The sequence below is a fragment of the Anomaloglossus baeobatrachus genome, chromosome 1, assembly GCF_048569485.1.
Source record: "Anomaloglossus baeobatrachus isolate aAnoBae1 chromosome 1, aAnoBae1.hap1, whole genome shotgun sequence".
Classification (NCBI taxonomy): Eukaryota; Metazoa; Chordata; class Amphibia; order Anura; family Aromobatidae; genus Anomaloglossus; species Anomaloglossus baeobatrachus.
In genome coordinates this window covers 107,655,672-107,799,850 of record NC_134353.1, presented here as the reverse complement: position 1 = coordinate 107,799,850, position 144,179 = coordinate 107,655,672, and positions in this window count along the sequence as shown.

Below are 144,179 nucleotides of genomic sequence, written 5' to 3'. Positions count from 1 at the left end.
ATGGTGAAATACAGCAAGGAACTCCCTGACCTTTGCTACACAGACGCTCTTATCTGTAGCTGTTAAAACTTCTTTCCACGGAGCTGCCTGTCACCTATGGCTCTGAGCCTGCTGTAGTTAGCCCTTAGAAGGGCTGAAAGAAACTTCTATCCCTATTCTGTATAGCCCTGTGTGTAGAGCGTACACAGCAGTATCGGAGACAGAAGCTACGCCAGCGGTGACTGACACCCAGATGCAGAAGGCAGATAATGGCGTCCAGATGGGCAGATGCCCGTATTTATAATGCAGGGACATGTGACATGGATATCCTATCACACATGCCGTTGCTTCTCTGGCTAAAAGTCCACTTAGCTGTGTGTGTCTGTGATTGGCTGACATGCTGGCCCGCCCCACTACACGCGCGCTTAGGGAGGAAAAGAAGAACAGAAAAAAAAAAATGGCGATCGCCATTTTCCCAGCAGCAGTGATCTGAAAGCGCTTTTCCCATAGACTATACGCTGAAATTTCATAATAGTGTGAGTCACAGAGTGACTTACAGTATTACAGCGGACAGCCAGCTAGTAACTAGCTTGGCTTTTTGCTGTTAGAACCGTTCTCGAACGTAACTAGAACTATCGAGCTTTAGCAAAAAGCTCGAGTTCTAGTTCGATCTAGAACAGCCCCCAAAATCACTCGAACCGCGAACTGGAGAACCACGAACCGCGCTCAACTCTAGTCCTAACACAATAAATTTGTGTACCAAATAGTATCAAATATCAACAAGAATGGTATATGGTATAAGGACACACACCTTGTACAAGAAAGACTGAGTAATTGTGATGAGCAGATCTGGACTGTAAAAGTCCGACTCCGCATGGTTTCAAAGGTTTTTGCACACAACCATGGATGTCAATGGACACCCACATGTACGAGTGACACGAAAAACAGTAAAAAAGACACCTTTATTAATATTGATTAAAACAATTAAAACAGACAAAAGGTACCGTAAACGGAGAGGGACACAGTCAGGAAAAAATTCCACCAAATATTAAAAAAAAATTGTTTAAAAGAACAGAGAGTCCTCAGTGGTTGATACCTTTTAATGGCTAACTGAAAAGATGGTAATAATTGCAAGCTTTCGAGACTACTCAGGTCTCTTCATCAGGCATGGTATAACACAAAATCTGAAGAGTCACGTATTTATACACAACAGGACTTAGAATAGTGCAGTAAAAAAAAAAAAAAAAAAAAAAGAACAAGTTATATGAAACACTATTCTAAGTCCTGTTGTGTATAAATACGTGACTCTTCAGATTTTGTGTTATACCATGCCTGATGAAGAGACCTGAGTAGTCTCGAAAGCTTGCAATTATTACCATCTTTTCAGTTAGCCATTAAAAGGTATCAACCACTGAGGACTCTCTGTTCTTTTAAACAATTTTTTTTATCTCTACTGGCTAACACGGTACAAAGATATATTTTACTTGCACCAAATATTACTGGTTTTTCAGGTGACCAGAAAATATACACCTGCACCAATACACCTGTATGAACAAAGTATTAAGAGGTTACAATATTCCTGGGCTGCACATTGCTAAAACACTGCTCAGTTACCATGCAAATGGAATTCCATCAAACTGCATGGTGTGCATACAAATGTTATTCAATAACAATGTGCAAAACACAAGAAACAATAAATGATTATTCTACCTGCTATACAGCCATTTTGACCCCTCACCCATCCAGATCCATACACTGTCTGCACATGGCCTACATGCACTTCATGCCAATATCAGGCACGCCCGAAAATGGGGCAACCCTCCAAATTGGAATAGTAACATTCACAGAAATAAATAAGGTGAACGCAGATGTAGCTTAATAGAACATGATGCATGCAGGCACAGGCAACAGAATGGACTCCGGCGGTGAGAAGGGAAAGCGGCAATGCAGGCAAACTCAGACAGGTAAGATGGTAAATAGCAGGTACATTGAGAGTAAAGATAACAGATTACATCACCTGAAAATATCCTGCCGTGGCCCTCACACTCCGACACGTGTTTCGCAGTTGCTTTCTCAAGGAGGTTTGAGGTTGTTAATTATGGTTTCAAAGGTGCCAGGTCCGGGCCTGGGATTCCGGGTATTTGATCTGGATGCAGCACTCGAGTAATTAAAAAATAATAATAAAGAAAATAAGTATGAAGCAAGGCTAAAACATATGAGAAAGAAAATGAGTGCAAAACGGATAATCATTGTGATAAATTTATAAAGAATGCACCTTGCGAAAATATACATGCAAAGAATTTTTATTCCAGTAGTAATACAAGGGCACAGTTAGGACTATGGTACAAAAAAAAAAATAAAAAGTCCATACAGAAGTCAGGTACAGAAACAGAGAAATATCCCTAACTATGGACATCTACATGAAATTCATCAAAGAGGAAAAATAAATAAAGCAACCTCCATTAAACTGGTACCATGTTGATCCCATAATATATACCAAACGTCATTGTAAACACCAATAGATCATGATCATGGGAATTGTAATGGGAGTTATTGCTTACCCATATAAAGTGCCTGTGCTGAGGTAGATGTCCGGTAGGGGGGAGAAGCCCCAATGCGTTTCACTGCGTTGCTTCCGCGGGGGCAGTACTGTGACTGGAATGTAGCAGAGCTGAATTGCAATGTGGCCTCAATTTTTTTTTTGGACAAACTCCTGATTTTTTTCACCCCTTAGATAAAACTATACATGTTTGATATCTGCGAACTCGTACCAACGTGAGGCATCTTAATCCCGCTTTACACGCTGCAATGTATCTTACAATGTGTCGGCGGGGTCACGTCGTAAGTGACGCACATCCGGCATTGTAAGTACATTGCAGTGTGTGACAGGTACGTGCGATTGTGATTGAATGTTAAAATGTTCATCACATACACATCGTACCTTTCTCTAGAATTGCACGTTAGATTGTTCATCGTACCCGGGGTAGCACATATTGCAGTGTGTGATACCCTGGGAACGATGAACAGATCTTACCTACATCCTGCGGCTCTAGGCCCACAATGCGGAAGGAAGGAGGTGGGCAGGATGTTTACATCCCGCTTAGCTCCGCCCCTCCGCTTCTATTGGCCGGCTGCCGTGTGACGACGCTGTGATGCCGAACGTCCCTTCCACTCCAGGAAGTGGACATTCGCCGCCCACAGTGAGGTCATATGGAAGGGTAAGTACGTGTGACGGGGGTTACTCATATGTGCGGCACGTTCAACAAATTGAACGTGCCACACATACGATGGGGGCGTTGAAAATCGCATACAAAATCGTATGCGAAATTGCAACGTGTAAAGCAGGCTTTACAGACACATCAGTTTTACCATATAGTGAACACTGTGAATAAAATACCCCAAAAAGAATCACACAATTTCACTTTTTTTGGAATTTCACTGCACTTGGATTTTTTTCACATTTTCCAGTACATTATATAATAAAACTTGCATATGTGTCTTTTTAGATAGTGTATGTAAACTTCTGGTTTCAACTGTCCCTCTCATTCTAATTTATTTAAAGGGGAGGCATAGTGAGGGCTAGCCGCCAAGGAACAGAAGCATTACTGGCATTTAATTAGGGTGTTTATCCCCCGTTAGTAGTTAGACAGGACAGTATCCTAGGGCATTTTAGCCTTTACTTGGTGGCCCTGGAATCCTCACTTTATATGGAACTTTTGGTCCAACAATTTTGCACAATTTATGTATTTATTTTGTTCTTAGGGTATAATTGTAGTACTAATTTCCCTAATCTTATCATATTAATAAATGTTATATCTTAAATATCCAGGGTATATATATATATATATATTTTTGGATATTGTATTCATAACCCTGGGGATCTATTATATAAAGGTTTTTGATTTATGTAGGCTTCCTACAAAAAATAAAAAACAGGTCTGTTAGAGCCAAAATTCTTACTGTTTGGTAGGTGAATACTTATTTCATGCAATAAAATGCAAACTAATTATTTAAAATCATATGTTATTTTCTGGATTTTTGGGAATTGTGTTTGTTAGAGTTGAATTGTACCTACAATAAAAATTACAGACCTCCCCATTCTTTGTAGGTGGGAAAACTTGCAAAAAAGAGACCAATAAAATTCTAGGCTGTATCAAGACAAGCATTGAATCTAGGTAAAGAGAGGCAATTATTCCCCTATACTCTACCATGGTCAGACCCCACCTGGAATACTGTGTACAGTTATGGGGGCCTCAATTCAAGAAAAACATCAATATATTGAAGCAAGTCCAGAGCAGAGCAACCAGAATGATAGAAGGTCAGAACTCTATTTCATATGAAGACTGGGTTAAACGTACTAGGAATGTTTAGTTTGCAAAAGAGAAGGCTGAAAGTAGACTTAATAGCGGTCTACAAATATCTGCAAGGAAGTCGCAAAGTAGAGGGAACCCCCCTATTCTCATTAGCACAAGGAAGTACAATAAGCAATTGGATTAAACTAAAAGGAAGGAGATACAGTAAGTGGTGCTTCACACATAGCGAGATCGCTATCGAGATCGCTGCTGAGTCACGGTTTTTGTGATGCATCAGTGACCTCATTAGCGATCTCGCTGTGTGTGACACTGAGCAGCAATCTGGCCCCTGCTGTGAGATCGCTGCTCGTTACACACAGCTCTGGTTCATTTTTTTGATGTTGCTCTCCCGCTGTGAAGCACACATCGCTGTGTGTGACAGCGAGAGAGCACCGATCTGAATATGCAGGGAGCAGGGAGTCAGCGTCTGACAGCCTGCGGTAAGCTGTAACCAACGTAAATATCGGGTAACTGTTAGGGCCAGATGGACGGGCAGACCCAGGAGGTGGATCCACTGGGCCTAACACCTTCCTGAAGGCAAGGAGTCCGGTAGCCGGAGCACTACAGGTAGCAGGACAGTCCGTGCAACAGAGTAGAATGGTGAAGTCCCTGGGACCACGGAGTCACTGATGGTAGTCCGGGTGACGGAGCTCAGGTTCGGAGGCCGAGGTGTTGTCAGGCAGAGTCCGGAACCGATGGAGCGAGAGGACGGGTCACCACAGGGATCAGAGATGGAACGGACTGACGGGATGGCAGATAGTCAGCGTTCGGGGTTCGGGAGTCGGCAGGACCGGATGGCGAGGCAGGAGCGGCTCTAGAAGAGAGATAGGTGAGTATATCCCAGAGACACAAGGAGACCTGACTCCTAGCTTAGGAAACACGAAGAACAGGCCCCGCCCACTTGGACACTAAACCCCTTTATACCCTGTACCTGTGTGTTCAATTTCCTGTCAGTGGACGCTGGCCCTTTAAGAGAGGGTCAATGACCGCGCGCGCGCCCTAATGCGCATGCGCGAGGCCCGGGTGCCAGAAGCCAGGGCAGGGAGCGGTGAGCAGGAAGCAGGAGAGCCTGGCTGGGGCTGAGTAGCCGACGGGCGCCGGGAGCGGGGACCAGGACGCCTGGGGACCGCAGGCAATGGAGGCTGGAGACCGGGGAGCGGCGGACGCCGGACAGAGGAACCGGGGAGCGACGCAGGGAAGCCGGGGAGCGTGGCAGGTGAGCCGGGGAGCAGAGCAGGGGACCCGGGGAGCGTGACAGTACCCCCCCCACGCCCCCCTCCCCGCAACCGGGACAGGAAGGCACGGATCAGAGGAGTACCCACATTCTCCCGGGGTTCCCAGGACCTATCCTCAGGACCATACCCTGCCCAGTCCACCAGGAAGAACTGTCGGCCTCGTATGGTTTTCATGGCCACTACATCCCTTACCGCATAGATGTCATCATCAGCAATAGGAGGAGGAGCCGAACTGGCAGCAGCGGAGAAGGGACCAAGGACAACTGGCTTGAGCAGGGAGACGTGGAAGGAGTTGGGTATCCTCATCGTGGCCGGGAGCTGCAGCTTGTAGGAGACCTCATTGATCTTGCTGAGGACTTTAAACGGCCCGATGTAGCGAGGACCCAGCTTGTAGGATGGCAGCTTCAATAGGACGTACTTGGAAGCAAGCCAGACCAGATCTCCTGGAGAGAAACACGGAGGATCCAGACGCCTCTTGTCTGCGTGTCTCTTCATCCGCAGGGAAGCACGTCCAAGGGACGCCTTGACAGGGTCCCAAATTGTTGCAAAGTCACGGGCTACAGCATCAGCAGCAGGAACATCCGAGGAAGAGGATACAGGTAATGGGACGGAAGGCTGAAGTCCGTAAACGACATGGAAGGGAGAGCTGGAGGAGGACTCACTGACGTGGTGGTTATGGGAGAATTCAGCCCAAGGAAGAAGCGTGGACCAGTCGTCATGATGGGCGTTGACGTAGTGACGTAAGAAGGAGGTCAAGATCTGATTGACCCGTTCCACTTGGCCATTCGACTGAGGATGGTAGGCTGAAGAAAAGTCCAGAGTCACTCCCAGATGTTTGCAGAGAGCCCTCCAGAAGCGGAAGGTGAACTGAGTTCCTCTGTCGGACACAATGTGGGATGGAAAGCCATGCAAGCGGAAGATGTGTTGTATATAGGCGTCAGCGAGTTCCTGGGCAGAGGGCAGTCCAGCCATAGGGACGAAATGAGCCATTTTGGAGAACCGATCCACCACGACCCATATGACTGTGTGTCCGGAGGACAGTGGCAAGTCCGTAATAAAGTCCATCGCAATGTGTTGCCACGGAACTGAGGGTATAGGCAGAGGCAGAAGACGGCCATAAGGCAGATGTTTGGGCGTCTTGTTCCTGGCACAAGAGGAGCAGGCTGAGACAAAAGAAGCGACATCCGTCCGAAGGGATGGCCACCAGTAATGACGTACAATCGTACTCCATGTTCTCTTCTGACCAGCATGACCGGCTATTTTCGAGGCATGGCCCCAGTGTAACACTTTTTGCCTGTCAGTCTCAGAGACATAGGTCTTCCCGGGCGGTATCTGGGCCAGGGTGACAGGAGCCACCGGAATGATTTTACTAGGGCATATGATGGGCTGGGATGTCTCCTCCTCCTGCTCCATGGGCATGAATGACCTGGACAAGGCATCTGCGCGTACATTCTTGTCCGCGGGTCGGAAATGGAGCTGGAAATCGAATCTTGCAAAGAACAAGGACCACCTGGCTTGCCGTGGGTTCAGTCGCTGAGCAGACCGCAGGTATTCCAGGTTCTTGTGGTCCGTGTAAATAATAACGGGGTATACTGCTCCTTCCAGAAGGTAGCGCCATTACTCCAGGGCCAGTTTGACTGCCAATAGCTCTCGGTCACCGATGGTGTAGTTGCGTTCAGGCGCTGAGAAGCTCTTGGAGAAGAAACCGCAAGTCACCATCTTCCCGGAGGAGGACTTCTGCATGAGCACTGCTCCGGCTCCCGAGGAGGAGGCATCCACCTCCAAGGTGAACTGTCGGTTTAACTCCGGACGGTGGAGCACAGGGGAGGAGGCAAATGCCCGCTTCAGAGAGCCAAACGCGGCATCGGCCGCAGGTGACCAGTCCTTTGGATTAGCTCCCTTCTTGGTCAAGGCGGAGAGAGGAGCAGTCAGGGCCGAGAAGTGAGGGATGAACTGGCGGTAATAGTTTGCGAATCCCAGAAAGCGTTGGATTGCCTTCAGTCCAGAAGGAGGGGGCCAGTTGAGAATGGAAGAGACCTTCTGCGGATCCATCTGCAATCTGGTATCGGAGATTACGTAACCCAGGAAGGGCAGAGAAGACTGCTCGAAGACAAACTTCTCGTACTTGGCGTACAGACGATTTTCCCTCAGTCGTTGTAGTACCAACTGCACGTTCTCTCTGTGGGTTTGGAGGTCCGGAGAAAAGACCAGGATGTCATCAAGATACACCACCACACAGATGTAGAGAAGGTCTCGGAACACGTCGTTCACCAATTCTTGAAAGACTGCTGGTGCGTTACACAGGCCGAAGGGCATCACACAGTATTCATAGTGCCCATCGCGAGTATTGAACGCGGTCTTCCATTCGTCCCCTGAGCGGATGCGGACCAGGTTGTAGGCACCCCGAAGATCCAACTTGGTGAACACACGAGCTCCTCCAAGCCGGTCAAACAATTCGGGAATGAGCGGCAGGGGGTACTTATTTTTCACGGTGATTTGGTTCAATCCCCGGTAGTCTATGCATGGGCGTAGGTCGCCCTCTTTCTTCTTGACGAAGAAGAAGCCTGCTCCAGCAGGAGAGGAAGATCTCCGAATGAATCCCCTTGCCAGGTTCTCTGTGATGTAGGTAGACATGGCCCTTGTTTCGGCAGGAGACAGCGGATATATCCGTCCTCGAGGTGGTGTAGTTCCCGGGAGCAGGTCGATGGCACAATCGTAAGGACGATGTGGCGGAAGTACCTCTGATTCCTTTTTGTCAAAGACGTCCGCGAAGGACCAATAGGCCGAGGGCAGTCCCGGTAGGGACTCTGGAACCGGAGGTCGTCGGATGGGTTGTATGGTCTTCAGACAATTCTCGTGGCAAGAGGAGCCCCATCGGCTGATTTCACCAGTGCCCCAGCTGACGGACGGGTCGTGTGTCCGTAGCCAGGGGAGTCCCAGCAGGATTTGATGGGACATGTGTGGGAGGACGTAGAGAGCGATGTTCTCGGTGTGCAGGGCACCGATACGCAGTTCCACCGGCTTGGTGATCCACAAGATGGTGTCAGAGAGGGGTCTCCCATCCACAGAGGCAATCACGAGAGGTTTGTCGAGTGGAGTAACAGGCACCTGGTACTTGTCCACCGTGGCCTGCTGGATGAAATTGCCTGCTGCCCCGGAATCGAGGTACGCCTCAGCCGTGAACCGCGTCTCTCCCGTTGTCACTTGAACAGTCCACGTAACCGGGTCTGAGAGAGTCCCAGCACCTAGGGTGGCCTCTCCTACCAACCCTAGGCTTTGGAGTTTCCCGGCCTCTCTGGACAGGAGCGTAGAAGGTGTGTGCCCTCTCCGCAGTAGAAGCAGAGGCCCTAAGCGAGCCGTTCTGCTCGGCGTTGTTCAGACTGCCTCAAACGGTCGATCTGCATGGGCTCGTGGATGGAGACACCAGATGCCGTTGACTGAAGAACGGCGGGCTTCTGCGGAGGAGAGGAATGCCGTATCGGACGTCTCTCACGGGACACTTCCTTGGATCGTTCCTGAAAGCGAATGTCCACTCGAGTTGCTAGGGCAATCAGGGCATCCAGGGTGGACGGCACGTCACGACCAGCCAGCTCATCTTTGATACGACCCAAGAGAACTTCCCAGAAGGCGGCGGTTAGAGCCTCATTGTTCCACCCAAGTTCCGAAGCCAAGGTGCGAAAACGGATGGCATATTGACCCACCATCAGAGTCCCCTGACGTAACCGGAGGAGAGATGAGGCAGACGCGGCGGCGCGTCCAGGCTCGTCAAAGGTGCCACGAAATGCCTGCAGGAACTCCTGGATGTTAGTGGTCACAGGGTCCTCCTTCTCCCACAAGGGGTTCATCCACGCCAGTGCCTCACCCTCTAGATGGGACATCATGAATGCGACCTTGGCTTGGTCGGAGGAAAACAAATGCGGCAGTTGCGTGAAATGGAGGGAGCATTGGTTTATGAATCCCCTGCAGGTCTTGGGATCTCCGGCGTACCGGGGTGGTGAGGCCAAACGAAGCCTGGAAGCATCCGAGGAGGCTGCCATGGGAGCTGGGGCCGTGGATTGTCCAGTGGAAGCTCGAGATGCCGAAGATGTAACCGACGCTTGTAGCATGTTCAGGCGGGCGTCCACAGAAGACATAAAGTTCAGCATGCGGGTCTGGGTCTCACGCTGGCGTGTGAGTTCCTCCTGCAAGGCCGCTAGTGCTTCGGCGGGATCCATGGCCTGTTCTTACTGTTAGGGCCAGATGGACGGGCAGACCCAGGAGGTGGATCCACTGGGCCGAACACCTTCCTGAAGGCAAGGAGTCCGGTAGCCGGAGCACTACAGGTAGCAGGACAGTCCGTGCAACAGAGTAGAATGGTGAAGTCCCTGGGACCACGGAGTCACTGATGGTAGTCCGGGTGACGGAGCTCAGGTTCGGAGGCCGAGGTGTTGTCAGGCAGAGTCCGGAACCGATGGAGCGAGAGGACGGGTCACCACAGGGATCAGAGATGGAACGGACTGACGGGATGGCAGATAGTCAGCGTTCGGGGTTCGGGAGTCGGCAGGACCGGATGGCGAGGCAGGAGCGGCTCTAGAAGAGAGATAGGTGAGTATATCCCAGAGACACAAGGAGACCTGACTCCTAGCTTAGGAAACACGAAGAACAGGCCTCGCCCACTTGGACACTAAACCCCTTTATACCCTGTACCTGTGTGTTCAATTTCCTGTCAGTGGACGCTGGCCCTTTAAGAGAGGGTCAATGACCGCGCGCGCGCCCTAATGCGCATGCGCGAGGCCCGGGTGCCAGAAGCCAGGGCAGGGAGCGGTGAGCAGGAAGCAGGAGAGCCGGGCTGGGGCTGAGTAGCCGACGGGCGCCGGGAGCGGGGACCAGGACGCCTGGGGACCGCAGGCAACGGAGGCTGGAGACCGGGGAGCGGCGGACGCCAGACAGAGGAACCGGGGAGCGACGCAGGGAAGCCGGGGAGCGTGGCAGGTGAGCCGGGGAGCAGAGCAGGGGACCCGGGGAGCGTGACAGTAACCAAGGGAAGCCCTTTCCTTGGTTACCCGATATTTACCTTCGATACCAGCGTCCGCCGCTCTCACGCTGCCAGTGCTGGCTCCCTGCTCCCTGCACACATAGCCGGAGTTACACATCAGGTAAATAAGCAAATGTTTGCTTTTTAACCCGATGTGTACTGTGGCTAGGAGTGAAGGGAGCCAGCGCTAAGCGGTGTGCGCTGGTAACCAATGTAAATATCGGGTAACCAAGCCCTTGGTTACCCGATATTTACCTTAGTTACCAAGTGCAGCGTCGCTTCCACGTGTCGCTGCCGGCTGGAGGCTGGTCACTGGTTGCTGGTGAGATCTGCCTGATTGACAGCTCACCAGCAACCATGTAGTGATGCACCAGCGATCCTGACCAGGTCAGATCGCTGGTGGGATCGCTGGTGCGTCGCTAAAGTGTGACGTACCCTAAGACATTAGGAAAAACCTTCAATTGAAATCTTTAGGTAGAAGTTAAATAAATATATAGCTGGGATGATTTAGAAAAAGCTGCACTCGTGAGGAGTTCAACCTGATGGCCCTTGAAGTCCTTGTTAACTTTACCATTCTATTGTTCTATGATTCTAATCAAAAATGATAACTACCCCAAAACGACTTCCAAGGCAACCACTGCTTTGCTAAAGAAACAGAAGGTAAATATGCTGGACTAGCCAAGCATGGCTCCAGAAATAAACCCTACTGAGCATCTGTGGGACATCCTAAAACAGAAGGTGGAGGAGTGCAAGGACTCTAACTTTCACAGCTCATGATGTCATCATGGAGAAGTGGAATAGGATTCCAGTGGATCCTGTGAAGCTCTAGTGAATTCAATAGGCAAGAGAGTTAAGGCAGTGTTTGAAAATAATTTTCATTTAAAGGTGTACTCACTTTTGTTGCCAGCAGTTTAGACATGTATAGCTGTGTGTTGAGTTATATCAATGGCATACTAAATTCATACTGTTACAAAAGCTATACAATGACTACTTTACATTTGTCATGCTTTGTTCTGGTTTGCACTCTTTGGGTGTCATGTCGATGTCAAATTCTGTTCACAAGGCAGCAACCTGATTTCTCCTAGTTGTTCAGCCTGAGCTGGATATTGGCTGTTTTAGGTTCACTGCCCTTCAGTCTACCAGGAGTTATCCTGCTGGCTTGTGAACTGCTGCTCGGAGCTCAGGCTGCTAATGACAATTCACAGATGCCTTCACTGTTCTTATGGGACTGGATCCATTTTCTCATTCCTGAATATAGCTCAGTTTTCAGCAGAACCTTGTGATCTGTTCTGTGATTTCCTGTGTGGTGTAAAAATATCCCTGTTGTTACTTTATTTCCTCCCTGTGTTTATTTCTTCCTGGACACTTATTGTCTCTCCCCTGTGACTTATCGGTGTGTGCATAAGGTCCCCCCCCTGGCTGGGGTATTTGTGGGATTTGCTACTCAGTTCCCGGTCCTCTCCTGAGGTGGGAGAAAGGGGTTGTTAGATCATGGTTTGGATAGGAGACAGGCTTACCTCACTACCATAAAGCATACCTCTGGGATCAGGAATAGTGCAGGGTCCCTAGTCTGAGGGCCAGCTTAGAGGTCTCTGCTCCAGTTTCCTGACACTCCCATAACAACATTGTATCAATGTGTCAAATCTTCAGTGTTGTCCAGTGAAAAGATATAATAATGACCTACCTTTCCCAGCCCTTTAAATTCTGTAATCACTACTAATCACAGCATTTAGGGGGTTAAACAGTCAGGGATGGCGCAGGCACCATCCCTGGCTGTGACAGCTGATGCCCGGCTATCCCTTAGGCTGCTGTCACACTTGCGATTGCCTCGCGTGTATCTCGCGTGAGTTTCGTGGTGCATCACCCGTCCCGGACTCACACTCTGCTCACAGGAGCGGGTCAGTTGCATGCATCTCTATGCAGCCGACCCGTTCCTGTGAGAAGAGTGTGAGTCTGTGACAGGTGATGCACCGCAAAACTTGCGCGAGATACACGCGAGGCAATCGCAAGTGTGACACCGGCATTATGCTGAGTTTCCAGCTGCTCTGGTCGCACAATCGCCATGAGCTAAGTTTACATCATAGGTTGTGGAAGTGTTAAAAAAGGGGCTTGATCATTTTCTTGGCAGATATAACATTGTGGGTTATAGATCATTTAGTGACAACATTGATTATTACTGGTGGAGAAAGTTTGAACTTGATGGACCTAGGGTTTTTTTTTCACCTATGTAACTATATATTTTTGGTTTTACCTTTGTAGCTTAATGTCCTTACAATATTCAGCTTAGTTTCCAATAGGTCATTAAGTTGTTAAATTTCCACCAGGATATGTGCTCTAAAATCAATCAGCATTTTAAGAATAAAGAGGAAGAAAAATGAACCACACAAATCTTTAGAACTCAAACTAATTAAAGCAATGTAGGCCCTTAAGCCATGAGAGTGCTAAGAAAACCTTTTTGATTTGACAAATCTTGAAATGATCAAACTGAAACCTACACTAATAGAATATTGAGCATGCTAATATCTTTTTTGTCTTGTTAGACATAACCCTTTATTAGAAAATGTAGCATGTTAATGTCAACAGCCTTTAAGTTACAGTTTTTCACTTTAATGGGCTAAATTTCATTTTAAAGGGATGAAGGGAATTTTGTTACTTACCGTAAATTCCTTTTCTTCTAGCTCTTATTGGGAGACCCAGACGATTGGGGTATAGCTACTGCCCTCCGGAGGCCACACAAAGCACTACACCAAAAGTGCAAGGCCCCTCCCCTTCTGGCTATACCCCCCCGTGGTATCACGGGTACTCCAGTTTTAGTGCCAAAGCAAGAAGGAGGAAGCCAACAACTGGTTTAAACAAATTAACTCCGATTAACATCGGAGAACTGAAAAACCGTTCAACATGAACAACATGTGTACCCGCAAACAGCAAAAACAATCCCGAAGGACAACAGGGCGGGTGCTGGGTCTCCCAATAAGAGCTAGAAGAAAAGGAATTTACGGTAAGTAACAAAATTCCCTTCTTCTTCAGCGCTCTATTGGGAGACCCAGACGATTGGGACGTCCAAAAGCTGTCCCTGGGTGGGTAACGAAATACCTCATGTTAGAGCTGCAAAACAGCCCTCCCCTACGGGGATGTCACTGCCGCCTGCAGGACTCTTCTACCTAAGCTGGCATCCGCCGAAGCATAGGTATGCACCTGATAATGCTTGGTGAAAGTGTGCAGACTCGACCAGGTAGCTGCCTGACACACCTGTTGAGCCGAAGCCTGGTGCCGTAATGCCCAGGACGCACCCACGGCTCTGGTTGAGTGGGCTTTTAGCCCTGAAGGAACCGGAAGCCCAGCAGAACGGTAGGCCTCTATAATTGGTTCTTTGATCCATCGAGCCAAGGTAGCTTTAGAAGCCTGCAACCCCTTGCGTGGACCGGCGACAAGGACAAAAAGTGCATCGGAACGGCGCATGGGCGCCGTGCGGGAAATGTAGATCCTGAGAGCTCTCACCAGATCTAGCAAACGCAAGTCCTTTTCATACCGGTGAACCGGATGAGGATAAAAGGAAGGCAAGGATATATCCTGATTAAGATGAAACGAGGATACGACCTTAGGGAGAAACTCCGGAATGGGGCGCAGCACTACTTTGTCCTGGTGGAACACCAAGAAGGGAGCCTTGGATGACAGAGCTGCCAGCTCAGACACTCGCCGAAGCGATGTGATCGCAACAAGAAACGCCACTTTCTGTGACAGGCGAGAAAAAGAAACTTCTTTGAGAGGCTCGAAAGGCGGCTTCTGGAGAGCAACTAGTACTCTGTTCAGATCCCATGGATCCAACGGCCGCTTGTACGGGGGCACAATATGACAGACCCCCTGCAGGAACGTGCGCACCTTAGGAAGACGTGCTAGACGCTTCTGAAAAAACACGGATAGTGCCGAGACTTGCCCTTTAAGGGAGCTGAGCGACAAGCCCTTTTCCAACCCTGATTGCAGGAAAGACAGAAAAGTGGGCAATGCAAATGGCCAGGGAGACACTCCCTGAGCAGAGCACCAGGTTAAGAAAATCTTCCACGTTCTGTGGTAGATCTTAGCAGAAGTCGACTTCCTAGCTTGTCTCATTGTGGCTACCACTCCCTGGGATAAGCCTGTTGACGATAGGATCCAGGACTCAATGGCCACACAGTCAGGTTCAGGGCCGCAGAATTCTGATGGAAAAACGGCCCTTGAGACAGCAGGTCTGGACGGTCTGGAAGTGACCACGGTCGGCCGACCGTGAGATGCCACAGATCCGGATACCACGATCTCCTCGGCCAGTCTGGGGCGACGAGTATGATGCGGCTGCAATCGGATCTGATCTTGCGTAATACTCTGGGCAAGAGTGCCAGAGGCGGGAATACATATGGGAGGCGGAACTGCGACCAATCTTGCACCAAGGCATCTGCCGCCAGAGCTCTTTGATCGCGCGACCGCGCCATGAATGCCGGGACCTTGTTGTTGTGCCGAGACGCCATTAGGTCGACGTCCGGCACCCCCCAGCGGCGACAGATTTCTTGAAACACGTCCGGGTGAAGGGACCATTCCCCTGCGTCCATACCCTGGCGACTGAGGAAGTCTGCTTCCCAGTTTTCTACGCCTGGGATGTGAACCGCGGAGATGGTGGATGCTGTGTCCTCCACCCAATTCAGAATGCGCCGGACTTCCTGAAAGGCTTGCCGGCTGCGCGTCCCTCCTTGGTGGTTGATGTATGCCACCGCTGTGGAGTTGTCCGACTGGATTCGGATCTGCTTTCCTTCCAGCCACTGTTGAAAGGCTAGTAGGGCAAGATACACTGCCCTGATTTCCAGAACATTGATCTGAAGGGTGGACTCTAGCGGAGTCCACGTCCCCTGAGCCCTGTGGTGTAGAAACACTGCTCCCCACCCCGACAGACTCGCATCTGTCGTGACCACTGCCCAGGATGGGGGCAGGAAGGATCTTCCCTGAGACAATGAGGTGGGAAGGAGCCACCATTGTAGAGAGTCCTTGGCCGTCTGGGAAAGAGAGACTTTCCTGTCTAGGGAAGTTGTCTTCCCGTCCCATTGGCGGAGAATGTCCCATTGAAGTGGACGCAGATGAAACTGCGCAAAGGGAACTGCTTCCATGGCTGCCACCATCTTCCCTAGGAAGTGCATGAGGCGCCGCAAGGGGTGCGACTGGCCCTGAAGGAGAGATTGCACCCCTGTCTGTAAGGACCGCTGCTTGTTTAGCGGAAGCTTCACTCTCGCTGCTCGAGTATAGAACTCCATGCCAAGATACGTTAGTGACTGTGTCGGTGACAGATTTGACTTTGGAAAGTTGATGATCCATCCAAAAGTCTGGAGAGTCTCCAGCGTAGCATGTAGACTGAGTTGGCATGCCTCTTGAGAGGGTGCCTTGACAAGTAGATCGTCTAGGTAAGGGATCACCGAGTGTCCCTGAGAGTGCAAGACTGCTACCACCGCCGCCATGACCTTGGTGAAGACCCGGGGGGCTGTCGCCAGACCGAATGGCAGAGCTACGAACTGAAGATGGTCGTCTCCTATCACAAAACGTAGAAAACGTTGATGTTCTGTAGCAATTGGCACGTGGAGATAAGCATCTTTGATGTCTATTGAGGCAAGGAAGTCTCCTTGAGACATTGAGGCAATGACAGAACGGAGGGTTTCCATCCGGAACCGTCTGGCGTGCACATGTTTGTTGAGCAGTTTTAGGTCCAGAACAGGACGGAACGAGCCGTCCTTTTTTGGCACCACAAAGAGATTGGAGTAAAACCCTCTCCCTTGTTCCTGAGACGGTACAGGAACCACTACTCCTTCCGCTCTTAGGGAGTCCACCGCCTGCCGCAGGACATCTACACGGTCTGGATGTGGGGAGGTTCTGAAGAACCGAGCTGGAGGACGAGAACTGAACTCGATTCTGTACCCGCGAGACAAAATGTCTGTCACCCACCGGTCTTTGACCTGTGACATCCAAGTGTCGTAAAAGCGGGAGAGCCTGCCCCCGACCGGAGATGCGGAGGGAGGGGACTGGAAGTCATGAGGTAGCCGCTTTGGAAGCGGTTCCTCCATTTGCTTTCTTGGGGCGTGCGTGAGCCCGCCAGGAATCTGAGACTCTTTGCGTCCTCTGAGTCCCTTTGGACGAGGAGAATTGTGTTTTGCCCGAACCTCGAAAGGACTGAAACTTCTGCTGCCACTTTCTCTGCTGAGGTTTGCTTGATCTGGGCTGGGGTAAAGAGGAGTCTTTACCCTTGGACTGTTTAATGATGTCAGCCAATGGCTCGCCAAACAGTCTATCTCTAGATAAAGGCAAGCTGGTTAAACATTTTTTGGAACCAACATCTGCTTTCCAGTCCTTTAACCACAATGCCCTGCGCAAAACTACCGAATTGGCAGACGCCATTGAGGTGCGGCTGGTAGATTCTAGGACCGCATTGATAGCGTAAGAGGCAAACGCAGACATCTGCGAGGTAAGGTGCGCCACTTGCGGCACCGCTGGATGTATGATAGCATCCACTTTTGCTAAACCAGCTGAAATAGCTTGGAGTGCCCATACGGCTGCGAATGCTGGAGCAAACGACGCGCCGATAGCTTCATAGACAGATTTTAACCAAAGGTCCATCTGTCTGTCATTGGCATCCTTAAGTGAAGCGCCATCCTCCACTGCAACTATGGATCTAGCTGCAAGCTTGGAAATCGGGGGGTCCACCTTTGGACACTGGGTCCAGCGCTTGACCACATCAGGTGGGAAAGGATAACGTGTATCCTTAGAACGTTTAGAGAAACGCTTTTCTGGATGAGCGTCGTGTTTCTGGATTGATTCTCTGAAGTCAGAGTGATCCAACAGAGCACTTAATTTACGCTTGGGATAGAGGAAACGAAACTTCTCCTGCTCTGCCGCTGCCTCTTCTGCTGAAGGGGCTGGGGGAGAAATATCTAACAGCCTATTGATGGCTGAGATAAGATCGTTTACCATGGCGTCCCCATCCGGGGTATCCAGATTGAGAGGGGTTCCAGGATTAGACTCCTGATCACTCTCTTCAGACACATCACATGGAGACTGATTGCGCTGAGACCCTGAGCAGTGTGATGACGTTGAGGGTCTTTCCCAGCGAGCCCGCTTGGGGTGGCTGGGGCAATCATCTGAGTCATTATACTCATCCTGAGAAGCCGGGGACCCCCTTGCAGTCTGGATTAAATCCAACTGCGGAGGATTAGAGGACATAGACCTCGCCGTGTCCATAGACTGAGCCCCAGGCATGGATTGCAAAGTTTCCAGGATTTTTGCCATAGCCACAGACATATTATCCGCAAAAACTGCAAAGTCTGTCCCTGACACCGGGGCAGGACTTACAAGCGTCTCAGCCTGGGTCACTACCTCTCCGGACTCCGGCTGGCGAAGCAGCACCGGATCTGAGCATTGCACACAATGGGGGTCATTGGAGCCTGCTGGTAGAGCAGCCCCACATGCAGCACACGCAGTGCACACAGCCCTAGCCTTGGCAGCCTTGCGTCTTGTGGATGACATGTTGCTGCCTCCTCAGAGCGATCTGGGGTATACAGCCAGGAAGCGACCTCACAGTGCAAGAAATCAATAAATATCTATGTCCAGTGACACAGTACACTAATACACAGTAAGGCACTAGAGGGGCCAGCTGAAAAGCCGCTTACCGCCTGCTTAAGAGCGGGTGTGTGGTCTCCCAAAGCCCCTCAGTCTAGGTCTCCCAGAGCCTTGCGTCCTTCCTCCAGCCAGACATGCATGTAATGGCTGCCGGCGTCCTGAGAGAGGAAGGGGGGCGGGCCCTGGGCGTTCCTGACCAAGAGCGGGAAGCCTGCTTCCCTCTGTGCCTAGTGAGAGGGCTGGAGCATGTAAATCAGGCTCCAGCCCTCGTCGCTGCCGTGAAACAGCGTCTCTCCCCTACCCTGATTGACAGGGTGGGGGCGGGAACGATCGGAGCTGCCGGCGTCCTAGGCCCAAAAGCCGGGGACTAGAGTTATAAACGCCCCCGCCGTAAAAGCGCGGTCGGCGTATCCCCGGCGCACCACAAGTCACAGCAGCGCCGCCGGTCCAGTGAGGGTCGGCGCTGCGTTCCCAGAACACAAAGTCCCCCAGATAACTGTAGGAACACCAGCTCAGTGTACGGTCCCCGGCGCACTACAACGCCCAGCCAGCCCGGAGTGCGTCTGTGCCTGCCGGGGACACAGAGTACCTGTATGATGCAGGGCCCGGTCCCTGATGGTACTCCTGCTCGGCATCCACCAGGTGCTATGGGTCTGTGGATGGAGCCCGGCGTCAGAGCTTTGAGGCCGGCAGGATCCCACTTCCACAGAGCCCCCAAGGGGATGTGGAAGGAAAACAGCATGTGAGGCTCCAGCCCTGTACCAGCAATAGGTACCTCAACCTTACAACACCATCCAGGGGTGAGAAGGGAGCATGCTGGGGGCCCTATATGGGCCCTCTTTTCTTCCATCCGAAATAGTCAGCAGCTACTGCTGACTAAAATCTGTGGAGCTATGCATGGAATGTCTGACCTCCTTCGCACACAAAGTTAAAACTGGAGTACCCGTGATACCACGGGGGGGTATAGCCAGAAGGGGAGGGGCCTTGCACTTTTGGTGTAGTGCTTTGTGTGGCCTCCGGAGGGCAGTAGCTATACCCCAATCGTCTGGGTCTCCCAATAGAGCGCTGAAGAAAATTTGGGTTGGGACAAAAAAGCAATTTCCATCATTTGAAGTTATTTCAATTCCATTGATTATAAAATAATTGTTATCTCAAGATCAACAGGCTATTTGATGTGTTATAAGCATTTAATGAAGCAGATGGAAAATGGCAGTTTAATTTTTACTATTGAGGAAAAATAATCAATATTCAGTGGGCTTAAGACAAAATGGGTGGACTTAAATGGAATCTGTTAACAGATTTTTGCTATAAAATCTGAGGTCTTCAGATATGTCTCTTATCAAACTGTGTTCTGTTGTTTACTTGAAATGATTATTTTACTGTAGCATCGATCGGGAAACTATCATTGCTTGGACCACATTAGCTACATCGGTGTGACATGAAACTTGATCCAACCACACCCCTTCCTGTGATAAGCTGCTCACTGTCAATAGACAATGTACACAGAGAGGTATAATGTATGCGAGTAAGCTTTCTGAGCTCTGTTTCATGTTATAACTAAGAACTCTCATTGTTTGACAACTGGTGCACTCATTAAACTAAGTGAAACACGATTTGAACCATGGTCTCTTTTCCTACATTATGCTGCTGTCAGATAGAGCTGAAAAAAACCTGGTGACAGATTCCTTTTAAAGAGAACCTGTCAGCAGATTTGGGGCCTATAAGCTGCGGCAACCACCAGTGGGCTCTTATATACAGCATTCTAACATGCTGTATATAAGAGCCCAGGTCACTATGTAGAACGTAAAAATCACTTTATAATACCTAAATGGTCGCTGCAGTGGAGTTGGGTCATATGGATATGGACGTTTCCATTTTCCGGTGCCGGCGCCTCCTCTTTTGGCCATCTTCATCCTCCTTCTGAAGCCTGTGTGCATGACGCAACCTACGTCATAAACACTTGACGGTCCCGCGCAGGCGCACTACAATACTTTGATCTGCCCTGCTCAGGGAAGATCAAAGTGCGCCTGCGCAGGACCTCAATGCCAGCTAGTCTGGATGACGCAGGACGCATCATGCACCAAGGTATCAGAAGAAGGACGACAAACTTTGAAGGAAGTGCCGGCACCGAAGAACAAAGACACCCATATGACCCAACTTTATAATACTTACCTAAACCGTCGCTGCGGTCAAGTTGGGTCATATGGATGTCTCCGTTCTCCGGTGCCAGCGCTTCCTCTTTCGGCCAAGTTTGTCATCCTTCTTCTGGCCATCGAAGATAGCCAAAAGAGGAGGCACCGGAGAATGGAGACGTCCATATCCATATGACCCAACTCAACCTCAGCGACCATTTAGGTAAGTATTATAAAGTGATTTTTACATTGTACACAGTGGCCTGGGCTCTTATATACAGCATGTTAGTATGCTGTATATAAGAGCCCACTGGTGGTGGCCACAGCTTATAGGCCCCTAATCTGCTGAGAGGTTCCCTTTAAATAATGGTTGAAAGATTGAGCTGCAGCATTTCTTAATGTAATACACATGTTAACTATAGCAAGTAAACATCGCTTGCTGCAGAAAGCTGTAACTTTAGAAATGACACACCACAAACCATTCAGCATGTCAAGTTAGATGTCAAATAGAGAAGTACAAAGATAAATGCATTACCCTGGTTGTTTGTCCATTTCAGTATCTCATGACAGATGGGCAAAGGTAGAATGACCTTTTTTGATCGCCTCTTGATTGCTGTCATTTTGGTTGACTCTTGCAACTCCAAGGCCCAGCGACAGAGTTACCCCCATGCTGTTGGCACATGAATGCTGACTGACAAATTTTGCACTCCCTGTCTGCAAATACTCCAAAGTGGACTCTTAACCAAATTAGAACTAATCTTTTTTACGCATCTGTTATGTCCAATTTAAATTTTCTGCACTAATAAATCCTTATCATGGTACATGTGTTAGTTTAAAAAAGTGCTATATCCTTATATACATACTAAATAATATTTAATATAAAATTAATAATAGAAAGTCATATACTTCAATACTATACAGATTTAAAACATGCTCACATACAGCGCAGTAGCCGGAGCAACAAGATACTAAGGGATAGGTTATTCCCATACAATGCGCCAATCATTAATTAAGACAACTCTCTTTACCAGGGACTGTAGATCAGCTATTATTATTTAATCTTTTGTGGAAGCACAGGGCGCAATCACTTTCCTGACAGCCAAGGCCCGGCCCTCAAAGCCAGGGATGGTCTCTGCACCATCCTTGGCTGTTTAACCCCCTAAATGCCACAAGTGTTATCAATCGCGGCACTTAGGGGATTGGGAGAGGAATCGTGCTTCTCTCCCCATATAAAATCATGAGGACCTGGTCATTGTCATGTTATCTGAGGTCATCTGACTATGGAAAGCCTGAGTGATGATGCCTGCAGCATGATCACTCAGTCTTTCTCTGTGCAGCTCTATACAGGTGCTAGAGGTGGGGAGACAGAAGGCGCAAATAGGGTCTTACCCGGTATGACTTGAGATGATGAAAAATAAGAGTACACTCACCTGATCTGGTTGTGCCAGTCACAACTCCTAAGATCGCATGTGAGTGTCAGCTTGGTTTAAAAGCAGCGGCCCCGTGACTAGCAAATGTCAAATATATAGAATCTATAGATATAGATATAGAATATATATTTCTATATCTGTGCAGCTCTGACAGCTGTGATTTACTGCAGGGATTGAGAAGCTGCAATCAGAGAACTGTAAACTAATCTTCCATATGAGGACTAAAGCTAGGGTCACACGTAGCGACGCAGCAGCGATCACAACGATGACCTGACCTTATCAGCATCCCTGCTGCGTCGTTACATGGTCGCTGGTGAGGTGTCAAGCAGGCAGATCTGACCAGCGGCCAGTGACCAGCCCCCAGCCAGCAGCGACGTGTGGAAGCGATGCTGCACTTAGTAACTAAGGTAAATATCGGGTAACCAAGCAAAGCCCTTCGCTGGTTACCCAATATTTACCTTGGTTACCAGCGCACACCGCTTAGCGCTGGCTCCCTGCACTCCTAGCCAGAGTACACATCGGGTTAATAAGCAAATCTTTGCTTATTTACCCGATGTGTACTCTGGCTACGCGTGCAGGGAGCAGGGAGCCGGCACTGGCAGCCTGAGAGCGGCGGACGCTAGTAACTAAGGTAAATATCGGGTAACCAGCGAAGCACTTCGCTTGATTACCCGATGTTTACCTTGGTTACAGCTTACCGCAGGCTGCCAGAAGCCATCTCCCTGCTCCCTGCTTGCTTCAGTTCGTCACTCTCTCACTGTCACACACAGGAATGTGTGCTTTCCAGTGGGAGAGCAACGTCCAAAAAATAAAGCAGGACATTTAGCAATGACCGGCAAGCTCACAGCAGGGGCCAGGTCATTGCTGAATGTCACACACAGCGACAGTGACGGGACGTTGCTGCTACTATATAAAACTGTCATGCAAGTTAATCTCTACAGTGAACATCGTAAAAAGAAAAAATAAAAACATGTCAAAACTTATGTCATGTAATTGTACAGCTGACAAAAAAGTGAAATAAAATGAGACAAAAAAATCCTATGTAAATAAAATGGTACAGTTGAAAATCTCATCTCGTTCAACAAAAAACAAGCCACTATACAGCTCAATGAGCAAAAAATATTAAAGCTAGAGCTTTCAGAAAACAGCAATGCAAAAAGTGGGCTTTTTTTGTACAAAATAGTTTTTATTGGGTTTTAAGGCCACTTTACACGCTGCAACATTGCTAGCAATGTTGCTAGCGATCGCACCCACCCCCGTCGTGCGTGCGTCACGGGCAAATCGCTGCCAATGGCGAACTATATTGCTAGTACGCGTCACACGAACTTACCTTCCTAACGACGTCGCTGTGGCCAAGAAAACAAACTCTTTTTTTAAGGGGGAGGTCATGCAGCGTCACAACCACATCACACAGCAGGCCACCAATAGAAGCAGAGGGGCGGAGAGAAACCGCATTAATGTAACTCCCGCCTCGTTGCTGGAGGACGCAGGAACGCTGTTGTTCGTCGTTCCTGGGGAGTCACACGTAGCGATGTGTGCTGTCTCAGGAACGACAAACAACCTGCGTCCAGAACGAGGATCGATATTTGGAAAATTAACGACGTGTCAACAATCAATGATTTTGTGAGTATTTTGGATCGTTAGCGTTCGCTCGCAAATGTCACATCGCAAATGTCACATGCAATTGCAATTGCTAGGTAACGGTCGTACGTGCGTTTCACACGCAACGACGTCGCTAACGAGGCCGGATGTGCGTCACGAATTCTGTGACCCCAGCGATATCTCCTTAGCAATGCCGTTGCTTGTAATGGGGCCTTAAAAGCTGCAAAACAAAAAAAGACATAAATACAGTATCAGTATAATTGTACTGACACAAAGAATAAAACTGTTGTATCACTTTTACAGCATGGTGAACGGCGTAAAAAAAGAAAAAAAAAATATATATATACATATATATATTGCTGAGTTGCTATTCATATTGATTATGCCTTACAAAATGTGAAATAAAAAGCAATAAAAAAAATTTTTGGTCCGACATGGTGCCAATAAAAACTCCAACTCATCCTTCAAAAATAACCCCTCACACGACTCGATGGGTAGAAAGATTAAAAAACTTATAGTCTTCAAAATTAAGTGATACAAAAACCCTTTATCTTGTAAAAAGCATTTCTTAAGGCCGCTTTACACGCATTGACATTGCTAACGTGATGTTGTTGGGGTCACGGAATTCGTGATGCATATCCGGCCTCGTTAGCGACGTCGTTGCGTGTGAAACGCACGAACGACCGTTACCTAGCAATTTTACTTACCTTATCGTTGATCGTTGACACGCTGTCCATTTCCCAAATATCGTTGCTGTAGCAGGACACAGGTTGTTCCTCGTTCCTGCGGCAGCACACATCGCTATATGTGACACCGCAGGAATGAGGAACAATCTCGTACCTGCGGCCAGCCACAATGAGGAAGGAAGGAGGTGGGCGGAATGTTTGTCCCGCTCATCTCCGCCCCTCCACTTCTATTGAGCGGCCGCTTAGTGACGTCGCTATGACACTGAATGAACATCCCCCTTAGAAAGGAGGCTGTTCGCCGGCAACAGTAACATCGCTAGGCAGGTAAGTATGTGTGACGGGTGTTGGCAATGTTGTGCACCATGGGCAGCAATTTGCCCATAACGCACAACCGATGGGTGCGGGTACGCACACTAGCGATATCAATAGTGATATCGCTGCATTTAAAGCGGCCTTTAGTATGATAGTTACCAAACCTAAAAAAACTATGTAAATCTGGTATCGCTGTAATCGTACTGAGCAGAATAATAAAGCCGCCCAATCACTTAGAGCAAAAGGTGAATGGCAAAAAAAACATAATGAAGCCAATTGTTCAATCGCTATTCATTTGTTTATTGTGCTTCTAAAAAATCACAGAACAGCGGGGCTTATATTTGTTCTGAGCTCTACGCTGAGCGCTTGAACAAGGGATTACATGTAAGGATGTGTGTCCACAATCAGTATTAGCAGCATTTTGTAATCTTATGTTTTCTCTGTGTCCAAAATGCTGAATTGTACAGTTCAAGCACAGTGGATGGATTTATAGAAATCCCATCCCCACTGTTTCTTTTCTTTGCAGTGTAAACTGACAAGGGCATAGCTTCCTGTCCTGTCCTGCAGAGAATACTCGCGTCTCCACAGGGGAGTCTGGGCACATATGCTCATGTCTGACCTCACATCTGGTCTGTGGTCCAGCAGTGGCCAACTTTTTACTCTTCTTTCTATGCATGCACCAAAGTGTGGTCATCAAAAGTTTTGTTCACTTTTGAAAAGACGGAGACCACTGAACAGAGGCCAAACAGTCAAGAGTAAATCTGCATCCTCTAGTGAATGGATCCGTTGCAGGTTTTACCTGAATCATGTATTTCGGAGATGTAGATAGAAACCCTGATGTAAGTGCTCAGCATAGAGCACAAGATAAATGTGAACTGATTTAAAATGTTCTTTCCCAAAATCTCCACTAAATAGCATTCAACTTAAACCCCAAAAACACAAGTCCCCACTCAGGTCTGCTATCTGTTAATGGAAATATAGGGGGCTTCAAAGTTACTGGTAGCACAAAGGCTGTGGAAAAACGCTATGTCTTCCCCCCTCAAAAAATAAATCCAACAAAATTTGCGCTCCCGAATCAGAATTACCCCTCTCTTCTGAGCCTCAGAATGTGCCTAAACCATAGTTATTGTCCACGTTTGGCATTATTATAGTGAGGAGATTCCATGTAAATGTACGGGGTGCAAGTTTCCAGAAACACTATCATGCACAATGTATGGGCACTCCAATGTACTGGGCACAATATGGACTTATTTTCAACTTTTAATTCTGCAGCATTCACTGCGTTTGACACCATGGGTGTTTCCAAAGACTAAATCGTCACAATGCCCATAGATGAATTCCAAGAGAGCTTTAAATTCCCACATTTGGTCATTTAAGTTGCTTTCTACTGTTCTGGGACTTAGGAGCTCTGTAACTGGAGTCTGCAAACTGTTCTAGAAAAATTTTGTTCCAAAAATGAAATGGCGCTCCTTCCCTCCTGAACCCTGTGTTTCAATCAAACAGTACTGTCTAGTCACATGTGGGTATTTCCACATTCAGGAAAAATTATGTAACTCATTATGAGGTCCTTTTTTCCTATACCCATTGTGAAAATTGGAAATTTGGGATTAAAACAACATTTTAGTGGTAAAAATGTAATTATTTTTTCTCCACTGACCAGTAGTATAACAATTTGTGACACACCTGTGAGGTCAATATTCTCACTGCACCACTGGATTAATTCATTGAACGGTGCATATTTAAAATGAGTCACTTGTGGGTGGTTTCTACTGCTCTGGCACTTCAGAGTCTCTGTCAATGTGACATAGCACTCGCATACCATTCCAACTAAATCTACACTCTAATATGGCGCGTTTTCCCTTCTTCACTCTGTACTATGCATCAAGGAGAAATTGCACAACAAATTGCATGGCACACTATTTCCTGTTACTCTGGTGAATTTGAAAAATTTGGGGTTTAAGCAACATTTTTGAGGTTAAAAATGTATTTTTTTCATTTTCACGGCTCAACATTATAAATTCCGCGAAACACCTGAGGGATCTAGATATTTACCAACCATTTAGATAAGTTCCTTGAGGGGGTCTAAATTCCAAAATGTGCCCCTGCTAAATACTGTGTAATGTCTGTATTTGACCATGAAGGAACATTGTATTAACATGCCACATCTCCTAGACATGGAAGAAAACAACAGAGTATACAGATGTGAAGGCAGATGCTATTAATTGATTTTTTCTGTGAGGTAAAACATTCTTCTTAAACAGGCAGGGAAACGTTTTACCTCACAGAAAGCAGCATCTGCAAATCTCTTAATTGTCTGTATTTATAATGTTTTGTTCATTCTCCTGGCCGGGAGCTATAGTTTGATCAGACCATGCCCCTGTACAGTCAGACACATCCATTACACAGCGCATAGCAGGAACACATATTTACTATTATCTCTGCAGAGGAACATTTTTTTAAAAAACATCCAATTATAGAACTTATTTTATTCCAAGATCTGTTGATTAAAATGTTCTACATTTAGGAAAAAAAACCCTTTAAATATCATTGTAATAAAGTAATAATAATATGAATCATAAAAATACATATATAATGATTTTTACATAACACGTAAAGAAATATTTCTCCCCAAGATTCTATACAAAAAGAAGCAACTACATTTGCTATATAGGATTTATCTTATAGTTGGGATTTAATTGAATTCATGTGATTTTACTGAGAAGTCATTAGTGTCTGTATGCTTTATTAGTTTACCAAGTCTTTGTAGAGATGAACTTAATGTCTTGTTGATGTTTATCATCTTGTTATCTGAGCTTCACTTACACTAAATTAAGAATTGCTTAGCTTATTACCAACCCCATATGCATTGTGTTATCTATTGCTAGTTAGAAAATAGTCCATGCCATGGAAACAGATTTTCACTGTTGAGTATATATGTTTGTTTTAAATATATTGAAGATACGGTAAAGATGTCATACAACTTGAATCAAGAAAGAAAAATTGCAAACAGATTAATTACTTGCTCTGCTGAATGCTATATAGTGGGGTTATTCTTCCCTAAAAGCATGGCTTCCAGGAAAAAAAATATATCCTTTATATAAAGCCTTAAGCCTGCTTTACACGTTGCAATTTCGCATACGATATCGTATGCGACTTGCAGTGCCCCCATCGTATGTGCGGCAGGTTCAATTTGTTGAACGTGCCGCACAAACGATTAACCCCCGTCACACGTACTTACCCTTCCTTACGACCACGATGTGGACGGCGAACATCCACTTCCTGGAGTGGGAGGGACGTTCGGCGTCACATCGACGTCACGCAGCAGCTGGCCAGTAGAAGCGGAGGGGCAGAGATGAGCGGGACGTAAACATCCCGCCCACCTCCTTCCTTCCGCATTGCCAGCTGGAGCTGCAGGACGCAGGTAAGATCTGTTCAATGTTCCCGGGGTGTCACACACTGCGATGTGTGCTGCCTCGGGAACATTGAACAACCCGATGTGCAATTCGTCAGGATTCAACGACGTGTATGCGATGAACGTTTTAACGCTCAATCGCAATCGCACGTACCTGTCACACACTGCAATGTACCTTATGATGCCGGATGTGCGTCACTTACGACGTGACCCCGCCGACACATTGTAAGATATATTGTAGTGTGTAAAGCGGGCTTTAGGATACAACATGGTATACAGCTTTAAAATAAGACCTAGTAATAAGTTTAAAATAGGTTGTCAGTTTTTCATGTTTTCATTTATTTAAAGGACAGATTCATATACCATATTTTTTGGTTTATAAGATGCCCCAGATAAAACGCCCCCCAAATTTAGATGAGGAAAATAGGAAAGGTTATTTTTAATGTTAAAATGAGGGTTCATCTTATAATCCTGGTGTGTCTTAATCCTAATGTTTACTAGGTGAAGTGGCGGTGGCGGAGCAGGTCAGGAAGGTCACAGGAGGCAGGGTCAGCATTGCTGTGGGCTCAGAGAATGGGGTGTTGCATCTCAGGAGGGTCAGTGGATGGAGGGTCTGTGATACTGCAGTCTTGGGGGTGTTGCGGCAGGCGCCATTGATCTGCCGGCATACTCTGGGGGTGTCACTGCAGTGCAGCGACTCAGGAGGGTCACAAGCACGGGGTTTCAGGGTGTGAAAACTCAGGCTGTGTCGGTGGGTGCTTGATCTGACTAAGGGCTCCATTAAATCACTCGCAGTTGACGTGATGGACTTCAAGAACATGGCTGCGGAGGTGGCGCATGCACAGAAAGGCCTCTGTGGCCATTGTCTTGAAGTCCATCACGTAAATCTGCAAACTCTGCAGCCATTTTCTTAAAGTTCATCGCATCAACCGCGGGTGATTCATTGGTGCCCGCAGTCATATCAGGCGCCCACCACCGCCGCAACACTGTTGTGACACTCTCAGTATCGCCGACCCTGCCTCATATCACCGCACTCCACCAACTCCTCCCCGGTAAGCCATATCTGCATTGTAAGACGCAACCCCATTTTACCCCCAGTTTTGAGGGAAAAAGTGAGTCTTACAATCCGGAAAATACGGTACTTTTATGCTATACGTAAAATCAATAAAATGATCACATATTTTTATATTAGAGCAGTAACAAGTATAAGAAAATGGTAAGATATATATTTATACTGTGCAAAGCATTAATAGAATAACTATAAAGAACTATAACTAGAAAGAACTAAAAATGGTGTAAATATGGTGTTACCCAAACACATCATGCATTTTAGCTACAAAAAGAGTTAAATGAAACAAATCAATGCAAATTAAATTTGTCAAATTTTCAGAAATTAAAACATTTTGTATTTTGATTTGTGTGAAACTCCCCCTAAAATGACCTCCAACATTTTACACATAGAATAAGATTATAACAACAGAGAAGGCTTACCTGACCTCAGATGCAGCACGTTTCCCCATAATGTCTTGAAGCTGTCACATCACAGCCATTCAGGAGGGACTGTCATAGCCTATAAGAAATCCAAATCAAGGAAAGTAGCAGCCTTTTAGGGTTATGTAGCATAGTGAGAAGATGTCTAACCTCATAGCTTAAGGCTGCTTTACACGTTACAATTAATCGTGTGATCGCATTTGCGATCGCACCCACCCCCCATCGTTTGTGCGGCACGGGTGTGGCGTCCTGGACTAGCCAAGTCATCACAGGTAACACACAAACACCCCCACCCCCATTAGACAGTAACATTAGCCAAACATAAAACCCTTGTTGCCTCCCTCCAGGGTCTGATGTCCACACCAGGTGGGGCGGAGCCAAGCGGTTGGCCCCACCTACCGAGGAGTTCACAGGCCTGGAGGCGGGAAAAGTGACAGTTGAGTTCAGGAGTTAAGTGGAGGAGATTGAAGTGAAGAGTGTCTGGGTTTGGGGCCTAGGCACTGACAACAAGGTTGGCAGATGGTGGTGGCCGTCTGCAGGAGTGGTGAATTGACGCGGAACCGTAGGACCGGGGTCGGGCATTGGCCCGCCGGTACTGACCGGGGAGCGAAGTGAAGCCAGCACACACAGGCAGGGCCATCGGACCTCGACTAGGCTTGGAGTCGCCGTCAACAGTCAAATCCGAGTGTGACAGGAACCCCAGGGGTTTCCTAACAGCCAAAGACCCGTCAGAAGGCAACCGCCCACACCGTGAGGGTATACAGCTACCGCCTAAGGCTAGGGACCCAAGGGCCAGCACCTGCGGGCAAACGGGCTCCTCCGGCATCCATACACCGGGGAGCAGACTACCGTTAAGGATCCACCGTAGTCAAACAACTACACAAAGGTACAGGGAAAGACAGCCGCCATCACCTGTCTGGGGAGAGACACTGCAGTTGGCTGCGGGACCCGTCCATCCAACCGTTTGGTTTACCGAGGACGTTGTGCATCTTTTACTGAGTGAGTACACCCGTGCCATCCGGCACCATGCCGCGCTATCCCTGCAACCCTGCACCTCACCAACTCTGCCTCCCCGTCACACCACCGGGCCCCGGGACCACCGACCCCTACCCACAGAGGGGGAAAACAACATCCCAGCTGCTCCCTACCATCGCTCCTGGGATCCCCGTCACCAGCAGCGGTGGTGCTCATCTTCACCACAACCCGTGGGTGGCATCACAGACTAAATCCCCCAAACCAACCACCCCTTTCACTCACGGGCGAGGAGCGCCGCTCGAGTCCCCGGATCTGGCCCACCGCTCGAGCCACCGAGCAGCAGCAGCCGCAGCAGCGCTGGACCCGAGCGTTAGCGAGCGCGGCAGAGGCGTACCTCCCCGCCCGCGACACGGGCAATTTCTTGCCCATGTTGCACAATGCTGTAACTCCTCAAGGAATTAATCTTTGGACTTGTTCTGCATTTTGACCTAATAGATGCTTCACACAAATTTCTAAAATGTGGATATGAAACAAAATTTATTTTTTTTTACACTAAAATGTTGTTTTAACAAAAAAATTCAAATTTATTGATAATAGATAATAAGAGAAAACAGACTCCATAATTTGTTAAGCAATTTAAGGTCAACCACAATAATACCCAGTTTGTGGTCAAAAGCTGCTGTTTCGGCACATAGCAGGGCTCAGAAAAGAAGGAGCATTCTTTGATTTTTGGAGTAAAGCTTTTGCTAGAAGAGTTTGCGGACCACAATTGCAGAGACCATAAGATGATGGAACAGCAGAAAAAAAAAACAAATGACCAATTGTAGAAATTGCACCTATCATTTAATACCTCTATGATGACAGTGGCTATTTTGTAACATCCATGACAAATTTTTTTTCAGGAGAATAACAAATATGTCATTCTAGTGCCCATACATGGTGCCCAGCTTATGCTTCTGTTGACATGCACCCCGTAAATTTTTTACGTGGCTTTCCCCACTACAATAATGCCAAACATGTTGCTGCTTACTGTGGTTTAGGAATATAGGAGCTCAGAAGGTGTGTGACATTTGAATTTGTGCATATTTCCCTGGATTTTCTTTGGGGGTGAGAGCCATTGCTTTTTTAGAGTCTTTGTTCTACCAGTAATGTTCAAACCCTTGCTATTTCCAGTGACAAATGACAGACCTGAGTGGGACCTGATTTTGTGGATGGTAAGTAAGGGATTTTTTGGCAACATTTTGGGGTACATAACTTTTTTTATCTCTTTCATTATAAGGCTGAGAAGACAAAACAAACACTGATCTCAGGGAGACCAGCCAGAGAAAAACTGCCGGCAGCCGAGGGCGCTCAAGACAGCGAAATTCTAGGCACATTGCCCCCTGGGAAATATGCAAATCAAAAAGGTCCGTGGAGCCTCCGCTAGGAGCCTCAACACAGAACACAGAAACCAGTCAGGTGTCTTTTTCTATGGTATCCAAATTTTTCGGCCAACACTGCTGTTGTTGTGAATTGTTGCACGCTGAAAAGACACCTAAAATGATGGCACACTGACAAAACAGAGAACAAAATGAGTCCAAAATATCATCATCTGCCTCATTATAGTGAGTGATTCCATTGGGGTTTTGTCTGAATCACGTTTTTTTAGATTTGCCTGGAAACCCTGAAATGACTGTTCAGTGGAGAGTGCAGGATAAATGTGAACCGAGGCTTATTCTGATTTTTGGGAGGTAAAATAAACAAAGAGACAGCAGTATAAAAATAGTTCCTATTTTTAATTTCGTGTGATTTACAGTGTAGTATTGTAATAAGATAGATTTGTTCTTTAGGTCGGTGCGATTACAAGGACACAAGATTTATATTGTTTTTTTATGTTTTGCTATCACACATAAAAAATACTTTTTTGTAATTAATAGTTTTTCCATTCCCATGTTCTGAGAGCTGTAATTTTTTTTATTTTTTGGGTGAACAGTGCTGTCTGGGGTTTATTTTTTGCCGGATGAGTTGGAGATTCGCAGTACCTTTTTGCGGTATATAACATTTTTGAATAAACAAAAAACAGCAATTCACTTATTGTTTTTTTTTTTTGTTTACTTTTTGGGCAGTTCTCCATACAGTAAAAGTGATATGTCTGATTTATTCTTCGGTTTAGTATGATTACAATACCAAACATATAGCTCTTTTTAGGCTTTGCTATTTTTACACACTAAAAACAATATTTTACTACTATTAATTTGTCTTTGCATCATCACATTCTGTGCTCTAACTTTTTTATTTTTTTTTCAAATGAGTCATATTGTGCTTGTTTATTGCAAGACAATTTGGTGCTTGTAAGCGTACAATTTTACATATGACTTTTTGATTGCTTTGAAAGCAACATTTTTTACGTCTCTTTTATTATTTCTTTTATGGTATTTGATGCACGGAAGAAATCACATGACAGTTTAATAGTTCAGGTTATTCTGGACATGGTGCTACCAATTATGTGTACTTTTTGTTTGTTTAACTCAATCACTGTTTTCAGTGACAAAATGGGTTTTCGTTATTTTTGTGTACATTTTTGTATGTTTTTTTATTCCTTTTTTACACTTTCTTTCACTTTTTTTCCCCCACTGGACGACTTGATTATTTTTTAGTCTGAGCACAGGTCTGATGCACTGTTGCACTTGTGTACAGCAGTGCAGGAGACTAGAGATGAGCAAGTACTGAAATATTCGGAATCGCTATACTCGTAACGAGTACTTTGTAATATTCGTGTATTCGTACCAAATAGCAAGTACAATGCAAGTCAATGGGAAATACCAGTAATTTTCTGCTGGACCCCAGACAGAGGTGTGGGGATGGGAAAGTGAGGAAACTGAATGGGGAGAGCCTGGAGAATCTCTCTCTCTCTCGATCGGTAAGTATGAAGCGCAGCCAGCCAATAACAGTAATGCCAAAACCAAGATGGCTGCAGCATTACTGTGATTGGTTAAGAAGCCCAGCATATTTAGTAGCTGCAAATCAAGCACCAAACCTGCTGGGCGGGATATACGGATATCGCAAGGTGAGTACACAAAAACTCACAATGTAACTCGAATACCGTACTATCCGTGCAAGTAGCGAAATCTAACAATTACACTCACTTATCACTACAGGAGACTTGTTAGTAATTCACTGACTGCCTTAAAAACCCTGCTTATAGAAGGATCTTACAGACTACTATACCCTTGAATATACATCCCCTGAAGAAAATACGCTGAAACGCGCGTCGGGATATATGCGGCACACTGAACAACCCTGACCATCTCCAAGGTATATTGAATTTAGCAACACCTTTTGTAATTTATCGGTACCTTTACTATATCAGCTAATTTCATTCTATTCCCCTTTTTTTACCATAATTATTTAGCGGTATATATAAATAATGAAAAAGCACTTTGCACTTTATGCATTATTTTTCTGCAATCCTTAAATTTATGGTATTACACATGATTTGATCTTAACACTAAGGAGTTGTAACTTTTGGTTTTACCGCTGCTGCTCTGATATGGGTATTTGATCCTGTCCTTTATATTAGTATTTATGAATATGCATTTGATGTATTTTTAACTAAAACTTTTGAATAAAATTTATTTCTAAAGATAAAAAAACACCTATTTCTTTTTAAGGTATTTTTTGATCTACATTTTAATTCAAGGTGGATTTGTACGGAATTTTGATTAATCATTACTATACCTTTGGGTAAACAAATGACCATATGTAATATGGCACCTATCAGCACCCATGATTATCATCAAGATTAGGTGATCATTGTAATTGGAACATTGGAATAATTACAAGGGTCCTAATGACAATATAACCTTTGTAACAACTTTTAGTCCTCAATTTCAAGACATAACAAAAGTCATAAATAAGACTACCCATGCTATGTCAAGACAAAAAAATAGATCAGATCCTGAATAATCTGGTCCGTTTTATGGCCACAAAAGCACCAACCCTTGATGATACATTATGTGCAAATTATTCCTCAGTACAACTAACATCTTAGACACAGGGTTAAAACAAAAGCCTTTTACAAGTGTGAGCATACCATTTGCACGTGCTGTAAGTATATGAAAAATGTCAAAACTTTCCTTTTGTCTGCCACTAAAAAGACATTTAAAATGGAATCATACATTAATTGTAGTATTTGTATTGTTATCTATCTGATCAGATGAGCCATATGTGACTTACGATATATCAGCTGCACTTGGGTCCCCTCAAAGTCAGAATACGGTGTCACTTATCATATTAAATTAATAAAATTTTAAACAAAAGTTCTGCTGTCTCAAAACACCTCTTACAACAACATAATGGCAACACATCAGCTTTTGAGGTTATAAGTATTGAAAAACTTAAAATTCCTGTTTGTGGCAGCTATATAAAATGGAAATTATTGAGAAGAGGAACATGGTGGATATACAGAACCAACTTAACATTCACACCCACGGGTATCAACATTCCACAAGATTTCATTTGTAATTATGAATTTATTTTATGTAGATGTGTTAAGGGTTAATAAGGCAATAGCTGTATAATTGCATATACCCCTTGGATATGTCGTGCACCTGACGTCCCGTAGTGGGTGTAAGGCTATGTCCGCACGTTGCGTCGGTGTACCTGCAGTTTATTCTGCACGTTTTCCTTCCCTTGGTTTTTGACCAAATGGCTTTTGACAATTTTTTAGCGCTAAAAACGCATGCGTTTTTACCGCGTTTTTAGTGCGTTTTTAGCGCTTTTTACCTGCGTTTTCACCTGCGTTTCTGCAGATGCGTTTTTGAGATCAAGACACTGAGAAATAAAGTTGAATTAGTCAAAAATAATGAAAAAAGAGAAAAAAAGTATAAAATTAACTTTTAATAAAATTATATGGGAAATTATCATTTTTAATGTAATAATAGTGGTTATGCACATTTTAACAGAAAAATAGCTAAAGTTTATTAATTTTTAACATTCAAATTTTCGGTTATTGTGTGTGTGTAAAGGAACATTAGAACCCATTAATTTTTGCCCAGAAAAGCATGCGTTTTTGGAGCCAAAAACGCAGTTGAAAAGCAGGTAAAAAGCATGAAAAACGCAGGAATTGTGATTTTGGTTGCTTTTTGCCATTTCTCATTGACTCCAATGTTAAGGAAACGCTGCAGAAATGGCAAAAACAACTGACATGCTGCTTCTTTTTCAGCATGGTTTTTGACCACAAATATGCAAATTAAACGCTGCAGAAAAAAAAGCAAAGTGCAGACAGGATTTCTGCTTTTCCCATAGACTTTGCTGGAAATCAAAAACACATGCGTTTTGGCACAAAAACGCTGCTGCCAAAAACGCTGCAGAAACGCGGTAAAAAACGCAACGTGCGAACATAGCCTTACATGAGTAGGTTTACAATGTCTTCACTTTGCTTTTGTTGTAAACAATGAATAAAGTGACAAAACCGAAACACGTTTCATTTAAATTTTTTTATCCTTTTCTATTGATTTGAACGATGTATTTTTACTATGTTTGGAAGCATCTGATTAAATTTTGAACTTTTAGGAAGCCTGAGCCCTGGATTTTCTGTTAATTAAAGGGGTTATCCGGCTTGTTTTGCTTATTTTCATCTATTATATTATTGGACTACGTTGGGGCAGGTACATGGATACTGACTATCTACCTGCCCTGCTGTCAGCCCCTCTGCCGCGGCTCAGAGTGGTCATGATATCGCTCCTGCTGGGATTTTGCATTTTCCTGTGATGTCACGATGACTGGGCATGCGCTTATGCTCATAGACCATAGGAACCTATTCAGATGATGTATGCACACACAGAATATGGCATTCTGTTCTATGTGTTTTTTTTCCAAATAATTGAGTGTAGGGACTCGCAAGTGTGAGAATCCATGACGTGGATTGCGAGCTTACATATTTTGGGCCAAAATATCAACTAATATCTCACTATTTGAGGTATGGCACATTTTATCTTTTTTTGCAGGATGTGTGTGGACCTTCTGAATTCAGAAAGATAAATGGTGAGTCCATCATGTGGTATGCACTCATATAGTGCTAACTAACCCGCCTGACCTAGTGTTGTGCGTCATTTATAGGCCACAATTCAGACACTGTGCATCTCGCTCATCCACCTCTGATGCACTTATATAGTGCTGTTTAGCCCACCTGATCTAGATTTCTGGTGTCATTTATAGGTTGCAGTTCAGACACTGTGCATTTTATTCATCTATATGACCGTCTCCCGGTGCAAGTCTTATGAGTGTGCATGTCTTATGCTACACAGCCGTCCCTCCCCTTTAGTGTGGAGGTTTGTGTGGCTGTCAGCATCATGCACCTGGGCTGCGGCCATCTTTATTAGGAGGGTTTGCCACATTCTGAGTGTGCCTACATCATCTTAATTGGCTCCTATGGTCTGTGAGTTTTTTTATATAGTTCTATGTGGTTTTTTCATGCGCTTATGCTGCCTTGTCAACAGGCATCACATCTGATATTATGTAGCCACCCTACTGAGCGGGTACATGGCGCCGGACTCTCCTCCCCCTCACCACATTCCATAGTGCAAGGGTCTCGCTGCCTGTATGCTGCATGTAGCCCCTGATGCTGCTGGCAGTGTGCAGGCAGTGTCCCCTTGCTGAATGCTGCCTGTGCAGGTGCTCATGCAGTTAGTGCTGTATAGCAGATGACTGATTCCTGGGTGCTCTGCAGATGGGAGCGCTGTATACAGCTACTGCAATGATCAGTCCCCGGCCAATCAGAGGCCAGCAGCGGATCATTGCAGTAGCTATATACAGAGTTCGGCTCTGCAGAGTGCCCGGGAATCTGCATCTGATATAAAGCACTGTCAGCGGCCTCTGCAGGGGGCTGTGCAGTTAGTGCTTTAAAACAGATGACAGATTCCCGGGTGCTCTGCAGAGTTGAGCTCTGTATACAAATATGATCAGCCGCCGGCCAATCAGAGGCCAGCAGCAGATCACTGGGGAAGCTGCATAGAGAGCGCGTCGTAGCACAGTGCCTGGAAATTAGTCATCTGATATAAACCGCTGACTGCACAGCCCATGCACCAGCACTAATTAGCAAGGAGGAGGCTGTGGCCGCAAGAGGCAGAACACAGGGCACCGAGGGAATGAGAACAGGTGAGAAAAATGTGTTCGTTTTTTTGTGTGTGTGAAGACTGGCAGACTAGAGGGCAATTCTACAGGAGAGAGCATTACTACAAGAGGAGCCCAAGGGGACATTGCTATAAAAAGAGGAGCCCAAGAAAAGGGGACAGAACTATACTATGGGGACAGGGATGGGCACATTACTATATTATATAAGCGGTAGATGTGAGGATCACTGCTCTGTACTACCAATGATTGGAAATACAGAGCAGTGATATCTCATCTGTGCAGCACAATCACCTCACATCCACCACACATATAATGTAGTAATGGTCAGTGCTGGGGCAGAAAACTGACAGGGAATTTGTGTGCAGAGAGTGTTCAGGGGGAGGGGCTGGGCACTGAGGCTGGGTGGTGACAGCTCTGACTTTGAAGTTTGGCATAGGAAGATTTCATGTTTGGTTGAGCTGCAAGTAAACAAAGAGCTGCAGAGAATAAAGGGATAATTCAAGAGGAACAAAAGTTAGAAAAAAAAATATGTAGGGGTGTTTTATATAACAATACAGCACAGATTAGCTTAAAAAATGTTTTGGAGTTTATGTTGGACAACTTCTTTAAGGAATAAGTACCCTTAACGGCCTCCTTTTAAAAAGTTAAGGTATAAATAAGGGTTGTGTCTTTATTTAAATGTTTTATATACGATAGATCTTTAATAGTGATGAGCGAGCATGCTTGTAACTACTCGGTACTCGCACGAGTATCGCTGTACTCGGGCTGCTCGGCGGGGACCGAGTAATCTCGCGATACTCGTGCTGTACTCGTGGTCTTCATCCCTGCATGTTGGCGCTCTTTTGAGAGCCAGCCCTCATGCAGGGATTGGCTGGCAGACCACTGCAATGCCACAGCCCTGTTAGTTGTGGAATTGCAGTGATTGGCCGGCCTGCACAGCGTGACCGAGCCTTTATACCGGCCGGCGCGCTGTGCTCTGCTCACAGCTATCCAGACAGTGAGTGCAGGGAGAGTGTCGCTGATTCAGGGAAAGCTTTGCAGCCCTTTATAGCTTTTTCAGTTGCAGGGCTGCAAACAGTGTGACCAAAAGTCCTTCTCAGGACTATTCTAGTTGTATACAGGCAGGCAGGGTATAGCCAGGTCGGAGTACAGTAGCAGAGTCCTTCTCAGGACTATTGTTGCTATATACAGGCAGGGTATAGCCAGGTCTGAATACAGGCTAGTGACCAGAAGAGTCCTTGTCAGGACTATTGTACCAGTATACAGGCAGGCAGGCAGGGTATATATAGCCATTCCTAGTGGTGACCGTATACCAGCCTTCATCATATCTGGGGCTGGTGTACACAGTCTAAAACAGTCCAGATAGTGTCTGACTTGTCTGTAATTGTCGCTCCCCAAGAAAACCTGTTAGGTTCTTAGTGCGTCCGTGCTTGGTTTTTAAAACCGCATGTGTGTGCCTGTCGGTGGCAGCGTACAGGTGCACTTGTGTGCAATTTCCACAAACTTTGATATAACGCACAAGTAGTGAATACACGTCAGCACAGCATTGCAAAATGCGCAAGGGCATTGGCAAGGAACAAGGAAGTGGACGTGATGGTGGTGCAGGCAGAGGCCGAGGTCGTGGGCAAGCTCTAATTTCGCCACAACAAAGGGCCACATCTAGTCGCTCGCACGTCCTGTCCCAAATTCTTGGGGACCGCAGCAGTACACCGCTCTTGAACCAAGACCAGTGTCAACAGGTTGTTAGTTGGATAGCAGATAATGCTTCCAGTCAGATTGGCACCACCACAAACACTCTGTCTTACACACGGTCAAGTGTCAGTAGCCGTGATACTGCACCGCACATTTCTGAACCTGATCCTCCTTCCTACCACCAGGCTGAGTACACGTCCTCCTCGGACATTAATGATCCCACACTTGGACACTCGGAAGAGCTGTTCACGTTTCCATTCACACATTCTGGCCTCTCGCCAGCTCATATTGAAGTGGGTTATGAGGAGATCGTCTGTACAGATGGCCAAATATTTGAGCAGCCACGTTCTCACAAAGTTGGCAACGTGTCTCAACAAGTGGTGGACGATGATGAGACACAATTGTCAGGAAGTCAGGAGGAGGAGCAGGGTGCGGAAGAGGAAGATGACGTGGTGGATGATCCAGTAACTGACCCAACCTGGCAGGAGGATATGCAGAGCGAGGACAGCAGTGCACAGGGGGAGGGAGGCGTAGCATCACAACAGGCAGAAAGAAGCAGGGTGGTGGCCCCAGGCAGAAGTCAGGCAACCGTTCCCCGGAACAACACGACGACACAAGGTGCCTGTACAAATGTTAGGTCTTCCCGAGTCTGGCAGTTTTTTAAGTTGGCTCCAGATGATTCTAAAAAGGCCATTTGCAACACCTGCCGTGCCAGCATCAGCAGGGGTACCAAAACTAGCAGCCTGACCACCACCAGCATGATCAGGCACATGTCAGCCAAGCACCCGACTTTGTGGGAAGTACAACAGAGTCGAGGAGCAGTGCTTGCTGATGTCACTGCTACGTCTTCGCTGGTTGTGCATGCGAGCCAATCCCCTGTCCATGCTGCCTGCGAACAAGCCTCCTCCACTCCTGCACCTGCAGTTGCCTACGCAGAAAGAACACCATCATCAAGCACGTCCTTGTCCCAGCGCAGCGTTCAGTTATCCATTCCGCAAACCTTTGAACGCAGGCGCAAATACACTGCCAACACCCCACATGCCACAGTTCTAAATGCTAACATTTCGCGACTGCTTGCGCTGGAAATGTTGCCTTTTAGGCTGGTGGAGACAGAAGCATTCCGCGACCTGATGGCGGCAGCTGTCCCACGTTACTCGGTCCCCAGCCGCCACTATTTCTCCCGGTGTGCCGTCCCCGCGTTGCATAACCACGTGTCACAAAACATCACACGTGCCCTGAACAACGCTGTTTCACCCAAGGTCCACCTAACCACAGACACGTGGACAAGTGCTTGTGGGCAAGGCCGCTACATCTCGTTGACGGCACACTGGGTTAATATTGTGGAAGCTGGGACCCAGTCTGAGCGAGGGACGGAACACGTCCTTCCCACACCAAGGTTTGCAGGCCCTACCTCAGTCAGTGTTTCACCCACACTCTACAGCTCCGGAATGTCATGCTCTTCAGCCTCCTCCTCCTCCTGCGCATCCTCATCCACTGTACCCTCCACACCAGTCCCAAGCTGTAAGCACTGCAGCACTGCCTCGGCGAAGCGGCAACAGGCTGTGCTGAAGCTAATCTGCATAGGTGACAAATCCCACAATGCAGAAGAGCTGTGGACAGCTCTGAAACAGCAGGCAGATCACTGGCTCACACCTCTGAACCTAAAGCCAGGAAAGGTCGTGTGTGACAATGGCCGGAACCTGGTGGCGGCTTTGAGGCGAGGCCAACTGACACATGTTCCATGCGTGGCCCATGTGCTCAACCTCGTGGTTCAGCGGTTTCTAAAGTCATACCCAGAGCTGTCTGATCTGCTGGTAAAAGTTCGCCGCCTGTCTGCACATTTTCGAAAGTCACCTACTGCTTCAGCCGGCCTTGCCGGCTTTCAGCGCAGTTTGCATCTTCCGGCTCACAGACTGGTGTGTGATGTCCCCACGCGTTGGAATTCAACTCTGCACATGTTGGTCAGGATATGTGAGCAGAAGAGGGCAGTTGTTGAGTACCTGCATCACCTAAGCCGTCGGGAAATGGTTCAAATTCCACACATAACACCTGAGGAGTGGAGATGGATGTCAGACCTATGTACCATCCTCCAAAACTTTGAGGACTCCACCAAGATGGTGAGTGGTGATGACGCCATTATTAGCGTCACCATACCGCTACTCTGCCTTCTAAAACGGTCTCTGCTGAAAAACAAACATGATGCATTGCAGGCGGAGCGCGATGAGTTGCAGCAAGAAACAGTAGTGGGTGTGGGTGATAACACACAGCCCAGCCTCGTCTCATCACAACGTGCAGTGGAGGACTATGACGAGGAGGAGGATGAAGACATGGAGCAACTCTCCGGCCAAATTGAGGATATGACATGCACACCAGTCATATCCTCGGTTCAGCGTGGCTGGCCAGAGGACAGGGTAGATGAGGAGGAGGAGGAGGAGGAGGACAGCATGTTCAGTTATCTTGTTGGTCAGGCTACTGAAGTCCTGGCTGTTAAGAGTCTGGCGCACATGGCTGACTTTATGGTAAGCTGCCTGTCTCGTGACCCTCGCGTTAAGAACATCTTGGCCGACAATCATTACTGGTTGGTAACACTGTTAGACCCACGCTACAAGGAGAACTTTTTGTCTCTTATTCCCGTGGAGGAGAGGTCAACCAAAATGCAGCAGTTCCGGAAGGCCATAGTCACGGAAGTAGGCAAAGCATTCCCCTCACAAAACGCTAGCGGCATAGGTCAGGAATCAGTGGACAACCGAGGCGTACAGCCGAGAGAGGCACAAGTCCAATCCGCCAGAGGTAGGGGAACAGTCTTTAAGATGTGGGACAGTTTTCTCAGCCCCTCACGTACCACAGCCCCTGAGGTGCGGGGTAGTGCCACAAGAAATCCTAAGTTTGCCCAGATGCTGAAGGAGTACCTTGCAGATCGAACAACTGTACTGCGACATTCCTCTGTGCCTTACAATTATTGGGTATCCAAGCTGGACACGTGGCATGAATTGGCTCTCTACGCCTTGGAAGTCCTGGCCTGCCCTGCCGCTAGCGTTTTGTCAGAGCGTGTTTTTAGTGCCGCAGGTGGAATCATTACAGATAAACGCACCCGCCTGTCAACTGAAAATGCTGACAGGCTGACTCTGATCAAGATGAACAAGGGTTGGATTGGGCCAGACTTCACCACACCACCAGCAAATGAGAGCGGAATTTAAAGTTTGCCATGTACCTCCACTCACCCATGGGTACACACTTCTGGACTTTGGATAATCGCTGGACTGCTCCTCCTTCTCCTCATGCGCCACCATGATGACCGTTACAAATTGCAATACTTAGGCCTTTGTTTCAGGTATACCCCCAGTGGTAAATTTTTCGCCCATTCTTTGCAGAATGGACATTACAACGACAGGAGACCCGCTCCTTTGCAATGGGAACAATGTTTTGAGGCCCTCATGCACGTCTCTACCCAGGGACAACGTGGAGCCTCCCAATTTTTGGCTGCCCTGCCTAAGGGCTATACTATAATACACCCACTTACTGACAATGGACACTTAATGTTTTGAGGCCCTCATGCACGTCTCTACCCAGGGACAACGTGGAGCCTCCCAATTTTTGGCTGCCCTGCCTAAGGGCTATACTATAATACACCCACTTCCTGACAATGGACACTTAATGTTTTGAGGCCCTCATGCACGTCTCTACCCAGGGACAACGTGGAGCCTCCCAATTTTTGGCTGCCCTGCCTAAGGGCTATACTATAATACACCCACTTCCTGACAATGGACACTTAATGCTTTGAGGCCCTCATGCATGTCTCTACCCAGGGACAACGTGGAGCCTCCCAAATTTTGGCTGCCCTGCCTAAGGGCTATACTATAATACACCCACTTCCTGACAATGGACACTTAATGTTTTGAGGCCCTCATGCACGTCTCTACCCAGGGACAACGTGGAGCCTCCCAATTTTTGGCTGCCCTGCCTAAGGGCTATACTATAATACACCCACTTCCTGACAATGGACACTTAATGTTTTGAGGCCCTCATGCACGTCTCTACCCAGGGACAACGTGGAGCCTCCCAATTTTTGGCTGCCCTGCCTAAGGGCTATACTATAATACACCCACTTCCTGACAATGGACACTTAATGTTTTGAGGCCCTCATGCACGTCTCTACCCAGGGACAACGTGGAGCCTCCCAAATTTTGGCTGCCCTGCCTAAGGGCTATACTATAATACACCCACTTCCTGACAATGGACACTTAATGTTTTGAGGCCCTCATGCACGTCTCTACCCAGGGACAACGTGGAGCCTCCCAATTTTTGGCTGCCCTGCCTAAGGGCTATACTATAATACACCCACTTCCTGACAATGGACACTTAATGTTTTGAGGCCCTCATGCACGTCTCTACCCAGGGACAACGTGGAGCCTCCCAATTTTTGGCTGCCCTGCCTAAGGGCTATACTATAATACACCCACTTCCTGACAATGGACACTTAATGTTTTGAGGCCCTCATGCACGTCTCTACCCAGGGACAACGTGGAGCCTCCCAATTTTTGGCTGCCCTGCCTAAGGGCTATACTATCATACACCCACTTCCTGACAATGGACACTTAATGTTTTGAGGCCCTCATGCACGTCTCTACCCAGGGACAACGTGGAGCCTCCCAATTTTTGGCTGCCCTGCCTAAGGGCTATACTATAATACACCCACTTCCTGACAATGGACACTTAATGTTTTGAGGCCCTCATGCACGTCTCTACCCAGGGACAACGTGGAGCCTCCCAATTTTTGGCTGCCCTGCCAAAGGGCTATACTATAATACACCCACTTCCTTCCAATGGGCACTTCAGGTTTACAGGCCGTCATGCACGTCTCTATGCAGGGGCATTGGTGAACCTCACAATTTTGGACTGCCCTGGCAAAGGAAAATACTACAAAGACTCACTTCCTCAAAATGGGCACATTAGACTCAAGAGACCTTCATGTACGTCTCTTCTCAGGGACATTGGAGTGCCACACAATGTTTTCACGTAAAATCTTTCATGTATTAATCTCAAAAAGTAACATACACCAGCTCTATCTCACTATTGGGTATGTGCCCTTAACATTTCTGCCATGAAAAATCATTTTGGGGTTTTTTTGGAAGGTTTTCTGGTGAGTCCGTAAAAATGGCGTGAAACGCGGACAAAATTGTTCACAGCTGTGACTTTTGAGTGATAAATGCTTCAAGGGGTCTTCCCCATGCTGTTGCCATGTCATTTGAGCACTCTTCTGAGACTTTTGTGACATTTTTAGGGTTTCTCCATGCTGCCGGGGGGTCATTTCACAAAAATACTCGGGTCTCCCATAGGATAACATTGGGCTCGTTGCTCGGCCCGAGTACACGAGTATCTTGGGATGCTCGGCCCGAGCTTCGAGCACCCGAGCTTTTTAGTACTCGCTCATCACTAATCTTTAACTTTTAGGAAATTATCTTCCAAAAAAGCAATTGGCTCTTGGAGTTAATACATATTATTAAGTTGTTTTTCCCAACAGAATTGGTATTCTTCTGAAAAATACTTATAATCTAGTAAAATGGAAACATTTTAATTAATTACATCTCCTAATATTTAAATAACTTGTAAGTAATTTAAATCTTATCCATTTGTTATTTCTTTTAAAAAAAACATACTTCATTTCTGTGAAAATTAACATTAATCAGACCAATGTCTTTTTAACTTTTAAACCATAGAAACAGTTAAATCTGCAATGAATATACAATATACACTGGAAGCTTGGATTAAGAGTAAAGCGGGCTTTACACGCTGTGACATTGCTAGCATCGGCTAGCGATGTCGAGCGCAATAGCACCCGCCCCCGTCGTACATGCAATATTGTGTGATTGCTGCCGTAGGGAACATTATCGCTATGGCAGCATCACACGCACATACCTGCCCTGCAACGTCACTCTGGCAGGTGAACCGCCTCCTTTCTAAGGGGGCGGTTTGTGTGGTGTCACAGCGACGTCACACGGCAGGCGTACAAAAAAAGTGGAGGGGCAGAGATGAGCGGGACCTAACATCCCACTCACCTCCTTCCTTCTGCATTGCCGGTGGACAGAGGTAAGGAGATGTTCGTCGCTTCTGCGGCATCACACACAGCGATGTGTGGTGCCCCAGGAATGAGGAACAACATCACTAATAAACAGAAAACGATTTTTTGTTTCAGGATGACCTCTCCGCGGCAAACGATTTTGTCCACTTTTGCGATCTTTTAAGGTCGCTCATAAGTGTCACACACTGCGATATCGTTAATGACGCCGGATGTGCGTCAGAAACACTGTGACCCTGATGATATTTCATTAAAGGGAACCTGTCAACAGAAATTTTGTAATAAACCTAAAAGATTCCCCCTCTGCAGCTCCTGGGCTGCTTTCTAGCAAGGTTCCTGTTGCTATTCTGCCCCCTTTGAGAACTAAATAAATAGTTTAAAGTCTTACTTTTTGTATGCAAACATTTTTTTCTGTACATGGGGTCGGGCTTTCTGGCATCCATTATTCTGCCTCCTGCCGCTTTATGCAGTCCCCCATTGCTCATTTCCATACTGAGGACGCTGCCCTGTGCTGCCGAGGTCTCGCGCATGTGCCGTGCCACTCTCGCAGTACAGTGCACTGTGTACAGTGTGACCGCTGGTGACGTGATTTTGCAGGAGTGAGATTATGGGCGGCGCTGTGATTGTCATCAGCAAGTACCCACCCATAATCTCGTGCCCGCACTTTCCCCTCAGCCTCCACCGTTCTGTGCAAGCGCTCCCAGATGAACCCACGTCACCTCTTACCCATGTTTCCCTGGAGCAAGAAATAGATGGGAGGAGCGCAGCACACCACCGATCAACAGGGTTCATCTGGCCAGAGGTTGCGTAGAATGGTGGAGGCAGAGGGGAAAGCGCGGGCACGAGATTATGGGCGGGTACTTTCTGATGACCATCACAGTGCCACCCATAATCTCACACCTGCGCAATCACGTCACCAGCGGTCACACTGTGCACAGTGCACGGTGCTGCGAGAGTGGCACGGCGCATGCACGAGACCTCAGGAGCGCGGGGCAGCGTCCTCAGTATGGAAATGAGCAATGGAGGACGGCGTAAAGCGGCAGGAGGCAAAATAACGGACGCCAGAAAGCCCGCCCCCGTGTACAGAAAAAAATATTTGCATACAAAAAGTAAGACTTTATAAAGACTTTATAAGACTTTATAAACTATTTATTTAGTTCTCAAAGGGGGCAGAATAGCAACAGGAACCTTGCTAGAATGCAGCACAGGAGCTGCAGAGGGGGAATCTTTTAGGTTTATTATGAAATTTCTGCTGACAGGTTCCCTTTAACAAGGTTTTGCAAGACAACCAAAGCCTTGTAACTTGGTTTAAGAGCAATGATATGCAATAAGAGCAAATACTCACCGTGCACACTTCCGGTTCCGTCTTTTCACCGCGCTTTGACCCACTCTGACATGCTCTGCGTAAACCTACTGGATATAGCTTTCTCTACATATGTACTGTATACAGTATACTATTGTATAGTACAGAAAAGAAAAAAAAAATGTCCAGCAATCACGTCCAGGATATATTAAAAATAAAAATTCTTTATTTTAATCCATATTAAAAAAAGAAAAAAGAAACGTAGTCCATCCGGGACTTAAAAGAAAAAATCTATTGAACAATAGAATAGAGGAAATAGTTTAAGACTACATGTCCTTATTTACTCCTAGTCTTTCTCATACTGGAATGGGGGTAGAAAAAAGTCCAACCTCCGATCTCCTTCTTTTTCTACCCCCAATCCAGTATGTGAAAGACTAGGAGTAAATAAGGACATGTAGTCTGAAACTAGTTCCTCTATTCTATTGTTCAATGGATTTTTTTCTTTTAATTCCCGGATGGACTAATTTTTTTTTTATAATATGGATTAAATTAAAGAATTTTAATTTTTAATATTACCTGGACGTGATTGCTAGACATTTTTTTTTTCTCTCCTGCCATGTGGATGTTCGCCGACTCCTCTTTGCCTGTGCACCGTCTGGTTTGGGAGGTCTCCATATGAATTGGGTGAGCTGGACTTTTTTCTATTATATTTATTGTACAGTACAGTATATACTATATATCATGTCTATCAATTTGCATTTGTGGATACAGTACTGTACTTTCTTTCTGCTAACCAGTACAGCACATTGCTTGTACTGAAATATAATTGCCTGGGCAGTATCCTACCCCACATTTGACTTAGTTCTGCCCTTATTTTGGGGAGAATAGATTTAGGGGTTTGTTTTTTTCAATACTACACTAGAATAAAGTTATGTCATATTTATATATCATTTTTTTCTCTATACTGTACCTCCCGCACACCAACAATTCTATTGTAAGCTAACGTATAGTGTAATTTGCTTTATGTTTTTCACTGTGCTGTACAGTATTTTGGATTAGTGCACTGTAATATGAATATGAATACAGGATATTATTTTGTATTACTGTAATAAGTTTGTATAAATACAGTAAATATTTTTGGGCTGTGGAACGAATTGCCTGAGTTTCAATTATTTGCTATTGGAAAATTAGCTTTGATATAAGAGTAACTTCGTTTAAAAGCAATTCGTAATCAAAAGTTCCACTGTACATAAATATATGTATGTGTCTCTGTAGCGGCAGAAATGGCAGGAATATAACAATGTACACATACGCCAAAAATGAGGCTTTTTTATAAAGTAATTGCTTGATCAATGATACATTTGTTTGAAATACTGAAAGTACTGAAGCAAATAATCCTAGTCTTAGTCATTCATTTATAAAGATTACATATATAGACCCCATGCTAGACTGTATTGCTATGCAGCTGGATGATTGTGGTTGTCTTTCATAACCTGGTGTTTTAAAGGACAAAGATTCAATATCCAAGGCAGTGACACATGTACCTGAAGATGGATGTGCACAGCATATCTCTGTGCACTCAAATGATTAACTGCTACCTTGGGAAATAAGATATATCTTGAAGAAACAAATGGTTTCAGGTAGAAACAAGATTTTTTTTTTCAACGTAATATGAGTTTAATAAAGAAATATGTTGAAATCTTTAAAAATATATTTTTTTCTTAAAATTTAGCAAGTCACCAGTTCTAATACGCATTAGTTTTGTATATGATATCATTGGTTTTGTACATTTTATATTAGAGATGATTGTATCAATTCAGAGCAAATTGAATTTGAGTCAAATTTCCTGAATTTTGTGGGTTCTTTTTAGGAATGAGTGAATGTATTCGCCACTATTCGGTATCTGACAGATAACAGGCTATTCGCACCATTTGGTATCCGGCGGATAAAACAACATCCTCTCCGATACTTTCATTTTCATTTCAGATTATGGGCGGGAATTGGAGTCATGTGATCCGGAGTCAGAGGAAGGCGATCTGACAGCCTGGAAATGTTCACGCCGCTGTGGGGGAAAGAGAGAGAGAGAGAAAGAGAGAGAGAAAGAGAGAGAGAGAGAAAGAGAGAGAGAAAGAGAGAGAGACAGATCCAACATGAAATTATTTGAGTTTCCCATAGACTTACATTGCGTATCGAATATTCGCGAATAGTCGACTAGTGCCGACCTATTCATTGGATACTCGCTAAGGCGATTTAGGTATTCGATCATTACTAGTTCTTATGAATTTGAAAAGTTTTCGATTCAAGTAGATAGAGCATGAAAAAAAATTACCGGTACCATTTCATACACTGCTAGAAAGCCACAAAGAGGGTTAATGATGTATGAAAACCAGGCAGTTTTCCCCAATATATCTTGCAGTTATCTCCTCATATGGTTTAACAAAGCCAATCATTGGGAACTATCTGCCATATGTCTGGAATTGAAGTGTCTGTGCTCTGTGGTCAGCTTCTCTGTCCATCAGACCACAGCACATACATCTTTTTTCAGGTGTTTAGTTTCTCATGAGAGCATCAGATCAATGCTGTGCTCATTGTAGGCATGTGTCTCTGATCTGAGCTGTAGTCAGTACCTTTCAAATGTGAATAGCTGTTCTTTACAATTCCCATTCATTTCAGCGCTGTTTTCCACCACTTCACTGTTTTTTTTGCCTTCTTCAGCCAATAATAAAAATGTAAAAAAAAATTATTTGGGGTCCTCCCTATTTTGATAAACAGCCAAAGGTAAAGGATCTGCAGGCAGGTATCAGGCTGGGAAGGGGCCAATATCCATGGCTCTTCCGTGCCTGATAATATCAGACCCCAGCTGTCTGCTTGTGAGAAATGAATGTAAGTGACCCATGGAGCTCCATTCACTTGAACCAAGTTCCACAGCTTTTATTAGTGATTCATTGGATGTCATGGGTAGAGTTGAGCGCGGTTCGCGGTTCTCCAGTTCGCGGTTCGAGTGATTTTGGGCTGTTCTAGATCGAACTAGAACTCGAGCTTTTTTGCTAAAATTCGATAGTTCTAGATACGTTCGAGAACAGTTCTAGCAGCAAAAAGCAGGGCTTTTTACAGCTGCAGTGTGCAGGAGCCATCGCTGGCAGCCTGCCACAAGCTGGTAACCAAGATAAACATCGGGTATCCAAGCAAAGCGCTTTGGTTAGTAACCCGATGTTTATCCTAGTTACGTGCAGGAAGCCCACACTTCCCCGCTCAGCTCGCTCCGCCCCCTCCTGCCCACGGCATGTACACACGTACACACACACACACACTCTGCACACACACTCTGCACACAAGGTCCCGCTCGGCTTACCTGCGATGATGAAGTCCCGCCATCCCGACCTCAGCGCTGTCACTGTCCTCCATGGCTGCCGCTTGTCACATCACCTTCTCTCGCTTCCGACCCGAGACTGACTAGCGGTGACGTCACGGGACTCTTGCGATACTTGGCTGTGAAGGCGGCGGTCATTGAACTCAGTGACAGGTGCTGTCAGTGTGCTGGAGATCAGCGCAGGTAATGTACCTCGCTGACAGCAGCACTTGTCATGCCCTGCAGTGACCTGGGCTGACCCATTGATGTTAGCTCAGGTCACTGCACTGCTCTCCCAGCCAATGGGGAACATTCTGCTCTTCATTGACTGGGACAGTGTGGATCGTCATGGCAACCCCTTGGATTACACCAGACCTGGATTTGTTTTTCTTTCTAATAAATTGGTTAAAGAGGGAATGTTTTGGAGAGTGTTTTTTCAAATAAAAATGTGTTTGTCGTCTATTTTTTTTTATTACTGACTGGGTTGGTGATGTCGGGTATCTGATAGACGCCTGACCTCACCAACCCCAGGGCTTGATGCCAGGTGACATTACACATCTGGTATTAACCCCATATATTACCCCGTTTGCCACCTCACCAGGGCGTGGGATGAGCTGGGGCGAAGCACCAGGATTGGCGCATCTAATGGATGCGCCACTTCTGGGGCGGCTGCTGCCTGCTATTTTTAGGCTGGGGAGAGTCCAATAACCATGGGCCTCCTTAGTCTGAGAATATCAGACCCCAGCTGTCTGTTTTACCTTGGCTGGTGATCCAATTTTGGGGGGACCCCTACGTGTTTTTTTAATTATTTATATAATTTAAAATAACAGCGTGTGGTGCCCTCAGTTTTGGATTACCAGCCAAGGTGAGGTTGCCAGCTGTGGTCTGCAGGCTGCAGCCGTCTGCTTTACCCCTAGCTGGCTACAAAAATAGGGGGAACCCTACGTCATTTTTTTTTTCATTTTTTTGGCTAAATACAAAGCGAAGCACCCCTTAGTGCCACATGAAAGGCACCAAAGGGTGCAAAATTACAAAATGCAGGAGAGTGGGACATTATGTGTCTTTCTGCCATTATAATTACAGAAAAGACTGATATGAAGTGCACAAGCACAAGAAAATCACCAGAGCGCTCTACGCTGTGAAAAGCAGTAGAAAATGGCACTGGAGTGAACATGTGACCGCCTCATGTAGGATGAAGCTATGGATCCTGGGTAAATTTATGCATTTACCCTCCTTCAGTTTTTTTGCAGTACACAAAAAAAACGGAAGGCACACGGATGACAAACAGATGACATACGGACCGTCTACGGAACGGAAACGGATGCCACACGGATGCACCCGTGAAAAAAAGCGGACTGTTTTTTGCAGACCGCAAAAATGGATCGGTCGTGTTAATGTAGCCTTATTCTGATCTGCCGTTTATAAACAGCAGGCAGAAATAAGTGAATAACGCCCCCCGGCGTCAGAAAATCTCCGGGGTTTCAGGGATAGCTGAGACCCTGGAGATCATGATTCAGGACGGTTTTTCCGGTCCCCGCTCACGTGATCACGGGTATACATCGTACACCGATGATCACGTTACAGTAAATGACAGCGCCGGTAAAAAAATATTTATCTCCTATCTGGCATGAACAAACACTTCTTCTCCACTTCTTCTCCACTTCTCCACTTCTTCTCTACTTTTTCTCCACTTTTTCTCCACTTTTTCTCCACTTTTTCTCCATTTTTTCTCTACTTTTTCTCCATTTTTTCTCCACTTTTTTTCCACTTTTTCTCCATTTTTTCTCCACTTTTTCTCCACTTTTTCTCCACTTTTTCTCCATTTTTTCTCCACTTTTTCTCCACTTTTTCTCCACTTTTTCTCCACTTCTCCGCTTTTTCTCCACTTTTTCTCCACTTTTTCTCCACTTTCTCTCCATTTTTTCTCCACTTTTTCTCCACTGTTTCTCCATTTTTTCTCCACTTTTTCTCCACTTTTTTTCCATTTTTTCTCCACTTTTTCTCCACTTTTTCTACATTTTTCTCCACTTTTTCTCCACTTTTTCTCCATTTTTTCTCCACTTTTTCTCCAGTTTTTCTCAATTTTTTCTCCACTTTTTCTCCACTTTTTCTCCACTTTTTCTCCATTTTTTCTCCACTTTTTATCCACTTTTTATCCACTTTTTCTCCACTTTTTCTCCATTTTTTCTCCACTTTTTCTCCACTTTTTCTCCACTTTTTCTCCACTTTTTTCCATTTTTTCTCAACTTTTTCTCCACTTTTTCTCCATTTTTTCTCCACTTTTTCTCCACTTTTTCTCCACTTTTTCTCCACTTTTTCTCCACTTTTTTCCATTTTTTCTCAACTTTTTCTCCACTTTTTCTCCACTTTTTCTCCACTTTTTCTCCACTTTTTCTCCCCTTTTTCTCCATTTTTTCTCCACTATTTCTCCACTTTTTCTCCACTTTTTCTCCACTTTTTCTCCACTTTTTCTCCGTTCTTTTTCTATGGTCAGTCTACCCATTAGCTCTGCCATACATAGTGTAGCTCTACACCTACTACACATGTTACTTTATGATTGACATCTCTTTCGTACCAGAGCTGTCTATGCCTACTCTGACCCCATATTTGTCATTACTATATTGTCCTTGTACTGTATTATGACATTTGTATCATGTGTTTCATTTCTTGCTGTGTTGCAATTTTTTTGCTGCATCCCAATTGTACCTCTACATTGTTCGAGTTTATGTTATTGTTCTCTCACTCTTATGTGATACTGATTATTGTCATTTTTCATGATTACATGCAGATAAGTCCAATCTGACGAAGGCTCAGGCCGAAACGTCATTTGTAACTTGTTTTGGACAAAAACATATATGCTTATGAAAATTTTTTTTTTCTTAATACGGACCAATAAAGAGTGATTTTGCATTACTATCAGTTGTGACTTACTGACTTAGTCTGGGAGATTTAGAGTGCCGAGGTTACTCACTAATTTTATCTATTATTACCTCTGAGCACCTATATACCAGTGAGCAGAGCTTCCTCTACAGTAGTTCTCCTGATTAGGCATGCCCTTACCTCATGAGCAGGGCATTGCAGCTTTGGTAGCAACCATTACGACATGGACTCTGCTGCTGTGGACCCGGGGAGAGTGAGTGCAGATTCATTGCACCCACACTCCTCACATGAAGGGTCCGCACTCCTAGAAAATGGGGGATACGTTCCCTGAGTGTCTCCCCCCCATATTCTAGACGGTCCAGAGTCGTCGTGGGACCCCTTTATTTTTTTTCTTACAATAAATTGGTGAAAGAGGAAATGTTTTGGGGACTGTTTTTTCAAATAAATTTCTTTTGTCGATTTTTTTTTTTTTTGTTAGTACTGACAGTTTATGATGTTGGTTATCTAATAGACACCATGACATCACAAACTGCTGGGCTTGATCTCAGGTGACTTTACAGCTAGTATCAACCCGATTTATTACCCCGTTTGCCACTGCACCAGGGCACGGGATGAGCTGAGGTGAAGCACCAGGATTGGCGCATCTAGTGGATGCGCCACGTCTGGGGTGCCTGCGGCCTGCTATTTTTAGGCTGTGAAGGCCCAATAACTATGGACCTTCCCACTCTGAGAATACCAGACCACAGCTGTCCGCTTTACCTTGGCTGGTGATCCAATTTGGGGGGGACCCTACTTTTATTGTGTAATTTTTAATATTTTTAAAATAATTATAAAAAAAGAGCCTGAGGGGACCTCCACATTGGATCCCCAACCACGGTAAAGCTGCCAGCTGTGGTTTTCAGGCTACAGCCTCTGCTTTACCCTAGCTGGCTATCAAAAATGGGGGGAACCAACGTCATTTTTTTTAACTATTTTTTAAATAGAAAAAATTAATGGGCTTCCCTGTATTTTGATTGCCAACCAAGGTAATGGCAGGCAGATGGGGGTGGCAACCCATAGCTGTCTGCTTTATCTGCGCTGAGAATCAAAAATACCGTGGAGCGCTACATCATTTTTTTTAAAGATTTATTTTTACAGCACTGTGATGTCCAGCAATCAAAATACAGGGAAGCCCATTTTGGTTTTAGTTATTTAAATAAATAATTAAAAAAATATATATGGGCTCCCGCTGCATTTTTTGTATTGCTAGCTAAGGGTAATCCAAGCAGCTACTGGCTGCTAACCCCCACTGCTTGGTGTTACCTTCACTGGCAATGGAAAATCCAGGGAAGCATTTTTTATTTTTTTTGCCAAAAAACTACAAAAAAAGGACGTGAGCTTCGCCATATTTTTGTATGCTAGCCAGGTATAGCAGGCAGGTGCTGGAAGAGTTGGATACAGCGCCAGAAGATGGCACTTCTATGAAAATGCCATTTTCTGAGGCGGCTTCAGACTGCAATTCGCAGCAGTGGGGCCCAGAAAGCTCAGGCCAACTTGTGCTGCGGATTCCAATCCCCAGCTGCCTAGTTGTACCTGGCTGGACACAAAAATGGGTCGAAGCCTACGTCATTTGTTTTCTAATTATTTCATGAAATTCATGAAATAATAAAAAAAGGGCTTCCCTTTATTTTTGGTTCCCAGCCGGGTACAAATAGGCAACTGGGGGTTGGGGGCAGCTGTACCTGCCTGCTGTACCTGGCTAGCATACAAAAATATGGCGAAGCCCACATAATTTTTTCAGGGGGCAAAAAACTTCTGCATACAGTCCTGGATGGAGTATGCTGAGCCTTGTAGTTCTGCAGCTGCTGTCTGTCTGTATGGAGAAGAGCAGACAGCAGCTGCAGAACTACAAGGCTCAGCATACTCCATCCAGGACTGTATGCAGAAGTTTTTTGCCCACCAAAAAAATGACGTGGGCTTCGCCATATTTTTGTATGCTAGACAGGTACAGCAGGAAGCCACGGGCTGCCTCCAACCCCCAGTTGCCTATTTGTACCCGGCTGGGAACCAAAAATGTAGGGAAGCCCGTTTTTTTTTAATTATTTCACTTATTTCATGAAATAATTAAAAAACAAATGACCTGGGCTTCGCCCCATTTTTTTATCCAGCCAGGTACAACTAGGCAGCTGGGGATTGGAATCCGCAGCACAGGTTAGCCCGAGGTTTTTGGGCGCCTCTGCTGCGAATTTCAGTCCGCAGACGTCCCAGAAAATGGCGCTCTCATAGAAGCCCCATCATCTGGCGCTGTATCCAACTCTTCCAACAGCCCTGGAGCCGGGTGGCTTGTTGGGTAATCATGAGTTAATACTGGCTTTGTTTTACTGGCCAGTATTAAGCCAGAGATTCTTAATGTCAGGCACGTTTGACCTGGCCATTAAGAATCTCCAATAAAGGGTTAAAAAAAAGACACCACACAGAAAAAATACTTTAATAGAAATAAATACACAGACACATTAGAGACTCCATCTTTATTACTTCCTGTCAGCCCAATAAATCCCCAATAAACCAGCGCTCATAAGAGGTTTTTTTATTAATATTTTATACTTTTTATTGCTATCCTTGTTTTAGACACAAATTTATTCAAAACAATTCACACACTAGAACAAGGAAAAAGAAAGAAGAATAAACCACATATGGTAGAAATAAAAATAAAAGTAAAAATAAAGAATAAGTAATTGATAGTGCAGCAAATAGATACCAGGTGTCTGGTTGCAGTACCCCGGCCGGTAGTAGAGCAATTATTAAATCTAGTATAGTATTCTAAGTGATGCTTCAAGGCATATGATATTTAATGCCAATTGAAACTATCACTGCACTATGATTTTTCAGATACCTGGAGAGTTTTTTTCAATCCATAAGCAAAAAGGTTTTTAATAGAGGCTTAAATTATAAGCAGCAATTTCAGCGTTTCAAGTGCCTTTAAATGAATTTGAAGAAACTGCACTTCAGGATTGTAGTGAGGATTGTAGTGAGGATGAGGTGCCCCAGCTCATCACTTGATGAGCTGGGGCACCTCATCCTCACTACAATCCTCACTAGTGTAGTAGTAGTGAGGATTGTAGTGAGGATGAGGTGCCCCAGCTCATCACTTGATGAGCTGGGGCACCTCATCCTCACTACAATCCTCATTACAATCGGGAAGCAGCGTGCAGCCTTCACTCCGTGAGAGATCAGTGCTGCTGGCTTTCAGCGGTAACAGCGGTAACGCTGACAGACGCGTTACCTTAGCAACGGTGCTCTCGGGGCCGCGGTTAGCGGTGACGTCACCGCTAACTGCGTTGCTATGGCAAAGGTGATCTCCGTTAATGACCAGCTGTGTCAGCCGGTCCCTAACGGAACGGGGAGTCGACCGTGTGCTAGAGCATGTCGCTGGTACACGGCGATACACAAATGTGCACCGTGAACCGGAGAGTGCAATGACAGGTCCTACATGACGCGTCATAGTCATTTGACCAGTCTGTAGCCAATGAGATAATAGCCACGTGACTGGTCACATGGCTATTTTGACGTCACGATAGGTCCTGCATCACTTCTGGCAGTGCTGGTCACCGGGAGGATTCAGCGATCATCGGATGGAATAGCGGCAGGAAACAGAGTGCAGGAGGGATCGCGGGGACCGGTAAGTGTTATGGCAATGTTTATTAACTGTTTGTGTACATTTATCATGCATTTTTATGTGTTTGTGATTGCCTCCCCTTATAGCCTATTAGATCGAGTTTGGTTCGTCGAACGTTCGACGAACCGAACTCGAACGGGACCTCCGTTCGGCGAACCGACCTCGAGCCGAACCGCGACCGGTTCGCTCATCTCTAGTCATGGGATCACTATTCGTGATAGATTATGTAAGACATGCAGGATTTTTTTGGTGCGCTAATAAAGTGTTGAATGAGGGACTGTTTCTTGTTTTTATTTATTTAACCTCTCTCTTTTTATGTCTTTAAGGTTCCCATTACTGGACCACATCTAATTCGATTTATTATGTCTAACCTTCATGTTGTTTTTATTTTTTTTTTTAAATAAATTGGTGAACGAGGGAGTTGGGGAGTGCTTTCAAAAATTTTTTTTTTGTGTTTGTGCTTTTTAACGGTACACTTGCTGGGCTAGTAATGGAGGTGTCTGATAGACACCTCTACCTTACTAACCTCTGGGGTTGATGTCAGCTGTCAATTCACAGCTCATATATACCCCAAATGTATTACCTCAATTACCACTGCACCATGAAGAATGGGATAAAGGTGCACCATTTCTGGGTTCGTTGCTGGCTGCTATTTTTAGGCTGGAATTTGCCAAGTAAGCATGAGACTTTCCACACTGATATTACCACCCCCTTTTTTCTGCTTTAATTTTTTTGGTTAGAATAAATAAGGGGATCCCATGTCGATTTTTTTCAATTATTTATTTACTTAGGACATGGGGTCACCTCTATGTTTGCTAAACAACCAAGGTAAAGCAGATATCTGGGGGCTGGCATTATGAGGGTGGCAAGGTCCATGGATCTTGGCCTTTTCCCAGCATGACATCAGCCGCCAGCTGTCTGCTATACTTGCTGGATAGCAAAATAGGGGAACCCCACATCATTTTTTTTAAATTCTTTTTAAAGGCTGCGGTGGGCAGAGGAAGCAGTCTAATTGTATAAAACAGATCCTTAGGGTCTGCATCAGTACATGCAAAGAAAATGTGTACAACTGTGAACATTTAGTTCTCTTTTTATTGTGAAGCAGACAGGAAATAAAACAAAAAAACTGAAAACTTCAGTGTGCATAACTATTCACCCCCTAAAGTCAATACTTTGAAGAGCCTCCTTTTTGCGGTAATTACAGCTCCTAGTAGCATTGGATAAGACTCTATGAGTTTTCCATATCTTAGCACTGGAATTTTTGCACATTCCTTAAGACAAAACGGCTCCAGATTTTTCAAGTTAGACTGTTTCCTCTGTGAACAGCAATCTTCAAATCTGAGCAAAGATTCTCAATTGGATTAAACTCTTGACTTTGAAAATGTCTCTCCATTACATTTTCACATTTCCCTTTAAACCATTCAAATGTTGCTTTAGCAGTTTGCTTTGGGTCATTGTCTTGTTGGAAGGTGCAACACCGTCCCAGGCTAAAATCACTAACAGACTGAAACAGTTTTGCTCAAAAATATCTCTGTATTTTGCACCATTCTGCTTCCTTTCAACTTGAACAATTTTTCATGTCCCTGCTGCCGAAAAAGATCCCCACAGCATGGTGCTGCTACCACCATATTTCATTGTGGGGATGGTGTTCTTCAGGCGATGAGCTGTGTAAAGCCCACTTTACATGCTTCAATATATCTCACAATCCGTCGTTAGGGTCAAGTTGTAAGTGACGCACATCCGGCATCGTTCGTGACGTATTTGTGTGTGACAGCTACGTGGGATCAGGATTGAACGCAAAACCGTTGATCGCAAACACATCGTATCTTTGTCTAGAATTGAGCGTTTTGTTGCACGAACCTAGTCAATTGTAACGTGTGACATCCCTCATACGATTTTGGTGTCTGGGGCTATGTGCGCAGGTGTGCGCTCTGCACCGCAGCTTAAAAAAGGTCCGCTTCAGAGCGCAGCTGAAAAGCTGCATTCTGAAGCGCCTCACAATGTCTGTCATTCACTAATCTCTGTCAGTCGGTCACTATCTCTGTCCCTCACTCTCTGTCCATGTCAGTCTATCTTCCTCTCTCATATACTCACCGATCCCCGATCCCCGGCGCTGCACGGCGTTCACACTGCTCCGGTGGCTTTAACTGTTTTGAAAAAGCCGGCCGCCCATTAAACAATCTCGTATTCCCTGCTTTCCCCACCCACCGGCGCCTATGATTGGTTACAGTGAGACACGCCCCCACGCTGAGTGACAGGTGTCACACTGCACCCAATCACAGCAGCCGGTGGGCGTGTCTATACTGTGTAGTGAAATAAATAATTAAATAATTAAAAAAAACGGCGTGCGGTCCCCCCCAATTTTAAAACCAGCCAGATAAAGCCATATGGCTGAAGGCTGGTATTCTCAGGATGGGGAGCTCCACGTTATGGGGAGCCCCCCACCCTAACAATATCAGCCAGCAGCCGCCCAGAATTGCCGCATACATTAGATGCGACAGTTCTGGGACTGTACCCGTCTCTTCCAGATTTGCCCTGGTGCGTTGGCAAATCGGGGTAATAAGGAGTTATTGGCAGCCCATAGCTGGCAATAAGTCCTAGATTAATCATGTCAGGCGTCTATGAGACACCCTCCATGATTAATCTGTAAGTTACAGTAAATAAACACACACACCCGAAAAAATCCTTTATTAGAAATAAAAAACACAAACACATTCCCTGGTTCACCACTTTAATCAGCCCCAAAAAGCCCTCCATGTCCGGCGTAATCCAGGATGCTCCAGCGTCGCTTCCAGCGCTGCTGCATGGAGGTGACCGGAGCTGCAGAATACACCGCCGCTCCGGTCACCTCCACGCAGCTATTGAAGACAGCCATGCGATCAGCTGAGCTGTCACTGAGGTTACCCGCTGTCACTGGATCCAGCGGTGGCCGCGGGTAACCTCAGTGACAGCTCAGCTGATCGCGCTACTCACCGCCGCTCCTCTCACCTCCACGCAGCAACTGAGGTGAGTATATCTTGGCAGATTTTTTGTGGTACCATGTTCTTTCTATCTGAAGATAATGGATTTGATGTTGCTCTGGGAAGTCATCAGAGATTGGGATTTTTTTTACAACCAAACCCTGACTTGTATTTTTCAACAACTTTGTCCCTGACTTGTTTGGAGATCTCCTTGGTCCTCATGGTGTTGTTTGTTTAGTGGTGTCTCTTGGGTGTTGGAGCCTCTGAGGCCTAACAGAAAAGGTGTGTGTACACTGACACACCATGGGACACTTAGATTGCACACAGATGGATCCACTTTCACTAAGCATTGGACATACATATGAAGGTATTTGCTTGCACCACAAATTTTTAGGGTCTTCATAGCATATGGAGTGAATAAGTATGCACATGGCAATTTGTAATTATTTTATCCCATTAATTAAATTTTTGCCTTTATGTTACTCAGTCCACTTACCCAACTTAGAATATTTAGTGATGCTGTATCACACACAAATTGGATTACAAAAATATTTAAACACAGATTGCAATGTAAAAAAATAAGTAAAACGCCAAGGGGGTGAATATTTTTGCAAGGATCTGTATGCTTCTGCACCTGGATACAACAATTTAGCCATAATATATATATATCACCAAGGGGACCACTTAATGGTGCCTCCTAGGGCAAAAGCCTACTCCAAAGAGCATATGAAAAACGGAGGAAGAAAGAGATAAGGCAATAATAACATTTAGAAAAATACATATTTATTGATTAAAATCACTTGATATCATTTGATACAGAATCACATAATTTAGGATAGGTCTAGCAAGTTTTTGTGGGAAAGTAAGAGGTAGTTAATGTAGGAGAAAACACTTGCCTCACAGAACCAGCCAAATAGTTGTGACAAGGCTAGGAATCTATAATGTTGCCACATACATGAAAATGTGGTATTGTAAAATTGCAGCAGGGTGATAACCCAAAAATGGGGGGATGGAGAAGATGTGCACCATAGATTATTTAATTATTAATTTGCTTCAAAATAAGTGCAACAATATAAATCCCCATTGGGACTCTCCACAGCAGCAATGGAGGATTTAACCCAGACCCCGCACAGACTCCCAGGCAAGGATGGGAAATTAATAATTAAATAATAATTAAATAATCTATGGTGCACATCTTCTCCATCCCCCCATTTTTGGGTTATCACCCTGCTGCAATTTTACAATACCACATTTTCATGTATGTGGCGGCATTATAGATTCCTAGCCCTGTCACAACTATTTGGCTGGTTCTGTGAGGCAAGTGTTTTCTCCTACATTAATTACCTCTTACTTTCCCACAAAAAATTGCTAGACCTATCCTAAATTATGTGATTCTGTATCAAATGATATCAAGTGATTTTAATCAATAAATATGTATTTTTCTAAACGTTATTATTGTCTTATCTCCTTCTTCCTCCGTTTTGCATATGCTTCTGCACCTGTAGAACAGTCTGTGCACTTGAAGGAAATGTATGATAATTTAGACTTTATTCTCACAAATTTTAACTACAAGGATCAAGGATGGTCAATATGTGGTGATCGGAAAGTTCTCTCTTTGCTCATTGGGCAGCAAGGAGGATACACTAAGCACCCATGCTTTTTGTGGGAAGGGGACAGCCAGGAAAGGACTCATCACTGGAGCCAAAAAAGTTGGCCAATGACAACATCTTTGCAACCTTGCCTCAAGAACATGGTTGTGTAAACTTTAGTTGATCGCACTAAAGATGTCCTCCTACAATACGACAAAAAGCTTGGACTGATGAAGCAGTTTGTGAAAGTTCTACTGAAAACAGTTGACATGTTAAAGTAAATTGAAGGAAGGAATTATTGATGCTTTGGATATTTTGAAATTCATGAAAGATAATATGTTTGAAACCAAAAATAAAAACTGTTGAGAAAAGAGCTTAGGATGATTTTAAAGATGTTGTGAATATATCTTGAAGGGTTCAATCAGATCAAATCACTGCAACTTTCTTTCCAAAGTCAGAAATGCTGTTGGAACCATAAAATTCAGCTTTTTCATTTGCTAAAATTTCTGTGGGTTCAGCATTTGGAGCTTTGGTGCTTTATGTTGATACTGAAAGTGATGACATCAATTTCTTTGGTCTCTTGACCTCTGAGTCCTATGAGTGGCTGCACCGTCATGTTTCGGAAAAAGGAAAAAATAATAGACCAATCTGGTGAGATCCTGTTATATTCACCTGACCCCTGCAAACAAGGACAAGAGATTTTAGCTGTATATTGGTTTACTGAACCCTCTTCTTCTGCGATGATTTTTTATGTTGCTATTTTCATGTGAGTGACATCATCTTTCACAGAAGCTTTTATATTACTCCAAGACAAAGAGGCACTCTGAAACGTGAAAACAAAACAATTTTTGCTTATGCAGCAAAATAGAAATTATAATAAATCTGCAGTGAACATTAAGGTATAAATGAATAAATAACCTTACAGTGACTTGATATACGTATGTTGAATTTAAATCTAAGCACTTACATTTGCTTGAGAGCAGACTTGATGATTTTATTATCTTAATCAAGTTGGTATTTTTAATGCTCATTTGGGGTTACTATTCTGAGTGCATGCTGAGCTTTTAGTTTACTGCAGCCAAATTAAAAATGATAATTCTCTTGAGTGAAATACCTGCAAACGCTAATGGCAAAATCATTCCATAGCTTGAGCCACAACCTCAGCAGGTGGCAGAGCAATTAAACCTGGTAAAACAATATACAGTATTCAAGAGAGACTTGGTAGAATAAATGACTTAAGAAAAATAAAACTACAATAGTAAAATCAAGTAAAGGCATCAATTCCTCTGTTTAACATGAAAATTGTAGGAGTCTGAAAGCAAGTGAAGATAATTTTAAGATCTCATTTGCTTTTGCAGCAGATATGCACTGATAATATGGAAGTTTTCATTTTAGCTTAAAAAACAAAATGTTAAAAATGTACAAATATAAAAAAAATTGAATTTTAACATTGTTCTAATTTTATTTGAACTGATTTAGAAATTGATTTGGTAAATGAGAAAATGAATGTGAAATTAATTTGGAAATGATCCTGATCCTAGATGGAGGGAAAAAATGTTTTGGTAGCTCAATTTGATTGTGAGTCTTGGCTTTTCTTTTTTTAATTTCATTTGTGCTTAAAGGGAATCTTGTCCGCAAGGTCAACCCTATTAAGCCATCTATATGGGCATGTAGGTCATACGAAGCTGAATAAACTAATACCTAGATATCTGCAATCCGATGTCTATGTAAATGTGCTGTTCGAGGCTATGGGTAGGACACTTTTCTGCATGAGAATCTGTCAGATTTTTAACTAAAATAGAACAGGAGTGACCAGTGTGAGACATGTAACTAAGGCTAAGTTCACACTTTCGTTGTTTTGCATCAATCACAATCCGTCGCCTTGAGGAATTACAGTATTCTGCAAAATGTTTGGCAGGAATCCGTTTTTTCCCCATAGATTTCTATTAGCAACGGTTTGTGACTGATGGCCTTGCATTGCATCCACCATGTGATGGATCAGTCGTTTACTCACTGACCATCAGGTGGGAGCAACACTGAATGTAACATTTCTTGTGTGCGGCGGATCATTTTTTTACTGTTAGCATGCGCACAGTAAAAATCCATGATCGACTGTAAATTCAGTTCCAGTTCCAGCGGCCAAAGCGATCAGCTGATCGGCCAGCTGCCGGCTTTTGTGAACGATCAGCTGATCGCCCGGTGGGTGGCTTTTGTGAACGATCAGCTGATCGCCCGGCTTTTGTATGAGCTGATCACCCGGCGGCCGTAACAGTAAAAAAATTGGATCATTTTTGGCAGCATCAGTCACATCAGTTGTGCCAATATCTTCAACACATCCGTTTCTTCATCACACAATTGATTGTGACTGATGCAAAACAATGCAAGTGAGAACTTAGCCTAACACAGAACCATAGAACTTTGTCTAAGGCTATGTGCGCACTAGAAATGAGAAGTTTCTCAAGAAAATTTCTTGAGAAACTTCTGGGAGTGAAAGATTTCCGGACCTCCGTAAAAAATCCGCACCGAATCCGCATGCGGATTTGCCGCGGATTTGCCGCGGATTAGCCGCGGAATTGCCGCGATTTTCCCGCGGGTGGTTCCCTGCGGATTTTTGCAGGCTGTACTGCCGAAATCCGCAGGGTACCTGCGGAAATAATGGACATGTTCATTTTCTCAAGAAAGTTTCTCGAGAAATTCTTCTCAAGGAAAATTCTTGAGAAAAATCCGCACCAGTGCGCACAGCTATTTTTTTTTACCATAGGATTTGCTGGGAAATGTCTGCACAAAGATTGCAGACATTTCTCAAGAAATTTCCGCAGCAAATCCGCGGGTAAATCCGCGGGTAAAACGCACTAGTGCGCACATAGCCTAAGGTGGCGTTACAAGCTACAATTTATCTGACGATATGTCGTCGGGGTGACGGATTCCGTGACGCACATCCGGCATCGTTAGCGACGGCTATGCGTGTGACTATGAATGATCGCAAATAGGTTGAAAATCATTGATTGTTGACACGTCGTTCAGTTTCAAAATATTGTTCGTCATTTGGAACGCAGCAGACATATTGCTACGTTTGACACCCTGCCAACGACGAACAAAATCCACACGACCGCCTTAGTCAAACAATATATCGCTGAGCGATTTAGCATCATTTGTAAGATGTGTACGTGTGACCGCTAATAAATGACCTATGTGCGATCTCGGCAAATTGTAACTTTGATCTGGGCGTTGCACATTGCTAATGAGATCATCAGATAAATCGTAACATGTAACGGGGCCTTTAGTGTCTTCTTACAAATACATTGCTGCAGCTCTCACAGCTCTGCTGTATTGTAACAATTTTTCAAAGTTGGCTACCTGTGAGATGAAAGCTGAAACCCTGAGAGGAACCTGCAGATGTGTCAGTTATAATCACACACAGTTCTGCAGTAAGATCAGTAGAGCAAAGAGTGGCTCATATATCTCACACTAGTTACACCCTCATCTATTTAAAATAAGCTCTGCAGACAATACCTACTCATAAATTGTCTAAATTTGTAGCTTCCATTTTACACATTACAGAAAATAGCAATAACTAGAACAAGCTTACATGACCTTGATTACCGTCTGATGGGTTTCTTTATATTACCTTAGGCTATGTGCGCACTAGAAAATGGACTTTTCTTAAGAAAAATCCGCACCCTCTGGCAGAATAGCGCACTCGCGGCAAAAACCGCAGTAAACCCGCACCCGCATTTTTGCCGTGATTTGCCACATTTTTCCCGCGGTTTACCGCGGTTTTGCCGTGGTTTTGCCGTGGGTTGGTCGCTGCGATTTTTTACCATTATCTATGGCAAAAACCGCAGGTACCTGCAGAAAAGAAGTGACATGCTTCCGCGAGTAAATCCGCAGGTATAAAAAAATGCAGTGTGCGCACAGCATTTTTTAAAACCCATAGGATTTGCTGGGGAATCACTGCAGCAATGTTAGAGACATTTTCTGCAGCAAATCTGCAGCAAATCCGTGGCAAAATCCTCGGTAAATCTGCAGCGTGCGCACATAGCCTTACAACTATCACATAACATGGAATAGCACAGCCAGTCGAGAGGCACTTTTGTACCCTCTTAATATTCAATTTTGTGTTGAATCTGTATCTGATTAGTGAAAGAGAACAGTTCAGTACTTAGTAATAGAGAAAGAGAGAAAGAGTTATTTATTGAGCAAATTGTAAAGATAATGTGTTGTATTGAAGAGTTTTTAAAATGGTGTAAATTTTGTAAAAAAAATAAAAAAAATTAATGTAGACTTTTTACTATAAATTTCTGTTGCCACAATTTACTTTCTATATGTGTAGCTACTTACCTCCCAATTTTTGTTTCTTTGTTCATCTATTTTTTCCAAGAGTTGAATATTTGGCCAAAAAAGTATTTTGGGTTGTGGAAAAGTTTGTCAAAAATATATACAGGTAAAATATATCTTTGTACCGTGTTAGCCAGTATAGATAAAAAAATGTTTAAAAGAACCGAAGTCCTTGATACCTTTTAAAGATACCTTTTAATGGCTAACTGAAAAGATGGTAATCTAGCCATTAAAAGGTATCAACCACTGAGGACTTCGGTTCTTTTAAACAATTTTTTATCAAAAATATATGATATTGTGATACAGAAATTAGATTAAAATAAAATTGGGGTAATGACAATGAATGAGGTAATGTAAAAGAAAAAAACCTTCACAACTCAGCTAAGGATGTGGGAGCTGCTTTCAGAAGCAGTAGCAACACCACCACTGTCCCCTAGGCATCTGGTCATTAGTACTACCAAATGCAGGCCAGAATTGGACTCCTTTTCCTCCATAGAATTAGTGAGGAGGAAACGCTTGGTGCTTTAGAATATATGGTACATTACTAGTCTCAAACGCAGCAGAATCACAATTCTGAAACTGGCACTGTTAGTTTCACACAATGTTCGATAATTAACAGTTTTTCTGATCCAAAAAAAAATAACTGGGATAATTTTTTTAATACCTTTTTACTTAAAAAAAATAAGTCTGTCAGTATGCTGTATTATGAAATGGGCTTTTTGGTTATTATCAGTTACTATCCATTTCTATAATGAGATCACTTTGATATTACTAAGGTTATGTTTCTGTTAAACAACTTCAAAGATCTTGGATACAGTCCTAGGAGATCAAAAAGTGCTGCAAACTTTTTTTTCAGAGCACTTGTACAATTTTCAGTGTCATGATTCCCATTGATTACCTATGAATCAAATTATTTTGGACAAAAAAAATCTGATGAACTTGGTGAGTTTTAATTTAAAAAGATGTTATGCTTTTTCAGTATCATCATCTACGTATCATCTCTTTTTTTGGAATGATAAAAATGTAAAAATACAAAAAAGAGCTACAAAATTTTATTTTGTCTGTGTGCATGTCATACATTACTGAATATTTGCACACCCAATACTCAAATTTGATGTACATTATGTTTTTTTTGGGGTGTCCTATGAACCTAGCATTTCCTTTTAGGAAAAGGGAATTATGATAAAAATTTAAATAAAAAAAGTAAAAAATTTAGTCATTTGACTGTGTGGCTGTTTATCTTATAAATTGGGCATGTCACAAACTACAACTGTTTTTGCACTTCCGTTTCATTAGTAAGGAATGTTAGCAACTATATGACACATTTTTTTAACCAGTCTATCCCAAAAATCTAAGGGGCACTTTGCACACTACGACATCGCAGGTGCGATGTCGGTGGGGTCAAATTGAAAGTGACGCACATCCGGCGTCGCAGGTGATATCATAGTGTGTAAAGCCTTTTTGATATGATTAATGAGCGCAAAATCGTCGTAATCGTATCATCGGTGTAACGTCGGTCATTTCCATAATTTGGAAATGACCGATGTTACGATGTTGTTCCTCGTTCCTACGGCAGCACACATCACTGTGTGTGAAGCTGCAGGAGCGAGGAATATCTCCTTCCTGCATCCTGCGGCTCACGCCAGCTATGCGAAAGGAAGGAGGTGGGCGGGATGTTTACATCCCGCTCATCTCCGCCCCTCCGCTTCTATTGGCCGCCTGCCGTGTGACGTCACTATGACGCCTCACGTCCCGCCCCCTTAATAAGGAGGCGGGTCGCCGGCCAGAGCAACGTCGCAGGGCAGGTGAGTGCATGTGAAGCTGGCGTAGCGATAATATTCGCTATGCCAGCTATCACCATGATATTGCAGCTGCGACGGGGGCGGGGACTATCGCGCTCGGCATCGCAAGCATCGGCTTGCGATGTCGTAGTGTGCAAAGTGCCCCTAAGAGTCTGCCCATCACTACTCATGATGCTTGACATTGCTCTTCATAGGCTTAAGTGTGTAGGCCTATCACTGCTGCTTCACATTGCTTTTCTTTATAAACAATGTTAATACCTACTGAAGCTATTCTATGGGCTGTAGTGGGAAAGAAACTAACATTTTTAGGTATTTGATAGGGCACTGTTCAAAAATTCCATTACTGCCATGATTACTTTATACCATCTTTCTCATTTTTTTGTAAATATTAGGAATTATTTTTTTCCCAATGACAACTGCTGTGGCAGGTATCTATGCAGGATAGTGCCCCGTGATTGGCGCTCTGTATAGGATTGGTCACACAACACAATTATTTTTAGTATAAGGCTTCAATGTCTTACCATTTTTGTCATTTTTACTCTAAAAAAAATTGACAGTGGCAGGATCTTTTTTAGGAATAAAACTGTGTGCAGAACAGAGCACAAAAGGCTAAATAGTTTGTTTTTTTTTTTTTTTTAATATTTGTGTTCCAAAATTTTGTTACCATCATCCTCATTTTTTTATGGAAACAATTTGGATTTTTAATCTTAGATTTCTGTAAATTTTCCCAGCAGACCAATAGGTAGGCTTGTGCATTGTACAAGATTGGGCACAAAAGATTAAAAAAATGATGACTTCCATTAAGTACAATTTTATTTACATGTATTCTCAATTCTTGCAAAAGTATATATTATTTTGTTTTCTAGTTGATGTGAATTCCACTTGCAGGTCTCTATAGAGGATTGTGCCTTTTGGCAAGACTAGGCAAAATGCTCTAAAATATAAGAATATACAATTTATTATTTCAATTATTACTATTATTATACTATCATCCTCACTTTGGATGAAAATTAGTATCTTATGGGTATTGACTGATGTGTGAATTTGTCCAACAGGCCTTTGTGTAGGAGTGATCCCCTACCAAGGACCAGGAACAAAAAAAGATGTTGTATAGTTATTTTTCTTTAATACCTCATTAGGTCAGAGAGAGAAATCAACTGTAGCCCTTGGCCACTTGCATTCCGCTGGTAGACCCCTGTGCAAAAAATAAAATTCAGGAATTGTCCTGAAGTTACAGGCAACAACACAATGGTCTTGATGATAACAATGAGGGTTGGGCCATTTTTAAATTTAAAAAGCTTAAAAAGTGTCTCAATGCAGTTTCTTGCTAAATCCCTTCCCAAACATGTGACTTTTTGCTTTGCACTTTTGGCTTTCCTCCCTTCCTTGCTGTTAGTGGTAGATGATGGCTTAAAAAAATCGCCATTATCAATCAGAAGAATGCAAACTGGGTTCCTATGCGTGCATCAAAAACAGGAATCCAACATTTGAGACGTAATAGTACATCATATGGGTTACTCATAGCTAAACAAGTTGTGGACCCGCACCTTTATATATAATAATAATAATATTTTGTATTTCTATAGCGCCAACATATTTTGCAGCACTTTACAATTCAGAGGGGTCATATACAGACAATATGAGACATTACAAAATATCAAAATTCAGATAACCAATAGAGTGGGGGCCCTGCTCGTAAGCTACACTCTATGAAGAAATATGGGAGGCATAAAAGGTGAATGGGGGGGAGGAAGCTTGTCATATATGGTTCAGCCATTGATTTAATAGGGGATTCAAAACCAGCTGCGTGGATCGGTCGCCAGCCAGGTACAGAGTCTAAAAAAGAACATAAGGATGAATGGAATCAGAAGATACAGGGGACAAGAATTGGAAGTAAATTTTATGAAGGGCAAAAGGGGACTAGATTAGATCAGGGCGGTAAGGTGATAGGCTATTCTAAAGAAATGCATTTTTAGGGCCCGCTTAAAGGTGTGGATGTTGGGAATTAATCGGATTGTTCTTGGTAATGTGTTCCAGAGCATTGGCGCAGCTCGTGAGAAATCTTGAAGACGGGAGTGGGAGAAAAGCATAAGAAAGGTACATAAGAAAAGCTATTTTGAGGAGGCCAAAAAGAAGTTGAATTCAGTCTTGAAATGTCAGTCATATCTTTTCTTTACTATTGGAGTTTTTCCTCTTTTTGTTCCAACAGTTCTGATTGAAAAATAAATAAATAGAGTCAAGGATCAGGAATAAATGGGGGGAAAAAAGGGTGGAATCGGAAAAAACTATCTTCTGGCATGTAACGGGGTTCAGAAATCCGCCATGATTTGATGATTGTGATCATCATGATTTGATGACATTCATTTCTATATGGCTGGAAAGTTTTGCAATATTTATGAAATTCAAATTTCAAAAGATTTCCTCCCCTTCAATAATTAACTTAAAAGAACCACTGTATTTAAAGCACAGATATTTTTTCATAGATAGAGATGTTACAATTGTGCATCTAGAAAAATAAAAATATTTTGTAACACAGTTTGTGCCCTTTAAAGAATTACCCACAGGGAAATTTACATCTAATTAATAGTTTACTATGCTCATTAAAATAATTTCACATTCATCTGTATGACTTTTTGACATTCAAAAGACATTGAAGCAGCTGGACCTATCACTTTTGTTCTCTTTTTACTTTAGATTAGGTATATATTAATAGACATTAAGACTAAATAGTGAATAAGGTAATTAATTAAGAAATCTTGTTGTGTGTTGTTTCAATTCCATTGTTATTTTTGCATCTGTGCAAATGTCAGAAAAATCAGAATAGTTCATGAAAATAAAGCTTTATTATTGTACAATGAAATGTTATATATTTTTAATATACATTGCTTGAGTTCACAGTTTTCAAAATTTCTGCTTGTTATCTATAAATAAATTCTGTAATATTCCGTAAAACAATATTAAAGAATTTATTTATTAATATTATGACGAGGAATAAATCTCTAATATACCATTTACAGATTATCGAATGTGACAAAAATCAAATTTGTTAAATCATGCTGATTTTAATCTCTTAGTGTCCAAGCTAAATTTTTCAATTTTGACAATGTTTTTTAGTGATACATTATACTTTATGTTAGTCATTAATATAAATTAACCTGTGATGCATTTATTTATAAAAATATCACAATTCTGACTTTTTTAAAATAAATTTCAATTTAGCTTTGAATGCGATACCTTTAGTTCAGCTAAGCATACCACACAAAAAAGTTAATAAATCACATTTCCCATATGTTTGCTTTACATAAGCACCATTTATTTTATTAGGATGTCCTTTTATTTTGTTAGGATGTTAGAAGATTTAAATATGTTAGCAGCAATTTTTTTTTTTTTTCAAGAAAATTTAAAAAACATATTTTTTAATTATGACTGCAGGATAGCGAGGGACAGGGGTTTCCTATAATTTCCCTCCCATTATGGGACCCCAAGCTATTTTTAACCTCCAGATTACCCCTGATGGTGGAGATGCCGGAGTCCCATTGCTTACTATTCTCCTGTCCCAAACTAATCTCTCCGCCTAGGGAAAGGAAGGTCAGGAATGTGATGGTAACAACAGCTAAAGAAAGATAGGGAAAAACAAAAGAATATTGCAACAAGTGGAGCATAAAATGGGAATGAACACATTTTTGAAACCTGAAAAACTAATGTAAGAGAAGGTGGAAAAAATCCATCAAAGTGAAAATAGGCTTGTTGCAAATGACATATAAAAGCTGGCTTTATTGTATCAAAATATAAAAACACAGATCAGACAAAACCATGTACATATGCAGGGCACATATGGGAGGCACCCCAATGCAAAAAAAACAACACATTTCAACCTTTAGGACTTATTCATGTTTGTGAATCAGACCATATCCAGTCTTTATATAGATGAACTACATTATTTCAAGTCCAGAGTATGGTGGAACCGTTTACATCAGGTGTTAGATTGATTCTGAGGTTAGCTCTCCTTCTACTTCGTCTTCATCATGCCATGAGATTTAAAAAAGAGAAAAATGCTCATACAAAGGAATATGTTTCTTCATAAGTATATAAATCTTTACAACTATGTTATAAAAATGTCATATAACAAATGAATAAATACCATGATGTGTGTTTTGAGATTAAAATTGCAACAATATTACACATGTATTAAGTTAAAAAGAGAATATGACAGAAAAAATGTTTAGCAAATAAAAAAATAACAATAAAATTTGCAAAAAAAATATAGGTAAAATATATCTTTGTACCGTGTTAGGCAGTAGAGATAAAAAAAATTGTTTAAAAGAACTGAAAGTCCTCATTGGTTGATTTCTTTTAATGGATAACTGAAAAGATTGTAAAAATAGCAAGCTTTCGAGACTACTCAGGTCTCTTCATCAGGCTCAGTATAGCACAAAATCTGAGTCACATATTTATACACAATAGGACAGAATGGAGCAGTAAATAAGACAAGTTATGTGAACCAGAGCTATCAGTATGGGAAGGGGACAATCAGCTGTGGCAGTAAATTTTGCAGCAGTTCATAGATAAGAGGTGTGAAAGTTTTATTGACCTCTGATTGAGGTCTGGTCCAGAGTTGTGATGTCCCCAGATGGTCTGAGGAGCACCTTTCTTAATTGATGTAGAAAGACATAAATCCATGTGACACATTCATTTCTGCTTTGAATGTGTCAAAGGTTATCATAAGTTTGTATTCCTAGACTCTCCCGTCTATCTGGGATTTGAAGTTTCCTTTCAATACCAGCGATTTTTTTCCATCCAAGATGCTATGGCATGGGTTTAAAAAATGTTTGGCCACAGTTAGATCTATCCTTTTTTTCTCTAATTGTGTGGTAAGAATTCATCCTTGTTCTGAGCTGTTGTCCTATGTCCCCTACATACAGACCCACAGTTGGACATTTGGTACATATAACTAAGTACATCACATTAATTGTGGTGCAGCTAATGGAACTTGGGATCTTGTAGTCCTGATGTAATCTGGGAATCTCTATCTTGTCTGTTGTCAGTATAAATGGATAGGTCTTACATTTTTTCTGGTTGCAGGGAAATGTTGCTGTTGTAGGAGAGGACAATGAGAGCTTCTGACAATGATGCCTCTTAGATTTGGGGGCTGTCTTAAACACAAAAGTGGGGGGTCTGTAAATGTAAATTTTAATTGGGCATCTTTTTGCAGTAATGGTTGTAGTTTCTCTGCAGCTCATCTTAACACCTCCAAATTTGGATTGTAGGTGATCACAAAGGGTATCCGGTTGTTTTCTTCCATAGTTTTATAATGTAGGAGATGGTTTCTTGATATTCTGGTTGCTCTGGTAATCTGGTTTGTTCTTGGAGGGTAGCCTTGATTCAAAAATGTTCTTTCTGAGGCCCTCAAGGTGATTGTCTTCATCTTAGTGTTGGAACAAATCTGATTGTATCTGATGGCCTGACTGTACACAGTAGAGATTTTTATATGTTTTGGATGAAAACTGTATCATTTCAGGTATGTTGGATGGTCAATTGACTTCTGGTACAGAGAAGTCTCTATTTTATTGTTCCATAGTTTGATGATGGTGTCCAAAAAGTTGATTTCAGTGCAGGCGTAGTTGAGTGTTAAGTTGATTGTAGGATGAAACTGATTAAAGTGTTAATGAAATGTCTTCAGCTGCTGCCCAGACTCTGTCCAGAAGATTAAAATATCGTCAATGTAAAGATAATAAGCCAGAGGCCTGATAGGACAAGAGGATAAAAAGTCACTTTCAAGCTTGGTCCTGAAAAAATTTACATATTGTGGTGTCATTTTGCTTCCCATTACTGTTCCAGTCTCTTGTAGATATATGTTATTATTAGGGATGGGAGAGCATGCTTTCCGGTACTCGATGCTCGCCCGAGCATCTTAGGACTCCAGACACTTGGCGAGTGCCAAGTACCAGCGAGATGCTCGGGCACATGCCCGGCTCCCCCTACCTTCATGTTGGCAGTCTTTACAGAGTCAGCCACATGTAGCAATTGGCTGCTACACATTAAAATGCCACAGTCATGTTGGTTGTGGCATTACAGTGATTGGCTGGCCGCACAGCATCATCGGGTCTATATAAGACCTGATGGCGCTGTGCTCGTAACTCTGATCCACAGTCAGCTAGTGTAGAAAGAGGTGCTGCTGAGCTAGGGACAGATTTACTGTGTCTTAGGTAGTGTAGGTACTAGGTAGGGTACACAAAGCAGAGACTGCCATAGTAACTTAATGAGTGGGTTACTATAGCCATGGTGATCTCCGATCACCTGATTACCAGCACCACTATTCAGCAGCTCCTGCAGGAGCCACAGTAGTTAACTCCCTGTTTATCGACAATGCTATTGACCTGTTCATGCAGGAGACGGTGAATAGCGGCACCAGGAATCAGGCAAATGGAGATCACCGTTGCTATAGTAACCCACTTGTTAGGTTACTATGGTAACGGTAGCAGCGATGATTTCACCGCTTACCAATCCACAGTCTCTGCTCACTTATTGGGTGATTAGACAGGAGAGTCGAAGAGTAGAAGTGTTCTTCCTCCGCCCATGCTTTCTGATATAGTAGAGCTGCATCGGTTGAAGAAGACAGAAGACCAGAATCATGGAGGAGTAAGAGCTAGTAATAAATATGGAGTCCCTAAGTGTGTATGTGTATTTATTTTTAATAAAGTATTTTTTCTCTGTGTGATGTCTTTTTTTTAACCCTTTAATGGAGATTGTTAATGACCGGGTCAAACTTGGCCTGACATTAAGAATCTCAGGCTTAATATAAGCTGGTAAAACAAAGCTGGTATTAAGCCCTTATTACCAAGCATGCTATTCGGCACCAGGGCCATTAGAAGAGTTGAATACAGTGCCAGAAGATGGCACTTCTATGAAAGCATCATTTTCTAGGGTGGCTGTGGACTGCAATTCGCAGTGGGGGGGGGCAGAAAGCTTGGACCACCCTGCGCTGCGGATTCCAGTCCTCAGCTGCCTAGTTGTACCTGGTTGGATGCAAAAATTGGGCAAAGCCCTTGTCATTTTTTTTTATTATTTCATGAAATACATGAAATAATTAAAACAAGGGCTTCCCTATATTTTTGGTTCCCAGCCGGGTACAAATACGCAGCTGGGGGTTGGGCGCAGCCCTTACCTGCCTTCCGTACCTGGCTAGCATACAAAAAGATGGCAAAGCTTATGGAATTTTTTCTTTAGTTTTTTGGCAAAAAACTTTAAAAAGGGCTTCCTTGGATTTTCCATTGCCAGTGAAGGTAACACCAAGCGGTGGGGGTTAGCAGCTAGTAGCTGCTTGAGTTAGCTTTAGCTAGCAATAGAAAATGCAGTAGGACCCAACACATTTTTTTTTTACCCCTAACCTTAGGGTTATGTGTTTGGGTATTTTAAAATTTTTTAATGAATTTAAAAAAAAAAATTGACATGGGCTTCTCCACATTTTTGTATGCCAGCAATGTACAGCAGGGGCAGGTACTGGTTGCCCTCAATCTCCAGCTGCCTATTTGTACCTGGCTGGGAACCAAACATACAGGGCAGGCTTTTTTTTTTTTTTTTTTTTTTTTTTTTTATTATTTCATGAATTTCATGAAATAATTAAAAAAAAAACACAAAAAAAACCCCAACGTGGGCTTCACCCAATTTTTGTGTCCAGCCAGATACAACTAGGCAGCTGGGGACTGGAATCTGCAGTACAGGGTAGCCCAAGCTTTCCTGCCCCCCCACTTTGAGTTGCAGTCTGCAGCCGCCCCAGAAAATGGCGTGTTCATAAAAGCGCCATCTTCTGGTGCTGTGTCCAACTCTTCTAGCGGCCCTGATGCCGGGTGGCTCTCTGGGTAATAATGGGGTTAGGGCCAGCTGTGTATTATCATCTAGCCCTAAGCCCGAAATTCATGGCGTCACACCAATATTAGACATGGCCACCATAAATTTCTAGTAAAGATAAAAAAACACAACGCAGAGAAAAATCTTTTTATTAAAAATAAAACACAACACAATTAGCGACTCCATCTTTATTGCAATAAAGAAACCCCCCCCCCCTTCGCTGTAGTCCTGGGTCAAGGGTGCCGCGATGTCAAATCCGGATCCAATATCATCTGATCGGTTTTCCGGAAGGTTTATTCAGTGATGTGTTGATCATCTTGAGCCAGCAGGGGCTTCAAAGAAGTTTTTAAGGTTTAGCAGTCAAAATAAAAAAATACATTTTTCTCACTGAAATGTTGATATTGCCACAATTTTTTAATTTTCGCAAGGGTAACAGAAGAAAATGGACCATACAATTTGGAGTGCAAATTCTTCTCAGTATACAGATACCACATGTTTTGTGAAAAACAGCTGTTTCGGCGCAAGGCAGGGCTTAGAAGGGAAAGAGTACTATTCGACTTTTGGAGTGCAAAATTGTCTTAAGTAAAGAGCTAACACCATGTTCTTTCTGCAAAGCCTCTGATGTGCCTAAACAATGGCCTCATTTTAGAAACAACACCCCTCAAGAAAATTATTTAGAGGTGTGGTGAGCACCATTAACACTCAGATGCTTCACAGAATTTTTTACCATTGAGCTGTGAAAATGAAAATTTACATGTTTTGCCTTAATTATTTTTATTTTCATAAAGATAACAGTTGAAAGTAGACCATACAATATGTTATGCAATTTGTTACGATATGGCTGTCTGATACGATATAGATGGTAAATTATCAGACAGTTAGGATCCAACATGCAGTGGTAGTAAACTACAGCTGATAATGCACAGAAATATAAAGGTAACAGCAAATAAATGGTAAATGGTACACTATTGGTGTTAACCTCCACACCTGAACTATACCACAAAAGCAGTACTTGCCACTGTTACTTCACAGCGGTGAAGTGCTGAATTACGCTAGTCTCTGTTAATTCACAGCAACTAGCAAAATAAGTATATATGCAAATCAGCAGTTCGCTGTTAACCTCTAGCGACTGCTGAAATAATATGATATGAGGAAAATAGACCACTGTTACTTCACAGAAGTCTATGGTAACATACACAGTATGAATAGAAGTCAGTGCTAATTGCACTGCACTGTCTGTTCTGAACCAGATTACTCAGTAGGAATAGGGTAGGTGCTAACTACACTGTACCACTAGGTAGTAACCAGGCTTGCCTGTGTGGGATTAGTAGCCTGCTTAACCAGCTGAATCTGTCCCTAACAGGTCCTAGGTAAGAGTCCACTGCACAGCAAGCAACCTGCGGCTGTATCCAGAGAACGGCGCCTGAACCTAACACCCCTTAAGAGAGCACATGCATCAGCAGTCACTGAATAAATATAGAGAACTGAGTTTTATATGGCCAAGCATAATTCCAAAAGGAAAATTAATAACTAGTACACCCATATAGATAAACAGATATTTATTACAAAATTCCACATACAAAGCAGGGGTACTGTTAATAAAAAACAGGTTATCAAATATAAGAAGGTGAAGGGTCAAAGAACAATCAGAGATCACCCTTCCAAGGGCCCGGACAGCGTTAATCAAGTATTCTGCATATGTGAATGTACCGCACACCCCAAAGGGAAAAGTCACATTGTATGGCCTACCAATTATGTCTAGAGGCACAGGGAAAAGCCCATGGGTTGTGCAGGGGTTAGAGCAACAGCTTACCCATATCAGGTTCCTATGCAGTAGCCGTGTCCAGGGTCCAGTAAAGAGGGGGAGAAACGCCCCGACGCGTTTCGCTTAGTTGCTTCCTCGGGGGGCGAAGCAACTAAGCGAAACGCGTCGGGGCGTTTCTCCCCCTCTTTACTGGACCCTGGACACGGCTACTGCATAGGAACCTGATATGGGTAAGCTGTTGCTCTAACCCCTGCACAACCCATGGGCTTTTCCCTGTGCCTCTAGACATAATTGGTAGGCCATACAATGTGACTTTTCCCTTTGGGGTGTGCGGTACATTCACATATGCAGAATACTTGATTAACGCTGTCCGGGCCCTTGGAAGGGTGATCTCTGATTGTTCTTTGACCCTTCACCTTCTTATATTTGATAACCTGTTTTTTATTAACAGTACCCCTGCTTTGTATGTGGAATTTTGTAATAAATATCTGTTTATCTATATGGGTGTACTAGTTATTAATTTTCCTTTTGGAATTATGCTTGGCCATATAAAACTCAGTTCTCTATATTTATTCATTGCTATTTTGAGTGGCCCTCTATCTTGTATTGATTTTCCATCTGTCACCTTATCTTTTTGTTCAGCAGTCACTGAATGCATGAACCAAGACGACTGAGCACACATGTGTGGGCTCCAGGGTCTTTTATAACCTAGTCACCACCCACAAGATGGTTTCACCCATAACCAGCTCAAACCTTGGCCAATAGCGCTACAGAGCATTATCGGTGATGTCATCCACAACCAATGGAAAGGAAGCGCGTTATTGGTGACACCACCCTCAGCCAAAGGGAAAGCATTGTGTCAATGGTGATGTCACACGCTATGAAAAAGCTGCTGCCATGTGGTGAGTATGCTCATTACTAGAGATGAGCGAACCGGTCGCGGTTCGGCTCGAGGTTGGTTCGCCGAACGGACCTCCCGTTCGAGTTCGGATCGTCGAACGTTCGACGAACCGAACTCGAACTGCATAGGAAACAATGGCAGGCAATCACAAACACAGAAAAACACCTAGAAAACACCCTCAAAGGTGTCCAAAAGGTCACAAACAACTCACAACACATGGGAAAGTGACAAGGACATATACTCATGCGAAAACAAAAGAGCTGGACAAGGAAAAAGAGGAGGACACACAGATATATGAGTATATGCAAGGAAACATCGATTCCATTAATGTGCAACTTGAGCCCTGCTCATTCTTGGCTTCCAATCTTGATAAATTGCCTGAGCTCGCCACGTACGTCTTGGGGATCTTGTCGTGTCCTGCAGCCAGCGTTCTCTCGGAACCTGTCTTCAGTGCTGCTGTGGGTCTGCTGGCAGATAAGCACACGTGTCTGTCCACTGACAATGTGGACATGGCTCTCAGAGGACTTTTCTTCCCCTGGGTCAGCCAGGGGACGGGAAAGGCACGCGTATTTTTGAGAGTGCTTCATGCAAAGCATCTTTTTCTTTTTCAAAAGGGAGCTCAACCGATGCCAGTCAAGTGGGGTGTGTGTGGCCCAGTGAGTGGCAACCAGGGAGACTGTGGTTGGAGTCCCCTCGCTGTGTCTCTAAAAGAACCAAGATGAACAAGTCATGGCTCTCAGAGGACTTTTCTTCCCCTGGGTCAGCCAGGGGACGGGAAAGGCACGCGTATTTTTGAGAGTGCTTCATGCAAAGCATCTTTTTCTTTTTCAAAAGGGGGCTCAACCGATGCCAGTCAAGTGGGGTGTGTGTGGCCCAGTTAGTGGAAACGAGGGAGACTGTGGTTGGAGTCCCCTCGCTGTGTCTCTAAAAGAACCAAGATGAACAAGTCATGGCTCTCAGAGGACTTTTCTTCCCCTGGGTCAGCCAGGGGACGGGAAAGGCACGCGTATTTTTGAGAGTGCTTCATGCAAAGCATCTTTTTCTTTTTCAAAAGGGAGCTCAACCGATGCCAGTCAAGTGGGGTGTGTGTGGCCCAGTGAGTGGAAACGAGGGAGACTGTGGTTGGAGTCCCCTCGCTGTGTCTCTAAAAGAACCAAGATGAACAAGTCATGGCTCTCAGAGGACTTTTCTTCCCCTGGGTCAGCCAGGGGACGGGAAAGGCACGCGTATTTTTGAGAGTGCTTCATGCAAAGCATCTTTTTCTTTTTCAAAAGGGAGCTCAACCGATGCCAGTCAAGTGGGGTGTGTGTGGCCCAGTGAGTGGCAACCAGGGAGACTGTGGTTGGAGTCCCCTCGCTGTGTCTCTAAAAGAACCAAGATGAACAAGTCATGGCTCTCAGAGGACTTTTCTTCCCCTGGGTCAGCCAGGGGACGGGAAAGGCACGCGTATTTTTGAGAGTGCTTCATGCAAAGCATCTTTTTCTTTTTCAAAAGGGAGCTCAACCGATGCCAGTCAAGTGGGGTGTGTGTGGCCCAGTGAGTGGAAACGAGGGAGACTGTGGTTGGAGTCCCCTCGCTGTGTCTCTAAAAGAACCAAGATGAACAAGTCATGGCTCTCAGAGGACTTTTCTTCCCCTGGGTCAGACAGGGGACGGGAAAGGCACGCGTATTTTTGAGAGTGCTTCATGCAAAGCATCTTTTTCTTTTTCAAAAGGGAGCTCAACCGATGCCAGTCAAGTGGGGTGTGTGTGGCCCAGTGAGTGGAAACGAGGGAGACTGTGGTTGGAGTCCCCTCGCTGTGTCTCTAAAAGAACCAAGATGAACAAGTCATGGCTCTCAGAGGACTTTTCTTCCCCTGGGTCAGCCAGGGGACGGGAAAGGCACGCGTATTTTTGAGAGTGCTTCATGCAAAGCATCTTTTTCTTTTTCAAAAGGGAGCTCAACCGATGCCAGTCAAGTGGGGTGTGTGTGGCCCAGTGAGTGGCAACCAGGGAGACTGTGGTTGGAGTCCCCTCGCTGTGTCTCTAAAAGAACCAAGATGAACAAGTCATGGCTCTCAGAGGACTTTTCTTCCCCTGGGTCAGCCAGGGGACGGGAAAGGCACGCGTATTTTTGAGAGTGCTTCATGCAAAGCATCTTTTTCTTTTTCAAAAGGGAGCTCAACCGATGCCAGTCAAGTGGGGTGTGTGTGGCCCAGTGAGTGGAAACGAGGGAGACTGTGGTTGGAGTCCCCTCGCTGTGTCTCTAAAAGAACCAAGATGAACAAGTCATGGCTCTCAGAGGACTTTTCTTCCCCTGGGTCAGCCAGGGGATGGGAAAGGCACGCGTATTTTTGAGAGTGCTTCATGCAAAGCATCTTTTTCTTTTTCAAAAGGGGGCTCAACTGATGCCAGTCAAGTGGGGTGTGTGTGGCCCAGTTAGTGGAAACGAGGGAGACTGTGGTTGGAGTCCCCTCGCTGTGTCTCTAAAAGAACCAAGATGAACAAGTCATGGCTCTCAGAGGACTTTTCTTCCCCTGGGTCAGCCAGGGGACGGGAAAGGCACGCGTATTTTAGAGAGTGCTTCATGCAAAGCATCTTTTTCTTTTTCAAAAGGGAGCTCAACCGATGCCAGTCAAGTGGGGTGTGTGTGGCCCAGTGAGTGGAAACGAGGGAGACTGTGGTTGGAGTCCCCTCGCTGTGTCTCTAAAAGAACCAAGATGAACAAGTCATGGCTCTCAGAGGACTTTTCTTCCCCTGGGTCAGCCAGGGGACGGGAAAGGCACGCGTATTTTTGAGAGTGCTTCATGCAAAGCATCTTTTTCTTTTTCAAAAGGGAGCTCAACCGATGCCAGTCAAGTGGGGTGTGTGTGGCCCAGTGAGTGGAAACGAGGGAGACTGTGGTTGGAGTCCCCTCGCTGTGTCTCTAAAAGAACCAAGATGAACAAGTCATGGCTCTCAGAGGACTTTTCTTCCCCTGGGTCAGCCAGGGGACGGGAAAGGCACGCGTATTTTTGAGAGTGCTTCATGCAAAGCATCTTTTTCTTTTTCAAAAGGGAGCTCAACCGATGCCAGTCAAGTGGGGTGTGTGTGGCCCAGTGAGTGGCAACGAAGGAGACTGTGGTTGGAGTCCCCTCGCTGTGTTTCTAAAAGACCCAAAATGAACAAATCATGGCTCTCAGAGGACTTTTCTTCCCCTGGGTAAGCCAGGGGACGGGAAAGGCACGCGTATTTTTGAGAGTGCTTCATGCAAAGCATCTTTTTCTTTTTCAAAAGGGGGCTCAACCGATGCCAGTCAAGTGGGGTGTGTGTGGCCCAGTTAGTGGAAACGAGGGAGACTGTGGTTGGAGTCCCCTCGCTGTGTCTCTAAAAGAACCAAGATGAACAAGTCATGGCTCTCAGAGGACTTTTCTTCCCCTGGGTCAGCCAGGGGACGGGAAAGGCACGCGTATTTTTGAGAGTGCTTCATGCCAAGCATCTTTTTCTTTTTCAAAAGGGGGTGGGCAAACGATGCCAGTCAAGTGGGGTGTGTGTGGCCCAGTTAGTGGAAACGAGGGAGACTGTGGTTGGAGTCCCCTCGCTGTGTCTCTAAAAGAACCAAGATGAACAAGTCATGGCTCTCAGAGGACTTTTCTTCCCCTGGGTCAGCCAGGGGACGGGAAAGGCACGCGTATTTTTGAGAGTGCTTCATGCAAAGCATCTTTTTCTTTTTCAAAAGGGAGCTCAACCGATGCCAGTCAAGTGGGGTGTGTGTGGCCCAGTGAGTGGAAACGAGGGAGACTGTGGTTGGAGTCCCCTCGCTGTGTCTCTAAAAGAACCAAGATGAACAAGTCATGGCTCTCAGAGGACTTTTCTTCCCCTGGGTCAGCCAGGGGACGGGAAAGGCACGCGTATTTTTGAGAGTGCTTCATGCAAAGCATCTTTTTCTTTTTCAAAAGGGAGCTCAACCGATGCCAGTCAAGTGGGGTGTGTGTGGCCCAGTGAGTGGCAACCAGGGAGACTGTGGTTGGAGTCCCCTCGCTGTGTCTCTAAAAGAACCAAGATGAACAAGTCATGGCTCTCAGAGGACTTTTCTTCCCCTGGGTCAGCCAGGGGACGGGAAAGGCACGCGTATTTTTGAGAGTGCTTCATGCAAAGCATCTTTTTCTTTTTCAAAAGGGAGCTCAACCGATGCCAGTCAAGTGGGGTGTGTGTGGCCCAGTGAGTGGCAACCAGGGAGACTGTGGTTGGAGTCCCCTCGCTGTGTCTCTAAAAGAACCAAGATGAACAAGTCATGGCTCTCAGAGGACTTTTCTTCCCCTGGGTCAGCCAGGGGACGGGAAAGGCACGCGTATTTTTGAGAGTGCTTCATGCAAAGCATCTTTTTCTTTTTCAAAAGGGAGCTCAACCGATGCCAGTCAAGTGGGGTGTGTGTGGCCCAGTGAGTGGAAACGAGGGAGACTGTGGTTGGAGTCCCCTCGCTGTGTTATACATGCTTTTAGAAGGGCATGACATGGCTTGGAGGTTGACTTTCATAAAATGCAAACTGTTGGCTACCAAAATGCTGCCTTTCCAACAACTGTGGTTATAGGCAATGAGGAACATACTGATGAAGATGAGACGCAGATACCCGATTGGGATGACAACTTAAATATTCGGTCAGGGCAAGAAGAGGCTCGGTCTGAGGGGGAGGGGAGTGCAAACACAACAATTGATGATGAAGTTCTAGATCCCACCTACTGTCAACCCCCAGTCAGGCACTCGAGGAGGTCAACAGAGGCGGTGGAGGAGGATGCAACCGACGACGAAATTACCTTGCGCCTTCCTGGACAGAGTCGGAGCACTGGTAGCACGTCTACAACTGCATCCTCAGCCACCACTCTGCCTATGAGCATTATTCGGGGTGCATCAACAGGTCGCATGGCCTCTAAGCCTTGCCTAGCCTGTTCCTTTTTTGACATAGAAAAAGATCGCCCAAATCATGTGATATGTAAAATTTGTCATGATTCTCTTAGTAAAGGTCAAAACCTCAGCAGTTTGACAACTTCTTCCATGAATCGTCACATGAATAAATATCATAGGTCCCGGTGGGAAGCTCACTGTGCTGCAATGCGGCCTAGCGGAGCGAACCATCCACCGCCCGCCCCTTCCAGTGCATCCGCGCGCTCTTCATCTTCTAGGACTGTGGGGACAGCTGTCACACCTGTTTTTCCACGTAAAACTTCCACCACTGTAACCGCAACAGGCAGTTTGCTTGGTAGGTCGTCAGTTGGTTTGGAAGGGGAAACAAGTGAGTGTGTACAGCTCTCTCAGACATCGATAGCACCTATGTTGGATGAAGGCAACATCATGTCTCCGCCTGCACTTTCCTCACAAACCTGCATTTTTCCAGGGACACCCTACTCAACACCGTCTACACACAGCAGCCAGATCTCTGTCCCTCAGATGTGGTCAAATAAAAGGCCACTTCCTCCGACCCATGACAAAGCTAAGAGGTTGACTCTATCCCTCTGTAAGCTGTTGGCTACCAAAATGCTGCCTTTCCGCCTAGTGGACACACAGGATTTTAGAGACCTTATGTCTGCCGCTGTGCCCCAGTACCAGATGCCTAGTCGCCACTACTTCTCTAAGAAAGGTGTGCCCGCGCTACACCAGCATGTCGCACACAACATCACCGCTTCCTTGAGAAACTCTGTGTGTGAACGGGTGCATTTCACCACCGATACTTGGACCAGTAAGCATGGACAGGGACGTTACATGTCGCTGACTGGGCACTGGGTAACTATGTTGATAGATGGTGAAGGGTCTGCTGCACAAGTCTTGCCGTCCCCACGACTTGTGTGTCAATCCTCTGTCTGTCCAAGTTCCGCCACTGCTTCTGCATCCTCCACCTCATCTGGGTCCTCCACCTCCGCCCCAAGCCTGCCTGGTCAGGCCACCAGCGTTCTCACTGCGCAGAAGGAATCACGCACCCCTCATTACTATGCTGGCAGCAGAGCGCAACGGCATCAGGCGGTCTTTAGCTTGACATGTCTTGGGAATAAGAGTCACACAGCTGAGGAGTTGTGGTCAGCTCTGCGGTCCGAGTTTAATAAATGGTTGTCTCCACTCAACCTGCAGCCTGGTAAGGCCGTGTGCGACAATGCTGCAAACCTGGGTGCGGCCCTTCGCCTGGGCAAGGTGACACACGTGCCTTGTATGGCTCACGTGTTGAACCTTGTTGTCCAGCAATTTTTAACACACTATCCCGGCCTAGATGGCCTTCTGACCAGGGCACGTAAACTGTCTGCAGTGCTCACTTCCGCCGTTCAACCGCCGCAGCTGAGCGACTTGCATCGCTCCAGAAGTCTTTCGGCCTGCCGGTTCATCGCCTGAAATGCGATGTGGCGACACGCTGGAATTCAACTCTCCACATGTTACAGCGACTGTGGCAGCACCGGCGAGCCCTGGTGCAATACGTCATGATGTATATGTCACGGCCGGGCGGTCGGGCAGACCCAGGAGGTGGATCCACTGGACCGAACTCTCTGAGATGGTGGTAGGGAGTCCGGCAGCTGAAGCACTGATGGGCAGTAGAACAGTCCGTGCAAGTGAAGGCAGCGGAGGAGTCCCAGGGACCACGGAGTCACAGAAGGTGGTCTTGGTGACGTAGCTCAGGTTCGGAGGCCGAGGTGATATCAGGCGGGGTCCGGAACCTCTGGAGCAAGATGACGGGTCACCGCAGGGATCCGGGATGGTACGGACTGTCAGATGGCAGACGGACAGCGTGCGGGGATCAGGACACGGCAGACTGGATGGCGAAGCAGGCACGGCTCTACAAAGAGAGATAGGTGAGTACGAGCACAGTAACACCAGGAGACCTGACTCCTAGCTCAGGGAACACGAAGATCAGGCCCCGCCCCCTTGGACAATGACCCCTTATATACCCTGTACCTGTGCAACCTCATTTCCTGTTAATGGACGCTGGCCCTTTAAGAAAGGGTCAGTGACCGCGCGCGCGCCCTAATGCGCATGCGCGCCGCCCGGGTGCCAGAAGCCAGGGAAGGAGGCTGCGAGGAGGACGCAGGGGAGCCGGCCAGGTCCAGGGAAGCTGTCGGGCGCCGGGATCGGGGGCCCGGAGCCCTGGGACGGACGGAATCCGGTGACTGGGGAGCGGAGAGCGTGGCAGGTGAGCCGGGGAACGGGGGTGAGGACCCGGGGAGCGTGACAGTACCCCCCCCCCCACGCCCCCCTCCCCGCAACCGGGACATGAAGGCACGGATAAGAGGAGTGCCCACGTTCTCCCTGGGCTCCCAAGACCTATCCTCAGGACCATACCCTTCCCAGTCCACCAGGAAGAACTGTCGACCTCGTACGGTCTTCATGGCCACGATATCCCTTACCGCATAGATGTCATCATCGGCAATAGGAGGAGGGGCCGGACTGGCAGCAGCGGAGAAGGGACCAAGGACAACCGGCTTGAGCAGAGAGACGTGGAAGGAGTTGGGTATCCTCATCGTGGCCGGGAGCTGTAGCTTGTAGGATACCTCATTGATCTTGCTGAGGACCTTAAACGGCCCGATGTAGCGAGGACCCAGCTTGTAGGAAGGTATCTTCAATCGGATGTACTGGGAAGCAAGCCAGACCAGGTCACCAGGAGAGAAACACGGAGGATCCAGACGTCTCTTGTCAGCGTGTTTCTTCATCCGCTGGGAAGCGCGCCCAAGGGACGCTTTGACAGAGTCCCAAATGGTAGCAAAGTCACGAACTGCAGTATCAGCAGCCGGAACATCCGATGAAGGGGATATAGGCAACGGGACGGAGGGTTGAAGTCCGTAAACTACATGGAAGGGAGATTTGGAGGACGACTCACTGATGTGGTGGTTATGTGAGAATTCAGCCCAAGGTAGAAGCGTGGACCAGTCGTCGTGATGGGCGTTGACGTAGTGACGTAAGAAGGAGGTCAAGATTTGATTGACCCTCTCCACTTGACCATTGGACTGAGGATGGTAAGCAGAAGAAAAGTCCAGAGTCACACCCAGATGTTTGCAGAGCGCCCTCCAGAAGCGGGAGGTAAACTGAGTTCCTCGGTCGGACACGATGTGGGATGGGAAACCATGCAAGCGGAAGATGTGATGTATATAGGCTTCCGCGAGTTCCTGAGCAGAGGGCAGTCCAGCCATAGGGACGAAGTGAGCCATTTTGGAGAACCGGTCCACCACGACCCATATGACTGTGTGTCCAGAGGATAATGGCAAGTCCGTAATAAAATCCATCGCTATGTGTTGCCACGGAATTGTGGGTATCGGCAGAGGCAGAAGACGGCCATAGGGCAGGTGTTTGGGCGTCTTGTTCCTGGCACAAGAGGAGCAGGCAGAGACAAAAGCAGCGACGTCCGTGCGAAGGGATGGCCACCAATAATGGCGTACAATCGCACCCCATGTTCTCTTCTGGCCTGCATGACCGGCTGTTTTCGAGGCATGACCCCAGTGTAACACCTTTTGCCTGTCAGTCTCAGAGACATAGGTCTTTCCGGGCGGTATCTGGGCCAGGGTGACAGGGGCCACCGGAATAATCTTGCTAGGAGGGATGATAGGCTGGGTAGTCTCTTCCTCCTGCTCCATGGGCATGAAAGACCTAGACAAGGCATCCGCACGTACATTCTTGTCTGCGGGTCGGAAATGGAGCTGGAAGTCGAACCTGGCAAAGAATAAGGACCACCTGGCTTGCCGTGGGTTCAGTCGCTGAGCGGACCGTAGGTATTCCAGGTTCTTGTGGTCCGTGTAGATAATCACGGGGTACACTGCTCCTTCCAGGAGGTAGCGCCATTCCTCCAGAGCCAGTTTGACCGCCAATAGTTCTCGGTCACCGATGGTGTAATTACGTTCAGGTGCAGAGAAGCTCTTGGAGAAGAAACCGCATGTAACCATCTTCCCGGAGGAGGACTTTTGCATGAGCACTGCTCCGGCTCCCGAGGAGGAGGCATCCACCTCCAAGGTGAACTGGCGGTTTAACTCCGGACGGTGGAGTACAGGAGCGGAGGCAAATGCTCGCTTCAGTGAGCAAAACGCGGCGTCGGCCGCAGGTGACCAGTCCTTTGGATTAGCCTCCTTTTTGGTCAAAGCGGAGAGAGGAGCAGTCAGGGCAGAGAAGTGAGGGATGAACTGGCGGTAGTAGTTGGCAAATCCCAGGAACCGTTGGATTGCCTTTAGTCCAGAAGGGGGAGGCCAGTTGAGTATGGAGGACACCTTCTTAGGATCCATTTGCAGTCCAGTACCCGAGATGATGTATCCCAGGAAAGGGAGAGAAGACTGCTCAAAGACACACTTCTCATATTTGGCGTATAGACGATTCTCTCTCAGTCGTTGTAGGACCAGCTGGACGTTCTCTCTGTGGGTCTGGAGGTTCGGAGAGTAGATAAGGATGTCATCCAGATACACTACTACACAGACGTAGAGGAGGTCCCGGAAGATGTCGTTCACCAATTCTTGGAAGACTGCTGGTGCATTACATAGGCCGAAGGGCATCACGCAGTATTCATAGTGCCCATCGCGAGTATTAAACGCGGTCTTCCATTCGTCCCCAGAGCGGATACGAACTAGGTTGTAAGCACCCCGAAGATCCAGTTTGGTGAACACACGGGCTCCTCTGAGCCGGTCGAACAATTCGGGGATGAGCGGCAGGGGGTACTTGTTCTTTACGGTGATCTGATTCAGACCCCGGTAGTCGATGCAGGGGCGTAGGTCACCCTCTTTCTTCTTAACGAAGAAGAAGCCCGCTCCCGCAGGAGAGGAGGATCTCCGGATGAATCCCTTAGCCAGGCTCTCTGTGATGTAGGTAGACATGGCCCTGGTTTCGGCTGGGGACAACGGATATATCCGTCCTCGAGGTGGTGTTGTTCCTGGGAGCAGGTCGATGGCACAATCGTAGGGACGGTGTGGCGGAAGTACCTCAGACTCCTTCTTGTCGAAAACGTCTGCGAAGGACCAATAGGCCGAGGGCAGTTCCGGTAGGTTCTCTGGAACCGGAGGTCGTCGGATGTGTGGTATGGACTTCAGACACTTCTCATGACAAGAAGGGCCCCATCGGTTGATTTCGCCAGTACCCCAGCTGACTGAGGGTTCGTGTGTCCGCAACCAGGGAAGTCCCAGCAGGATTTGATGGGACATGTGTGGAAGGACGTAGAGAGAGATGTTCTCGGTGTGCAGGGCACCGATACGTAGTTCGACCGGTCTGGTGACCCAGGAGATGGTATCAGAGAGGGGTCTCCCATCCACAGAGGCTATCACGAGGGGTTTGTCAAGTGGAGTAACAGGCAGCTGGTACTTGTCCACCGTGGCCTGCTGAATGAAATTGCCTGCTGCCCCGGAATCGAGGTATGCCTCAGCCGTGAACCGTGTCTCTCCCGTTGACACTTGCACAGTCCACATAACCGGGTCTGAGAGAGTCCCAGCACCTAGGGTGGCCTCTCCTACCAACCCTAGGCTTTGGAGTTTCCCGGCCTCTCTGGACAGGCGCGTAGCAGGTGTGTGCCCTCTCCGCAGTAAAAGCAGAGGCCCTTGGCGAGCCGCTCTGCTCGACGCTGTTCAGACTGTCGTACTCGGTCAATCTGCATGGGCTCGTGGACGGGAATCCCAGCTGTTGATGACTGAGGTGCGGAGGGCTTCTGGGGAGGTGAGGAATGCCGTACCGGTCGTCTCTCACGAGACAGCTCTTTAGAGCGCTCCTGAAAACGAATGTCCACTCGAGTAGCCAGGGCAATCAGGGCATCTAGGGTGGAGGGCAAGTCACGACCCGCCAACTCATCTTTGATGCGACTCGAGAGTCCCTCCCAGAAGGCGGCTGTCAGGGCCTCATTATTCCACCCGAGTTCAGAAGCCAAAGTGCGGAAACGGATGGCGTATTGGCCCACCGTCAGTGTTCCTTGACGTAGGCGGAGAAGTGATGAAGCAGACGCAGAGGCGCGTCCCGGCTCGTCAAAGGTACTGCGAAAGGCCTGCAGGAACTCTCGAAGGTTCTTGGTCACAGGGTCCTCCTTCTCCCACAAGGGGTTCATCCACGCCAGTGCCTCGCCCTCTAGGTGGGACATTATAAAGGCGACCTTGGCTTGGTCGGAGGCGAATAGATGTGGCAGCTGCGTGAAATGAAGGGAACATTGGTTGATGAAGCCCCTGCAGGTCTTGGGATCTCCAGAATAACGAGGTGGTGAAGCCAACCGGAGTTGGGAAGCACCCGACGAGGCTGCCACTGGTGCGGGAGCCGTGGATTGTCCATTGGAGGACCTGGGTGCCGCAGGCGTCATGGATGCTTGTAACGTGTACAGGCGGGTGTCCACGGAGGTCATAAATTGCAGCATGCGGGTCTGGACTTCACGCTGGCGTTGGAGTTCCTCTTGCAGGGCCAATAGTGCTGCAGCGGGATCCATGGCCTGATCTTACTGTCACGGCCGGGCGGTCGGGCAGACCCAGGAGGTGGATCCACTGGACCGAACTCTCTGAGATGGTGGTAGGGAGTCCGGCAGCTGAAGCACTGATGGGCAGTAGAACAGTCCGTGCAAGTGAAGGCAGCGGAGGAGTCCCAGGGACCACGGAGTCACAGAAGGTGGTCTTGGTGACGTAGCTCAGGTTCGGAGGCCGAGGTGATATCAGGCGGGGTCCGGAACCTCTGGAGCAAGATGACGGGTCACCGCAGGGATCCGGGATGGTACGGACTGTCAGATGGCAGACGGACAGCGTGCGGGGATCAGGACACGGCAGACTGGATGGCGAAGCAGGCACGGCTCTACAAAGAGAGATAGGTGAGTACGAGCACAGTAACACCAGGAGACCTGACTCCTAGCTCAGGGAACACGAAGATCAGGCCCCGCCCCCTTGGACAATGACCCCTTATATACCCTGTACCTGTGCAACCTCATTTCCTGTTAATGGACGCTGGCCCTTTAAGAAAGGGTCAGTGACCGCGCGCGCGCCCTAATGCGCATGCGCGCCGCCCGGGTGCCAGAAGCCAGGGAAGGAGGCTGCGAGGAGGACGCAGGGGAGCCGGCCAGGTCCAGGGAAGCTGTCGGGCGCCGGGATCGGGGGCCCGGAGCCCTGGGACGGACGGAATCCGGTGACTGGGGAGCGGAGAGCGTGGCAGGTGAGCCGGGGAACGGGGGTGAGGACCCGGGGAGCGTGACAGTATAGCCTGGGCCAACGAGATGCAGAAGTGGGGCAGATCACCCTGATGGAGTGATCTCAGATCAAGGACCTATGCACCGTTCTGCACAGTTTCGACATGGCGACGAATATGTTTAGCGCTGACAATGCCATTATCAGCATGACGATTACAGTCATTTACATGCTGGAGCACACGCTAAACACTATTCGGAGTCAGGGGGTGGGACAACAGGAAGGGGAGGAACTACAGGAGGATTCATATGCGCAAGACACAACAACATCACCAAGGTCCAGACGTTCATCATCACCAACGCGGCAGGCATGGGACCATGGGGGACAGGGATCAACAAGGGCGCATGGTAGCAGGCGAGATGTTGAGGAAGGTGCAGGAGGACATGAAGATATGGAGGACGAACTGTCCATGGACATGGAAGACTCAGCGGATGAGGGAGACCTTGGTCAAAATTCAGTTGAAAGAGGTTGGGGGGAGATGTCAGAGGAAGAAAGAACGGTTAGCACCTCTATGCCACAAACACAGCGTGGACTTGGTCCGCATGGCTGCGCAAGACACATGAGTGCCTTCTTGTTGCACTACCTCCAACATGACCCTCGGATTGTCAAAATTAGAAGTGATGATGACTACTGGCTTGCCACACTATTAGATCCCCGGGACAAGTCCAAATTTTGTGACATAATTCCACCCATAGAAAGGGACGCACGTATGCTGGAGTATCAGCATAAGCTGTTACTCGATCTTAGCTCGGCTTTTACACCAAACAACCGTGCAGGTGAAGGGAGTGATTCTCCCAGTTGTAACTTGACAAACATGGGACGGCATCGTCATCTTCAACAGTCTACCCGTACCAGTAGGACCGTATCTGGTGCTGGTAACAGCAATTTTATGGAATATTTTCATAATTTTTTTAGACCCTCCTTTGCAAGGCCACCAGAGACAACAAGTCTGACACATAGTCAACGGATGGAGAGGATGATACAGGAGTATCTCCAAATGAACATCGATGCAATGACTTTGCAAATGGAGCCTTGCTCCTTTTGGGCTTCAAATCTAGAAAAATTGACAGAGCTCTCCAGTTACGCCTTGGAGATTTTGTCGTGTGCAGCTGCCAGCGTTGTCTCTGAACGTGTCTTCTTCAGTGCTGCTGGGTGTGTGCTGACAGATAAGCGCACGCGTTTGTCCAGTGACAATGTGGACACACTGACGTTCATCAAAATGAACAAGTCATGGATCCAGAAGGAATTTACTACCCCTGTGTCAGCCTGGGGAGAGTAAATGCTTGTGGATTTGGAATGTGCTTGATGCAAATCAAAACATCCTGTTTGCAACTAGGGCACAAGTGCTGCCACTGATGGGGTGTCTGTGTGCCCAATGTTGGGAAAAAAGGTAGACTCCGCTTGGAGTAACCCTTGCTTGATGTGTTTTTTAAAAATGATACAAGATGAACAGATCTGAAGGCAAGATGAAGGCAACATCATGTCTCCGCCTGCACTTTTCTCACAAACCTGCATTTTTCCAGGGACACCCTACTCAACACCGTCTACAGACAGCAGCCAGATCTCTTTCCCTCAGATGTGGTCAAATAAAAGGCCACTTACTGCGACCCATGACAAAGCTAAGTGGTTGACTCTATCCCTCTGTAAGCTGTTGGCTACCGAAATGCTGCCTTTACGCGTAGTGGACACACAGGATTTTACAGACCTTATGTCTGTCGCTGTGCCCCAGTACCACATGCCCAATCACCACTGCTTCTCCAAGAAAAGCATGCCCGCGCTACACCAGCATGTCGCACACAACATCACCACTTCCTTGAGAAAATCTGTGTGCGACAGGGTGCATTTCAACACAGATACTTGGACCAGTAAGCATAGACAGGGTCATTACATGTCACTGACTGGGCACTGGCAAACTATGGTGAGAGATGGAGAAGGGTCTGCTGTACAAGTCTTGCCGTCCCCACGAGTTGTTTCAATCCTTGTTCTGTATGTAGAAGTTAATACACTGCTTCTGCCTCTTCAACCTCGTGTGGGTCCTCTACCTTGGCGCAAACCCTGTGTGGTCAGGCCACCCTTCCTTGCAACTGCGCACAAGGACTACCACACACCTCCTTACTATGCTGGCAGCAGAGCTCAATGCCATCAGGCGGTCAAAGCTTTACTTTGAAATGTATGGGAAATGTGAGTCACACCGCTATTACAGAGAATAGTAGTCAGGCAGGGTCAAAACATTAATTGAGGAACAGGAACAGAATGGGACGGCCAGGAAAGAATCAGAAAACAAGCAGAGTTGAAATGCGTATCGGCCAACAAGGTACATAAACAGCAAGCAGGAAAAGTAGTCAGGTAACAAGCACACAAAATCATAAAACTGAACTGGGGGTAAAATTAACCAGAGGTTCATAGCTATGTCTGGCAGTGGTCTGCAGACAGGATGGGCATAAAAAAGGGTGTGGTGTCTTCCCATTGGTTGTAGCTGAATGATGGTATTTCATCTGTGAGATACCCACCAGCTACATTCAGCCAGAGATTCTGCATCTGTCAAGGTAATGCAGCCCAGTGGGTGAGCATAACCTGCGTCCACCTGCGCCGCTGGCATCGACTACTCTCACATCATCAGCACTATTCATGAAAGGAACACGTTGTCACCTGGCAACCGGAGTACAAATTGACGGAGCGGACTACGTTGGTGACTTAACAGCCGTGTGCGGCAATGATGCAAACCTGGCTGCGGGCCATCCTCAGGGCAATGTGACACACGTGCCTTTTAGGGCTCACGTGTTGAACCGAATTCGCCAGCAATTTTTAAAACACCATCACGGCCTACATGGCCTTGTGCAGTGGGCACGCTCGCTATGTGCTCACTTCCATCGTGCGCACACAGCAGCTCAACAACTTTCATCACTCCGGAAGTCTTAGGGTCTGGCAGTTAAACGCCGTAAATGCGATGTTTCGACACGCAGGAATTGGAATCTGCACATGTTGCAGCGTGTGTGGCAGCACCGCAGAGCCCTGCTGAAATACGGTAAGACATATAGCCTGGGATAACTTGATCCAGAGGTGGTGCAGATCACGCTGCTGGAGTGGTGTCAGATCAAGGACCTATGCACCCTGCTACACAGTTTTGAAATGTCGACGAAGATGTTTAGCACTGGCAATGTCATTCTCAGCGTGACAATTCTGGTCATCTACATGATGGAGCACACTGTAATTATTATTCTGAGTCAGGTGTTGGGACAAGAGGAAGGGGAGGAAGTACAGGAGGAGTCATATGCGGAAGGGATAACAAGATCTACGAGGTCCAGATGGTCAGCGGCACCTATGCGGCATTCATGGTGAGGGAGAGGGATTAACAAGGGCGCATAGTATCAGCAAAAAGTGTTGATGAAAGTGCAGGAGCCCATGAAGAAATGGAGGACGAACTGGCGATGGGCATGGAAGACTCAGCAGATGAGTGAGAGCTTGCTCACATTTCGGTTGTGCGAGGTTGTGGGTAGAGGGCAGAGGAAGGATGCACGATTCTCACCTCTCTGCCACCAACACACCAAGGACTTGGTTTTCCTGGATGCACAAGACACATGAGCGCCTTCTTGCTGCACTACCTACATGACCCTCGGATTGTATGAATTTGAACTAATCCTGAATACTGGGTTGCCACACTGTTAGATCCCCGGTACAAGACAAAATTTGGCGAACTAATTCCTGCCATAGAAATAGACGCACGTATACAGGAGTATCTGCAGAATGTGGTACGCAATCTTAGATCTACTTGTCCACTAAACACCAGTGCTGCACAGAGTGAATCTCAACGCTTTGTCATGGATAGGAGGAAATGGTCTTTTACTTGTCCACATCGGAGGGACCGAGGGATGGCTGCTGTGCTGAGATGGCGTTGAGTACGGTGTCCCTGCACAGTTGCACTTTTGGTCATATCCCAAAATGAGTTGAAAAAGGACAGATGCTGTTGGAAAGGGGAACAGGTGTGTTGGAAAGGGGAAAAAAGTTTTGGTCCGTGGATTTGGTGGTTAAGCAACTGTAACATTTGCTGAAGAAACAACATCTGTTACAGTGGGACTGGCAGATTTGGATAAAGTGGTATATAATCTGTGACCGCTATATAACGAAAATTAATAAGAAAAGAAAGAGAAAGGTATATATCCCCATCAGCAGTCAGTGTCCACCGTGCTCCCAGTTGGAAAAGGAGAGGTTGGCAACTTGAAGGTTTGGTGGAGGATACAGAGCTGTGTGGCTATGAAACTAATAGTAGCCTGAACCGAGTTAGACGCCATTCGGATCTGGAGACTGTGAGCCCTGTTAGCGTCACAGGGTCCACATGCCCACCCAGCCCAGGAACTCCCTGTTAACAACACAGGGGCCATTGAGTACGCTGACCGTGTGCGTAGGGGCCACACCTGTGGACAGCAGGCGCATCAGCAGCAGCAGGCCTGTTAATGCCACTGGGCTGCACAAGCAGGACTGTTAGGACAGGAGCTGGTCTTAACCGTTCTGCGTTACCAACTGTGGTGGTGGCCTGCATCCACCACCCGATCCCTGCCTACCTCTGGCCTAAAGCCGCAATGGGTTCAACACATGGAGGTGTGCTCTTTCGGAGCATAATAGAAGACTGCGCACCTCCTTGTTGGCTCCAGCCCCTTTTATAACCTGGGTCCGCCCCAAACCAGGGTGAACCACAATGCACCTCCTGGAGACAAAAGTAGAGTGACACGTCATGAGTGGCATAACTAGCGTCCTATTTGGAAACGCAACTTCAATGATGACCTCATGGCTGCCATGACCCAAACACCTCACCAGTCATCGTCTGAGCATCAATAATGCGGTGACAAGTCATAGGTGTGGGCCTCTGCAAGCCATTTGGGAGAACACCTGATGCCCTGTGGTCTATATGGGACCCCCACATCAGGGCCAGGGCCAAAGAGTTCATTACCGGACCTAGTCTCTGATGCAGGAAGTGCCTGAGCATGCTCAGTAGCATGAAATACAGTCTCTGAAAAAAGACTATCAGCTTTAGCATGGTGTCTATGCCCAAAACAGGACTTAGACCCGGCACGGAATGCAAGCACCTGTGCAAAGAGGCTTTTCACACTTAGTGTGGGAGCATGCGCTGTATCCCGAAATGAAAACTTAGCGTCAGGAATGGCACAGTCAGGCTGAGCATACTCACTAGGCGAAACACTGTAATTATGCTGCAGCTGGGGTACATCGGCACACGCATGCGCACTAGCTGCCTCTCCACACTTAGACGTGGAGGGGAAATTTGTCTTGGAGATGCTGTCTATGAACAGAAGGAAAAGCTAAAGGAAGCCTGACTTTCTATCCCTCCGAATTATGAAATGCAGCAATGAATTCCATGAGTTTGCTATAACATTAGCGTAGCAAAATGTGCATGAGGGTGTGATTTAGAGGTGCTAGAAATAGCTTGTCACCAGTGGGGCACTAATGGAATACAACAGCCAGTTCTATGATGCCACAAAATGGCAGTATTTTGTGCTATCATTATAGCTTATTAAAAACAGAGCACGAGGTTGTCATGCAGAGGTGCTGCACATAGATTTGCAGTAGTGTGAATTGACAAAAGTACAATAGCCACGTTTAGGATACAACTAGGTACAGTGAGTGTTTGCTAGTAAAATTGCTTAGTTTAAAAAAGTTGTGTAGTGTGCAATGCAGGCAGACGTGCTATGCAAATGTCTTTGCACTAGTGGGACTATAGCAAAGTCCAATAGCCACGTATAGGATGCCACTAGGTACACTGAGTGTGTGCTAGTATAATGGCTTCGTTATAATTTGTTGGAGTGTGCAACGCAGGCAGATGCGCTCTGCAAATGTCTTGGCACTAGTGGGACTATAGCAAAGTCCAATAGCCACGTATAGGATGCCACTAGGTACACTGACTGTTTGCTAGTATAATGGCTGAGTTTAAAAAAGTTAGAGTGTGCAATGCAGGCAGACGTGCTGCAAATAACGTTCCAATACTGTGAATTGACAAAAGTACAATAGCCACGTATAGGATGCCACTAGGTACACTGACTGTTTGCTAGTATAATGGCTGAGTTTAAAAAAGTTAGAGTGTGCAATGCAGGCAGACGTGCTGCAAATAACGTTCCAATACTGTGAATTGACAAAAGTACAATAGCCACGTTTAGGATGCCACTAGGTACACTGACTGTTTGCTAGTATAATGGCTGAGTTTAAAAAAGTTAGAGTGTGCAATGCAGGCAGACGTGCTGCAAATAACGTTCCAATACTGTGAATTGACAAAAGTACAATAGCCACGTTTAGGATGCCACTAGGTACACTGACTGTTTGGTAGTATAATGGCTGAGTTTAAAAAAGTTAGAGTGTGCAATGCAGGCAGACGTGCTGCAAATAACGTTCCAATACTGTGAATTGACAAAAGTACAATAGCCACGTTTAGGATACAACTAGGTACAGTGAGTGTTTGCTAGTATAATGGCTGAGTTTAAAAAAGTTAGAGTGTGCAATGCAGGCAGACGTGCTGCAAATAACGTTCCAATACTGTGAATTGACAAAAGTACAATAGCCACGTTTAGGATACAACTAGGTACAGTGAGTGTTTGCTAGTATAATGGCTGAGTTTAAAAAAGTTAGAGTGTGCAATGCAGGCAGACGTGCTGCAAATAACGTTCCAATACTGTGAATTGACAAAAGTACAATAGCCACGTTTAGGATGCCACTAGGTACAGTGAGTGTTTGCTAGTATAATGGCTGAGTTTAAAAAAGTTAGAGTGTGCAATGCAGGCAGACGTGCTGCAAATAACGTTCCAATACTGTGAATTGACAAAAGTACAATAGCCACGTTTAGGATGCCACTAGGTACACTGACTGTTTGCTAGTATAATGGCTGAGTTTAAAAAAGTTAGAGTGTGCAATGCAGGCAGACGTGCTGCAAATAACGTTCCAATACTGTGAATTGACAAAAGTACAATAGCCACGTTTAGGATGCCACTAGGTACACTGACTGTTTGCTAGTATAATGGCTGAGTTTAAAAAACTTGGAGTGTGCAATGCAGGCAGATGTGCTCTGCAAATGTCTTAGCACTAGTGGGACTATAGCAAAGTCCAATAGCCACGTATAGGATGCCACTAGGTACACTGAGTGTGTGCTAGTATAATGGCTTCGTTATAATTAGTTGGAGTGTGCAACGCAGGCAGATGCGCTCTGCAAATGTCTTGGCACTAGTGGGACTATAGCAAAGTCCAATAGCCACGTATAGGATGCCACTAGGTACACTGAGTGTTTGATAGTATAATGGCTTCGTTATAATTAGTTGGAGTGTGCAACGCAGGCAGATGCGCTCTGCAAATGTCTTGGCCCTAGTGGGACTATAGCAAAGTCCAATAGCCACGTATAGGATGCCACTAGGTACACTGAGTGTTTGCTAGTATAATGGCTTAGTTATAATGAGTTGGAGTGTGCAACGCAGGCAGATGCGCTCTGCAAATGTCTTGGCACTAGTGGGACTATAGCAAAGTCCAATAGCCACGTATAGGATGCCACTAGGTACACTGAGTGTTTGCTAGTATAATGGCTTAGTTATAATGAGTTGGAGTGTGCAACGCAGGCAGATGCGCTCTGCAAATGTCTTGGCACTAGTGGGACTATAGCAAAGTCCAATAGCCACGTATAGGATGCCACTAGGTACACTGAGTGTTTGCTAGTATAATGGCTTCGTTATAATTTGTTGGAGTGTGCAACGCAGGCAGATGCGCTCTGCAAATGTCTTGGCACTAGTGGGACTATAGCAAAGTCCAATAGCCACGTATAGGATGCCACTAGGTACACTGAGTGTTTGCTAGTATAATGGCTTCGTTATAATTAGTTGGAGTGTGCAACGCAGGCAGATGCGCTCTGCAAATGTCTTGGCACTAGTGGGACTATAGCAAAGTCCAATAGCCACGTATAGGATGCCACTAGGTACACTGAGTGTTTGCTAGTATAATGGCTTCGTTATAATTAGTTGGAGTGTGCAACGCAGGCAGATGCGCTCTGCAAATGTCTTGGCCCTAGTGGGACTATAGCAAAGTCCAATAGCCACGTATAGGATGCCACTAGGTACACTGAGTGTTTGCTAGTATAATGGCTTAGTTATAATGAGTTGGAGTGTGCAACGCAGGCAGATGCGCTCTGCAAATGTCTTGGCACTAGTGGGACTATAGCAAAGTCCAATAGCCACGTATAGGATGCCACTAGGTACACTGAGTGTTTGCTAGTATAATGGCTTCGTTATAATTTGTTGGAGTGTGCAACGCAGGCAGATGCGCTCTGCAAATGTCTTGGCACTAGTGGGACTATAGCAAAGTCCAATAGCCACGTATAGGATGCCACTAGGTACACTGAGTGTTTGCTAGTATAATGGCTTCGTTATAATTAGTTGGAGTGTGCAACGCAGGCAGATGCGCTCTGCAAATGTCTTGGCACTAGTGGGACTATAGCAAAGTCCAATAGCCACGTATAGGATGCCACTAGGTACACTGAGTGTTTGCTAGTATAATGGCTTCGTTATAATTTGTTGGAGTGTGCAACGCAGGCAGATGCGCTCTGCAAATGTCTTGGCACTAGTGGGACTATAGCAAAGTCCAATAGCCACGTATAGGATGCCACTAGGTACACTGAGTGTTTGCTAGTATAATGGCTTCGTTATAATTAGTTGGAGTGTGCAACGCAGGCAGATGCGCTCTGCAAATGTCTTGGCACTAGTGGGACTATAGCAAAGTCCAATAGCCACGTATAGGATGCCACTAGGTACACTGAGTGTTTGCTAGTATAATGGCTGAGTTTAAAAAACTTGGAGTGTGCAATGCAGGCAGATGTGCTCTGCTAATGTCTTTGCACTAGTGGGACTATAGCAAAGTCCAATAGCCACGTATAGGATGCCACTAGGTACACTGAGTGTGTGCTAGTATAATGGCTTAGTTATAATTCGTTGGAGTGTGCAACGCAGGCAGACGTGCTGCAAATGTCTTGGCACTAGTGGGACTATAGCAAAGTCCAATAGCCACGTATAGGATGCCACTAGGTACACTGAGTGTTTGCTAGTATAATGGCTTCGTTATAATTTGTTGGAGTGTGCAACGCAGGCAGATGCGCTCTGCAAATGTCTTGGCCCTAGTGGGACTATAGCAAAGTCCAATAGCCACGTATAGGATGCCACTAGGTACACTGAGTGTTTGCTAGTATAATGGCTGAGTTTAAAAAACTTGGAGTGTGCAATGCAGGCAGATGTGCTCTGCTAATGTCTTTGCACTAGTGGGACTATAGCAAAGTCCAATAGCCACGTATAGGATGCCACTAGGTACACTGAGTGTTTGCTAGTAAAATTGCTTAGTTTAAAAAACTTGGAGTGTGCAATGCAGGCAGATGTGCTCTGCAAATGTCTTTGCACTAGTGGGACTATAGCAAAGTCCAATAGCCACAGATAGGATGCCACTAGGTACACTGAGTGTTTGCTAGTATAATGGCTTACTTAGAATGAGTTGGAGTGTGCAGAGGACAAGAGGGTACAGTGGCAGGATTGTGGTGCTCTGGGTAGAGGAATGGAAGCCTGCCTTTCTATTCCCTCCTAATGGTGAAATGCAGGGAGGAAATCCCTGACCTGGGCTACACAGACGCTGTTGCTGTTTGCAGGACCTGTCACCTATGGCTCTCTGACCCTGCCGGTACGAGCCCTTAAAAGGACTGCTAGAATGTGCTCTCCCTAAGCTGTCTAACGCTGTGTATGCAGCGCATACAGCTGTATCGGCGATAGGACAAAGGACGGAACTGCGACAGTGATGTCTGACACCAAAGACGCAGAAGGCAGATAATGGCGATCGTGAAGAAAATGTCCGGTTTTATAATGCAGGGACATGTGACATGCAGATCCTATCACACATGCCGTTGCTTCTCTGCCTCAAAGTCCACTTAGGTGTGTGTGTGTCTGTGATTGGCTGACATGCTGGCCAGCCCCACAAGACGCGCGCGCTTAGGGAAGGAAGACAAGAAAAAAAAAAAAAAAAATGGCGATCGCCATTATAGAAACAGCAGTGATCTGAAGGCGCTGTTCACGCACACTATACACTGAAATGTGATAATAGTTTGATTCACAGAGTGACTTACACTATTACAGCAGAAACCAAGCTAAGATTTAGCTGTTTTTTGGCTGCTAGAACCGTTCTCGAACGTTTCTAGAACTATCGAGCTTTTGCAAAAAGCTCGAGTTCTAGTTCGATCTAGAACATGCCCCAAAATCACTCGAGCCTAGAACTGGAGAACCACGAACCACGAACCGCGCTCAACTCTAGTCATACATTGTGCCCTGTGTGAAAAGATTCAATGCAACTTACATTATTGACATGCATTTAACCGCGGTCATGCAACGCTCATAGCGAATGCATTCCGACCAACCGTCAAACGCACATTGAAAAAAACACTTAAAAACACCACAGACGAGGAGGGAACCCTGGGGACACAATTATAACGATGGGCCCTGGGACTAGTGAGACAGCAGATGGTCAACTCCTTATCTCACCTGAGCTGTCCCTACTCTCCTAGCCAATCCCTATACAGTCTCAGCAACTGTCAACGAGCAGCAACCTGAGACCATGTGAAACCCTATAGAGGCCCTGACTAGTGAGAGGCAGGTGAGGCTCACTACACCCACCATTGCACTAAAGAGACAAGAGGGTAGGGAAGACAAACAGGGAATAAAGAACCAAAAATGGACAGGATATGACTTCTGGAATATCCACAGCAGCTTCGTTCCACCAAGGTGGCTTTTATACAAATGACTTTGATAGTTAGCTATTTAAGCACAAGGGGATGTGTCTACAAAGCAGGAGCAGCTGACCTTTACTGCAGGAGAGTAACTAGCAGTAAAAATTACATTTAACTAATTCAGTACCAAAGGAAATAAAACAACATTTAAATTGAGAGTCCCAGACAAAAATAAGGGGTTCCAGTCCTTAAGCTGCCGCTTGTTTCCAAAAACAAGGAGACAACCGTGACAACCCCAGGTCAAGAAAATGGGCATGACATATATTACTGATGCTTGTGGTTACACGGGGTGAGACACACATAATTATAATGTGTGTCACAGCACATATGAAAGTGTGGGACTTTGTTAATGGAAGGAAGGTCAGAGGGAAAACAGAAGAGAGAAGATAAAACATAAAAGACAGTTTAGAAGAACTGATTGGAGGACCAACAGGGAGGGACAAAGAGATGGCCACGGAGAGGTGAGTGGTGTAAGATTTTTTGGGTAATTCCTTTTAGGCAGATTAAATTAACATTAAATTTGTTTGATGCATATTGAATTTCCCACCTGAATTGAGCCCAAATTGAGATTTGTTTAGTTACATACTCATATCAACAAATCCCCCAGACATTGAAAAAACGTTTACTACTTATCTAAGCCATCTGTTACATCGCAGCATAGCTGTATTTATATCCACATTTAGTGTAAAATAAGTGTGTTTTGTAATAATTGCTGTGGAGTTGATTAGTAAATACACATATGGCTTGTTTGAGATTATATACACTATTGTAGTAAATTGTACCAAGAAATAAATTTAAAGTTTTTCATCATTACTTTCCAAACTAATATAAGATTGAAAAATATATTTATTTATTTGTTTTGTTTTTAACATTATTATCCATTTTACTTTGCAATCATTACAATCCGATGCCTGGTACAGCACTATATTTTCCTTTTAGTTAATTGACTTTTCTCTGTGCCATTTATAAGTGTGTAATAAGACAGAATGAAGATGAAATAAAAGTAAACAAACATAAAGGTCAAGATGTGGCTACTCCATTAAAAGTAGAAGCTTAGATTGAATCCATTTGTTCCAACCACGCTACTGGGCATTTTTTGTGCACTATGTTCAATTTATCTGGCATTTATATGGCATTATCTGTCAAAATACTAGATAGGCCATGGCCCGAAGGAAAAAATGTATTTCATAATGTCCTACACACAGTTAAGTCTATAAACCTTAACTGTACAAGGAAACAAAGATATTTTACTGGATCATTGGCACTGATATATTGATGGATTAACGCAGTTTTAAAAATGCCATTAAAGCATTACATTTTCAAATAAATATATGTGATAGGCTTTTTAAATGATCTCTCCTCCATATGTAATGATTGAGCTGATTCAGCAGATTTGTACAAAGGATGATTTACTTCTTGGATAAAAAGGAGAGAAATAAGAAAGAAAATAATTTGCATCTGTTTGAAGAGCATATTACTCACAAGGTCATTAAATTATTTTATAGATGTAAATCTAAACAATTGAACAATAAACAACACAATTTATACTTACACAGTAGCTTTTTGTCTGTTTTGTACATGTCATGATGCTGCTCTGCAGGCTTCACTTTCCTGCAGAGTTTTTGCTGGTCCCTATGTTTTTTCACTGGGCCCAGTTGCGTACTAGCGGTGGGGGAGGGGTCTTTCATTCGGGCCTTGTTTCAGGTACTGATCCACTTTATCTGGGAGTTGTTTCCTCCGAAGCGTTGTCAGTGATACTTCCAGGCAGTACTCATCTCTGGTTCCCATAAGTATCATACCTGATCTTGTCCTGCTACCTTGTTTCCCTGTTCCCCTTCCGACTCCTTCCTACTGACTTGATTCCCTCATATCCTGACCTTGGCTAGCTTTCTGACTCCATCTTTGCCCGCACACACATAAGTCGTTAAATAGGGCCCTCTACTTAAATCTCTCCCATACCCCCGGATAGCAGGTTGTTGGACATTATTTATCTAGAGATTCCTTGATACCTGAGGGTCAGCTCCAATTTCTCTTCAATGGTATTGTATTTGTGAAGCCCCACAAGTGTTGTGTCGGTGCATTACCTTCAGGGACTCCACGTGGATGGAACAGTCTGGTCACAGGTAGGAAACCTTCTTTTAGGATTGTCGTGACGCCACTCTCAGAATTGCGGTCAGTGGGGACCGCCACTGCAGATTAAGGGATGCCTGGGGCTGATGGTGGGTGCAGTCAGTTGTAATAGCCTCCTGAGAGTGAGGCAAGCCCCAGGGCCCTGTGTAGGTGTGTAGAACCACAAGGCGCAGAATAACTCAACACAAGCAGAATGTCTTTCAGGGGTTTTACTCACTGAAGATGGCAGGGTGAGTAACCCGGGCGTAGCTGGGATGAACCAGGCGGGATCCAGGTGTCCTTCAGGCTGACTGATGAGGGTGGCTACCGACTCGCCTTCCTTAGCCCTTTACGTTTTGGGGTAACCCCGACTTTTAGTCCCTATGGGGGTCACCCAGGGAAGTTGCTGGTGCCTCTCTCCCCTTCGTTTTGGCCCGTTTGCTTGTAGCCTGGACCAGGACACTCCGGCAGCTTGCCTCCTGTGAACTATGGGCCCTAACTGTGGCTACGTGGCTGCGGACTCTGTAGTGTGGTCTTGGGGGTGTGAAGTGCCCCCTCAAGCAGGTTTGGCAGGAGAAAGCTGGATCTATCTCCGCACTGGGACCTGCTACCCGTTTGGGCCTGGTAACTCCCTGGCAGTCTCCTTACTTCCCACTCCGTTGCTCTCTCTTTAGCTGTGTGTGGATTTCGGGTAGCACTACTAGGTGACCGTTCTCCCCCGTCGGTAGTCACTGCGCGGACGCTGTTAGACTGCAACAGCTCCAGGGTCTGCTCCTCACGTCTGCTTTCCCTGAGCTGCACACTAAACTGACTCACTATTCCCTCCTCTCCTGTTCTTGCCTACGTCACCTAGCAACCAGGCTCTCTACCACACCCCTTGAGTGGAGATGGAGGCTTCGCACCGGCTTCGCCCCCTCCTGGGATCCCCAGGGGTCCTCCCAAAGGTACATGTGTGAGACCTGATCACTATGCGCCTGTGTAGTCACACCTCGGTCAGCCTTCTGGATTACCTGTGTTGCACTGTCCCCAGCATGGGTGCAGTACTCAGTGGTGCCTGACCAGGTCAGGGGCGCCACATTCCCCCTTAGTTATCACCAGCACGTCCTCGGGCTGCAAGACAACATTTTAAAATGCGTAAAACAGTAAAACATGGTAAAACATTTTAAAACCACCAGGTACCATACATCACCACCCTCCACCCACAAGTCCGTTAACCCACCCTAAACCCTCTCACGTTGGCCGCGCCTTCAGCCACTTCTGGCAGGATGTAGAGGCGGCTTTCATGGGCTGGTGGTTTCAGGGTATACCCGGACTGGTGGAGCCGCGCCTTCAGCCTCTTCTGGCAGGATGTAGAGGCGGCCTCCACAGTTGGTGCTGACCAGGTACCCTCTTTGTGGTGGAGAGCCAGGCCCCATAAACAGGCGTGCTCTCTGGTTGCAGGTGAGCCAGGCCCCATAAACAGGCGTGCTCCCTGGTTGCAGGCGAGCCAGGCCCCATAAACAGGCTGGCTCTGGTGGTGGTACCTCTGGGGTAACTATTTACACTGCGAGAGTTTGTGGCTATAGCCAGTTCATAGCCTTAAGGTTCATGGGTTTCTCACATTAGTTCATGTGGGCACATTGCTTGAACATTAACGTTGCAAAACTTGTCAAAACTTTAACTTGCTGTACTTCTTACTTTGCTTTACATGCTTTACACAGATTCCTCCTCACCAGGGCTTGGGCCTGTAGGGCTGCGGCACCTGTTGCTTTCTCCATCTCTGTCATCATCTGTAGTGGTCTCATCAATGGGTTCTTTGTCTTTTCCTTCCTCTTCTTCTGTATCTGTTTCTTTTTCTTGTGGTATGGAGACAGCTGGGTTTCTATAGGAATCTCTGGTACATGGCGTAACGTCGAGTGCATACCATCCTCTTTCTCCTTGATGCATTGTGAATTCCACTGTATCTCCCATCTGTAAGTTTCTTCCTGGATGTCCTCTAGGCAAATGGGCTCTAACATCCCTTCTGTTCACAAAGATGCCTTCTTTCATACCAGGTGCAACTATGAAACCATATCCACTCTTCAAACTGAAGTCTTCCACAACTCCTCGACAAAGTGGGCCTCTGACCTGGGATTTAGCTCTCCTTAAAGACCGTTTCTCTTCCAAGTCTCTGGCTGTTACTTCATCCTTCTTATCTGGAGACTGCTGTGCAGGTGGATCCCTTGTCCTGCTGCGGCGCCGTGTCCTGCGGGCTGGGTCCTGCCTGGCTGCTATCTCACCGCTTGCAGGCTCCCAGGTGATGTATCTGGACAGATCTTCCTCAGCGGAGGGTGTCGGGCTCTCTTCATCCCAGCGGGAATATGGCAACATCTCTGGCTCTGGGCATGGATCCACTGCTGATGGCTCCGGGGTCAGCTCCTCAGCCTTCTGTCCTCCTCTCCCCCTTAGTTCTTCTGAGCACTCCTGTGGTGGCAGCGCTGGGGATGGGTGTTCATCAGCTGGCCAGGGCGGTGGACTTTTTGGCGTGGATGTTGCAGGAGTCTTCCTGTGGGTGTGCGGAGGGAGCAGATACCGGTCCATCATCTCCTGTGGGAACTGGGCCTCTAGATCAGCCTTCAGCTTCCAGTATTCGGGGTCCTCTCCCAGCAGGGACTTCCTAGCAGGGACTTCCTTGGACTGGGGAGCGGTGTCTGCTCTGGCCTTGCAGGCCGGGGTAAATGATTGTACAGTCTTGTCTTTGTGGGCCGTGCCCTGCATGGCGGCGGCCTGGTCTTGGCGGGCCGCGCCTGGCATGGCGGCGGACTGGATCAGCGTCGCAGTTGCAGTCTCAATCAGGGTCGCAGCTGGAGTCTTAGCGGGCATCGCTACTGTGGCCGGTTCTTGGCGGGCCGGGCAGGGCATCGCTGCGGCGGTCTGGGCTTGGCGGGCCGCACCTGGCGTGGCTGCGGCCTGGTTCAGCACCTCACTTGCGGCGCGGACGAGCGTCGCTGCTGCGGTGGGGTCTTGGCGGGCCGGGCCTAGCATGGCGGCGGCCTGGGTCAGCGTCACACCTGCGGCGTGGAGGAGGGTCGCGGCTGCGGAGGGATCTTGGCGGGCCGGGCTGGGCGCTTCTGCGGCCTGGTTCAGCGTCGCCGCGCCGGGCATCTCTCCTGGGACCGCGGGCATGGCAGCAGGGGTCGGGCACTCGCGCTGGCAGGGGCAACACCGGACTCACCCATCAGTAGCATCATCGGGGTCGGAGTCGTCGCCGCTCGGTCTGGCACTCGTCGTGCGGTTCCCCTCTCATAGGCCTGAACCGCTGCAGCCATCTCCAGAAGCTCCGTGCGTCCCTCTCTGATCTGTTGCACGATTCTCGCCTCCAGCCGGTCGCAGAACTGGGCAAGTTCCTGATACCACCAGGCAGCGGAGCCTGGCTCTGGGTCTCTGCGTTCAGACGCCATTTCCTCTGCGTCTCCTTCTTCTAGTAGCAGGCTTCTGGCTCCCTTTCTGTCCCGACGTCCCTGAACGCCTCCGCTCTCATCACTTGCGAGACCAGGACTCTGCAGGGGATCTCTGGGTAGCCACACCTCTTCGTGGGCGGTAACTTCTCCCAGCGCGGGCTGCTGTTGTTCTTCAGCGCGCTTTTCATGGTGGCAATATGGCGGCGCTTCCAATATTTCAAGCGGACCGCCCAGGCACATGGTCACCTGTCTGAACAGGTCTAGTCCTTATCCTGTTCGTGACGCCAGATGTGAAGCCCCACAAGTGTTGTGTCGGTGCATTACCTTCAGGGACTCCACGTGGATGGAACAGTCTGGTCACAGGTAGGAAACCTTCTTTTAGGATTGTCGTGACGCCACTCTCAGAATTGCGGTCAGTGGGGACCGCCACTGCAGATTAAGGGATGCCTGGGGCTGATGGTGGGTGCAGTCAGTTGTAATAGCCTCCTGAGAGTGAGGCAAGCCCCAGGGCCCTGTGTAGGTGTGTAGAACCACAAGGCGCAGAATAACTCAACACAAGCAGAATGTCTTTCAGGGGTTTTACTCACTGAAGATGGCAGGGTGAGTAACCCGGGCGTAGCTGGGATGAACCAGGCGGGATCCAGGTGTCCTTCAGGCTGACTGATGAGGGTGGCTACCGACTCGCCTTCCTTAGCCCTTTACGTTTTGGGGTAACCCCGACTTTTAGTCCCTATGGGGGTCACCCAGGGAAGTTGCTGGTGCCTCTCTCCCCTTCGTTTTGGCCCGTTTGCTTGTAGCCTGGACCAGGACACTCCGGCAGCTTGCCTCCTGTGAACTATGGGCCCTAACTGTGGCTACGTGGCTGCGGACTCTGTAGTGTGGTCTTGGGGGTGTGAAGTGCCCCCTCAAGCAGGTTTGGCAGGAGAAAGCTGGATCTATCTCCGCACTGGGACCTGCTACCCGTTTGGGCCTGGTAACTCCCTGGCAGTCTCCTTACTTCCCACTCTGTTGCTCTCTCTTTAGCTGTGTGTGGATTTCGGGTAGCACTACTAGGTGACCGTTCTCCCCCGTTGGTAGTCACTGCGCGGATGCTGTTAGACTGCAACAGCTCCAGGGTCTGCTCCTCACGTCTGCTTTCCCTGAGCTGCACACTAAACTGACTCACTGTTCCCTCCTCCCCTGTTCTTGCCTACGTCACCTAGCAACCAGGCTCTCTACCACACCCCTTGAGTGGAGATGGAGGCTTCGCACCGGCTTCGCCCCCTCCTGGGATCCCCAGGGGTCCTCCCAAAGGTACATGTGTGAGACCTGATCACTATGCGCCTGTGTAGTCACACCTCGGTCAGCCTTCTGGATTACCTGTGTTGTACTGTCCCCAGCATGGGTGCAGTACTCAGTGGTGCCTGACCAGGTCAGGGGCGCCACATTTTCATCCTAAGAAAAATGGTTTTTTAGTAAAACAAATTTTAAAAGACTTACCATATTAACAGTTTGTGTATATTTTAGTCTAACTCAACACTACTTCTATTTTATATTTTTTAACTGGTGACATAGAAAAACTGAAGGATAATATTAAAATTCGCCAAGCTACATGTGCCGCCCCCATGTCAGCAGCCGGGCTGCTTGTATCCAGATCCGCGGTGGTTCGAGGGGAGTCTGGACCCGGGGGTCATGCGGCCACTCGAATTAAGGGGGTAGTTACACGGGATGGTGTATTTACGGTTTGTGACGCCACCCTTGGTGTGTGGTAAGTTGGAGTACCACAGCTGCAGCTGGGGAATACCCTGTGGCGATGGAGTGGGCAGCCAGGTGTTTAACCCTTCCATGGGTGGGGGGATGCCCCGGGACTCGGTGATGGTGACAGGGATGTGCCGTTGGGGAGGTAAGGGTGACTTGCGTATTCACTCAGTCCAATAATGCTGACACCGACAACTTAGTAAACCAAAGTTCTGGACACCGCTGCCGCTGAGGGGGAGCAGGTTTAGGTCCCGTTTCTGCTGGTGTTGCCTGATGATCTGTGACCTTTCCCTTGGCACCTTGTTCTCTTCTTAGTTGGCCTCTATAGCTTTAAACTAATCGGGTACCGCTCCCCAGTGTGGCTAATTGAGGGAGCTTGCTCTCAGGGTTCACGCTTGAGATTTCCTGGACCGTTTAAGTGGAAAGTCCTATCCCCCTCGCTAGTACCCCAATTTTGGAGCGGGTGGAGAGCGTATCTTGAAGTGTCCATTCTCGTCGGATAAATTGTCAGGTTCCCTGAAGCTACTCCCTGACCTAGGGTCAACGTACCACGTCGTGCCCTGGTCCCAGCCCGGTGATGGTAGAAGGCCGCCAGCTGTCCTCCACGACAATACCGTGCCCCTTGTCATGATCCCCTGCGACTGGGGGTCCAGCTCCTACCAGGCCCAGACCAACGTCTGCTACCTAGTAGTTCCAAGGAGCCCAGCTCCTGATCTCCTCTCTCCTTCACCTCCAACACTACACTAGCCTATTTCTGACACTCCTGACCTCCCCTTAACCAACCCCCCAAGTGGGCGACCCTATTCAACTCAGGCCGTCCAATGGTGTGTCTGGTGGGTGTGGTGCAGAGTGTTACTAGGATTTTTATTTAGCTGGTTTTGGCGACATCATTGGTTAGGGACCCGTAACCAAAGAAGAGGTTGATATTGCACAGAAGGGCTGATTGCACAATACCCTGTGATGACCTGATAGGCCAGGGCGTCACATTCCCTCTTGATTAAATGTAGCTCGAGCTACAGGACATCAGAGGTTTATTTTTTTTTTAAACTGTGAAGTAGAAAAAGAAAACATTTTTATTTACACGATACGTCCCTCATTAGGGAGGCCGGTTGCTTAAATGTTACAGGTAACTTTCGTGAGTTCATCTTTCCAACGGTGGAACGCTATCGGTTTCAGTAGTAGCGGAGGCTCAACCTGCTTAGTTGCAGCCTCTTCCTGCAACAGTCCAGTCCCAATGTCCTGGATCCCATTAACCCGCCACCCAAATAACCTGACCCCCTGCAAACCTACTGTAGGTCCGTGACCAGGTTAAGGTCCCGGGCGTTGTGATAGATGACTCTGGTAGGCACAGGAGGTGCAACTATTTCCAAAACACAAGTTCGTTTTGGTCACAACCAGTCCTGTGACTGTGGTCCATTTTTACTATATATACTTAACGAAGTCCATGTACAAGGGTACACACTATAAAGAATCTTTTTTACAATCTGGTAACTTCTTCCATTCATTTAAACCTTATTGATTAAGTGCTTATCTTCTAACATTTTTTATATGAAAAATAATAAACTTTGGAAAACAACAAACGAAGACACAGATACCTAACACTTTCTGATACAACCTTAAACTACTGTATCCCATAGCCACGCTTCCTTGCAACTACGTATTATCAATGCTGGCACAGACTCTTCTTCCGGCCTCACCTGCTTGGTCACCTCTAGAGCATACCAGCCCCGCTCTCCAAAATGCCGGGTGTAGGTGACCATATCTTCCGGTTGTAAATTTCGCTCGGAGTGTCCCCTGGGGAGGTGATGCACCACATCCCGTCATGACACGAACACCCCAGCTGTGGGGCCTGCCTCCCAAATGAACCCCAATCACTGTAAGGGTTCAAAACGGTCCACCAGACCACGGCACCGTGGCCCTCGGACTCGTGAACCAGAAGTCCTTACTTGCTCCTTCTCCTTGCCCTTCTGCATCTGGGACAGGACAGCTCCGAGCCCCACGTTACTGACATCCGTATACAGTATAAACGGAAGACCGTAGTCGGGATACACAAGGATTTCGTGCCCAGTTAGGACAGACTTCATCCGCTTAAAGGAGTCTTCTTGTTTCTTACCCCACCGGAACGGAAGTCCTGAGGACTTGCCATGAACAGGTTGACCCACCAGAAGATTCTGCAAGGGGGCCGCCATCTCTGTGTTCCCCTTGACGAACCTTCGGTAGTATCCCATTAGGCCCGGGAACTGCTGAACTTCCCTGATGGTGGTGGGCCTTGGCCAGTTCTGTATAGCTGTGATTTTCTCAGGGTCCGGTACTACACCTTCGGCACTGACCACATTCCCCAAGTACTGTAACTTCGGTATCAGTAGGTGGAACTTGGATTGTTTAAGATTCATCCCATATTTTGACAGGGCATCAAACACCTCTGCCAGATGTTCCAGATGTAACTCATACGTCTTGGAGTAGACAATGACGTCCAGATACAGCAAGACCGTGTCGAAGTTGCAGTGACCCAAGAAGCACTCCATCAGCCTCTGGAACATCCCCGGTGCATTGCACAGCCCGCATAGCATACTGTTGAATCTACACAGTCCCCTCGGGGTAGCGAACACAGTTTTCTCCCGGTCTTCCTCGACAACAGCCACCTGCTAATACCCGCTGGTGAGATCAAGAGTAGAAAAGTAAGTAGCAGACTTCAGGGCAGCTAACGATTCCTCAATACGGGGCAAGAGGTAGGCGTCCTTTTGTGTGATCTTACTAATTTGTCGGTAGTCTACACAAATTCTCATAGTGCCATCCTTTTTCCTCACAAGTACCAGTGGAGCGGCCCACGGGCTGCAACTCTCACGGATTACTCCTGCTTCCTTCATGCTTCTGAGCATATCTTTGGCACATTGGTAATGGGCAGGTGGTATGGGCCTGTATTTCTCCTTGATAGGTGGGTGAGTGCCTGTGGGTATGTGATGTTGTACCCCTTTTATCTGCCCAAAATCCAATAGTGTTTACTAAAGACTAGAGTTGAGCGCGGTTCGTGGTTCTCCAGTTCACGGTTCGAGTGATTTTGGGGTGTGCTCTAGATCGAACTAGAATTCGAGCTTTTTGCTAAAAGTTTGTTAGCTCGAGTTACGTTCGAGAACGGTTCTATCAGCAAAAAGCCAAGCTAATTACTAGCTATTACTATTATTACTATATTAGTACTATTATTACTAGCCAAGCTATTACTTTACACTCTGTGACTCACACTATTATGAAATTTCAGCGTATAGTGTGCGGGGACTGCGCAATCAGATCAATGCTGCTGGGATAATGGCGATCGCCATTTTTTTTTTCTTTTCTTCCTTCCCTAAGCGTGCGTGTAGTGGGGCGGGCCAGCATGTCAGCCAATCCCTGACACACACACAGCTAAGTGGACTTTTTGCCTGAGAAGCAAGGGCATGTGTCTTAGGCTGTCCATGTCACATGTCCTTGCATAAAAAAATGGACATTTTGTTCCAGAACGGCATTATCTGCCTTCTGCGTCTGGGTGTCAGTCACCGCTGACGCACCTCCTGCCGTCAATCCTGCTGTGTACGCTCTACACACAGCGCTATACAGAATAGGGATAGAAGTTTCTTTCAGCCCTTTTAAGTGCTAATTAAAGCTGTCTCAGAGCCATAGGTGACAGTCGGGTCCGTGGAAACAGTTTTTAACAGCTACAGATAACAGCGTCTGTGTAGCTAAGCTCAGGGACACTGACCCACAACCCGGCCACTGTACCCTCCTGCCCTTTTTAGCAAAGCCATTTTAATTACAGAGTGCTGCCAGTTAGTGGCATCCTAAAAGTGGCTGTTGGATTTCATTAGTGTACCACTGGTGCCAAGCTATTTCCAGCACCTCTGCATTGCACCCTCAAGCTCATTTTTTCTAAGCTATTATAATAGCAAACACTGAGAAAACTTAGTGGCATCGTAAAAGTGGCTGTTGGACATCATTAGTGTCCCACTAGTGCCAAGCTATTTCCAGCACCTCTGCATTGCACCCTCAAGCTCATTTTTACTAGGCCATTATAATAGCAAACACTGAGAAAACTTAGTGGCATCCTAAAAGTGGCTGTTGGACATCATTAGAGTCCCACTGGTGCCAAGCTATTTCCAGCAAATCTGCATTGCACCCTCAAGCTCATTTTTACTAAGCCATTATAATAGCAAACACTGAGCAAACTTAGTGGCATCCTAAAAGTGGCTGTTGGACTTCATTAGTGTCCCACTGGTGGCATGCTATTTCCAGCACCTTTGCATTGCACCCTCAAGCTCATTTTTACTAAGACATTATAACAGCAAACACTGAGAAAACTTAGTGGCATCTTAAAAGTGGCTGTTGGACTTCATTAGTGTCCCACTGGGGCCAAGCTATTTCCAGCGCCTCCGCATTGCACCCTCAAGCTCATTTTTATTAAGCCATTATAATAGCAAACACTGAGAAAACTTAGTGGCATCGTAAAAGTGGCTGTTGGACATCATTAGTGTCCCACTAGTGCCAAGCTATTTCCAGCACCTCTGCATTGCACCCTCAAGCTCATTTTTACTAGGCCATTATAATAGCAAACACTGAGAAAACTTAGTGGCATCCTAAAAGTGGCTGTTGGACATCATTAGAGTCCCACTGGTGCCAAGCTATTTCCAGCAAATCTGCATTGCACCCTCAAGCTCATTTTTACTAAGCCATTATAATAGCAAACACTGAGCAAACTTAGTGGCATCCTAAAAGTGGCTGTTGGACTTCATTAGTGTCCCACTGGTGGCATGCTATTTCCAGCACCTTTGCATTGCACCCTCAAGCTCATTTTTACTAAGACATTATAACAGCAAACACTGAGAAAACTTAGTGGCATCTTAAAAGTGGCTGTTGGACTTCATTAGTGTCCCACTGGGGCCAAGCTATTTCCAGCGCCTCCGCATTGCACCCTCAAGCTCATTTTTATTAAGCCATTATAATAGCAAACACTGAGAAAACTTAGTGGCATCGTAAAAGTGGCTGTTGGACATCATTAGTGTCCCACTGGTGCCAAGCTATTTCCAGCACCTCTACATTGCACCCTCAAGCTCATTTTTACTAGGCCATTATAATAGCAAACACTGAGCAAACTTAGTGGCATCCTAAAAGTGGCTGTTGGACATCATTAGTGTCCCACTGGTGCCAAGCTACTTCCAGCATCTCTTCATTGCATCCACAAGCTCATTTTTCTAAGCCATTATAATAGCAAACACTGATAAAACTTAGTGGCATCCTAAAAATGGCTGTTGGACATCATTAGTGTCCCACTGGTGCCAAGCTACTTCCAGCAACTCTGCATTGCACCCTCAGCTCATTTTTTTTAAGCTATTATAATAGAAAACACTGAGAAAACTTAGTAGCATCGTAAAAGTGGCTGTTGGACATCATTAGTGTCCCACTGGTGCCAAGCTATTTCCAGCACCTCTGCATTGCACACTCAAGCTCATTTTTACTAAGCCATTATAATAGTAAACACTCAGAAAACTTAGTGGCATCCTAAAAGTGGCTGTTGGACATCATTAGTGTCCCACTGGTGCCAAACTACTTCCAGCAAATCTGCATTGCACCCTCATGCTCATTTTTACTAAGCCATTATAATAGCAAACACTGAGAAAACTTAGTGCCATCCTAAAAGTGGCTGTTGGACATCATTAGTGTCCCAATGGTGCCAAGCTACTTCCAGCAACTCTACATTGCACCCTCAAGCTCATTTTTTCTAAGCCATTATAATAGCAAACACTGAAAAAACTTAGTGGCATCATAAAAGTGGCTGTTGGACATCATTAGTGTCCCACTGGTGCCAAGCTATTTCCAGCACATTTGCATTGCACCCTCAAGTTCATTTTTACTAAGCCATTATAATAGTAAACACTCAGAAAAGTTAGTGGCATCCTAAAAGTGGCTGTTGGACATCATTAGTGTCCCACTGGTGCCAAGCTACTTCCAGCAAATCTGCATTGCACCCTCAAGCTCATTTTTACTAAGCCATTATAATAGCAAACACTGAGAAACTTTAGTGGCATCCTAAAAGTGGCTGTTGGACATCATTAGTGTCCCAATGGTGCCAAGCTACTTCCAGCAACTCTACATTGCACCCTCAAGCTCATTTTTTCTAAGCCATTATAATAGCAAACACTGAGGAAACTTAGTGGCATCATAAAAGTGGCTGTTGGACATCATTAGTGTCCCACTGGTGCCAAGCTATTTCCAGCACCTCTACATTGCACCCTTAAGCTCAATTTTACTAAGCCATTATAATTGGAAACTATGCTGCCAGTTTAAGGGCCATAGTTGCATTGTCAGGGATAGTCTGTGTTGTTTCTTCTGCTGCCAATAAAGCTAGACCACCTCTGCAATCTACACCACCTCTCAATTTTTACTACCACATTTTAAGTGGACAATCTTGTCGCGATCAAAATGAGTAGCAAAATGACAGATGCTGGTGGGAAGGGGAACAGGTATGTTGGAAAAGGAAAAAAAGTTTGTGTCCGTGGGGAAGGTGGCAAAGCTCCATTAACATCTGCTGAAGATAGGCCATCTTCCAGCAAAAGTAAGATGTCTACTACTTTCCGTGGACAATCAGATGTGCTCCCTTTCTTACAGACACGAACAACAGGAACAAAGGTAGATGATGCCCAAAAAATGAATATGCTTGAATGGATCTCAAGTGGTCCAACAAGTGCCCTCTCCTCCACCTCAACTACCGCATCCAAAAAAAAACAGTCATCTGAGTTGTCATCCCAATGACACTTGCTTTCTCCCAGCTCTCAAGTCTCCATCCGCCCTGCACAGTATGGTGGAACAGAGATGGCTGAGTCTGCAGAGCTGTTCAGTCACACTATAGCCTGGGAATCAGAGGTCTGCTCCCAAGCTACAGTGAGTGCAGACTAGGAAATGGTCTGCAGTGATGCCCAGAACCTTTGTGACTCAGATTCAGGTCGTGATGACCAAGTTTCTGAGCATAATGTTGACCCTTATTCACAAACTGTAACACCTGTTGTTATAGACAATGAGGAACATACTGATCACAATGAGACGCAGATACCAGATTGGTATGACAACTTAAATATTCAATCGGGGCAGGAAAAAGCTCGGTCTGAGGGTGAGGGGAGTGCAAACACAACGCTTGATGAGGAAGTTCTAGATCCCACCTACTGTCAACCCACAGTCATGCACTCGAGGAGGTCAACAGAGGAGGTGGAGGAGGATGCAACTGACAACAAAGTTACCTTGCGCCTTCCTGGACAGAGTCAAAGTACTGGTAGCACGTCTACAACTGCATCCTCAGCCACCACTCTGCCTCTGAGCACAAGTTGGGGTGGCTCTGCAGCTCGCATGTCCTCAAAGCTTTGCCTAGCCTGGTCCTTTTTTGACCTTGCAAAGGATCGCCCAAATCTTGTGATCTGTAAAATTTGTCGGGAATCTGTTAGTAGAGGAAAAAACCTCAGCAGTTTGACAACTTCTTCCATGAATCGTCACATGAATAAATATCATATGTCCCAGTGGGAAGCTCACCGTGCTGCAATGCGGTCTAGCGGAGCGGACCATCCAACGCCTGCCTCTTCCAGTGCATCCGCGAGATCTTCATCTTCTAGGACTGTGGGGACAGTTTTCACACCTGGTTTTCCACCCACAACTTCCACCACTGTAACCACAACAGGCAGTTTGCTTGGTAGGTCGTCAGTTGGTTGGAAGGGGAAACAAGTGCGTGTGTACAGCTCTCTCAGACATCGATAGCACCAACGTTGGATGAAGGCAACATCATGTCTACACCTGCACTTTCCTCACAAACCTGCATTTTTCCAGGGACAACCTACTCACCACCATCTGCACACAGCAGCCAGATCTCTATCCCTCAGATGTGGACAAATAAAAGGCCATTTCCTGCAACCTATGACAAAGCTAAGAGGTTGACTTTATCCCTCTGTAAGCTCTTGGCTACTGAAATGCTGCCTTTGCGCCTGGTGGACACACAGGATTTTAGAGACCTTATGTCTGTCGCTGTGCCCCAGTACCAGATGCCCAGTCGCCACTACTTATCTAAGAAAGGTATGCCTGCGCTACACCAGCATGTCGCACACAACATCACCGCTTCCTTGAGAAACTCTGTGTGTAATCAGGTGCATTTCACCACCGATACTTGGACCAGTAAGCATGGACAGGGACGTTACATGTCGCTGACTGGGCACTGGGTAACTATGGTGATAGATGGTAAAGGGTCTGCTGCACAAGTCTTGCCGTTCCTACGACTTGTGTGTTTCAATCCTTCCTCTGTCTGTCCAGGCTCCTCCTCAGCTTCTGCCTCCTCAACCTCGTCTGGGTCCTCCACTTCTGCCCCAAGCCTGCCTGGTCAGGCCACCAGCGTTGTAACTGCGCAGAAGGAATCACGCACCCCTCTTTACTATGCTGGCAGCATAGCGCAACGGCATCAGGCGGTCTTTATCTTGAAATGTCTTGGAAATTAGAGTCACACAGCAGCTGAGTTGTGGGCAGCTCTGGAGACTAAGTTTGGTAAATGGTTGTCTCCACTCAACCTGCAGCCTGGTAAGGCCGTGTGCGAAAATGCTGCAAACCAGGGTGTGGCCCTTTGCCTGGGCAAGGTGGCACACAAGCCTTGTATGGCTCACGTGTTGAACCTTGTTGTCCAGCAATTTTTAACACACTATCCCGGCCTAGATGGCCTTCTGAACAGGGCACGAAAACTGTCTGCTCACTTCCGCCGTTCAACCACCGCAGCTGAGCGACTTGCATCGCTCCAGAAGTCTTTCGGCTTGCCAGTTCATCGCCTGAAATGCGATGTGCTGACACACTGGAATTCGACTCTCCACATGTTACAGCGACTGTGGCAGCACCGCCGAGCCCTGGTGCAATACGTCATGATGTATAGCCTGGGCCAACGAGATGCAGAGGTGGGGCAGATCACCCTGATGGAGTGGTCTCAGATCAAGGACCTATGCACCCTTCTACAAAATTTCGACATGGCGACGAATATGTTTAGCGCTGACAATGCCATTATCAGCATGACAATTCCAGTCATTTACATGCTGGAACACACGCTAAACACTATTCGGAGTCAGGGGGTGGGACAACAGGAAGGGGAGGAACTACAGGAGGATTCATATGCACAAGAGACAACAACATCACCAAGGTCCAGACGTTCATCATCACCAACGTGGCAGGCATGGGACCATGGGGGACAGGGATCAACAAGGGCGCATGGTAGCAGGCACAATGTTGAGGAAGGTGCAGGAGAACATGAAGAAATGGAGGAAGAACTGTCCATGGACATGGAAGACTCAGCGGATGAGGGAGATCTTGGTCAAATTTCAGTTGAAAGAGGTTGGGGGGAGATGTCAGAGGAAGAAAGAACGGTTAGCACCTCTATGCCACAAACACAGCGTGGACTTGGTCCGCATGGCTGCACAAGACACATGAGCACCTTCTTTCTGCACTACCTCCAACATGACCCTCGTATTGTCAAAATTAGAAGTGATGATGAGTACTGGCTTGCCACACTTCCCCGGTACAAGTCCAAATTTTGTGACATAATTCCAACCATAGAAAGGGACGCACGTATTCAGGAGTATCAGCAAAAGCTGTTACTCAATCTTAGCTTGGCTTTTCCACCAAACAACCGTGGTGAACGGAGTGAATCTCCCAGTTTTAACTTGACAAACATGGGACGGTCTCGTCATCATCAACAGTCTAACCATACCAGCAGCACCATATCTGGTGATGGTAACAGCAATTTTATTGAATCGTTTCATATTTTTTTAGACCACCTTTTCAAGGCCACCAGAGACAACAAGTCTGACACATAGTCAATGGCTGGAGAGGATGATACAGGAGTATCTCCAAATGAACATCAATGCCATGACTTTGCAAATGGAGCTTTGCTCATTTTGGGCTTCAAATCTTGAAAAATGGACAAAGCTCTCCACTTACGCCTTGGAGATTTGTCGTGTCCAGCTGCCAGCGTTGTCTCTGAACGTGTCTTCAGTGCTGCTGGGTGTGTGCTGACAGATAAGCGCACGCGTCTGTCCACTGACAATGTGGACAGACTAAAGGCTACTTTACACACTGCGATATCGGTCCCGATATCGCTAGTGTGGGTACCCGCCCCCATCTGTTGCGCGACACGGGCAAATCGTTGCCCATGCCGCACAACATCGCCCAGACCCGTCACACATACTTACCTGCCCGGTGACGTCCCTGTGACCGGCGATCCGCCTCCTTTCTAAGGAGGCGGTCTGTGCGGCGTCACAGCAACGTCACTGAGCGGCCGCCCAATAGCAGCAGAGGGGCGGAGATGAGCGGGACGTAACATCCCGCCCACCTCCTTACTTCCGCATAGCGGCCGGGAGGCAGGTAAGGAGAGCTTCCTCGTTCTTGCGGCGTCACACATACCGATGTGTGCTGCCGCAGAAGCGACGAACTACATCGTTGCTGCTGCAGTAACGATAATCGAGAATGGACCCCCATGTCACCGATGAGCGATTTTGCACGTTTTTGCAACGATGCAAAATCGCTCATCGGTGTCACACGCAGCAACATCGCTAATGCGGCCGGATGTGCGTCACAAATTTTGTGACCTTAACGACTCCGCATTAGCGATGTCGCAGCGTGTAAAGCCCCCTTAACGTTCATAAAAATGAACAATTCATGGATTCACAAGGAATTTACTACCCCTGTGTCATCCTGGGGAGAGTAAATGCTTGTGTATTTTGAAAGTGCTTGATGCAAATCTAGCTGTGAAGTGTACAACTGGGGCACAAGTGCTGCCACTGAAGGGGTGTCTGTGTGGTCCAATTTTTGGAAAAAAAGGGAGACTCCGCCTGCTGTGTTTTTAAAAAGGAGCCAAGATGAACAAGTCATGGTTCAGCAAAGACTTTGCTACCTTCCTTGGTGTCATCCTGGGGACGGTTAAGGATGGCGTATTTTTGAATGTGCTGATTCAAATCTACCTGTGAAGTGTACAACTGAGGCACAAGTGCTGCCACTGAAGAGGTGTCTGTGTGGCCCAATTTTTGGAAAAAAGGGAGACTCCGCTTTAAGTCGCCTTACGGTGTTTTACATCATTTTAGAAGGGCATGCCATGCCTATATCTGTGTCTCCTCCTCTTTTTCCTTGTCCAGCTCTTTTGTTTTCGCATGAGTATATGTCCTTGTCACTTTCCCATGTGTTTGTGTTGTGTTGTGAGTTGTTTGTCACCTTTTGGACACCTTTGAGGGTGTTTTCTAGGTTCGCGAACCGAACTCGAACTAGACCTCCGTTCGACGAACCAAGCTCGAGCCGAACAGCGACTGGTTCGCTCATCTTTACTAAAGACCTGCTCATACTCCTGGACAACCCTGTAGACCCCTTTTTTATGATGTGCAGGTGTAGAGTCAATGCCTACATGCAATTACTGACACCACTTCTCTATCGGTCCCTGGGGGCCGTCACCGGGGGACTGACTAGGCTTTTTTGAGGAACCCGCTGCATGGATGTCATCTTCAGGGACTACGAACAGCTTGGCTATGGTGGCATATCTGGGTAGCATGACCTCCTCTTCCCCACAATTCAACACTCACACATGTACTCTCCCCTTCCAGATATCGACTACCTCCCTGGCCGTAAACACGGTGGGCCAATGCTCTGAGGTCAAGGGCTCTACCACTGCCTGGTAATCCTGTCCACGAGAGCCTACAGCTTCCCTGCACCATATCATCATTTCACTTCATGGGGGCACTATTAGAGGGGCCAGATCCATCACCCGTACACCATCTATCTCACCTTCAGAGAGATTTACCTGTTGCCGCTGCAGGAGGACTCGGATATCACATTGCAGGACTCTACCGCCCTGCTCCTGCAGTATCAGACAGCTGTTGAAGCAATAACAATACTTCCCCCATACAATTTTCAATGACATTCGTGTCTAAAATAATCTTAGGGTTCCGATCACTAGGGTCGTTCTGTACCACTATGGGGCCTTGCCTCGTCAATTCTACCCGGCCCAGCTTAATGATCACCTCCTTGAACCCAGTTTGAGTCACTGCTAGCCCGTTGATGGCATAGATGGTAATGCTGTAATCTGGTGGGGTAACTTCATCGTCAAGCCAAAAATTTTATACAGTACATAGGGAATAGTTGTTACCTGGGAGCTGGTATCAAGGAGTGCAGAGGTCGGGATCCCATCCAGGGTCATGGAAACAATGGGTCGTCCCCCTACATACCGCTCACGCCAGTCTGCTGGGCATTGGGAGTTTATTCCTGGGGATTGGCCCTTGGTCCCAGGGGTTGCCTGTTTAAAGGACAGCTCCGTGCGTAGTGGCCGGTCTTGTTGCACTTATAACAAACAGGTGGTCCATACCGGTCACTGTTCCGTCCTTTATACACCGGGGTCCTCTTCCTCATCCAGGGGACGTATTCCGGGCAGTCGGCCAGCTGGATTTCCCTTGACGGGGCATTCTTTGACTTGAGCTGCATCGCCTCCAGAATCCTTGTGACGTCGTTACTCAGTTGCTGTACTTGGGCAGACAAATCTCTTGTTCCGCTCCCGGGTGTCATTAGAGCAGCCGGCTCGGGCAGTGCTAAGGCAAGGGGCTTCACCTGTAACAGGGATATACCAGCTTGCCAAGACGGGAGTGGAGAGTCAGGAGCCTTAGGGGCCTGCAGGGCTTTGATGGCTCACTCCTTTAGGGTAGCAAAGTCCAAAGCAGGATGTTCCAGGGCCTACAGCCAGAGCTGCTTGCGGTCCTCCACTGACCCTAAGTCTTGCAGGAACTGTTCCACCAGCATCTTGTTCCCCTCTGGCTCTCCAATATCATTGGTCAGTCTCAGGGTTTGCAGCGCCGCTTGTAACTTGAAGGCGTGATCCCTAATGCTGTCTTGGGGCCGTTGTTCGCAGCTTTAGAACCTCATCCTCCGCTCAGCCTCAGTGCGGGTCTCAATCGCAGCTCCCAATTTCTTAAAGATGGCGGGTACCGAGACCCGATCCTCTTCAGTCCATGTCTCCACTTCCAGTTCGGCAGCGCCGGTCAGCTGCCCCAGTACTACGGATGCCCACTGCCTTCCTGTCAGGGCATACATATTGAGAATGTTACAGATGTTCTTTCTGAATCCCTGCAGCACATCTGGTCGGCTATCATACAGTGGGAGCCAGTCGGAGCCCGGCACGTAGGGCACGCTTATCGGCATTATTGGCGCAACCACCGTGGGTCCTGGTGCCACCGTTCCTGCGGTTGGAGTGGCGTCCACCGCACCAGCGTTACCCTGGTCAGGCGGAGGCAGCGCCGCCACACTTCCATCGTCTGGCGTCAACATTCTCGCGCGCCCCCATGGTTTTCACTCAGCATTCTCCTCGATGATGTAGCCCTGTGGGAACTTCTGGTTCCAGCCTCACACACAGGACGAAGGGTGGGGCTTCTGCTTTGCACGCTTTCATGAGGAAAATGGTGTTTTTGGCACAAAAAGATGGCGGGAGATGGAGGAATTGGCGGGAACGGAATCTTGACTCGCGGATTTCGGTCTTTAAGGCGCACGTCATCCAGGTAAGTGGGTCCTGCTCGTATACTGTTCGTGACACCAGGAATTTCGAGGTGTGCAACCCCCACATCAGCAGCCCGGCTGCTCGGATCTGGATCCACGGTGGCTCGAGAGGAGTCTGGACCCGGGGGTCGTGTGGCCACTCGAATTAAGGGGGTATTTACAGGGGATGATGTATTTACAGTTTGTGACGCCACCTATGGTGTGTGGCAAGGTGGAGTACCACTGCTGCAGCTGGGGAGTACCCGGTGGCGAAGGAGTGGGCAGTCAGATGTTTAACCCTTTCACAGGTAGAGGGGTTGCCCCGGGACTCGGTGATGCTGACAGGGATGTGCTGTTGGGGAGGTAAGGGTCACTTGCATACTCACTCAGTCCAATAATGCTTACACTGACAAGCACGTTTTGGTCCCGTTTTGACTGGTGTTGCCTGTTGATCTGTGACCTTTCCCTTGGCACCTTCTTCTCTTCTTAGTTGTCCTCTATAGCTTGAAACTAAAAGGGTACCACTCCCCAGGCTAACTGAGGGAGCTTGTTCCCAGGGTTCACGCTTGGGATTTCCTGGACCACTTTAGTGGAAAGTCCTATCCGCCTCGTTGCGCTAGTACCCTAATTTTGGAGCAGATGGAGAGCGAATCTTGAAGGCTCTGTTCTCCTCAGGTAAATTGTCAGGTTGCCTGAAGCTACTCCCTGACCTAGGGTCAACGTACCCCGTTGTGCCCTGGTCCCAGCCCGGTAATGGTACAAGGCCGCCGGCTGTTCTCCATGGCAATACCGTGCCTCATGTCATGATCCCCTGCGACCGGGGGTCCAGCTCCTACCAGACGCAGACCAATGTTTGCTACTTAGTAGTTCCAAGGAGCCCAGCTCCTGACTTCCTCTCTCCTTCTCCTAAAACACTACACTGCCCTACTCCTGACACTCCTGACCTCCCCTTAACCAACCCCTCAAGTGGGTGACCCTATTCCACTCAGGCCGTCCACTGGTGTGTTTAGTGGGTATGGTGCACAGTGTTCCTCGGATTTTAATTAGCTGGTTTTGGCAGCTATTTCACAGAAGGGCAGATTGCACAATAGCCTGTGATGACCTGATAGGCCAGGGCGTCACATACACACATTGGCGATTTGATCTACTCTTATAGCAACAACAGGATTTAAAAGTTCATATATTTCAAATAAATTAATTACAAATTGGCTTGCATTTATTTTACTTAGATTTATCTTAAAAAATATCCTTAACACTGCTATGTAAACACAGATTTGGATGATCTACAATACCATATTTAACCAATGCAAAACACTATTTTTCTAATCATAATCAAACACAATTAACATGAATAATAAAGTACATCTCTTGATTAGTTCCAAACAAAAATATCTAAATAGACATTTGGGATCACAAAGGTTATCGAAGCAAATCCTCACTATGGGCAAGTGCGGGTGGCCATAGATTCTCTCATTTGAGATAATTGGGCAATGTATGTGAATGACACTCAGATGAAACTCTAATCAGAGTGTCAGCATTAGAGATGAGCCACCCCCCTAGAGTTCGAGATCAGTAAGGTTCGAACCTCTCAAACCCCATTGAGAACAATGGGTGGCAATCACAAACACATAAAAACACATTATAAATGTACACATACAGTTAATAAACATTGCCATAACATTTACCGGTGCCCGCGATGCGTCCTGCACTCTGTCTCCTGCAGCTTTTCCATTGGTAATCGCTGCGTCCTCCCGGTAACCAGCAGTGATCACAGGACCTATTGTGACGTCAAAATAGCCATGTGATCAGTCACGTGACTATTATCTCATTGGCAACAGACTGGTCACATGGCTAGACGTCATGTCCTGTCCTAGGTCCTGTCAGTGCATCTCTCCAGTACGCAGTGATCGTTTGTGTATTTCCGTGTACTGGCGACAATCTCTGGCACATGGACGACTCCCCGTTCCTGCATGGGTCGCTCTTTACAGAGTCATCCCACATGCAAGGTCTGGCTGTTACAGCCGGTGAATAGCGGCGCCGGGAATCACGTGAACGGAGCACAGTTGCTACGGTAACCCGACTGTTAGCGGTGAAGTCACCGCTAACAGCCGGCAGCCTGTGGTCACTATCACTGAGTGGTTTGACTGCACGGAGCAACAGCGTCTTCTTCCCATGCAGTGAAGCCTGATGTAGCAGAGCTGCATGGGTTTACGGAGAAAGAAGACGGAAGATCGTGGAGGGGTGACAGGGAGTAATAAAAAAGGAGCCTCTAATGTGTCTGTGTATTTATTTCTATTAAAGTATTTTTTCTCTGTGTGGTGTATTTTTTTTAACCCTTTAGTGGAGATTCTTAATGGCCAGGTCAAACTTGCCTGACATTAAGAATCTCTAGCTAAATACTAGCTAGTAAAACAAAGCTAGTATTAACTCATATTTACCCAGCGAGCCACCGTCACCAGGGCAGCTGGAAGAGTTGGATACAGCGCCAGATGATAGTGCTTCTATGAGAGAACCATTTTGTGGGGCTGCTGCGGACTGCAATTCGCAGCAGAGGCGCCCAGAAACCTCGGGCTAACCTGTCCTGCAGATTCCAATCCCCAGCTGCCTAGTTGTACCCGGCTGGACACAAAAATGGGGTGAAGCCTATGTCGTTTTTTTTTTAATTATTTCATGAAATTCATGAAATAATTAAAAAAAGGGCTTCCCTATAATTTTAGTTCCCAGCCGGTTACAAATAGGCAGCTGGGGATTGGGGGCAGCCCGTACCTGCCTGCTGTACCTGGCTAGCATACAAAAATATAGCGAAGCCCACGTCATTTATTTTTTTTTAATTTTTTGGGAAAAAAAAGTAAAAAATGCTTCCGTGGATTTTCCATTGCCAGTGAAGTTAACACCAAGCAGTGGGGGTTAGCAGCCAGTAACTGCTTGGATTACCCTTAGCTAGCAATACAAAACATGCAGTGGAAGCCCATATATTTTTTTTATTATTTATTTAAATAACTAAAAAAAATGGGCCTCCCTGTATTTTGATTGCCTGACATGACAGTGCTGTAAAAATAAATCATTAAAAAAAATGACGTAGCGCGCCGCGGTATTTTTGATTTTCAGCGCAGTTAAAGCAGACAGCCTAGGGTTGCCACCCCCATCTGCCTCTCTTTACCTTGGTTGGCAATCAAAATACAGGGAAGCCCATTATTTTTTTTTACTTAAAAAAATAGTTAAAAAAAAAAAATTACGTGGGGTAAAGCAGACTGCTGTAGCCTGAAAATCACAACTGGCAGCTTTACCGTGGTTGGGGATCCAATGTGGAGGTCACCCCAGGATCTTTTTATAAATATTTTATAAATAATAATAACTACAAAAAAATGTAAAGTCCCCTCCAAATTGGATCACAAGCCAAGGTAAAGCGGACAGCTGTAGTCTGCTATTCTCAGGGTGGGAAGGTCCATAGTTATTGGCACTTCACAGCCTAAAAATAGCAGGCCGCAGGCACCCCAGAAGTGGCGCATCCACTAGATGTGCTAATCCTGGCGCTTCACCCCAGCTCATCCCATGCCCTGGTGTAGTGGCAAACGGGGTAATAAATGGGCTTGATACTAGCTGTAAGGTCACCTGACATCAAGCCCAGCAGTTTGTGATGTTATGGCGTCTATCAGATACCCGACATCACAAACTGTCAGTACTAAAAAAAAAATAGACAAAAAAAATATATTTCAAAAAACACTCCCCAAAACATTCCCTCTTTCACCAATTTATTGTAAGGAAACAAAAAAAAGGGGTCCCTCGATGACTTTGGACCGTCTAGAATATGGTAGGGACACGCTTAGGGAACGTATCCCCCATTTTCTAGGAGTGCAGACCCTCCATGTCAGGAGTGTGGGTGCAATGAATCTGCACCTACTCTCCCCGGGTCCAGAGCAGCAGAGTCCATGTCGTAACTGTTGCTACCAAAGATGCAATGCCCTGCTCATGAGGTAAGGGCATGCCTAATCAGGAGAACAAATCTACCTTTCCAAATATTGGTATTTAATAATATTATTGCTATTCCACCTACTATATATTGGGGATAGGATCTTGGAGATGGAATACCCCTTTAAGTACAGTTATCCAGCTGAATGAATACTAAACAACAGAGCTCGCTAATTAGAAATGTTTTCTTGTGGTGTATAACGGACTCTCATGTTTGGTAGTCGTTCAGCAGGGCAACTATAAAATCAAATACCTCCATTTGGAAATCTAGTATAGCTCTCCTGATCAACAATGTTCCTTACCTCATGAGCAGGGCATTGTAGTTGCTTACAGATGCATGGTTACTGCCACTCTCTGTGTCTGAACACAGGAAGCTGAGCTGACAGCCGCTCTGTGCATGCGGCAGCGTCTATTGGGAAGGAGGGGGCCACGGGGGATCAACGCTGCACAGGTACCATGGGACACCGGAGAACACCAGTGGGATTACAGGGGGTGACCTGGCAGGCCCTGGGGAGGAGGAGGAGTAAGGTGAATGCGGCCTCGCGCTGCTGTGCGCACGGCCATCTTGGATTTCTGGGAGGGGGTCGGGGGGGCACTGTGGTGACACCAGGGCACCGGAGGGGACCGGGGAGGAGATCTATCTCCCATCTGACATGTTTGTTTATGCCAGAAGGGAGATAAATATTTTTTTACCGTCGCTGTCATTTACTGTAACGTGATCATCGGTATACGATGTATACCGGTGATCACGTGAGCGGGGACCGGAAAAATCGGCCTGAATCATGATCAGCTACCCCTGAAACCCCGGAGATTTTCTGACGCTGGGGGGAGCTGTTCACTTATTTCTGCCTGCTGTTTATAAACGGCAGATCAGAATAAGGCTACTTTCACACGACCTTTCCGTTTTTGCGGTCCGCAAAAAAACGGTCCGTTTTTTTCACGGATGCATCCGTGTGGCATCCGTTTCCGTTCCGTTCCGTATACGGTCCGTATGTCATCCATTTGTCATCCGTGTGCCATCTGTTTTTTTTGCGTACTGCAAAAAAACTGAAGGAGGGAAAATACATAAATTTACCCAGGATCCATTGCTTCAACATACATGAGGCGTTCACATGTTCACTCCAGTGCCATTTTCTACTGCTTTTCACAGCGTAGAGCGCTCTGGGGATTTTCCTGTGCTTGTACACTTCATATCAGTCTTTTCTGTCATTATAATGGCAGAAAGACACATCATGTCTCACTCTCCTGCATTTTGTAATTTTGCACCCTTTGGTGCCTTTCATGTCGCACTAAGGGGTGCTTAGCCTTGTATTTAGCCAAAAAAATAAATAAATTTAAAAAAAAAAATACGTAGGGTTCCCCTATTTTTGATAGCCAGCTAGGGTAAAGCAGACGGCTGCAGCCTGCAGACCACAGCTGGCAGCTTCACCTTGGCTGGTAATCCAAAACTGAGGGCACTCCACGCTGTTATTTTAAGTTAAATAAATAATTTAAAAAAAAAAACACGTGGGGGTCCCCTCAAAATTGGATCACCAGCCAAGATAAAGCGGACAGCTGGGGTCTGATATTCTCAGACTAGGGAGGTCCATGGTTATTGGACTCTCATCAGCCTATAAATGGCAGGCTGCAGCTGCCCCAGAAGTGGCGCATCCATTAGATGCGCCAATCCTGGTGCTTCACCCCAGCTCATCCCGTGCCCTGGTGCGGTGGCAAAGAAGGTAATATATGGGGTTAATACCAGATGTGTAATGTCACCTGACATCAAGCCCTGGTGTTCGTGAGGTCAGGCATCTATCAAATACCCGACATCACCAACCCAGTCAGTAATAAAAAAAAAATAGACGACAAACACATTTTTATTTGAAAAAACACTGCCCAACACATTCCATCTTTCACCAATTTATTAGAAAGAAAAACAAATCCAGGTCTGCTGTAATCCAAGGAGTTCCCATGATGATCCATACCATAGTCACTGTCCCAGTCAATGAAGAACAGAATTTTCCCCATTGGCTGGGAGAGCAATGCAGTGACCTGAGCTAACATCAATAGGTCAGCCCAGGTCACTGCAGGGCATGACAAGTGCTGCTGTCAGGAGCGAGGTACATTACCTGTGGTGACGATCTCCTGCACTGCTGATAACAGAGCTGTCACTTAGTTCAATGACCGCCGCCTTCACAGCCAAGTATCGCGGGAGCCTGTGACGTCACCGCTAGTCACAGTCTCAGGTCGGCAGCGAGAGGAGATGTGACAAGCGGCGGCCATGGAGGACAGTGACAGCGCTGAGGTTGGGAGGGTGGGACTTCATCACCGCAGGTAAGCCGAGCAGGGTAATGTGTGCGGAGTGCGAGGTGGGTGGAGCCAAGTGGGGTAATGTGTGCGGAGTGCGAGGTGGGTGGAGCCAAGTGAGGTAATGTGTGTGGAGTGCAAGGTGGGTGGAGCCTAGCGGGGTAATGTGTGTGTAGTGCGAGGTGGGTGGAGCCAAGTGGGGTAATGTGTGTGGAGTGCAAGGTGGGTGGAGCTAAGCGTGGTAATGTGTGCAGAGTGCGAGGTATGCGGAGCCTAGCGGGGCCATGTGTGCAGGCGGCGGATTGTGAAGTGGGTGGAGCCTAGCGGGGCCATGTGGCGCTGAGGACGTCAGTGCCGGGGACTGCATGGCTGGGGACAGGTGAGTGTGAGTGTGTGTGTGTGTGTGTGTACATGCCGAGTGCAGGAGGGAGCGGAGCCGAGCGGGGAAGTGTCGGCTCCCTGCACACATAACCAGGGTAAATATCGGGTTACCAAGCAATGCGCTTTGCTTGGATACCCGATATTTAAATTGGTTACCAGCTTACCACAGGCTGCGAACGATTGCTCCCTGAACACTGTAGCTGTAAAAAGCCCTGTTTTTGGTGATCGAACAGTTCTCGAACGTAACTCGAACTGTCGAGCTTTTAGCAAAAAGCTCGAGTTCGAGTTCAATCTCGAGCACCCCCAAAATCACTCGAACATGAAATTGGCGAACCTCGAACATCGCTCATCTCTAGTTAGCATAGAGTGCTCCGATTCTTATGGATGAGGAGAAGATGGAGAACAAAATCTGGTTCAAAGAAAGCTGATCTTTCTTATTAACCACAAAGGCCGGACCATTGGACTACTGTATACCATTCAATATATCACTACCATTTTCAAACTATGATAATTTTAATGGCTAGGACACATGGCGAGTAGAGTTGAGCGCGGTTCGCGGTTCGTGGTTCTCCAGTTCGCGGCTCGAGTGATTTTGGGGGCTGTTCTAGGTCGAACTAGAACTCGAGCTTTTTTGCAAAAGCTCGATAGTTCTAGATATGTTCGAGAACGGTTCTAGCAGCAAAAAGCAGGGCTTTTTACAGCTACAGTGTGCAGGAGCCATCGCTGGCAGCCTGCCAGAAGCTGGTAACCAAGATAAACATCGGGTATCCGACCAAAGCGCTTTGGTTAGTAACCCGATGTTTATCCTAGTTACGTGCAGGAAGCCCACACTTCCCCGCTCAGCTCGCTTCACCCCCTCCTGCCCGCGGCATGTACACACGTACACACACACACACACACACACACACTCTGCAGACATGGCCCCGCTCGGCTTACCTGCGGTGATGAAGTCCCGCCATCCCGACCTCAGCGCTGTCACTGTCCTCCATGGCCGCCGCTTGTCACATCACCTTCTCTCACTTCCGACCCGAGACTGACTAGCAGTGACGTCACGGGCCTCTCGCGATACTTGGCTGTGAAGGCGGCAGTCATTGAACTCAGTGACAGGTGCTGTCGGCAGTGCAGGAGATCAGCGTAGGTAATGTACCTCGCTGACAGAAGCACTTGTCATGCCCTGCAGTGACCTGGGCTGACCTATTGATGTTAGCTCAGGTCACTGCACTGCTCTCCCAGCCAATGGGGAACATTCTGCTCTTCATTGACTGGGACAGTGTGGATCGTCATGGCAACCCCTTGGATTACACCAGACCTGGATTTGTTTTTCTTTCTAATAAATTGGTTAAAGAGGGAATGTTTTGGGGAGTGTTTTTTCAAATAAAAATGTGTTTGTCGTCTATTTTTTTTATTACTGACTGGGTTAGTGATGTCGGGTATCTGATAGACGCCTGACCTCACGAACCCCAGGGCTTGATGCCAGGTGACATTACACATCTGGTATTAACCCCATATATATGCGTTTGCCATCGCACCAGGGCGCGGGATGAGCTGGGGCGAAGCACCAGGATTGGCGCATCTAATGGATGCGCCACTTCTGGGGCGGCTGCGGCCTGCTATTTTTAGGCTGGGGAGAGTCCAATAACCATGGACCTCCCTAGTCTGAGAATATCAGGCCCCAGCTGTCTGCTTTACCTTGGCTGGTGATCCAATTTTGGGGGGACCCCTACGTGTTTTTTTTAATTATTTATTTAATTTAAAATAACAGCGTGTGGTGCCCTCAGTTTTGGATTGCCAGCCAAGGTGAGGTTGCCAGCTGTGGTCTGCAGGCTGCAGCCGTCTGCTTTACCCTAGCTGGCTACAAAACTAGGGGGAACCCTACGTCATTTTTTTTTTTCATTTTTTTGGCTAAATACAAGGCTAAGCACCCCTTAGTGCCACATGAAAGGCACCAAAGGGTGCAAAATTACAAAATGCAGGAGAGTGGGACATTATGTGTCTTTCTGCCATTATAATGACAGAAAAGACTGATATGAAGTGCACAAGCACAAGAAAATCACCAGAGCGCTCTACGCTGTGAAAACCAGTAGAAAATGGCACTGGAGGGAACATGTGACCGCCTCATGTAGGATGAAGCTATGGATCCTGGTTAAATTTATGCATTTATCCTCCTTCAGTTTTTTTGCAGTACACAAAAAAAACAGAAGGCACACAGATGACAAACAGATGACATACGGACCGTCTACGGAACGGAAACGGATGCCAAACGGATGCACCCGTGAAAAAAAAAACGGACATTTTTTTGCAGACCGCAAAAATGGATCGGTCGTGTTAATGTAGCCTTATTCTGATCTGCCGTTTATAAACAGCAGGCAGAAATAAGTGAATAACGCCCCCCAGCGTCAGAAAATCTCCGGGGTTTCAGGGCTAGCTGAGACCCTGGAGATCATGATTCAGGACGGTTTTCCGGTCCCCGCTCACGTGATCACAGGTATACACCGTACACCGATGATCACGTTACAGTAAATGACAGCCCCGGTAAAAAATTATTTATCTCCCATCTGGCATGAACAAACACTTCTTCTCCACTTCTTCTCCACTTCTCCACTTCTTCTCCACTTCTCCACTTCTCCACTTTTTCTCCACTTTTTCTCCACTTTTTCTCCACTTTTACTCCACTTTTTCTCCATTTTTTCTCCACTTTTTCTCCACTTTTTTTCAACTTTTTCTCCATTTTTTCTCCACTTTTTCTCCACTTTTTCTCCACTTTTTCTCTACTTTTTCTCCACTTTTTTTCAACTTTTTCTCCATTTTTTCTCCACTTTTTCTACATTTTTTTCTCCACTTTTTCTCCACTTTTTCTCCATTTTTTCTCCACTTTTTCTCCACTTTTTTTCAACTTTTTCTCCATTTTTTCTCCACTTTTTCTACACTTTTTCTCCACTTTTTCTCTACTTTTTCTCCACTTTTTCTCCACTTCTTCTCCATTTTTTCTCCACTTTTTCTCCACTTTTTCTCCATTTTTTTCTCCATTTTTTCTCCACTTTCTCTCCACTTTTTCTCCACTTCTTCTCCACTTCTCCACTTTTTCTCCACCTTTTCTCCACTTTTTCTACATTTTTTCTCCACTTATTCTACATTTTTTTCTCCACTTTTTCTCCACTTTTTCTCCACTTTTTCTCCACCTTTTCTCCACTTTTTCTCCACTTTTTTTCAACTTTTTCTCCATTTTTTCTCCACTTTTTCTCCACTTGTTCTCCATTTTTTCTCCACTTTTTCTCCACTTTTTCACCACTTTTTCTCCACTTTTTCTCCACTTTTTCTCCACTTTTTCCTCCACTTTTTTTCCATTTTTTCTCCACTTTTTCTCCACTTTTTTTCAACTTTTTCTCCATTTTTCCCCACTTTTTCTCCACTTTTTTTCAACTTTTTCTCCATTTTTTCTCCATTTTTTCTCCACTTTTTCTCCACCTTTTCTCCACTTTTTCTCCATTTTTTCTCCACTTTTTCTACATTTTTTTCTCCCCTTTTTCTCCACTTTTTCTTCTTTTTTTTCTCCATTTTTTTCTCCACTTTTTCTCCACTTTTTCTACATTTTTTCTCCACTTTTTCTCCACTTTTTCTACACTTTTTCTACATTTTTTCTCCACTTTTTCTACATTTTTTTCTCCACTTTTTCTCCACTTTTTCTCCATTTTTTTCTCCATTTTTTTCTACATTTTTTCTCCACTTTTACTCCACTTTTTCTCCACTTTTTCTCCGTTCTTTTTCTATGGTCGGTCTACCCATTAGCTCTGCCATGCATAGTGTAGCTCTACACCTACTGCACATGTTACTTTATGATTGGCATCTCTTTCGTACCAGAGCTGTCTAAGCCTACTATGACCCCATATTTGTCATTACTATATTGTCCTTGTACTGTATTATGACATTTGTATCATGTGTTTCATTTCTTGCTGTATTGCAATTTTTTTGCTGCATCCCAATTGTACCTCTACATTGTTCGAGATTATGTTATTGTTCTCTCACTCTTATGTGATACTGATTATTGACATTTTTCATGATTACATGCAGATAAGTCCAATATGACGAAGGCTCAGGCCGAAACGTCATTTGTAACTTGTTTTGGACAAAAACATATATGCTTATCAAAAAAAAATATTTCTTAATACGGACCAATAAAGAGTGATTTTGCATTACTATCCATTGTGACTTACTGATTTAGTCTGGGAGATTTAGAGTGCCGAGGTTACTCACTAATTTTATCTATTATTACCTCTGAGCACCTATATACCAGTGAGCAGAGCTTCCTCTACAGTAGTTCTCCTGATTAGGCATGCCCTTACCTCATGAGCAGGGCATTGCAGCTTTGGTAGCAACCATTACGACATGGACTCTGCTGTTGTGGACCCGGAGAGAGTGAATGCAGATTCATTGAACCCACGTTCCTCGCATGAAGGGTCCGCACTCCTAGAAAATGGGGGATACGTTCCCTGAGTGTCTTCCCCCCATATTCTAGACGGTCCAGAGTCGTCGTGGGACCCCTTTATTTTTTTTCTTACAATAAATTGGTGAAAGAGGAAAAGAGGGGACTGTTTTTTCAAATAAATTTCTTTTGTCGATTTTTTTTTTTTGTTAGTACTGACAGTTTATGATGTTGTGTATCTAGTGGATGCGCCTCGTCTGGGGTGCCTGCGGCCTGCTATTTTTAGGCTGTGAAGGCCCAATAACTATGGACCTTCCCACCCTGAGAATACCAGACCCCAGCTGTCCGCTTTACCTTGGCTGCTGATCCAATTTGTGGGGGACCCTACTTTTATTGTGTAATTATTAATATTTATAAAATAATTATAAAAAAGAGCCTGAGGGGACCTCCACATTGGATCCCCAACCACGGTAAAGCTGCCAGCTGTTGTTTTCAGGCTACAGCCGTCTGCTTTACCCTAGCTGGCTATCAAAAATGGGGGGACCCAACGTCATTTTTTTTTTTAACTATTTTTTAAATAGAAAAAATTAATGGGCTTCCCTGTATTTTGATTGCCAACCAAGGTAACGGCAGGCAGATGGGGTTGGCAACCCATAGCTGTCTGCTTTATCTGCGCTGAGAATCAAAAATACCGTGGAGCGCTACGTCATTTTTTTAAAGATTTATTTTTACAGCACTGTGATGTCCAGCAATCAAAATACAGGGAAGCCCATTTTGTTTTTAGTTATTTAAATAAATAATTAAAAAAAAATATATATGGGCTCCTGCTGCATTTTTTGTATTGCTAGCTAAGGGTAATCCAAGCAGCTACTGGCTGCTAACCCCCACTGCTTGGTGTTACCTTCACTGGCAATGGAAAATCCAGGGAAGCATTTTTTATTTTTTTTGCCAAAAAAACTACAAAAAAAGGACGTGAGCTTCGCCATATTTTTGTATCCAACTCTTCCAACAGCCCTGGAGCCGGGTGGCTTGTTGGGTAATCATGAGTTAATACTGGCTTTGTTTTACTAGCCAGTATTAAGCCAGAGATTCTTAATGTCAGGCACGTTTGACCCGGCCATTAAGAATCTGCAATAAAGGGTTAAAAAAAAGACACCACACAGAGAAAAAATACTTTAATAGAAATAAATACACAGACACATTAGAGACTCCATCTTTATCACCCCCTGTCAGCCCTCCACGATCCATGGTCTTCTGTCTTTCTCGTTCAACAAATGCAGCTTTGCTACATCACTGCTGCATGGGGAAGACGCTGGGAGAAGCAGTGTGCAGTCTTCACTCCGTGAGTGATCAGTGCTGCTAGCGGTAACAGCGGTAACGCTGACAGACGCGTTACCATAACAACTGTGTCCCCGGAGCCGCGGTTAGCGGTGACGTCACCGCTAACTGCGTTGCTATGGCAACGGTGATCTCCGTTAATGACCGGCTGTGTCAGCCGGTCCCTAACGGAGCGGGGAGTCGACCGTGTGCTAGAGCATGTCACCGGTACACGGCGATACACAAATGTGCACCGTGTACCAGAGAGATGCACTCGCAGGTCCTACATGATGCGTCATAGTCATATGACCAGTCTGTAGCCTATGAGATAATAGCCACGTGACTGGTCACATGGCTATTTTGACGTCACGATAGGTCCTGCATCTCTGCTGGCAGTGCCGGTCACCGGAAGGATTCAGCGATCATCGGATGGAATAGCGGCAGGAGACAGAGTGCAGGAGGGATCGCGGGGACCGGTAAGTGTTATGGCAATGTTTATTAACTGTATGTGTACATTTATAATGCATTTTTATGTGTTTGTGATTGCCTCCCATTATAGCCTATTGGTTCGAGTTCGGTTCGACGAACCGAACTCGAACGGGACCTCGGCTCGGCGAACCGACCTCGAGCCGAACCGCGACCGGTTCGCTCATCTCTAATGGCGAGTCAAACAGACCGAGTGGAATGCGCTAAAAATAGATGTTTCCATCTACATTTTTTTTCTCAGCCCTAATCGGACCAAGAAAACATTGACAGTATGCTGTGGGTGGAATCCGATCCGTTTTCACTTGCACTCATACAAGTCTATGGGTGCGAGAGAAACATCGCACTGCACTTGCGTTACACCGGAGTCGCATCAGCTGATAAAGGAGGAGATAGGGAGATTAGTACCTCCCTCTCCTCTGCAGCTGTGATCCGATTGCAGGATCGCATCACAGTATGATGACACTCGGCTCACACTTGCAGCCGATCGGGACCCAGGGGTCATTAGCATATCACATCCTCATCGAATGCTAAATGCCCATGTGGCCTTAGCCTAAAGCACACAAACAAAACTTTTCAGTTTTGGTAATGAGAAAACAATCACTGATCTCAGGGATACCAGCCAGAGAAAACACTGCCTGTGTACCGCCCCTCGCTCGGCTGCAGCCGAGCCGCTCGGATCCGGGCTCGTGTGTCGGTGGCTCAAGCGCCTCCGGACCGAGGGTCACTTTGCTTTGCAAGGGGCTGGTGCTTTGAAGGGGGGTTTAGGGTTACGGTCGAGGCCGTGGTTTTAGATTAGAGTTCGTGACACCACCCATGGGTTGTGGCGAATGTGGAAACCACCGCTGCTGTTCACTAGGCATCCAGGGGAGATGTTGTGCAGCTTTGGTGTTAACCCCTCTGTGGGCAGGGGTGATGGCCCCGGGGCCCGTTTGGTGTGATGTGCCAGTGCTTGGCGGTGCTGGGCGATGCGCGGCCCGAGGGCACAGTTGTGCTCACTATTACAGATGCACAGAGTCTCTGGTAAACCAAAAAGATGGTGGTCGGTGCCCGCAGCCGGCTGTGTCTGGTCCCCCAGTCGGGTTGGTGGTCTCCGCCTTTCTCCTGCACCTTCTTTTCATAGTAGTTGGACACCCGTGCTATAGCTATGGGACCCCTGTTCCCCGGCGTTGTGTGTCGGGAGAGCCCGTTTGCCTGCAGACGCTGGCCCGTGGGATCTGTAAGCCTGGGCGGTGGCATTTATCCCCGTTTATCCCCCTCGGTGGGCTGTTGTCTTCTTTTGGGACTTTGGTGGGAAAGGACCGAAAGTCCAGACCTCAATCAGTTAATTAATGGGGTCCGGTAGTTTCGGGACCGCGTTTCAGGGTCTGAGTACCCCCACTTGTGCTCCGGCTTCCGGTCGGTTCTCCGGTTCGGTACTGGTAGGTCACTACCCTGTCCCGGTACCTTACGGTTCCTCCTGGCTGTCTTCCCGGCTCCTGCAGGCTGAGGCCACCATCTGCCTCCTAGCCAGAGGTGACTGGGCTCCAACCCAGACACCTGGTGTTAGACTGTGGCAGACCTGGGCGCAGGTGTGCACTTGAACTTCACTCCTCCACTCCAAAACTAATCTACTCTCCTACTCTCCTCAAACTAATCTCAGACTAACTAGTTTTTCCTGCCTCAGGGCCTGTGAACTCCTTTGTGGGCATGTCCAACCGCCTGGGCACGCCCCCTGGTGTGAACATCAAACCCTGAGGTGACTAGGGTTTTAAAGGTTGGCTGGTGACACCTTTTTAGGGGATGGGTGTTTGTGCAAGGGCCTACCTGTGACTACCTGGCTAGTCCAGGGCGTCACACCTGCAGACAGCAAATGTGCTCAACACAGTGAAATCCTAAGTGCATTGCCCCCTGGGAAGGATGCAAATCAAAAAGGTCAGTGGAGCCTCTGTTAGGAGTCTCGACACAGAAAATATCCAGATATCCCTTTGGGAAGGACCTAGCCAAGGAGTGGCTCTTTTTAGGAGACCACCATAACCACCATATTAAGTGGCCCTTTTAGTCAATATTCAGCTCTTGACAAGTTTAAAGATATGACAAGTGAAATACCAAGGCCAGGTATCCATTCACAGACAGCTGTTTTGGGGTATTGCAAAACAGTGTGGAGTAGGATTCTGGTTAGCTTTTTTTGATTTGCATACTTCCCAGGGGGCAATGCACCTAGGATTTCACTGTGTTGAGCCCCTTTTCTGGCTACCAGCAGTGTTTTCTCTGGCTGGTCTCCCTGAGATAACTTGCTGATCTACTAGGCATTGCTCCCACCTAGCCAGAATCCTACTCAACACTGATGAGGGGCTATACCCCGAAACAGCTGTCTGTGGATGGAAAACTGGCCTTGGTATTTCTCTTGTCATATCTTTAAACTCGTCAAGTGCTGGATATTGAGTAAAAGGGCCACTTAATATGGTGGTTATGGTGGTCTCCTAAAAAAAACCCCACTCCTTGGCTAGGTCCTTCCCAGAGGGATATCTGGCTAATTTCCATGTCGAGACTCCTAACAGAGGCTCCACGGACCTTTTTGATTTGCAGTTTTGGTAATGAGCATTTTTAAAGTGACTTCAAAAAGGTTTGTTGTCAAAGTCGAAACTTTGTGTAGATGGGTTTGAATAAATGCCATTTTTCATTTTTTTTTTTTTTTTAAATGGGGATGCTGACAACTTTTATCTATCTATCTATCTATCTATCTAGCTATCCATCTATCTATCTATCTATCTAGCTATCTCTTTTATTCTATTGTCTTTCGGTTAATATGCATAAACTTTCCAATTTTCATCTGTTAAGATTCTATGTCAGGGTTAAAATATAGGGGAGAAATATACACACCATTGAATAATGCCCTAATGAAACTACTCAGACTATGTCTTTAACCACTGCATGCTCTATTTCCTGGCAAAGTCTTTCTCATATTTCTTGACTCCATAATAATGTGTATATTAATCATTTCTCAGCAGTTACATTACTATAGGGTAATTTTTCTACCAGTAAATTATATTCTGATTGATTGCAAAAATAAATTCTCATGCAAAACAGTATCTTTAGCATAGAATGTTATGATAGTGATTCTTTATGAAAATCCAATTAATTAACAGTATGACCTTCCTTCAGTCTTTTATATATAGAAGTGTTGGAACAGTACGGGGAAAATAAACATTGCTTCTATGAAAATATGCCATGAAAATTTCTGACTTAAAGTACACTTGACCTTCAAAGCTTACACATGCTAATAAATCAATGCCATGCTTCTATTGTATGTTGTTCCATTTATATATCTAGACTGGAGAAAGGTTGAATTCAAGAAATGTACTTCTTCCAAGTAAATTTTTTATCCTAATTCCCTCACACTTAATTTCTACAGAATTTACTGCAGTATTATATAGACAATTACAGTTTTTATATAATAATATATATTATGTTCTAAAATTGTATTTATTTATTTTTATTGTTAAAAGTATTTGTGATTTTTTTTTTATTTTAATGTTTTTTTTCTTTATATTGTCTATTTTAATTTATTTTATGCTATTTTTCCACTGGAACTGATTTTTTATTTCTGCCATGCTAATAACATTTGTTAAGGCTTAGCTAGGTATAGTTAGACTGGCCTTCTAAGGATTAATCAACCAGCTGACTTTATTTTGCACCTTAAAGTCAATTTGTTATTAGGAATTGATCTTATTGATCTTAGGATATTGATCTTAAGCTATCAATATAGGCATGTATTTTATAGAAAAATGAATAAATTTATAACTTGATATATGCAATTCAATTTATTATTATGGAGAAATTCAGATATTTCTTTAATATGTGCATGAGCTGTTACAATCTATAAGCCAGCTGAGATCTCACTAAGAATCCTCCCTAAGAACTTTTTTTTAAATGACAGTGGGCCAGTGTGAGACATGTAAAGACTAGAGATGAGCGAACCGGTCCCGGTTCGGCTCGAGGTCGGTTCGCCGAACGGAGGTCCCGTTCGAGTTCGGTTCGTCGAACGTTCGACGAACCGAACTCGAACTGCATAGGAAACAATGGCAGGCATTCACAAACACATAAAAACACCTAGAAAACACCCTCAAAGGTGTCCAAAAGGTGACAAACAACTCACAACACAACACAAACACATGGGAAAGTGACAAGGACATATACTCATGCGAAAACAAAACAGCTGGACAAGGAAAAAGAGGAGGACACACAGATATATGAGTATATGCAAGGAAACATCGATTCCATTATTGTGCAACTTGAGCCCTGCTCATTTTAGGCTTCCAATCTTGATAAATTGCCTGAGCTCGCCACGTACGCCTTGGGGATCTTGTCGTGTCCTGCAGCCAGCGTTCTCTCGGAACCTGTCTTCAGTGCTGCTGGGGGTCTGCTGGCAGAAAAGCACACGTGTCTGTCCACTGACAATGTGGACATGGCTCTCAGAGGACTTTTCTTCCCCTGGGTCAGCCAGGGGAGGCGAAAGGCACACGTATTTTTGAGAGTGCTTCATGCAAAGCATCTTTTTCATCTTGAAAATTGGGTCAACTGATGCCAGTCAAGTGGGGTGTGTGTGGCCCAATTAGTGGCAACGAGGGAGACTGTGGTTGGAGTCCCCTTGCTGTGTTTCTACAAGAACCAAGATGAACAAGTCATGGCTCTCAGAGGACTTTTCTTCCCCTGGGTCAGCCAGGGGAGGCGAAAGGCACGCGTATTTTTGAGAGTGCTTCATGCAAAGCATCTTTTTCATCTTGAAAATTGGGTCAACTGATGCCAGTCAAGTGGGGTGTGTGTGGCCCAATTAGTGGCAATGAGGGAGACTGTGGTTGGAGTCCCCTCGCTGTGTTTCTAAAAGAACCAAGATGAACAAGTCATGGCTCTCAGAGGACTTTTCTTCCCCTGGGTCAGCCAGGGGACGGGAAAGGCACGCGTATTTTTGAGAGTGCTTCATGCAAAGCATCTTTTTCTTTTTCAAAAGGGGGGTCAACTGATGCCAGTCAAGTGGGGTGTGTGTGGCCCAATTAGTGGCAACGAGAGAGACTGTGGTTGGAGTCCCCTCGCTGTGTTTCCGAAAAGAACCAAGATGAACAAGTCATGGCTCTCAGAGGACTTTTCTTCCCCTGGGTCAGCCAGGGGAGGCGAAAGGCACGCGTATTTTTGAGAGTGCTTCATGCAAAGCATCTTTTTCATCTTGAAAATTGGGTCAACTGATGCCAGTCAAGTGGGGTGTGTGTGACCCAATTAGTGGCAATGAGGGAGACTGTGGTTGGAGTCCCCTCACTGTGTTTCTAAAAGAACCAAGATGAACAAGTCATGGCTCTCAGAGGACTTTTCTTCCCCTGGGTCAGCCAGGGGACGGGAAAGGCACGCATATTTTTGAGAGTGCTTCATGCAAAGCATCTTTTTCTTTTTCAAAAGGGGGGTCAACTGATGCCAGTCAAGTGGGGTGTGTGTGGCCCAATTAGTGGCAATGAGGGAGACTGTGGTTGGAGTCCCCTCGCTATGTTTTACATGATTTTCGAAGGGCATGACATGCCTAAGAGGTTGAGTTTCATCATCTGCAACTTGTTGGCAACAGAAAGGCTGCCTTTACACCCTTTTGAGACCGAGGATTTTCGAGACCTTATGCCCATTGCAGTGCCCCAAGAGCCGATGGCCAGTCGTCACTCCTTCTCCAAGAAAGGCGTGCCCGCGCTACCACAGTAGGTCGCACACAACCTCACCAATTCCTTGAGAAACTCTGTGTGTGACGGTGCATTTCAACACAGATACTTGGACCAGTAAGCATGGACAGGGGAGTTACATGTTGCTGACTGGGCACTGGGTAACTATGGTGAGAGATGGAGAAGGGTTTGCTGTACAAGTCTTGCCGTCCCCACGACTTGTGTGTCAATCCTTCCTCTGTATGTACAAGTTCCTCCACTGCTTCTGCCTTCTCAACCTCGTGTGGGTCCTCCACCTCGGCCCAAACCCTGTGTGGTCAGGCCACCCTTCCTTGTAACTGCGCCCAAGGAATCCCACACACCTCCTTACTATGCTGGCAGCAGAGCTCAAGGCCATCAAGCGGTCAAATGTTTACTTTGAAATGTAGGGGAAATGTGAGACACCGCTGAGGAATTGTGGACGGTTAGCTCTGGAGAGTGAGACCGAGTTTCATCAATGGTTGTCTACAGTCAACCAGCAGTCAGGGAAGGTCGGGTGCGACAATGATGCAAACCAGTCTGCGACCCTTCTTCAGGGCAATGTGACACACGTGCCTTGTATGGCTCACGTGTTGAACCTGGTTGTCCAGCAATTTTTAAAATACCATCCCGGCCTACATGGCCTTGTGCAGCGGGCACGCTGCTGTGTGCTCACTTTCATCCTTTGCACCCAGCATCTCAACAACTGTCATCGCTCCGGAAGTCTTAGGGTCTGGCGGTTAAACGCCGGAAATGCGATGTTCCGACACGCAGGAATTGGAATCTGCACATGTTGCAGCGTGTGTGGCAGCACCGCAAAGCCCTGCTGAAATACGGTATGACGTATACCCTGGGCTAACTTGATCCAGAGGTGGTGCAGATCACGCTGCTGGAGTGGTGTTAGATCAAGGACCTATGCACCCTTCTACACAGTTTACAAATGTCGACGAAGATGTTTAGCACTGGCAATGCTATTCTCAGCGTGACAATTCTGGTCATCTACATGATGGAGCACACTGTAAGCATTATTCGGAGTCAGGTATTGGTCCAAGAGGAAGTTGAGGAAGTAAGGAGGAGTCATATGCAGAAGGGATAATAAGACCTACAAGGTCCATACGGTAAGCGGCACCTAGGCAGCAGTTATGGTGGGGGATAGGGATTAACAAGGGCGCATAGTATCAGCAAAAATTGTTGAGGAAGGTGCAGGAGCCATGAAGAAATGGAGGACGAACTTGCGATGGGCATGGAAGACTCAGCAGATGAGTGACAGCTTGCTCACATTTCGGTTGTGCGAGGTTGGGGGGAGAGGGCAGAGGAAGGAGGTACGATTCTCACCTCTCTGCCACCAACACACCAAGGACTTGGTCCTCCTGGATGCACAAGACACATGAGCGTCTTCTTGCTGCACTACCTACAACACGACCCTCGGATTGTAGGAATTCGAAGTAATGCTAACTACTGGGTTGCCACACTGTTAGATCCCCGGTACAAGACAAAATTTGGCGAAATAATTCCTGCCATATAAAGGGACGCACGTGTACAGGAGTATCTTCAGAAGGTGTTACGCAATCTTCGATCTGCTTTTCCACTAAACACCAGTGCTGCACAGAGTGAATCTCAACGCTTTGTCATGGATAGGAGGAAATGGTCTTTTACTTGTCCACATCTGAGGGACCGAGGGCTGGCTGTTGTGCTGAGATGCCATTGAGTACGGTGTCCCTGCAGAGTTGCACTTTTGGTCATATACAAAATGAGTTGAAAAAGGACAGATGCGGGTGAAAAGGGGAACAGGTGTGTTGGAAAGGGGAAAAAAGTTTTGGTCCGTGGGTTGGTGGTTAAGCAAAAGTAACATTTGATGAAGAAACACCATCTGTTACGGTTGGACTGGCAGATTTGGATAAGGTGGTATATACTATGTTACCGCTATATAACGTAAATTAATAAGAAAAGAAAGAGAAAGGTATATATCCCCATCAGCAGTCAGTGTCCACCGTGCTCCAAGATTGAAAAGGAGAGGTTGGCAACTGGAAGGTTCGGTAGAGGATACAGAGCTGTGTGGCTATGAAACTAATAGTAGCCTGAACCAAGTTAGACGCCACTCGGATCTTGAAATTGGGAGCCCTGTTAGCGTAACAGGGTCCACACGCCCACCCAGCCCAGGAACTCCCTGTTAACATCACAGGGGCCATTCAGGACGCTGACCGTGTGCATTGGGGCCACACCTGTGAACAGCAGGCGCATCAGCAGCAGCAGGCCTGTTAATGCCACTGGGCTGCACAAGCAGGACTTGTAGGACAGGAGCTGGTCTTAACCGTTCTGCGTTACCAACTGCGGTGGCGGCCTGCATCGACGCCCTATACCTGCCTACCTCTGGCCTAAAGCCGCAATGGGTTCAACACATGGAGGTGTGCTCTTTCGGAGCATAATAGAAGACTGCGCACCTCCTTGTTGTCTCCAGCCCCTTTTATAACCTGGGTCCGCCCCAAACCAGGGTGGACCACAATGCACCTCCTGGAGACAAAAGCAGAGTGATACGTCATGAGTGGCATAACTAGCGTCCTATTTGGAACCGCAACTTCAATGATGACCTCATGGCTGTCATGACCCAAACACCTCACCAGTCATCGTCTGACCATCAATAATGCGGTGACAAGTCATAGGGGTGGGCCTCTGCAAGCCATTTGAGAGTGGCCTGGCCACATCGTCAGGACACCTGATGCCCTGTGGTCTAAATGGGCCCCCCACATCAGGGGCAGGGCCAAAGAGTTCATTACCGGACCTAGTCTCTGATGCAGTAAGTGCCTGACCATGGTCAGTTGCATGAAATACAGTCTCTGAAAAAAGACTATCAGCTTTAGCATGGTGTCTAGGCACAACACAGGACTTAGACCCGGCACGGAGTGCAAGTACCTGTGCAAAGAGGCTTTTCGCGTGTGGGAGCATGCGCTGTAGCCCGAAATGAAGACTTAGCCTCAGGAATGGCACAGTCAGGCTGAGCATACTCACTAGGCGAAACACTGGAGTTAGGCTGCGGCTGGGGTAAATCGGCACACGCATGTGCGCTAGCTGCCTCTCCACACTTAGACGTGGAGGAGAAAGCAGCCAGCTGGACAACCCGAGGCACAGGCCTAAATGGCAGCTGATGCCTGGGCGCAACTGAAACCGCAGCAGGCTGCTTGCGTTTAAGGCGTCACCGTTTTGTAACAACAAATAACATCAAAAAGAACAGGTGTACTTCTTCTCATGGATAATCTGATATGATCCCTTTTTTCATGGACACGACCATCGCTAACAAATGTAGATGAGGCCAAATCAGCAGCTGCTTCAATGGATCTGAATTGCTCCATAAAGTGGCCTCTCCTCCACCCCAATTTCAAGATCCCAAATACTACATTCCTCTGTGGTGTCAATCCAATCGCACTTGCTTCCTAACAGCTCTCAAGTTTCCACCAGCCCTGCTGAGTATGGGGTGACAGAGATGGTTGAGTTTGCATAGCTGTTCAGTCGCACTATAGCCTGGGAATCAGAGGTCTGCTCCAAAGCTGCAAAGAGTACAGACAAAGAAGTTATTATTATTTTTATTATTATTGATTTATAGAGCACCATTGATTCCATGGTGCTGTACATGAGAAGGGGGTTACATACAGAATACATATACAAGTAACTATAGACAGACTGGTACAGAGGGAAGAGGGCCCTGCCCTTGCGGGATTACATTCTAAAGGATTTTTGGGAGGAGACAGTAGGAGTTGTTTAGGTTGAGCGTCAAGTACATATGGTGGTGGTGTCATTGAAGGTTATAGTCATTTCTGAACAGATGAGTTTTCAGATTCAGTTTGAAGCTTGCGTGTGTAGCATATAATCTAATGTGTTGAGGTAGCGAGTTCCATGAGACAGGGGAAATGATCTGCGCAGATAGCCTGAAGCTTTGTGACTGGGATCCAGGCCCCGATGAAGAAGGTGCTGTGCCTAATCTACACCCTCATTTCCAAAAATTAAATCCTCCTGGTGGAGACAATGGGGAACATGATGAGGAGCACAGATACCTGATTGGAAGGACAACTTTACTATTCGGTCAGGGCAGGAAGAGGTTGTCTCGGAGGACTCAGGACGAGGGGAATAAAAACACACAGGGTTATTGATGAGGTTGGAGACAACACTTACTGTCAAACCAAAGTCAGCCAGTCGATGAGGTCAGCAGAGGAGGTGGAGTAGGATGCTACTGATGACGAGGTTACGTTGCGTCTTCCTGGCCACAGACAAAGTACTGGAAGCACGTCAACAACTGAATCCTGGACCACAACTTTGACTCTGAGCAGATGTTGTGTTGGCTATGCAGGTCGCATGGGCTGTAAGCCCTTCCTAGCCTGTGAATTTTTGGACATCGCAAAGGATCACCAAAGTCATGTAATCT